Source organism: Gouania willdenowi, chromosome 3 (genome assembly GCF_900634775.1).
Source record: "Gouania willdenowi chromosome 3, fGouWil2.1, whole genome shotgun sequence".
Taxonomy (NCBI): domain Eukaryota; kingdom Metazoa; phylum Chordata; class Actinopteri; order Blenniiformes; family Gobiesocidae; genus Gouania; species Gouania willdenowi.
The window spans coordinates 2146830-2291008 of record NC_041046.1 but is presented as its reverse complement, the minus strand read 5'-3'; the positions used below and the strand labels follow the sequence as shown (position 1 = coordinate 2291008).

Here is a 144179-nt window from a genome sequence, read left to right as displayed (position 1 = left end):
GCTGTCCGAGCAAGTCGCTTAAGACACTTCAGCTGGTTCAAAATGCTGCAGCACATGTACTGACTAAAACTAGGAGAAGAGATCACATTACTCCTGTATTAGCCTCTCTGCATTGACTTCCCATAAAATATAGAATAGAATTCAAGATTCTTCTTCTCACTTATAAAGCCCTAAATGGACAGGCACCAGTCTATCTCAAGGAGCTTGTAGTGCCATACAATCCCCCAGAACACTACGCTCTCAAAATGCTGGCCTACTCGTTGTTCCATTTGTCTCTAGAAGTAGTATAGGAGGAAGAGCTTTCAGTTATCAGACCCCACTTCTCTGGAACCATCTACCAACCACGGTTCGGGGGGCAGACACCCTCTCTACCTTTAAGGTTAGGCTCAAAACATTCCTCTTTGGTAAAGCTTTTAGTTAGGAACCAGCTCATAGCTCATAGTTAAGATGCAATAGGCATAGACTGCCGGGGGGGTCTGGCATGCTCGGTGGGAGAGAGGTTGGAGAGGGTGTTGAGAGAGGTCATTTAGGTTAGAGAGGGACCGGAGAGGGTCCCATTCCTCTCTCAAACACTCCCTCTATTTTCTGCTTCTTCCCTTGTGTGTTTGCTCCTGTACTCCTTCTGGCTTTGTCTTGCAGGTCCGTGGGATCCTCAGTGTGGAGTTACAGAGTCTCAACAACTCTGTCTCCACCCTTTCCTCTGCACACACCCAACACAGCATAACGTGGATGGCTGTTTTTCATAGGAATGGGGTCCACACAAGGTTCCTGCTGCTTAACAGAAGGTTTTCCTTGCCGCCATGATGAATTCATGTTGGGTGTGGGATACATATGTATGTGTATATACAGTACGTATATATGCATATGTGTGTATCCATAAAATGAAGAGTCCGTCCTTAAGACTGCTCTACTGTAAAGTGTCTTGAGATACCATTGGTTATGATTTGGCGCTATACAAATAAAAGATTGATTGATTGATTGATTAAGGTAAGAAGCAATCTACACATTAAAATGTTCAAATTGACCAAGATAAGACCCAAAATGATAATCACAGTTGTGTGTTTGTGATGCAGCTTTGTCTGCTGAGGACGGAAAGTGTATTAAGCTGCTACATGGTTATGTTGCAGTTGCCTTGTGTTTTCCTCACTCACTGGTAAATCCTTTTGAAAGTTGACTCATGGAGTGATCCGCAAACGGCAGTGATATATATATATATTCAGAGAAAGGTAAAAATTGTTTGGATTGATTGAGAAATTGTTAACGTTAAGGGGCAGAAATATAAGAAATGGTATTCTTCTTCTTACTGCTGCTTTCCAAATCAGGAGAATGTCTCTTTTGAATTGTGATATTGTGTGATGTACATGGGGAATCTTTGTTGGTTTGCATTGTCATGAAAGGATATTTATAAATGCATATGATTATCTGTTGCCACACAGGCACATTTAGTAACAAACTGCTCTACAATATGTTCCATTTTAGTATTTTTGCACGTGTGAGTAAGTTCTGTAGTGTGGCTTTAGAAGAAGGTTTGGGTTATGACGCACTCAGAAATCCATCTACTTGTGTTTTTGTCTTGTTTTTTTAAAGTAGCAAAAGCAGCAACTCCTAAAATAAGCATAAAAAACATCCATAAAATAAAACATATCGATATGTAATGTTATACATTTTTATATTGCCAAAATAGAACACTCAATATATCTTGAATCTCGATATATTGCTCAGGCCTCACCTGTTTATGTATATCTTTTAACTTATCTGATGAAGCTGAGCATAAACACTAGCATACTACAAATAATTATCAGTAATCTGTTATTGTCATTACTTTCTTCAAACTGTTATTGTAAATATCACTTGAATTTTATTATTCCTAACTTAATTTGTTTTTTGTGATGCAGGACCATCTGGCTTCAAAAACCACATTCCAACAGTTGTGCGACGTCCTGAGACCACACATTCGGAGGCGGTTAACTCCATTCAGAAAACCTTTGCCTGTGGAGCAACGCATTGCAGTATGTGTCTGGAGATTGGCCACAAATGTGGAATTCCGGACAATCTCTCATTTATTTGGGATTGGTCAGTCTACTGCAGTAACTGTAACAAATCATGTCACTTCAGTTATTGTTAAACGGATGCTGCCCGTGTACATTCGAGCACCATCCAAAGATGGCTTTAAAGCCATCATTCAAGATTTCAGAGATCGCTGGGGTTTCCCTCAATGTGTTGGAGCTATTGATGGAACTCACATTGGCATTCTAGCTCCAAACCAAAATCCAACAGAGTACTACAACCGCAAAGGGTTTTACTATGTCATTCTGCAAGGTGTGGTCGACCATCGCCTCTATTTCTGGGACATCAATGTGGGTTGGGCTGGCAGAGTCCATGATGCGAGTGTGTTTGGTCGCTCATCTTTGTATACGAGTGGTGAAAGTGGTACACTGTTCCCTCGTATCACAGAGAGGTTTGGAAATGTGGACGTACCACCACTAATACTGGGAGATGCAGCATATCCACTGCTGCCATGGCTGATGAAGCCATTTCATGACAACCAGCACACAACCCCTGCACAGCGAACGTTCAACTACCGTCTCAGCAGAGCTCGAATGACTGTGGAGAGGACTTTTGGACGTCTCAAGGGAAGATGGCGATGTCTGCTGAAGAGATATGACTGCTCCATGGACAACATAAACACAGTGATTGCGGCCTGTTGTACGCTGCACAACTTCTGTGAATACAACAGTGAGCAGTATGATGGCACAGATGTACAACAGGATAACAATGATGTGCAGGGCAGCACTAATGAGGTTACAACTACAACCACTGCACATGCCACAAGAGATGCTTTGAGTGCATATTTTCAAAGTCTGTAATGTGACCAAAGGATATAATGTTCACTGATGTTGATAATAAACAATTACAATAAAAGTATTTTTTGTAGATGAGTCATGATATAATTGAAAGTTATGGTTGTCTTACATTAATTTTCTAATTATCACTCTTACGTTTTAAGACAAGTCATATTTCATACAAATCCACTACTATTAGATATACATTCAGATTGATACAACTCTAAGTCAGTAGAAAAGGTAAAGCCTTGAATGAGCTATCATTGAAAGCCTATTTGATTTAGGTCATTTCCTCCTCTTCCTCTGTACACAACAATCTTATCCTTATTTCTTAAAAATGTTATAGCGAATTCCACTGGTTAATTATTGCCACACGCAATGCTGCATGTGCAACAGGACAATTAATTTCTAAGTTACTGTTAATTAACCCAATTTGTCTTTAAGTTGTTTACTGATGCTCAATAAAAATTGTGTCAGGTTTTCCTGCGCTTCTCCAATACTAGATTTGTAAAATAAAAAAAAAAAAAAAAACAATTTTGGCCCATTTCTCTAAACAGATAATTACATATAAATGAGTTGATTCCACCAACATTTTGCAGAGCTATTTTTTATTATACACAAACCACAAAAAAACCACACTACTATAAATAAGTATAAATGTATTTTTAAAATCACAGTGCTTGGTAACACCAGTCACTTTGTTGATTCTGAGCAGAAGACGACGACAAAAACTGTTGCCGCATTGTGTTGAGAATGTCCTGGAACATCTCATTTTTCTGTTACAGCTTCTCCCACTGCTGGTCCATGCGGGCCAAGGTCTGACTGTGCCGGGCTTCCTCTGTCTCCATAAATTCTATGTGGTGCCTCTCCTGCATTTCCAGATGGGTTGCCATCATTTCTGCCATGTCCGGTCTCCTCCTCCTTTTCCTGCTGAATGGAGGGTTGGGACTCGTCGTGGACCCACAGGGTGTAGAGGACCGGCTGGCGGACGCAGAACAGCTCACCTCGATGCCCTCAAGTGTCCGTGTGCCTTAAAACAGAAAAAGAACATCAATATGAGTCATGACTTAACCTTTTGACTTTTCCCTTCAAAATTGTTACCCCCTCCAAAATCTCATTGAAATTTTCAGAGTGGTCATAAGAATTTGTCTATCTCATAATGTAAATCCTGTGAATACATAATGCTTGTTATTTGAAAATTTAAAATCCATGTGAGCAAGATTTGGTTGTTCATCTACTCACAAATGCTCAACATGTTATCCACCCCCCACCTCCACCCCTAAAACGCTGCCAAAATCATCAAGTTACATTGCTCTAGCAAATAAACTATGTTCAACAACTACTTTACAATGTAGTTAACATGGTGGACTTACTATCATCAAGTGATGGTTCCTCCAGGGCCATAGACTCAAACACATTAGGCTGGCAGGTAGATTTAGTGCCGACGATCGAATCAATGGTGTCGTACCAGCGGAACCGCTCTCCCACATCGGCCGAAGACCCAGACCTCCGTAAGCCATCTCTGTATTTGTTATACAGGCAGTGGAGTTTCTTCAACTTCTGCCTGCATTGGTCCACGGAGCGGTTAAAACCGCGGGCACAGAGGAAAGCGCTAATTCAGCCGTATACCTCCGCGTTCTTGTGGGTCCTGTCGAGTTGGCTTTGAATGCTGTCTTCCGCCCAGACTTCCAGCAAGGACTCCACCTCAGCGTCCGACCAAAGTGCAGCCTTTGCCATTGCAGAAATATTTGTGCAGGTAAGCGTCGCGGAAAAAAAAAAAGATAAGCGTCGCGGGGTACCAACGTCATCACGTTTTGCACGCGGGTCGAGTCGAGTTGTGCGTGCGCATGCGTGGCCCCCTGTGCCAGTCTGGCACAGTGTTTGGACCACCTCTTCCAGCAGGACCATTGGGCCGTTACCCCCCCTGCAGTGCAGTTCACACTTACGCAGGCCAGACAATGGCCCCCCATGGTTTCACACATGCACAGAGCTGGTTAGGAACGGCCCTGGTTGCCAGTGTGAGTACACCCTAAGTCTCTGGATGTTGTAGGACTGTCTTGGTTGACACGTCTCTGCAACATCACGTGGCAGTTGGGGACAGTGCCTCTGGATTGGCAGACCAGGGTGGTGGTCCCTCTCTTTAAGAAGGGGGATCGGAGGGTGTGCTCCAACTACAGAGGGATCACACTCCTCAGCCTCCCCGGCAAGGTCTACTCCAAGGTGCTGGAGAGGAAGATCTGGCTGATAGTCGAACCTCGGATTCAGGAGGAACAATGCGGTTTTCGTCCCGGTCGTGGCACACTGGACCAGCTCTATACCCTTCATCGGGTGCTCGAGGGTTTGTGGGAGTTGGCCCAACCAGTCCACATGTGCTTTGTGGATCTGGAGAAGGCGTTTGACCGTGTCCCTCGTGGTGCCCTGTGGGGGGTGCTGCGGGAGTATGGGGTCCGGGGCCCTTCGCTTAGGGCTGTCCATTCCCTGTATGACCGCAGCAGGAGCCTGGTTCGCATTGCCGGCAGTAAGTCAGACCTGTTCCCAGTGCATGTTGGTCTCCGCCAGGGCTGCCATTTGTCACCGGTTCTGTTCAGTACGTTTATGGACAGAATTTCTAGGTGCAGCCAGGGACCGGAGGGGGTCCGATTTGGGAACCTCAGGATTTCATCTCTGCTGTTTGCAGATGATGTTGTTCTGTTGGCTTCCTCAAATCAGGACCTTCAGCATGCACTGGGGCGGTTTGCAGCCGAGTGTGAAGCGGCCCGGATGAGGATTAGCACCTCCAAATCTGAGGCCATGGTTCTCCACCGGAATAAGGTAACTTCCCCTCTCTGGGTCGGTGGAAAGTCCTTGCTTCAAGTGGAGGAGTTCAAGTATCTCGGGGTCTTGTTCACGAGTGAGGGTAGGATGGAGCGTGAGATCGATAGATGGATCGGTGCGAAGTCAGCAGTGATGCGGTTGCTGTATCGGACTGTTGTGGTGAAGAGGGAGCTGAGTCGGGGGGCAAAGCTCTCATTTTACCGATTGAGCTACGTTCCTACTCTCACCTATGGTCATGAGATTTGGGTAATGACCGAAAGGACAAGATCGCGGATACAGGCGGCCGAAATGAGTTTCCTTTGCGGGGTGGCTGGGCGCACCCTTCGAGATAGGGTGAGAAGCTCAGTCACCCGGGAGGAGCGCGGAGTAGAGTCGCTGCTCCTTCACGTCGAAAGGAGCCAGCTGAGGTGGCTCGGGCATCTGTTTCGGATGCCTCCTGGTCGCCTCCCTCGGGAGGTGTTTCAGGCATGTCCTATTGGGAAGAGGCCTCGTGGAAGGCCCAGGACACGTTGGAGGGACTATGTTTCTGAGCTGGCCTGGTGTCGCCTCGGGGTCCCCCCAGAACGGCTGGAGGAGGTGTGCGTGGATCGGGAGGTCTGGGCATCTCTGCTGAGACTGCTGCCTCCGCGACCCGGCCCCGGATAAAGCGGAAGAAGATGGATGGAGTTGAAAATATTTAAAAACAATGTAAATATTTGTCTGATTTAAACCTGCTGTAAAAATGTCCCAAATTATTGGGATTTAGTTTTTTTGATTTCTGTTTGTTTTTTGATGTTATCAATTGACTGTGTTTTGATTCAGTCATATTTCTGTTGTGTGTGATGTGTTTTTTTTTTGTTTTTTTTTAATATTATTAATAAAGATGAACCTGAAAAAAAAACATTCCAACCTTTTTACATCCCTGCCAGTGGCGTGCACAGACATTTTGGGGGGCAGGTGCTCAGTGAAAAATAAGGTCACTTTATGCGGCATGTAGAACTGACGGCTGTTAAACAGATTAGATTAGATTAGTTTATTGGTATATAACACATGAACAAACATGGTTTAAAAAAAGCCAGAATTAGCCAGAAGGTTATTTTTCATCTGTAGTCCCCTGGCCAAGAACACGTGTTCAAAAGGCTACGTTATCTAATACAATACAATGCAGCGCAACATGCTCGACTTTTAATGTTGGCAGACGTACATGTTAATAAGTAAATACATTTTTTTGTAAAGGCCTTGTAAGTGGTTAGCTGTTTAACCTCCTCAGGTATTGAGTTCCACTCAACAGCACCCCAAACTGACCAGGCCGAGCGACTGAAAGCACTCCTCGAGTGACGCACTCAGAGCTGTTTCTGACGAACTCTGCCAGAGGAGCTGGGGCCAAATCATTTGTTACTTTGTATATGAGACTGAGATCTGCAAATCTATGGAGAAGGTTGTACTTTTTTATTATTGCACAGTGATGATAGTGCCTTGGTTTTCTATCCAAGACTTTAATGGCTTGTTTGTATAATGTTTCCAAAGGTCTTTTTGCACTCTGACTTGCCTGAGACCAACTTGTTAGGCAGTAGTTAAAGTGGCTGAAAATCATGGAATGTAGAAAAATTATTGCTGCTTCGGTTGACATTTCATTTCGGATTGAGCGGAAATTTGCTAGATTTAACTTGATATTTTTACATAATTTGTCAATATGGGCTTTAAAGGAGAAGTGAGAATCTATTACTAACCCAAGGTATTTGTATTGATTTACAATTTGTAATTTTTCTCCAGCAACTAGTATGTCAGGATTAGATGAGGCTCTATTGGTTTTACTGAAAAACATACCTACAGTTTTCGAAGTATTAAGCTGCAGGCAGTTCTCCTGCAGCCAGGATGTAACAAGAGACATTGCTTTGGTAAGTTTATCTGCAACAATGTCCTTGGAGCGACCGTGAACAAATACAACAGTGTCATCTGCATACATCAAACATTCAACTTCAGAGGAGACAGTCGGCAAATCATTAATTTAAAGGCTAAATAAGAGGGGCCCTAATATTGAGCCCTGAGGAACCCCGGTGGTTAGCCTAAGAGACTCAGACTTGCTGTTGTTAATTAATACAGATTGAGTACGATCATACAGGTATGATTCAAACCAGCTCACAGTGTCATGAGAGAAATTAAATTGTGAGAGCTTAGAAAGTAGAATAGAGTGGTTTACTGTGTCGAAAGCTTTCCTGAGATCTAAGAATACCGCCCCTACTACTCCACCCTTGTCAAGAGAAAATTTTATTTTCTCAGTATAAACACATGTAGTCGTGTTTGGATCTGAAGCTAAACTGCATGGTGTGGAAAGAGGGGGAGCTACTGTTTAAGTACTGGACAATCTGCTCAACCACCCATTTTTCTGCAACTTTGGAAATGGCTGGAAGAATGCTTATGGGTCGGTCGTTATTTAGAGAAGTTGAAACACCAGATTTAAAAACTGGTGTAATAATAGCAGATTTCCAGGCCTTTGGAAAATGACCACTGGAAATTGAAAGATTTATGATAGGAGCAACGGGAGAAGCCAGAGCGGATCCCAAATCTTTGAGCATGTTCGTGTCCATCAAATACATCCCTGGCCTTAGATGGTTTGAGGGTTTTAATTATGTTAATGACTTTGGTCTCAGTGATGTTTGATATGAAAAAAGACTGTGTTGCAGACAATGAGTATTCTTTTTTTTGTTTCACTGTAAAGTTCCCAGAGATTTCTGCTACAGAATCAATAAAGTAGTTGTTAAAGGCATCAGCTATTACCTTGGGTTCTGTTGAAATGTCTCCATTTAGTTCAATTTGCATTTGTTTTGTCTTATTTACAAATTATATACATACAAAAGAGGGATCACATCCAATCTCATAAAACACCAGTGACTTCACCCAGAAAATGCATACAAATATAGTTTTCTCAGGGAATCACTTCCTGTTTATTGTATTTTATCCTCTATGATTTATTATGTTGGAGAAGAAGCATTATTGTCAAATTTTTATTTTATTTTTTTAAAAGTCAGTGGCGTTGAGACAGGCTACTTCCCAACAGAGACAAAGAAATGCATTCATTTATGTGTTACCTGGCTGGTGGGCAGGGGGGGAGGTGTGTTTTGGGCTGCAGCTGTGCTCTGCTGCTCCAACGCACCTCCGTTTGTGTCAACGTTCACGCTGACAGAGGTGTCTGCAGGTAGGGTGTGGGTGGAGGGAATATTAATTGGGTCATTATCACACGCTTTTAATCAACGAGCACTTACAGATGATCATGTAAGCAAGGGTCAAAAAAAAACTTTCAAAAGGGCACTCGCTTGGTCCAGAGGGCAAAGGGCAGGTGCTTTAGCACCACCTCCTGTCTACCTATGCATGCCACTGTTCCCTGCTAAAGGATTGAGCTGAACATTCTTAGGAAGGTTTCTGTCATAAATACCAGATATTCCTGCGAGTTTGATGTTGATCAGATGAGGCCTGTGATCTTATCTAACTTGAAGTTTTATAACTATAAAACTAAATCATTTATACAATTTTAGGCTGTATGGCTGAAAAATAATCATACATCGATCAAACCCCAGGGTTTATTGAGTCACTCTCAGGGATTTGTCAGGGGTCAAGAAACACACAGTAAAAAATTGAAGAGGAACAAAAGAAAAGACGGCGGGGGGCTTTACAGAAGTTTCTGTCGGGAAGCCGTCCGACAGGTGTGAACCTGCTGGAGTCTGCAGAGCCAGAGGCTGAGACAAGCCCGGAGACACGGCCCGAAGACGGGGTGGGAAATGCGGTGGAAGACGCAGTGGCGCCGTCAACATCAGCGCCGTCACAGACGGACAAAAAGATGGAAGAACAGCAGCCAGCCAGATGTGCCAGAAGTGAGCCCAATATTATTTTGAAGCAGGAGCCTCTAGACCCAGAAAGGGTATTAGCAAGCTACCCATCTGATCCTGCAAAGTGGGACCAAATTGATGACAGGATGCGTGAGTACTTTGCACTAAACAATCCCTGTCAAAAAATTGGAGATTTCTCTGCATCACAGAGGAAATATGGAGACATTAACCGAAGCTTAACTAAGGAACATTTCTTTAGAAAAAAGCATAATGGAGAAACCCTGTCAAGAAAATGGTTAGTGTACTCACCGTCTACTGGCACTGTATTCTGTTACTGCTGCAAGTTGTTCAGTATAAGAGACAATCAATTTGTCACTGGATTTAATGACTGGAAAAACTGTGCTAATCGCTTGCATGAACATGAAAATAGTATGGATCATCGCACTGCTGTGCTGAGTCTATCATCACTTGGAAATAAAAATGCACGCATAGATTCAAACATAATACAGCAACAGGAGTCTGAGCGAGCATACTGGCTCAACATTTTGAAACGTATAGTGGCAACTATTCAGTTTCTTTCTTCACGAGGACTGCCCTTACGTGGGGACGATGAGTTAGTAGGATCACCCCACAATGGGAACTTTTTGGGCTGCTTGGAGTTAATTAGTCGCTTTGATCCACTACTGTCAGAACATCTAGCCAGATATGGAAATAAGGGCAGGGGACTTACCAGTTACCTGTCCTCTACAGTTTGTGATGAGTTTATCCAGCTGATGGCTAAGAAAGTTCTGCATGCCATTGTAAAAGAAGTTAAATATGGCAAGTATTTCTCCATCATTGTGGACTCAACACCTGACATCACACATGTTGATCGGCTTGCTCTGATAATTCGCTATGTCCTGAAGAAAAGTGGTGAACCTGTCGAGAGATTTTTGGAGTTCATACCACTACATGGGCATACTGCAGAACACATGGAAGAAACACTCAAATCTGAGTTAAAAGAACTGGACTGATTTGATGGACTGTCGTGGGCAGAGCTACGACAACGCTAGTAACATGGCAGGGAAATATTCTGGACTCCAGGCAAGAATAAAAAATAAGAATCGTATTGCTGACTTCATACCATGTTCTGCACATTCTCTTAATTTAGTTGGTGCATGTGCAGCAGAATGTTGCCTTGAAGCAATTTCATTTTTTGGCTTCATTCAAAATCTCTACAACTTCTTCTCAGCTTCAACTCGGCGGTGGGAGATTTTAACAGCCCATCTCACAAAATGTGAGCGAGGTCTGACACTGAAGAGCCTTTCCAGCACAAGGTGGTCTGCAAGAGCTGATGCAACAAAAGCTCTGAGATTTGGCTACAAAGCTATACAGGATGCTTTGAACGAAATCAAAGTTGACCATTCAACACTCCTCTTGGACATTTTGAGTACCTAGTTATGCCATTTGGTTTAACTAATGCCCCAGCTGTTTTCCAGGTGCTCATTAATGATGTTTTACGTGACATGTTGAATCGCTTTGTTTTTGTATACATAGATGACATTTTTATTTTTTCTCGCTCGTTAGAGGAACATGTCCAGCATGTACGACTGGTACTTCAACGTCTTCTGGAGAACAGACTTTATGTTAAGGCTGGAAAATGTGAGTTTCATGTACATTCTGTTGGTTTCCTTGGTTTTGTTGTCGAAGAGGGGAAGATTAAAGCTGATTGGCCAACTCCCACCATCAGAAAGCAACTCCAGAGTTTTTTGGGATTTGCCAACTTCTACAGTATAGGCACTTTATCAGAGACTATAGTAAAGTGGCTGCACCTCTCAACAAGCTTACATCTATAAAGGTGCCTTTCAACTGGTCTGCTGAAGCAGGGGGAGCTTTTGTCAAGTTAAAGACTCTATTTTGTTCTGCTCCAATCTTGTCTCACCCAGATCCTTCATCACAATTCGTCATTGAAGTGGACGCTTTCGACTCTGGCATTGGAGCTGTGCTTTCTCAACGCTCTGTTTCAGACCAGAAGCTACAACCATGTGCTTTCTACTCCCGACGACTGACCCCTGCGGAGAAAAATTATGATGTTGGCAACAGAGAGCTGCTGGCAGTCGTTGTGGCACTTAAGGAGTGGAGGCACTGGCTGGAGGGCTCGGTGCAACCGTTTATGGTATGGACAGATCATAAGAACTTATCTTATCTCCGCTCTGCAAGCAGGCTAAACTCTCGCCAGGCTTGATGGGCGCTTTTCCTGGGTCGTTTCAACTTTACTTTGACTTACCGTCCAGGTTCCAGAAATGTCAAGCCAGATGCCTTGTCTCGCCAGTTTGCACCTCCTGTGGACGAACCTCCAGTGGAAACAATCCTGCCTTCTTCTTGTGTGGTTGGGGCAGCCCACTGGGAAGTCAAGAAGACCGTCCAGGAGGCCCTGGTTAACCATCCCTCACCTGATGGGTGTCCTCCAGGTCGCCTGTTTGTGCCTCCTTCAGCCAGATCCGTGGTGCTTCAGTGGGGCCATTCGTCCAAGCTCTCATGTCATTCTGGATTTCATCGCACCCTCGCCTTTGTTCGGGAGCGTTTCTGGTGACCCACTATATCCGCCGACACTAAACAATATGTTACTGCTTGCTCTGTCTGTGCCCGCAGTAAATCGTCCCATCGCGCTCCAGCTGGCTTACTCCGCCCACTGCCTATTCCACATCGTCCCTGGTCTCACATCGCGGTGGATTTTGTTACCGGTCTGCCTCCTTCTGACGGTAATGCGGTCATTCTGTCCATTGTGGACCGCTTTTCGAAATCTGTACATTTTGTCCCTTTACCCAAGTTACCCTCTGCCTATGAGACTGCAAACTTGCTCGTTCAGCATGTCTTCAAACTGCATGGCATTCCTCAGGATATTGCGTCGGACAGAGGCCCACAGTTCTCCTCCCAGGTGTGGAGAGTTTTTTGTCTTGCTGTGGGGGCTACAGCCAGCTTGTCTTCAGGATATCATCCACAGACGAACGGCCAAACAGAGCGGGCAAATCAGGACCTGGAGGCAGCCCTTCGATGTGTCACCGCTTACAATCCTATTTCCTGGTCTATCCACCTCCCTTGGATTGAATATTCCCACAACTCCATGGTTTCCTCCGCAACCGGTATGTCCCCGTGTATGGCTGCTAATGGCTTCCAACCTCCTCTTTTCCAAAGCCAGGAGAGTCATGTTGCATTTCCATCCATCCAAAGGCATCTACAGCGAGCTCGACGGATTTGGCATGAAGTTCGAGCAGCTCTGTCTCGTACCGCTGCAAGGAATCAGAGGCTTGCTGACCGCCACCGCACTCCAGCTCCGGACTACAAGCCAGGCCAAAGGGTTTGGTTATCATCTCGTGATCTTCCCCTGCAGACGGAGTCGAAGAAACTGTCTCCCCGGTAAATTGGTCCGTACGAGATTGAGAGAGTCATTAATCCTATGGTTGTAAAGCTCAAGTTGCCTCCTTCGTTGAGAGTTCATCCTGCATTCCATGTATCTCTGCTGTAGCCAGTTGCCACAAGTCCTCTCAGCCCTCCGGCCGAGCCCCCGCCACCCCCCCAGGTGGTGGACGATTATCCTGCCTTTACGGTTCGGCGGCTGCTAGATGTTCGGAGGCGGGGTCGTGGCTTCCAGTACTTGGTGGACTGGGAGGGTTACGGTCCGGAGGACCGCTCCTGGGTTTCCCGGTCCCTCATCTTGGACCCTGCTCTCCTCCGGGACTTCTATGCTGGGCATCCCACTAAGCCGGGTCGGCCGCCAGGAGGCATCCCTTGAGGGGGGGGTACTGTTAGGGTTTGTTCTGTTTCCCCTCCCCCTTGTTTTTTGTTTCTCTGCACTGCTGTTGGGTGACGGGGGCGTGGCTGAGACCTGCAGCACTGAGGCTCACCTGATCCTTGTTGATGAGCCTGATACAAAAGCTCTGTTCAGTCCTCTCCACGCTGCCAGAAAATTCCGTCACGCTCGGTACTGTTAGAGCTGTTTTGTTTGAACACTACGGATTTTTGATACTTACCTTTTTCCTCCTGTGCTCAGGATATCTTCTGTGCCTCACTGCGTTCCTGGGTCCGTCCGCTCCCAGCCAGCCTCCGTCACCTCAGCCACTTCGTTTTTTTTGTAAAATAAATTCTTAACGCTTTCCTGTCTCCGTCTCCGCTTTGGGGTCCAACTTGAATCCTTAACAACTTAGGTGTAACACTGCTCTCCATCTTTATATCCTCCCTATAATAAAATATTTCTTACCCTTCCTTAGGGAGGGCTGGTGATGGTCACAATTAAGCAATAAAATAAATAATTTTATTTTTATTGCAATAACAAAACTCATAATGATTCATAATAATAATGATTGCACTTCTTGTAGTGTTGACCTTTGACAGCATGTGCAGACGAGAAAAAAAAAGAAGAAAAAAAAAGATAGGTAAGCTGCACAAAATCTTTAAAATGTTGTTACCGATATGGCAATCTGTACATAAACTGTATTTACTGTTTGTTTCTGCAAATATAGTATTGTTTGTGCAATGTTGAGCAATTTGAATGCACTACCCCTTTATTTGGATTTATATAAACTATTTGTAACTAAATGAACTACTTTAAAAAACTCCAAATAAATACATTTAATGTAATTTACTTATATGTAGTCCTCTTTGGTAAAGCAAATGTATCCCTCCATGTTCAAAGATATTTGAAGGTAAACTGATTTACAGTTCATCTCTCTGTTGATCTTCATTTGTAGAGCCAAGTTAATTTTATTGGTTGAACACTTTTCCCTGTAGCCGTTATATTTGGTATTGCTATGTAAGTTGACCAGAAAATAACAAGATGTGGCAATTGTCATTGTGCCTATTAATTTTCCCATATAACGGGTCACCTTAGTCATCCTCAGAACAGTTGCCCCCCCCCCCGAGAAATTTGTCAGTAGCCGCCACTGCTGTATTGAACAAATACAGTTGACAGTCGTGAAAAGATGCATCCTCCAAAATGTCTTTGGTTTAAACAAAATTTTCATCCACATCACAGAATAATGCATAGCTAATAAACTGTCGCTTGCTGCCGTATGTCTCAACTGTTAGTACATCATAATAAACAGGAAGGTTTTGGGATTTTGCTTCAATTTAGGTAAAAATTTAACTTGCTATTGCATTTCCACTATTGCTAAAAATGTCTCTCTGCCTGCTTGAATTTAAAATGAATAACTTTCCAAGTTTGAAACTAAATGTTTTTGCTAATCTTTTAACACAAGACTGAAGTGTTGCGGTGTACTCACACTGGCCACGGTTACATGATGTTTTTTAATTTGGAGTTAATTATTCCAAATGTAATTATCTGGAAATCTGGTGTTCTGCTTTGTGTTTACATGAAAGTAGTCATTCTGAATTGAGGTTTTCATGGAAAACAGGATCATTTGGCTTTATTCAATTCCACTTTAGATCTGAGGGTTGGAAAGGGTTCTGATTGGACAGGGGGCGAACATGACGTATCACGTCTATCGGGAACAAAACACCCAACAGACCTTTTCTTTTAAGCTACACCATAAAAGACCACACATGAAAAACTGTTTTTACTTTTATTTTGATTGTAGTTTTGAAGCAGCAGCTTAACAATAACACTTTGGTCAGCGCAGCAGGAGAAGAGAGATAGAGTAGTGGAGAAGTTAAGGCAGACGACTGTAGCAACTATGCTGTGAGGCAAAGAAAATAAAAGCTGCTGGACCAGATCTTGGCTCTCACAGAGTGGTGACTGAGTGTAATAAGCCAGAAATCAGAAATAATTAAATGAACAGCCGGCAAATTTATTTACAAAACAGACAATGGACAAACATTAAACATTTATAGAAGACACCTTTTAAACACCCTTTCATATAATTTAAACTACATTGTTTTTAATAAAGTTTTAAATAAAAGTGATGTTTATTTAAATCCTATTTTTTCCTATTTTTGTTCCTTTTAAGACGCTAATCTAAGTATCTTTTAGAGCCTAAATGTACTTTAATTTGCTTAGTTAATTTTTTAAACCTCAAATTTGAATTAATTCAGTTTACCCAAAAAATTCAATTAAAAAGTTACATTCACTTTTCAACAAAAATAACATTTGAATTCACACAAAAGTAGTAATCAAGAATCCTTTCCAGCCTTCTACGTTTTACGAAGGGGATCCAATGATTTTAGCAGGTGAAGGTTTTAAATAATCAATTGGGTGTTGATCTAACCATATAATCATTGCTAAACCCATTGCTTAAGGCAAAGACAAGTGCAACAGGTATGCATGTTCTGTCCAACATTTTGTTGTAATTTTTTCACTCTGAGCTATTACAGCCACTCACTTTTTTTTCTCTGGAATGGTCAAGGTCAATGTCATATATGGCATTTTTGAAATATTTTTGTAAACAGTTAAAAACTCACTTTTTTAATTACTTGATATGTCATTTGTAACATTGTGATGTTGTTGAATAAGATGTTGAAAAGATTATAACGGCTCAACCACACTTTATGTCTGTATTAGTTATTGGAGTCAGGTTACACAAGAGCACAATAACTGTGTAGGAGGTCATGTCTATGGCAGATACCACGGCACACTTTTTGACCACTTGGTCAGGAAGAGTTTCCCTTTTTCCCTCTCAAACAGAGACAAAGAGCTGAGTAGGAATTTATGACTGTGTGTTCTTCCCCCTGCCGTGAGCACTTGGCAGGATCTTTTCTTTGTGCTCTAATGTTCTCCAAGAATTAACAATGAAACATCCTTAACGGACACAAATTTCTGATAAAAGTCTGAAATGTATTTTTCTACACTGTCAATAACTGTTTTATTCACAAGAAGTCAAGGACAACCTTAGAATAAGATCATATAATTGTTTTTACAGTAAAAGTGTTCTTCGGGAATATTTCTCATTAGCGTTGCATAAAGTATAGCATGTTTGGTGCCACAATAACCTGGAAAATATGATCTCTGCTTTCATCTTGTTTTGAAAGTTATAATCTAACTGGTTTCTGAGTTATATTCATATTTCTTGTTCCAAAAAATCTCTCATTACTTCATTCCTTATCACACATACATGATAGCCAAACCCACAAGAACATCCAAAGCAATCTAATTGGCTCCCGAAAACACGTCGACCAATAGAATCGCTTAGACCGCGATAAAACCGAAGCGCAAAATTCAAATCATTGGATCTTTTATTTTCAATGAAACAAAGTGTTTTCTTTCATTAGACCTTTTAAACAAGCTTGCGCATCCCAAGATAAAACCTCCTGTTCCAACTGAAGATGCTGAACCAAGAACCAAGAACCTAGCCCGAAGGAGCTAAACCAACACAAGAACAGCGCCTGAAGGAGCTGAAAACTGAACCACAAAAACAAAGCCTGCACACGCTGAACAAAGGCCAGACAGGCCTAACACAGGTCAGAACCAGTGGAAACCTGCTGACTGAACGAGCTGTGAAACCTGCTGAACAAGGAACAGAACCAACCAGCCTCACACAGGCCAGAACCAGGTCCAGGAAAGGACCCTTTCGGACACACTCCATTGGTCCAGAGCCATGCTTTGCTGCTTCAGACTCCTCTCGCCAGTCCGCTCTGCCACAAGAGAAGGACCACCGACCACGGACCCATCAGAACCGAGGTACTCTGGATCTCAAATTCTAATCGGGCCTAAAATAATTGCAGCCACATTATTCTATACTGATCTTATTATAGCTCACACACACACACACACACACACACACACACACACACACACACACACACACACACACACACACACACACAACTCATGCTACTTTTCTTTCCTTCCTTCTTTCTTTCTCTACAAAGCTTTTACCCTTTAAGTGTAAATACATTTATCCTTAGTTTAGTGAGTGTAGCGCTCTTTTAGCTTTATTGTGTTAGTAGATTTTAACTTGTTTTGATTAATAAATGTTGATACTTTGAGAAGTTGTCTGTGGTTTATGAAAATATTACAATCATAAGGTTTGTTATATGGAGAGTAGACAGTCTTGACAAGAGTTCACAACCCTGGATGACAAGGTTTTAATAACTAATTAAGTGATCTGAAACACTTCAACTTTCAGATGGCACCTATTGGCAAATTACTTAATTAATTATTAATAATAATTCATATTATAATTCTTATCACTCCTTGTCTAAGCTCATCCCCCTACAACTGATAAACGGATGACGTGAGTGGAAAGCATAAATTAGCCTTGCACATGAAGTTTGGGGCTCTTCCTCTTTGATTTTGCTCAAGACTCTGGTCTAGGCATTTTTCTTAGAAGGGTGTGGTTGAGCCCGAGACCTCATATTGAACTGCTTCCTGCACAACAGGTAAAACAAAAGGTCAAGTAAGAAATTGAACTGTGATCCTTCCTATTTAACGAACACGCTGGAATAAGAATAGATTGAATTCCAACAATTTGGTGACCCCGATTGTGATAGGACGGCTTCACACCTACCTGGTCCAGACCTCTGGCAGCCAGCTGGCGCGTCACCTGTAACACTGGTAAGGACACATTTGTTGTTTATTGTTTTGGTCTCGTAGTATTTTGTATGAATTTGGATGTTGTGCAGAAAGCTGTTGCAAAAAAAAAAAAAAAAACTATTCAGTAGTGCACAGTGTTGAAATAAATAAAAATACGAGGCAAGGTAGGACTCCAGAGAGTATAGCGTCATTGTGGTAGGGAGAAAGGACCCAAATAGCCCGGGGTCAGTCGGTACCTATAAAAAATCAATTGTTGAGATCTCTGTTTAGCGCTGTGTGAGTGTTGTTCGATTCCTTTTATTGTTGTGGTGACCGCAGTGGTCTATATATTATTTTTTTTTTTTTTAAAGTGCCAGATGAGGTGAAATGGTTAGAAACTCTTAGGGTAGCATTGTTTAATCCTAATACAATTGTTATATAAGATGTCTGGAAAAGGGTTGTTGAAAAAAAAACATTTAGGAAATTGTGATTACTGTATTGTCCTGTAAGTCCGATCGCTGTATTGGCAAACTATCACTTCATTATGGATGGTGAATTTGACAAAAAAAAAAGAATGGTTTGATTGGAAATCAATACCTCTGGTGTCACTAACAGTGAGAGAACAGGTTGCTAAGGCAGCAATTGTGGCTACAACTGGTATGACAGATCAAAGTAAGAAAGAGAAGTTGCAGAAAGACATACAAGACTATGTGAAAACATTGCAAGATTTGGGATTGTTTCCACCTGATTCAGTCAATCATGATGTGTTAATAACTGTGTCCAGTGCAGAGCAGACAGTGATGAGGGTAATGAAGAGAGTTAAAGACGTCAGAACTTCAGCATTATCCTCTAAGCGTCATAAGCAAAGGACAGCAGTGCAGGCTTATCAACATATGAGATACTGCTTGAAACAAACTGGGTTGGGGTGCACTCTATTTAAGCTTAAACAGAGTGAGGCTGACCAGGAACTAGCAGTTTTCCAGGGTACAGTGGGAGGAACATTTGAAATTGGAGGACAGATGCCATACAACACAGCCATTCAGTACTGAAGAGGAAAAGCCCTCTCTGCTTCCATCTGGTGGAGAAAAGATAGTATTACACATGTCATCTAAATAAATATATCCCATCACACATATTCCTACAGAACAGCTGTTATCAGCAATGCACCTGACAAAGTAAAGACAGAGCAGCCAAAGAAGATGGGGGATATAAGGTAGTAAGAGGCCTTATGATGGCAAGTGAGGTGACACAAGAGACAGAGAAGGGACAAGTGACAAATAGGGACATGATAAGGAAGAAACAGGAAACAGCTGCACCAGAGGAACAAAACATGTAGATGCAGAAAGAGGGAGTCCAAATTGACGATATTTGGTCTAATCCAGATAGAAGACCAACCCCCCCACTGCGGACTTGTTAAAGGTGCTCATCTCAGAGGCACATGGACGGACGATGCTATGTTGGTAAAACTGAGACAGAACAGCTGCTGGAAAATTGGTGGCATCTGTTCATGAGAGAAACCATCCACAATGAACTTGACAACTGCTTGGTATGTAATCAGTTCAATGTAAGGCCAACCATCAAGGTTGGTACAGGTAAACAAATCTACCCACTGCTTCCTGAACAGGAAGTGGTGATTGATTTTACTGACATGGGAGAGAGAATCTCGGGGCTCCGTTATCTCCTCGTCCTGGTGAATGCATACACTGGATTGCCGGAGGCGTATCCCTGTAGACACGAAGACTCCAAGTCTGTAATTAAAGCATTAGTAAACCATTACATTCCAACACATGGTTTTACAAAACTAATTCGCTCCGACAATGGTACCCATTTCAAAAACAAAGATCTGCAAACAGTAAAGACAATAATGGGACTCAAACACCGATTTGGTTCGGTGTATCACCCCCAATCACAAGGCAAAGTGAATAGAATGAATCGCACACTTAAGACTAAATTGGCAAAGGTCTGCAAAGACACGAAATTAACTTGGGTTGAGGCATTACCTATGGCCCTATTGTCAGTGTGATGTTCAGTAAACTCTCAAACAGGGTTTACTCCATTTGAACTGAAGACAGGGAGACCATTTCCTCTTGAAGTGTATGCATTCCAGATTTGCCATACAGACGGTGCATGAAGACAATACAACTGTCAAACCAGAGACCGAAACAGCTACACATCTTATGCTGAAAGTCCTGAAACAGAAGTGGCCAGAACCTCACTGGACAGGGCCCTACAGGGTCACCGAGCGGACCTCACACGCTGTCCGACTGGACGGCAAAGGCAATACGTGGTACCACATCACTCAGTGCGCACCAGCAAAGACCGATCGTGCATCAGTTTGAGTGGAAACCACTCACGAAGGGCAGAATAATCCCTGAGTGTGTTTCCTGGTGACCAGGTAGTCTACCCTGGGTCACTGAAGACGTTGTTAGAGGGAAAAGGTGCAAGACCTCCCCTCCGACCACCCTGAGTTGGAAGACAACAAGGATGTGAGAAACCGTGCTCCTTCCCGCCAAGTGGTGTGCCAAGTCACCAACAAGGAAGTGAGAGACTGTGCTCCGTCCCGCCAAGTGGTGTGCCAAGCCACTGACAACGAAGTGAGAGACCGTGCTCCTTCCCGACACGTGGCGTGCCAAGCCACCACCACTTCTACTGCTTCGCTAAGTACCTACATATACCCTTCAGAGCATCTTGAGTCTGCTAAGATCTGTTATACATTCCAGTGGGTTGGTTATATACTGTTGATTATTATCTGTAATTTGGTTTTGTTGACCTCTGTGTTCAGAGGTGAGTAGAAAGCATAAATTAGCCCTGCACATGAAGTTCGGGGCTCTTCCTCTTTGATTTTACTCAAGACTCTGTTCTAGGCATTTTTCTTTGAAGGGTGTGGTTGAGCCCGAGACCTCGTATTGAACTGCTTCCTGCACAACAGGTAAAATAAAAGGTCAAGTAAGAAATTGAACTGTGATCCTTCCTATTCAACGAACACGCTGGAATAAGAATAGATTAAATTCCAACACAGGTGTGTAGGTTTTACCCACTTCGTCTTCCAGTTGCTAAATCCACAGAATAAAGAATTCCAGATCCTACTGCACCTGAAGAAAACTGACTTCGACGGTGGAACTGGACTACGTGTTTCCAACACAAGCAGTGCTGCTCCACTTGCTACTCCAGGGTTTGGCTCGCCTTGTGTCGTCCTCGATCCGAATCCAATCCAGGACTACGAGTTGGGGAACTTCCTAAATCTGGCGTACGACATAAGCCACAAAACAATATTGTCTTCAGTATAAAATAAAATAATTCAAGCAAATACAAAAATAAACTCACTCCATAAAGTTACAGAGGTTTCTTTTCAAAACTGAATCACAAAATAGCGGCTGCTGCCAGAGCTAAGCCGCTAAGATTCAGAACATCATGTCATACTTATTAATTACAAAATAAAGTGCACAAACAGTGTCAAATAATAGTACATAGTACAGGAAACAAGTTTTTTTTTTTTACTGTTCCTGCTTTCTGCAGCGCTAGGTGAAATCAGACACATGGTGAAAATTGTCTCCAATATAAAAGAAAACTCACCAAAACTCTTCTCAATAAGTTGGTAATCCTCTCCAGATACCAATCCTCCATTTGGAATTGAGCAAAGCTCATTTTCCCAGCTTTTTGGTGTATTCACCGCAGTTTAGCTTAGCTTTTAGCTTCTCTGCTCGGCCTGCTGCTGCTTAGCATGCCTGCTGCGCTTTGACTGCCTACGTGTTGAACCACATGTATCAGAGGAAAGGCAGAGCTTGCGAGGTGTGGTCTCTCTTTTTTTTGTTTCCTGCTTGCTCTCGGAGGAGACGAACACTATTTTTCCCTCTCCCTCATTTTCCCCTCTCCCTCATTTTCCCTACCTCTGGCTTCAACCATCCTTCCTCTCAGAATGTTGTGCTTGTTGGTTTCTGTCACAATGCTGCTGAAGAGCTTTTTTCATGATCCCAAACTCTGCCCCTCTCTACAAGGGCCTAGTTTGGTTTTTGCCTTTTTTTATCTCTTCTTCCTCCCCATCGTTGTTATCCCATTTCTCATCTAAATAAGGGGCGCCGCCCTTGTGGCAAACCACAGTTTTCCCGCTCCTGTGCTCCCATGTTATGATTGTTTTTTCATGTTTTCTTGAATGGGATGAAACTGAAATGTAATTTTGTTGCTCTGTAACATGTGCAATGACAAATAAACTCAACTCTAACTCTCTCTCTTTTAAAAACTTTATTGACACCATAACATTAACAATTGTATTTTCCTCTTAAATTGCAAATCGAATAAACTATTTATTTTGTAATATGCTTTTTAATAATTTTAACCAAATGTTTAATGAACTTAATTATGATTTTATTTATCAATTATTAATAATATTAAAAATGTTGGGTTTATCGTGTTTTACTTATATATCAATTTGTAACCGGGGTTACACGACCATACTTTAGTCAATCAAAGCCAGCGGTTAATGCAACAGCTGCTCTACTTTCACTATACAGGATGTTGAGTGAAAAATGAACTTTATAATGATCCGCACATCAATAATGAAGCACTGGTGCTTCATGCCCTGATGAAGCCTGTTTTGTTTGCCAATGTTCGTGTGTGTTTAATAAGTCAGTGTGTTCGTGTGAATGTCTGCATGTTTATGTTTCAGTTCATCCACTTTTTTCAGAACTGTTTACTTTTTTTTTTTTTTTGGTGTCGGAGTGGGCCCGGCGCCCCTCGTCCGACAAAAGCTTGGATCGAGGGATGACTTTCAGTAGATCGCAGCGTGAAGCTGCTCTGCAACGTACAAAACCCTGACCCAGAATCCGGTCGTCTGAAAGTGATTTAGCACCAGGTCCTCCACAAAAGTGAGTTCCGAGATGGGAGTGGGGCGACCACTCCCGGCCGCACCTGGCCCCGTCACGTGTTTACAAGATCAAGGTTGATTATTTATTTCAGAATTAAAATCAGAATAAACCAGCCACCTAATTCAGACCCAGATAAGTTTCAGAATTTCATTTGCATTAGAATTAAGTGTCCACAAGGTCAGTTCAAGAGGATTTACCTTTTATTCTGAATTAAAGTGGAATTAAAGCTCTCATGTAAACGTGGCCACTGCCAGGCCAGCTCGTCCCATTCCTAACTAGCTCTGTGCATGTGTGAACCCACAGGGGGCCATTGTCTGGCCTGCGTAGGTGTTAACTGCACCACAGGGAGGGTAAAGGCTCACTTGGGCTCAATAGTCCCACTGGAAAGAGTGGGCCAAACACCGTGCCAGAGGGGCTGGTCACGCATGCGCACATACACAAAACGTGATGACATTAGTACCGTGCAACACTTACCTGCACAAACATATTTTTACAATGGCGATGGTGAAGAGTGCACAAGTGGAGTTTTTGCTTGAACTCTAGGCGGAGGACAGCATTCAGAGCCAACTTGACCGGACCCACAAGAATACTGAAGTATATGGGAGAATTAGTGCTTTTCTCAGTGGCCGCGGTTTTAACCGCTCAGTCGATCAGTGCAGGCAGAATTTGAAGAAACTCCATTGTCTGTATAACAAATGCAGATGTGGATAATGGAAGTCTGGGTGTTCATCCGACATGGGAGAGAAAAAGCTTGGAGATGACTGAAGAGATGGCGTTTCTGAGGGACATGCACGAGAGGCAACAGAGGGAGTTTCTGGAGGCAAAGCAAGTTTGTCATGCTCAGAACTTAGCTTTTATGAAGCAGCAGTGAAAGAGGCTGCATCTAACAATTTATATGTTCCAGCACCTACTCTGCAGTTTCCATCCTCCTCTCCTTTCTCTGGTTACCAGGACAGTTACGACCATTACCAAGAACTCTCATTTTAGAAGAGAATGACCATATTTGTAGTACTGTGTTTTAATTTTTTTTATTTGTGCACGTCATGTGGTTTGTGTGGAATAAACATTGTTTTGCCAACTGTTGGTAGAATCTACTCATTTATATATAATTTTGTATTTAGAAATATGGGCTGAAATTGATATTTTTGGATTTTAAGAATTCAGTATTGTATACAAGCAGGAATACCTGACACACAATTTTTAATGAGAGCATCAGTAAACATTTTAAAGACAACTTGGATTAATTGATAATAATTAATTTGGAAATGCATTGTCCTGTTGCACATGTAGCATTTGTTTAGCAATAATTTATCAGTTAAATTAGCTGTAAACACATTTTTACGATCTAAATATGTGGACAGAGGAAGAGGAGCAAATGACCAAAATAATCAGCTTTAACTTATTCAAAGCTTTATCTTTTCTAATGACTGAGAGGTGTGTCATTATTCTGAATTTATATCTAATAGTTGTTAATTTGAATGAAATGACTTGTCTTAAGACTTTAAATGTGATAATTATAAACTTAATACAACTATATATTTTAATCATCAATATGACTCGTCAAAAAATGGCTTTTGTGTCTCTTTATTGTCACTGTCTATTGTCAACATCAGTGAACATTATTTCTTTTGCTCACATCACCGACTTTCAAAATATGAACTCAACAACTCTCTTGTGGTGTGGCAGTAGTTGTAATAGCATCTATATTATAATTCAAGGGAGGTCAGTGTGAGTGTGGATGTGTGCGTGTGTGTGGAACAAATATCTCTCCGACACGGTGCGAGTTCGACCTGAAACTCGGTCAACAGGTTCCAAATACCCCGAGTGTGTGTATCTGTTTTTTGGAGTAATTTGGTCATCTCAAATGTTTATTTTAATTTTATTTCACTTCTGGACGGCACAGAGATGAAACCTATTCAGCGTTTGACCTCAGAGTGTGAGGGGCCGCGAGCGCCCCATCTATATCTATTTCACTACACAGTTCACTTCTCTTTTGAGGGAACATACTTTTTTTTTTTTTACTGTTCTTTATTTGGTGATGATGTTTCAAAACGTTTATTTTCATGTTAGTTTGACCGTTCGCTATTTAGACCGGACAGCCCTCACCCGGAAGTTATTGACGGCAATGGCTGCTGTGTTCTCCGCACCACGTGTGTGAGAGAGAGATTGGAGTCCCAGGTAGAGAGTCTCACACACACACACACACGTCGATTAGGTGTGCTTCACTATCGATCATCGTCTACGTGACATGCGTGCAGGTGTGTACACGTGTACAGGTATGTAAGTGTGTGAATGTATAACGAACCACCATTTAGTCCAGTTACAGTCTGTCATGACACCCGTTCATAGCGTGGTAGTGACTGTAGTGTTACGCTCTGAGTCAGATCTAGGTGTTTACATGTTACGTAGACGGTGCTACATAGTGAAGGTCACCTGATTACTGCAGCTTCACTAACGTCACATCTGCCACTACACTTAACTACTGAAAATAGATAAGTTTAGTCAAAGTTCGGCAGGCAGGTACACATGGATGGACTGGTGCGCATTAATTTAGAATGGATCCCCCCCCCACACACACACACACACACAACAAACACGACAAACAAAAATATGAAAATGACTCAAAATACACAAAACTATTAGCAAAAAACTACACTAAAAAAAGATACAAAATGACTCCAAAATCACACTACAAATGCAAAAAAAAAACAATAATGTTACAAAAATTGCACAAATGACGTAAAACAAAAAACTAAACAATATTTATACAGGAAGTACACAAAAAACAACAACAGAAATGCACAAAAATTTACAAAAAGGCTCCAAAAACACACAAAATGACTCCAAAATACACCAAACGACAACAAAAATATGAAAATGACTCCAGAATCACACTACAATGACAACAAAAAACAATAATTATACAAAAAATGCACAAAAAGACAACAGAAAGATACTAAAATACACATAATGACTCCAAAAAAGATACATTACAGAAAAATACAACAAACAAAAAAAATATAAAAATGAGTAAAATAAACAATACATTTATCATGCACATGTTGCATAGAATTAAACCAGGGAAATTGCGCACGCTATTTTACTTTGCACCTGCAAATATACCCCTTTATAATGTACAGAGTATGTTGTTATTATTATGCTCGTAATTGACGACTCTACTTAAACTCTCACGATATGTATACATACTTCCGATGGGCACTGTACGAGTCTTTTGTAATGACTGACAGGTGTGTCAATATTCTGAATTTATGACTAATATATCTTCAGTCAGGCCAACTTTTGTCAAAGCTATTTTCAGGACAAGGACTGACAGTTCTCTTTCATAATATTTAATGAGATGTCTCACTCTATTTTTTACTTGTTTTTCTTCTACATCACCTGTTTTTATTATTTGTTCTACCTCATCTTTGTTAATTTCAATAAATGTTCCTTTTTTAAATTCAGACTTGTACCATTTGTTATCATCTTTGTGTAATTTTTATGATGTAAATTGAGGGAGCAAAAGTAGTCGAGAAAATCAGCAGTCCATATCGGTCATCGACTAAGGCTGATGAAAAAAATCAGCATCGGCCCTAAAAAACCCATATCAGTCGATCCCTACTTTGAAGGGTGAATTAGCACAATGTGACTCGCACGCACACCCATCCACTATCACTATTTTGGCCCTAACGTGACACACACACACACACACACACACACACACACACACACACACACACACACACACACACACACACACACACACACACACACACACACACACACACTCTAGTTTTATGACTCTTTGTTTGAAAGCACATGTGGACATTGCCCCACCATTTACTGCAAATCTACACCTCAAATGTGTGTTTAATCAACCAAATCACAACTTCTTGTCCCTTTTCCACTTTGCCTCTGTCTTCAGTGCAGTCAGAAGTTTCAGCTTTTGTAGTTATGCAGATTTTTGAGAAAAGATACTGGTCTCCTTACGTGCGGTGGGCGTGTCAGCAGCCTGGACCAAAAAATATGCACAGGAGAGAGGTGCAAAACTGTAGGCACTCAAAAAAGCACTTAAGTCCAGGCAGGAGAATAGACCCCATGTAAATTAGGATGGACCCCATCCTATTTGAATAGATCAGCACATTTCCAAAAAAAGTTTACGTTATCAATAAATGTGAAATTATGGAGTTTGCAGCAGGATTGTAAAAAGTTGTGCTGCTGTAGGAGACGGCTAAAGTGTTTTATATCGCGATTCGTGTCTTTAAATTGTTAAAGAGAAGGTTAAACTCGCTCATGGTGGTATCGGTCGTCCCTACATGTAGCACTATTTTAGTAACAGTTGCTAGCAGCGTGGGTAGTATTTGATTAAGTTTGTCTAAGAAAGTGTTAATTGTAGCACCTGGAATACAGTCTGTGATGGCATTAAATAATCTAATGTTCCTTCTGTAGTTATTGAATCACCAATGATGAGTGAAGTTGGAGGAAAAAGACGACTAGAAATGTCTGTGGGCCTGTTGTACTGACCGAGAGTGTCTGATGGTGGGCGGGTCATAGGTGGCTGCTGCTGAGAAGCATCTGTCATCCGGGTTGGTTGGCTTTGAGTCTGCTGTGCGGGAATGTCTGATGATGAGCGGAGGAAGTCTCTGTTCTTGGCGCCGACTGGCATTGGCGGTTTGAAGTGGCTCTGCGTCTGACGACGAGTGGATTGCTGACATCTATGTGGGGTCTCCGTGATCGGGGTTGGCAGGCATTGAGGCAGCTGGCTGCACTCGGAACCAGCGTGCCTCTGTACTGCTGCTCTGAGTAGTTTTTGATGGGCGACGGAGAATTTGGACCGATGGGAATTCGGTTTTCCTGGTGGCTTAATTGGACTGAGTTTGTCTCCAATTTTGTAAGAGAGGGCTTTAAAACAATTATGGAGAGTAAGCGGAGGTGTCCAAGCACGACAACTTCGGCCCATGATGGCCGGCGTGGTGTGGAACAGAACACTCTTGAGACCAGATTCTCCCATGGAACAGTATTGTTGGCGTGTAGAGTAAGTATGAAGGAAGGACAACAGCACTATTAACTGTTGATCGACCTTATCTGTGTACTTGGTGAGTAGCTCATCTTTCTTTTTTAGCTCGTTGGAAAGGCGATGCATCTCTTCCTGTAGATCGGTAATTATAAAATGTCTATCTCTGATGGTGGCTGAGGTGGCATCTCCATGGTCTGTAGGTGCGGCCATTTTGAATTGAGTGCGCACCTTTTTGGTGTTAACTATCACATCAGCTATCTATAACAGCAGCTAACTATCACAGCAGCTACCAATAACAGCAGCTAACTATCACAGCAGCTACCAATAACAGCAGCTAACTATCACAGCAGCTAACTATAACAACAGCTACCTATGACAGCAGCTAAGCTGTTCTTTTCGGACTCGAAGGTTCTACTGCGACAAACAGCAACTCCAATCTTTCAAAGCACCTCCAAAAGATGCATGAAATTCATCGGCAAAGCTTGAGCAAACCCTGCATTGGTGGACGCAGTCACTGTGAGGCAAGCCCCAACACAAAAACAACAGTGGATAATTTAATCGGACTGTTAGCCAAGGATAGATCAATGAAACTATAGCACAATATGTTGTTGAAAATATGCAGCCTGTCGCTATTGAGGTGTCACCCAGTTCCAGGAAGCTCGTTAGCCTGATACCATGTCCTAGCAGCACTCGGGAAATGGGAGGAGAATCTTAGAATCTTTTTCCACCCTGCCAGCCAAGGACTGACAGGGAGGCAGACCCTCCAGCACCTCCAGCCAGGTGCCGTCACCCCACACCAACACTGCCAGCAAAGCCTTTTTCACAAGTGTTGCGGTGGTTTTGAATTAAATGAGATGGAATCAAGTTGAAGAGTTAAAGGTCAAATGCAAACACAGGGTTTGTTTGGTCAAAGGGTTTTTGGGGCTGACCGGCCTGTGATTCAATATATATATATATATATATATATAATAATAGTCTGTTTATTTCCTATTTTACCTAAATCCCTTTTCTGAGGGTCACCTACAGTGGTCACCTTAATAATCATTCCTACCTCCTAATTACCGGATGTATAAGCATTCATAAATTAGCATACCCTAAGACAGTGACCTTTGTAAATGCAAATCGCCGCCAAACACCAAGCCTGGTCCTAAATTGCACAAAGACTGGACAAGCAAGGATGGTTTCAGCCCTTTATCGTCCCTAATCTAGCTAAACTAAACAGTACATTATAGGCAATTCAGGAGAGAGTTTACAGTTCCACCATCATTGTTTCACCTGATAAAACCATTAAATTTACCTTTCTCCTTTGATCTTCCAGAAACCCAATTTAAAACAATGTGGAGAAACCTTAAATTAAAATGTGAGGATTAGTTTTGTTATCAAATTAGTCCCCAAACAATACAATTTTAATTTAAAGTAAAGTCAAAACCCAAAGGAAGCATCTCAATCCATAGGCGGAGGTAGATACTGCAGTGTATCTCCAAAGTGTCTCCTCCATCTAAGAAAAACAATTATCAATTAGTGATCATTCATATGTATGTCTACGCACATTAGTATAGAGCCAAGGGATCTAAATTAAAAGTATCTGAATAAAACCTAATACAACTGTTGCGTTATTAAGAATCTAATATAAACTGTTTACACTATGTTTTTCCAATCATTTTCAAAATGTATCCAACAAAGTCATCTGTTTCGGTGTACATTGACTTATCTTTTGAATTTGCAGAGCTGTCCCTCCTTATTCCCCAAACTCCTGTCGCCTCTCCGATCACATATCCTTCACTGCAGCTCCAGACTCCTCCCTCTCAGCTTTAAGGTCACAGTCCAGATCACTCCAAACCCTCTCTTTGGGAATCAAGACTGATCGATTCCTTTTGTCTTCACCAGATTAGACTCTCTCTGGAAACATATAAATGCATGTTATAACATCTTCAAATTTCCATCCAATCAATTTTCTAAACACTTCCCTCCAGTCCTGCAGTGACCTGACCGTCAGCTGTAGAGGGGAAGGCCGAGAGCTATCTGTGAAAGCTCTGCTGATCCTGTTTACTTACAGCTAGGGTAGGCAATTTTCTCCAGATACACTTTTTAAGTTTTTGGTTGAAATTTTCTTAATGTCCTGATAGGAATTAAGATCTTATGTGCTCTGAAAAAGGAACAAAGAAAATCTGTAACAGCTGTAAACCTGTAATAACTTTGACGAATGGAAAAAACGTCGCCTAGTCGATGACGTCACCAAGAGCCAAAGCTGAGGCGAGTGGCAGCCAAGTGCCGGTGTTGTGCCAAAAATCTGTGACCCAAAAAAATCTGTGACTGCAGGTGGTGACAGTTCCAACCCCTGCGGCTTCTCGGCGGACATTCACTCCCCCTTAAACACGTTTGTAATTATTCTCCAGTCTGCATTTACTTCACTCACCAGAGCATCATGTTTAAGGGGAAGTAAATAGCTCCTTAATAGCTACAAAGACGTTTATGCAGTTGACGTAGCACTCTTCTTCTCGACTGTCGAGAAGCCGCAGCGGTCATAGATTATTTTGGGTCACAGACTTTATTATTAGGAATGTTGTTTCCTGAGAAATACTTTTAATGTTAAAATTTAGAAAAAAATCTAACTGTGCCCTCTGACGAATTTACCCAGGATTCTTTAGGATATAAACTATGGATATATCTTACCCATTCAGCTAAAATTGTGTCTTTGTAATCTACATGGGGGACCGTGGCTCAGGTGGTAGAGGGTCATCTTCTGATTGAGAGGTTGGGGGTTCGATCCCAGTACCTGACTATGTGTCGAAGTGTCCTTGGGCAAGACACTGAACCCTAAGTTGCTCCCAGTGGTTGACTAGCGCCTTGCATGGCAGTCCTGTCCCACTGGTGTGTGAATGTGAGAGTGATTGGGTGAATGAGCTGATATGTAAAGCGCTTTTGGACTGCTTCAGTGTGGTGATAAAGCACTATATAAATCAAGTCCATTTACCATTTTACTTATAATCAGATTTTGGTTGACTCCATGCTACCATGGTAGTTGGTGTTGAACTGTGTGTTCAGGAGCACAAACTGATCACGTGCTGTATTTCTGTTTGAAATCAAGTTTTGTTCACCGGCTGCAGTCCCTTTTGAACTCAGTGGGTTTGCTTTTTCTAACACAGTGACTTGTGATTTTTTCCATACACTCCAAACGCACAGCGTCCACAGGTATTGTGAGTGGCTTATTAGTTCAGTCTCCAGTTTCCTTTGGAGAAAAGGACAAAATAGTCAGTTTCAACAGCATCTTTGTGTCCACATTTTGATTCATGGGAGCATCTTATCTCTAAACAATCCTCCTATAACCGGTTTATTCGATTGACAAATTATCCACCAATTCAATCTTGCAATGCTTCTAAATATATAGATATAGATATTTAACATTACTGAACTGCTCTTATTTCTATAACTAAAGCTTTTTCCTGCCTTTTGACAATATTATCACTTGCCTCTGTGCAAATCACATTTGCGTCCCTAAACCCAAAGTATTTACAAATTCCACTGGCAATGTTTTCTTTTCGTTTTCATCCCCACTGTGTCTTATTATAAGCTAAATCCAACGATGTTGTTATTATTATTATCTAATAGGGATGTAACGATTCACTCAACTCCTGATACGATTTGATTTATTTTACAAAATGGGACTGTAGACAAATGATGACTGAAAAATATTCCTTTTTTTTTTTGGGGGAAAAAAACTAGAAAACACTGTTCTATTTTCCTTTTATTTTTCATTGTCAAAATAATCCCTTGATAAACTATTCAAAACAATACAATTTAACTAAAAATAAATCTTGAATGAAATAAATAAAGGAATAATACAAATGAAGAAGCCTATTAATTTAAATTCTCGTTTAAACTACATAATAGTTATTTTTCTTTATAAAAGTGCTACTGAAAAATGTATTTTGTGCCTTAACAATTGGACTTTAAAAAAAAAAAAAAGCAGCCATTCACTGATTTACATCTGATATTTGTTTGGACCAGCAGAGGGCGCTGGTAACCCAGTGGTCGGTTGGCATGCAGAAATTCTTGCAGTGAAGAAGAGATGCTATGCTAGCAGACAGAGCTAATAGAAAAAACGTGACTTTTACAGATATTCACGTAATATTACAGATATTCTTTCGGTGCTAAAGGGGTAAGGAATCATTTATTAACATGTTTAAGAGTATTAGGTGGCCAGAAAGAAAGTAGTAGCAGATTCCGCCCGCCGCTTGTCCACTGCTGGACAAGAGACGGGATAACTATATAGCGCCCTCTGCTGTTTAAAAAAAGTACTGCGATTCAATTTTCAAAGTATCGATGTCAATCGTGATACCTATGAATCGATTTTTAACTGCCTTACGATTAATCGTTACATCCCTATTATCTAACCATTCATTAAATCTGTTGAGTCTTCTACCATGGCAACAAGTGACCTTGTTCTTTCCCAAACAAAACACAGCACAGCAAAAGATTCTGTGTTAAACTGAACTTGTTGACTCTGTTAAATAGGTCAATAAAATTAAACTCTGATAAAAAAAAAAAAAAAAAAAATCCATTACCTGAAACGCAGGTTCACAGTGCTCAAGTTTCTCCACAGATTGACCAGCAGTCTCCTAAGCACCTCCCTCTCTTCCGTCTCCGGACATCAATCAGTCTTTGACCTTTCTTGATCCCAGGGATGTTTCAGGTCCCTTTTCCTGGAAAAAAGAAAACATTTGTAATTAAAAAACATTTTTGAATTTAATTCATACTTTTCTTTTCAATGTACTTAAAATTGTTAATTTTAGGAGTGTAATTAATAATGTTTCATTTTATTTAATTAATTTCAAACAGTTTTAATGCTAAATGATAGCAATATAAAGAATGTATTGAATGCTTTTAATTCAATTCCAAGAGCCTTTTCCACACCATTTCTGAGCATGCGCAGAAGATGACACAAATCTACGAGCATGTGCATTTGCCTATCTTTATTATCCACGCCGCCCTGAGGTCTGATCATTCCGTCTGGAAAGATCGACTAAATGCCAATCATCTGTCAAAGTTAAGGTAATTTCTTCTTTTTATTAATGGAATATTATTTACCTAGTACTTTGTGATAATACATGGGGTATATTTTTCCGATTAAAAAAACAAAAAAAGCCGAACGTGTAGCTGATGCAGTGGTCAAGGGGTTAATGTATTTTACAAAATATTTATTTTTATGAGACAGTTCACATACATGTTCATTGTTTTATTGCTTCGTCACATTATACAAATTGTAGATTTTGTAAAATACGTTTAACGCTTGGCCACTGCAACAGCTGTCAGCTTTCGATTATCTTCTCCACATAGCGTTTACCTAAATGTAAACAAGGAGAATCACTCTCCATGACTCTTTTTGTTCATAAATGACTCTAACAACCTTTTTCAAACAATCTGTGGAGGCAAATTTCAGCATCCTGCCTTTACAGTGAAGAAAAATGACTTTGTTTCAGTCATATCACCTGCTGCTGCGCTAAAAAGACACAGCGCTCTGTCTTCCTGTAATGGGACCGAAAAGGTTTTAGAAATACTAAATTGATTAAATTGGTCAACCCAATAAAATCTTAAAACCCAATGTAGTGAGAGCAACTGGCCCAATAAAAAGAAGACAGTGGATGCACGTTAACCATTTAATATTTGCAAATCTAAAAGAGTCGCACCACACTATTAAAACAAACATAGAATACCAATCTAAAATATTATCCAGAGAGGGCAGTATAGACCAGTCCGGGCGCCGTGCGTAAATACCGCAGCTCATCCACTTTCAGGGACCTCTCAGGCACTGTAGTCTCGCGTCGGGGCACGGTCTCCGTCTCGCTCCGCTTGCACGTCCGGGCCGCTCTGATGGACTACCGCAGCCCCTGGGTCTCGATCCTCCCTGTCACAGAATGACACAGCCAGCACACAGCGCCACGTCCCCACGAACCCACAGCCGACACGCCCCCAGGGCGTCTGTATACTTGCAGGCAAGGCAGGGTCTCCCCTGCCTCTACTGTAGATTCGCGTCGGGGCACGATCTCCGTCTCGCTCCGTTTGCACTTCCGGGCCGCTTTGATGGACTACCGCAGCCCCTGGGTCTCGATCCTCCCTGTCACAGAATGACACAGCCAGCACACAGCGCCACGTCCCCACGAACCCACAGCCGACACGCCCCCAGGGCGTCTGTATACTTACAGGCAAGGCAGGGTCTCCCCTGCCTCTACTGTAGTTTCGTGTCGGGGCACGATCGCCGTCTCGCTCCGCTTGCTCGCGGGGTCTGCTGTGTACTCCAGGGCTTCCAATCAGATGTACGTCCGCGTCCTCCCCCGGCAAGGCACATCTGTCGTCCGCGTCCCTCGTTGTCTTCCGTGCCCTCCTCTTTATGGTCCGGTCTGATGCGTCGCAGGTGTGTTTGATTGCAGGGGGTCATTGATTAGCCAAAAGTGACAGTTGTTGGGGTTGCTAGGGGCAACAGGCTAAAAGGGGCGGTGTCCAAAATATGCAACCAAAAAGCCACAAAAAAAGCACACAACATGCAATCAAAAGCCACACCACAATAAACCCAAACCAAAATAAAATCCCCTACTTGTGCCCCATCACATCCAAATCCTCACTTCTGATTGGTCAATCACACACGTAAAAGAGCAGGGAGGGGAGGGGCCATTTCTACAAGCACAAATTAGTTTTGCTAAATGTGTTGCAAAACTCAAGCAGCGCAGATTCACACGAGAAAGACAAGTCACGGCCCCGAAATTAAACCTATTCAACTTTTGACCTCAGGGTGTGAGGGGGCGCTAGCGCACCATGTGTTGAGACGATTTTCGACATCCATTTTGATCACAGTTGAGACGACTTCCGGTATCAATTTTGAAGGCGAAACAGATGAACTGTGATCAACTCCGACACACCTAAAAAAAAAAAAATCTATCGGCATCCACGTTAATTAATCTTATTTTAGAGTAATTTGGTGGAGCAAAACGGTCAAATTAATGTTTATTTTATAATTACGGCTCCCTCGGTAAGAGAGCAGTGTTGAGCGCGCTACTTCCGGTTCCGGGTTCATGACGTCACCGTGTCGCAGTTTGGGTTATAAAAAAAAAGGTCAATATTAAAATTATTATTATTAAGTCTTTCTTATATTATTCTATGTGCTAAGAAAGATGCCAGCAGATACAATGTAAACACACACACACACACACACACACACACGGCTGATGCACATCCGTGCTCTACACCGGGATGAAAATACTGAAATCACACAGAGCCGTTTAGAGAGTTGCGACTTTGGTGTTGCAAAACGTTTATTTTTCGTGGTACTTCTATGTCTCTCTTAACAACCTGCGGCGGATTATGTGCAAGACGCACGCGAGAGATAACGCACGGAGGAGATGGATGGAGAGACACACACACACTATTTTTAATAAAAATAAACTAAATGAGTAAAATAAAACAAAAAATAAACAATATTTATACAAAAAATACACCAAATGACTCCAGAATCACACTACAATGACAACAAAAAACAATAATTGTAAAAAAAAATGCACAAAAGACAACTGAAAGATAAAAAAAAAAACAATGATGACATTAAACCAGGAAAATTTCACCCACATTTTGCACCTGCAAATATACCCCTTATTCTCCCACATGAATGCATACTTCCGACGGGCACTGTACTAGTCTATACTATAATTCAAGGTAGGTCTGTGTGTGTGTGTGTGGAGCAAATATCTCCTCGATGCTTGCGAGTTCGAACTGTAACTCGGTCAACGGGTTCCAAATACCCTGAGTGTGTGTTTCTGTTATTTTGGAGTAATTTGGTCATTTCAAAATGTTTATTTTAATTTTATTTCACTTCTGGACGACTTCGAAATGAAACCTATTCAGCTTTTGACCTCAGGGTGTGAGGGGGCGGTAGCGCACCATCTATATCTATCTATTCCAGTTCCGGGTTCATGACGTCACCGTGTCGCAGTTGTTTGGGTTAAAAAAAAAAGGTCGATATTAAAAATGCTTTTGTACCGCTAAAAGTCATTTAAGTTAATATTTCATGGTTATTTAATATTATTCCCGTGATTCCAAACTTACTTTAAATCTCGGGTCACAGACGTCACTTCCTCCTTCATCTCTATGAGTGTGGGCGGTGCCTGTGCTGACGGTTGTTAGCTTATCGCAAACATTCTGATTCTTCAAACAGAGGAATGTAACGTTTTTGTGAGCGGATGGGTCCACTGTGATTATTGTTTGTTCTGCGCAATGGTGAGTGTTTCTTCTTATATTCTTCTATGTGCTAAGAAAGATGCTAGCAGCTACAATGTAAACACACACACACACACACACACACACACACACACACACACACACACACACACACACACACACACACACACGGCTGATGTGCGTGTGTGCATGCACTACATCGGAATGTACATGGTGATGCACAGAGAGCCATTGAGAGAGAGTTGCGACTTTGTGTGCTACAAAACGTTTATTTTTCGTGGTACTTTCGGGTCTCTCTCTCTTTTTTTACACACACACACACACACACACACACACACACACACACACACACACACACACACACACACACACACACACACACACACACACACAGTATTATATTTTCTCTATCTAATCGTACTACTACCATATTATTGTTATTGCTATTCTTATATTATTCTTTTTTTGTATTATTCTTTTATCTTATAGTTACTGGTATTCTCATTGTATTATTATTATTGCTATTACCTTATTATTTTATGCTGTTATTGTTTATATTGTATTCGTTACTGGATTTTCATTATATTATTTTGTTATTATATAATTTTACTATTGTATTAAATATAATTACCATTTTATTATTTTTATTATTAATATATATATATATATTTATATTTATATATATATATATTGTTCTCATTGTATTATTAGCATTGCTATATTAACATTATATTACCTTATAATTATTTAATATTGTTTTTAGTGCATTGTTATATTATTTTGTTATTGCAATTATTACCATTAATATCATTACATTACTTTTATTACTATTACTACTTTCACTATGAATATTATATTCCTATCAACATATTTATTATTATCAGGGCTCTACACAAACTTATCCGGTGGTGGCACTGGTGTGACAAACTTTCGAGGGGTTGTACAGCATAGACATACATGCTGATGAATAGTTGACTTAACAGGCGTACCGTAGTTATCTCCTCCACGGAGGAGATGGCTGGCACACACACAAACACACACACACACACACACACACACACACACACACACACACACACACACACACAGTATTTATACAAAAAGTACACAAAATGACAACAGAAATGCATAAAAATATACAAAAAGGCTCCAAAAACACACAAAATTACTCCAAAATACATACATTACAGAAAAATACACCAAACAACAACAAACATATGAAAATGACTCAAAATACACAAAACTAAATATTTATACAAAAATACACAAAATAACAACAGAAATGCACAAAACTACACTAAAAAAGATACAAAAATACACAAAATAACAACAGAAATGCACAAAACTACACTAAAAAAGATACAAAAATACACAAAAAGATTCCAGAATCACACTGAATGGCAACAAAAAACTATAATTATACAAAAAATGCACAAAAAGACAAAGAAAAATACGAAATTATACCCCTTATGCTCCCACATGAATGCATACTTCCGACAGGCACTGTACTAGTCTATACTATAATTCAAGGGAGGTCTGTGTGTGTGTGGATGTGTGTGTGTGGAGCAAATATCTCCCAGTGTCTATCTGTTATTTTGGAGTAATTTGGTCATTTCAAAATTTTTATTTTAATTTTATTTCACTTCTGGACGGCCCCGAAATGACACCTATTCAGCTTTTGACCTCAGGGTGTGAGGGGGTGCACCATCTACTGTATATCTATTTCACTGCACAGCTCACTTCCAGTGCGTGCATGAGTTCTCTTTCTTCTTTTGAGGAAAAAATACTTTTTTACTGTTCTTTATTTGGTGATGACATTTTGAAATGTTTATTTTCATGTTAGTTTGACCGTTCGCTACTGAAACTCGGTCGACGGGTTCCAAATACCCCGAGTGTGCGTATCTGTTATTTTGGAGTAATTTGGTCATTTCAAAATGTTTATTTTATTTTTATTTCACTTCTGGACGGCCCCAAAATGAAACCTATTCAGTTTTTGACCTCAGGGTGTGAGGGGGTGCTAGCGCACCATCTAAATCTATTTCACTGCACAGCTCACTTCCGGTGCGTGCATGAGCTCCCGTGGACTTCTCTTTTCTCTTTTGAGGAAAAAATACTTTTTTACTGTTCTTTATTTGGTGATGACATTTCGAAACGTTTATTTTCATGTTAGTTTGACCGTTCGCTATGTAGACCGGACAGACCTCACCCGAAAGTTATTGACGGCAATGGCTGCTGTGTTGAAAGCTGCACATTTCTCAGCAAAAACAAAAAATATAAAAAATACTCTCAAAATACACATAACTAAATACTTATAATCCCACATGAATGCATACTTCCGACGGGCACTGTACATTACAGAAAAAAACACCAAACGAAAAAAATATAAAAATGAGTTAAAAAAAAAACAACACATTTATCATGCGCATGTCTCATAGAATTACACCAGGGAAATTGCACACGCTTTTTTACTTTGCACCTGCAAATATACCCCTTTATAATGCTACAACTCTTCTTAAGCTCCCACGAATATATGAATACATACTTCCGACGGGCACTGTACTCGACTTAAAAATAAACATACATTTACAGAAAAATACAACAAAAATATGAAAATAGCTCAAAATACACAAAACTAAATATTTATATAAAAAAATCACAAAATTACTCCTGAATCACACTACAATAGCAACAAAAACAATAATTAAACAAAAATACACATGACTTAAAAAAAATACATTAAAAAAAAAAAAAAAAAAACTAATTAAAAAACAGTAAACATTTATGCACAAAAAGACAATAGAAAGATACACAAATACACATGACTCAAAAAACATACTGTCACGGCAAATTTGCAGTTGACCTCATTTGGAGACATGATTTATTGCTCTTGTTGAATGATGGAGTCCAGTTGAAGCATGATGATTTAAAAAAAAGAAGGATTTATTATGAACTAAATGAAAAAGAGTTCAAAAGTGTCCCATCCTGTAAGGAGTAAAGGCGGCCAGGTACTAAGCAGGATGGTTCAAAAGGTCTTGTGTCCGGCTCAGGATATACATGACTGACCAACAGTTTTCACAGTTTTAAGCTTTATACAGATATGAGGAAAAAGTCCCAACCCTGAAAGAAAGAGAAGGAGGGGGTCAGATACTCCCAACAGTGGAAGAGGAGGAAAGGTTGGCGTCACTGTTATCTGTCCTTGATAGTGTGTGTGAGTATATCTGCATGTGAGTTTGAGTTTGAATTTTAGTTTAAAAAGAAGGGGTTAGGGTTAGTTAACTAACTAAAATGAATAGTTAGTATTGCTTTGGCACTCAGTTATAGTTTCCAGGAAGGCAGAGACAGGTCAGAGGTCAGGATCTGAGAGCTTTTCAGATCCTAAAAGGTGCTGTTGCACAATCACACAATAGTTAGGTGTGGGTTAGTGAGCTTTTATCCATGCCAAGCTCAATGTTATCTGCAGCCCATTCACACGTGAGTGGGAAAATATGAGGCTGAAAGAAAAGCAAGAAGTATTAATTCGATTCTCCTTTCCTGGAGCAGGGAGAAGCGTAGCTGGAGTTGCAGTGATTCTCAAACTGTGGTACATCTACTACCAGTGGTATGCTGATACCTGGTGAGAAGCAACAATTTGCGAACCACTGTTAACAAGGGCATGCAAGTCGGACGGAGAAGGACATGCAAGTCAGACAGAAAAGTGTGGAGCGTGACAACATGTCTTCCCAAGATGAATGCATACAATTGGGAGACATGGAGATGTGAGAAAGCCAAATACGTTGAACCAAATAAATAAATAATGTTATTTATTTATTTAAATTGTTTGTTTTGTTTTTCTTTGCTATCTCTTATTTATGAAGGAGAAATCTTATTCTATCCTTTCTTTATTCTGAATAATGTTAACACTCCACACCTAATAACATAACCTAATTATTTTATAGAGCTGAGTTTGTCAGTTCATTTATTTCTAAATTGGTGGCAAAAGTGTCTCCTATTCTGTGTCTGAACCAGAGTTAAGCAAGATTGTTGGCCCTTTTAAGGTTAGACAGAATTAAAGTTAAGTTGAGTCGAACAATCATATTGTCTTTTGCTCTATGCATGTATCCCATTCGTAGGAGTGACGAGCCATAGCACGGTTTGGAGAGCTTCCTTAAATGCTCGACATTAACTTTAAACTATCTCATTTATATCAATCAATTATTAAGAATTTCAGAAGGACCCTCTTTAATCTCAGGTGACCCAGATTGGGCCACCAACCCAATATTGAGAACTCTTAATTTTTCTCTTAAAAATGTCTAAACCCAGTGAAAGTGTTTTGTGGCCCTGCACGCTAGTGCTGGTGGGGGAAGAAAAGGGTCGGAGGGTTTTGAGGTATGTCATTTTCCTATAATAAAATATAAATCAAAACTCAGAGAGTTCTTGGCCCTCTCCCTTCCTTTTTTTTTTTTTTTTTTACACAAGAATACATTTGGATTCTTAAAACCATATGATAAATATCATTGGAAAATCACTTATGTGATCATTTTGGATGTGTCCGCCTGCTTTTGTGCCCTCCAGCCTCCTCGACCTCCTTCTCCTCAGCCATAAAGGTCAAAGCCAGGGTCAACTGTACGCTCCTTTTGGAAATTTGAAGATTTGTCCCCACTTTCGCAGTTGGATTGGAAGTCTCTGTAGTCTCTGGAATAGATATTATGTTAGAACATCCACAATATGTGATAATGTCACGTGTCTATTTCAATCTATTTCCCCTTTGCTTCTCTGTTATAGTTATTGACAATACTTCCCTTTAATTCTCATCCTTCATCATAAGAAGCAGTGACCAGGCATGACGGCTGTAGGAGGCAGGATCGGAGTCGAAAAGGCGGTGGCATTTTCTGTTTGGAAACACTCAGAAACAGAAAGAGAGGAAAACATTAAGACTTAGATGAATCATTTAAAATGTCCCTTTTCTTTTGTTGGATTTGATTAGTCTCCTTCGAATATACCACCAGCGACCTGTATATTGGAGAAAAAAACACAATAACAACAACTAAGACGAAGACATAGACAAGTGTACACAACAACGAGTATAGACATACAACAAGAAAAACATGGACACTGAACATGAGCAGTAAGGTCAGTCAAGGTCAAAGCAAGTCATTCCACTGAAAGTGGTGTTATATATAAAAAACGTTGTTTGGTGTTTTTAAACACCCAGAAAAAAAACCTTTAAAACCTGGTAAACTTTTTAGAAGAAAATCATAATTCTATTAACAAGAAGCAGTGAGATCTGAACACCCCACTACATAATTGGCAAAAACAGGGAGAAGATCTAGTGCCTCAAAACCCAGGAGGAAAGGAAGGTAAAACAGAGGAACATGCGTAGTCAAACAGCCATTCATCGATCAATCACTCAATGACACGTCCACGGCACATTCGCACTCACAACGCGTTTCTCTCAGGCATACGTAACGTGTCATCATTCAGGCATTCATGCACCGCACACGTTCATGCGTCTATTTTCACATCCAGCATTCACAAGGTTTTGCTGCGCAGTGTCTAAGTAGAATACAGACCTCATCTAACCCACCAGCGGCGATAGCCAGTCCACCTCGTCTCTCGGGGTCAATGAACTCTTATTGCCCCCCCCATGCTTGGCAACCTTTTAGCATTAATCAATCGCTTTTCACTGGCATTCAACTCAAATAGGTAACTTTTCACAACATTCTTCATCTGATTAATAAGATGTACGCTCCTTTTCACTTCCCCTTTGGTGGCCGATTAACTTTGTTGCCCATAATTATCCTCACGGTCCGTTCTGTGCTCATCAGGCACTTATACACTGGCCAGTGGTTCGGAACCCTGTCCGTAATAACACACACAGCTCAACTAAAGTAGTAATAACCCGACTGTTAGAGAAAAAAAAAATATTTATTTTTCTCCAATAACGGGGAGCCTCTAGCACGTCTGCTAGAAACAAGTAGAAGACAAACAAACAGCTCAACTAAAAGTCGTTTTAACAACTAAAGGAGCCTCTCTCAACGATTTATATTTCCAGACTTTAGAAAAATGGGCAATGTATTGCTACTTAACAGGATTGGAGCCAGCCTCTAACAACCCTCACTCTAAGGGAACGTACAATATTAATATTGTAGACTGAGAAATTTGTTCAGAATGATATTCGGTTACCAAGCATGTATCAAATCAGGTGGAGCGCTATCCCCTGGCAAGACAGTATGACGCATGTTCAGCGAGTCAAGGATGGTGTCCGGGAGAGAGAAGCATTCCCCAGGAATTGTCCCGCATGTCAGAAAGGAAAGACCACCAAAAAGAGGTTCCCCTCGCAAGGTTTATCCTTTTTTTTTTTTTTGCACATTAAAACCAGGACTTCTTGTTTGAAAAGTAATTACCTATGTACTCATAGCAACTAATAGGACAGTTTTCTCAGGAAAAATTTGGTACCCCCCTGCTGTCCAGCGGCTTCGGGCCGGCAAAACAGTTCGACGCGGTAAGGAGGAAGCGCGCAAAATGAAAACAATAAACGTTGAACTAGGCTGCCTGTCGCAAGCAGCTTAAAAAAGGATAAGGATACAGATTGTTTACGAGGGTCTCGGTCAAAAAAAAAAAAATGTCAAAATCTAAACTTGGTTGAGGCTGAAGTCCTCAATCTCCGTCTCAATTTTCCTGAAATTGAGTAAAAACAAAAGGGTAAAAGAAGAATCATTCAGAAATAACAAAGAAGAAAATCGTGCAAGCTCAAAAAAAATAATGGCCAATAAAAAAATTAAAAAATAAAAACTTCAGCTCCAAAAACTGAGGCAGCACAACAGAGGGCTCGTTCTTCAACAGATGTAACCATTTCTTGCATTGTGGGGGGCCACAAGAAAATAAAAGGAAAGAAAAGCAAACAAAAACAAAACCATTAGTAACACTATTTTCCTCCCTTTTGTTTGTCTTTCTCATAAAGGCAAAAACAGTGTAAATAAATGAGCAACATAATGAATAAAAGCAAAGATAAATGATGGGCACACATGGTCTCATGTGGCAAACAGAAGGGTTCTGTGTGAAGTTATGGTGGTCTTGTGTTTCAGCTCGTAGTTATGAACATGAGTGTGTGACTATATGTCTGGTCTGTCTGCTTAGAGCGCACCTTCTTTTAAGTGTTTCTCGAAGCGTGTCAGAGAATGAATGAAAACAAAATAATCTAGCGTACAATCAGAAAACAGAGGGGTTACTATTGTCCAATCAAAGGAGAAGCTTGTTGGCTATTTGCTAGTTGTCCCCCCCCCCCCCCCCCGTCGCCAAAGTTCAAGGCGAAAGTAATATAGCATTACCACCAAAGGCTGTGGTGGACTTCATGTGAACAGTCTTATGGCTTAGTATCCTCGTGGCTTTTGAAACAGTGTCTTTTTTGGTGAAGGTGTTCCAGCAGACGTGTGATCAGAGTCTGCAGTTGCTGCCGCATCGTTCAGGCAGTAATCGTGGCGATTAACCCGAAACTTGGTGGGGGAGTGTCCAACCAACTCCGACGCCCACAGGTTCTCAGTCTTTGATGATGGGGCAGGATGTGTTAATCCCAGCATTGGTAAACGGCCCATTCCATAGACGATGAAGAGTTGACTTGGGACTGAGCGAGTTCTTGTTGCAGCATTGCTTTGCTGAATGGGAGAGTTGAGTCCTTTGATAGTCGATTTCCTTCTGAAGCTTGGTCCTTTGAATGATGTTGATATTTCATTAGCATAAGGGTTGAAGGTGATTTCATTCATTAAGAGCTTTCACTGAAGATGTTGTTTCTTCAGGGACAACCGCAAAGCCAACAGAAACGAACAATAAAATAATTAAAAAAAATATAATGATGATAACAGTAATATTAAAATAAAATAAAATGAAATACTGTATTCATCTGTGTGTGTGTTTGAGTGTATGTTGCTCATAGGCATTTTAGAGTGGAACCCAGATATATCAAACATGAAATCGAATGAAATTTAAAATAAAAATAAAAATAGTGTCTGTGTTGCAATGGCTTGGCACTATTCTGTAGGCAGAGGGAAAGCGAGAAACCACAACGTTGTGGCACTAACGCTGTTAGTTTTGGGAATTTATGTATTAATAGCAGACCGTATTACAAGTATGTGGTGTCTTAATTATGTGACCTTTCACTAAACTGGCCAATGAGGGGCGCTACGCCTGAAAAGAGTCCAACAGTGTGTGTGTATGTGTAAAAAAATCATCTCTCTGTGTGTCTCTCTCTCTCTGTGTGTGTGTCTATCTCTCTGTCTGTGTGTGTGTGTGTGTGTGTGTCTCTCTCTCTCTCTGTGTGTGTGTGTGTTTCTCCGTGTGTGCGTGTGTTACACGCGCGCACGGGGGTTAGTACACGTCATGACCGAGGCGCTCACATTGAAAACCGGGCTCAAAGTGCTGCTAATATCCGTACGTTCAGCTGAGAGAGAAGCCGAAACGCACAGAAGACAGAGCAGCTGATACACGTCAAAAATGAAAGCATCAAAGCCAAACAACCAAAGGGAGAAATCTGATTCCATTCACACGTTTAAACAAAATAAATCAAAGAATAAAAAAAGGTAAAACTCACCGAAAGTTTGCCGGTTTCATGATCTGAGTTCACATCATACCAAGACTGTATATGCGCATGCATATATTATTTGTTTATTGGATTCTTCTCATTTTCTATAAGTAGTACTATCTTATCCAATAATATCCCACTGATATCTTCATCTGTCTGTTTGATCCCCATTATTAGTGTTTTACTCCCTGTGGTCTTCACTACAGTTTATTGGATTAGGTTAGGGTTGGGTTTTAAAAAAAGGCATATTTACCTTATTAGTCCGAATTGGTGTTTGAAGATCAACCAATGATTTGTGGTCCAGTCTCTGTCCGGGAGGCAGACCACCGTGGGGCAGACTTGGAGTCCCATGCCAAAACATGGCTTTGGGTTTTAAGCGCGTCCGCTCTCCAGGTACCGGTCCGCGGCAGAAGCCCCCCCAGAGCAGAAGATGGGTCCTGTTCGTGATCGCCAATTTGTCATGGCAAATTTGCGGTTGACCTCATTTGGAGACATGATTTATTGCTCTTGTTGAATGATGGAGTCCAGTCGAAGCATGATGATTTTATAATGAAAAAGAGTACAAAAGTAGAAGTATCCCATCCTGTATGGAGTAAAGGCAGCCAGGTACTAAGCAGGATGGTTCAAAAGGTCTTGTGTTCGGCTCAAGATATACATGACTGACCAACAGTTTTCACAGTTTTAAGCTTTATACAGATATGAGAAAAAGTCCCAACCCTGAAAGAAAGAAAAGGAGGGAGTCAGATGCTCCCAACAGTGGAAGTGGAGGAAAGGTTGGCGCCACTGTTATCTGTCCTTGATAGTGTGTGTGCGTATATATCTGCATGTGAGTTTGAGTTTGGCCTTCAGCAGAGACTGTGAGTTGCACTGTAGATACAATACGATCTGTACTGTTTAATCTAACATGACTCAGCTGTTCAAAAGTGGAAAGAGTAATGCAGTCATCATGTATTAAAACATGACAAATTGTACACATGAACACACATTTGATGATATGGTGATGAATATAATAGTTGCCATAACAATACGTTTCAGAAAAATACACCATACAAAAAAATATAAAAGTGATGATGAAGTCATGCACATGTCCCATAGAATTAGACCAGGAAAACTGCACCCACATTTTACACCCGCAAATATACCCCTTATGCTCCCACATGAATACATACTTCCGACGGGCACTGTACTAGTTATAATAATAACAAACTTATTTTTTATTTCACTTAAGTATTTTCTGTATTTGCAGTATGAAGTGAGAAGTATGAAGTTTGAGTTAAAACATTTTAAAGGTTCAAAATATTTAGAATAGAAATGGTTTTATAGCTCTGTAGGGGAACAAAGGGTAATTAATATTGAAAAATATAAATTTTTAATTTTTAATATGTTCGTTGCCAGAGGTGCCATCTAGGATTGAGTTTTAAGTGTCCTAGATCACTTTATTTTAATTAATTGTTACTGTTCCCTGTTTTTGTAGTGGGTTCTTGACATCAGAATAGAGGTTTAATAAAAGTTTAAATGTCAATAAAAACGTTGCATTTACAATATGTACATGTTTATTTTACAGGCTTATTAACATGATAATAAATTAGGCAGTTTCACAATTATTCACAGTTATTTTGACTCATTGGTATCACACAAAATGTACATTTTAACACAGATGTATGGTATCTCCACATTCTGAGTGTTTTAGATGTTGGTATGAATTTGGGATTTATAGGGATTTTCTAACGCTCTGAGGAGGAGGAAGAAGGAAAATGGAAAGTTTAAGTAATGAAATTAATAAAACTTTACCAAAATGAAAATTATGGACTATGAATCTAGAATTTTCGATTGAGAGAATTTGTTAAGTTATAATCCACCTTTCTGCCAGAATTGTGTGTGCGTGCAGTTTTACCCTCCATCGAATAGGCGTGATGATGACAGCTCCTTCTGCGTAACCAGCAGTGTGTGGGAAAAAGTTTTTCCTGCGTTTTCCGAGGAAGTTTTCCGCTCATTCACTGTATGGGCCCACGGGATACTGTCGGCCTGGCTGGGGTTCTGGTTCTCCTACACGGCACCAGTCCTGGACGTCGATACGTATTTTAACTAACAAGTTTTCAAATCAAAGATGCTAGAGTTAGTTAACACTAGCATGCCCAAGGTTTTCTTACTCCTGTTGCCCTGCCCAGAGGCCGCCAAATGACACTCATTTGCAACTCAGTGGGCCACCTCTCTTATGTAAATGCAGCCATTCGATCGGAATGTGCAGCTGGGCAGTGACAAACTTTGGGGGTTGGTGTAAATGATGGCCAGTGTTGAGAAACCAGTGTTTCTTCCACGTAGATGATGTTTGTTAATCCAAATAACATTATATGGAATTATTGGATAAGAATGGCCAAATTAATATGAGCCATGTGTGTTGTGATCAATTAATAAACCACAATAAATAAAATTAGAAAAAGAAAAACAGTAATAAAGCAACCAAGCTCCTGTTTCCTACTCCTGTATTTTCACTATTTACCTTTATTGTTTTTGTGCTTATAAATCAAATGTATTGTTGCTATTTATGGTAAAGCAAGATTTCCGAGTGTGAAAAGGACTGTTTGAGTTCTCACTTTAAAAAGGTAAATTCACGAGGTCCACCATTCACTAACTAGGTCCATGAATTATTTTATTAAGCTATTATTTTACAAATTTGAAGAAAGTGCACAAGATGCACAAAGAATCAATGCTTCAACAGGGAAAAACAATCTCAATCTCTGTTTACACCATCAGTTATGCTGACATTATCCCTCTTGACCTTTGACCCAATGCGGAAGTACTGAACCATAGTGAAAGTTTGAAAAGGCTTATCACCTCAAGGTGAAAAAATAGCCAACTCAGGGCAGATATTTCACTGACTCTGGCGACTGAGAAGCAAGGATGTCAAAAGTTTACAGCTCTCAGCAGACTTTGGAGATGATCCTAAATGACGCCAACCCCTGTGACTCCGATGGAGAAGAAATATCCCTTCAGCTGAGTTCTGACTCTGAAATTTCTTCCGGTAAGATTTTCTAAACATCCTTTTTTTTGTTTGCTGATTATGGCAGTTGTGTTTTTAATGTTTCATTAATCACATCTCAAAAATATGATCACCCTATAGATGAGGAGGATTCGCCACCTTCAGAAAAGAGAGGTCGCCTGGAGACACATGAGTGGCTGACAGAGACGGCAAAAGACGGCACAGTGTGGCGTGAAGAACAGGTCGGAAGGCCTCTCCATCACAGCCCAATTGAAGGTCACGTCACAGATGGAGAGCCAACTGCTTTGGCCAGAAGAAAGGTGACGAGTCGCTTACAGAGTTTCTTCTGCTTCATAACTCTGGAAATGCTTCGGACCATTCAGGAGTGGACTGTCCAGCATGCACTCCAGACACAACATGAGAACTGGTTCATGGCCATACCTGAACTAATGGCGTTCATTGCCATCCTGCTTTTGTGGGGGATTGTCCGCCTTCCATCGCTGCATGACGCATGGTCAGCAAAACTGGGACCGCCCCTGATCAACAGGATTATGGCTCGAAACCGTTTCAAGGACATCATGCAGCATCTACGCTTTGACGACAAGGACACACGCGGTGAACGAGTTGCGACTGACCGGTTTGCTGCAATCTCTGACGTTTGGGGGTCTTTTGTTGCCAACTGCATCACTTCGTACAACCCAGGCAGGCACATCACCATAGATGAGCAACTTTTTCCAACTAAGACTCGCTGCTGTTTCTTGCAATACATTGCAACGAAGCCGGACAAGTTTGGTATCAAGTTCTGGGTGGCATGTGACCTTAAATCCAAGTATGTGTGCAAAATCATCCCATATCTTGGCAAAGACCCCAGTCGTCCACCTGGGGAGAGATTGTCTGAAAATGTGGTGATGAAGCTTATGGAACCGTTTATGGACAAAGGAAGAACTGTTACAACCGACAATTTTTTCACTTCATTGTCACTAGCGCGTCGACTGCACAGCCGGAAGACCACCCTCCTTGGCACAGTCAATAAGATTCGCCGGGAGCTTCCAGATTCAGCTAAAAAGAATTTGGCCCGTGAGGAATTCAGCACACAAGTGTTTTCAACCTCTGGTGCCACACTGACTGTTTATGTGCCCAAACGAAAGAAGACTGTCTGCCTCCTCAGTAGCGTGCACAGCGTGGTGGAGACTGAGGCTACTCGGGAAAAAAAAGCCGAACACAGTCACCGACTACAACAGCATGAAATGCGGTGTGGACGTCATGGACCAGATGGTTCGAAAGTACACTATACGTTCAGGAACACGGCGTTGGCCAGTCGCTGTGTTTTACAACATGATTGACATTGCAGCGCTGAACGCACATGTGCTTTATCAGGCATGCACTGGGGTCAAGGAGAGAAGGGTGGACTTCTTGCTGGAGCTTGCAAATGAGCTTGCCCAGTCTCATATGGCAGCCAAGGAGGTGAATGAGCAAAACCTTCAGCAACAACCACCCACACCTGATGTGGGGAAAAGGGCATTGTGCCAGGTGAAGTGTTGCTGCAGGAAAAACCGTGCCACCAAGCGTTGTATGTATTGTGACAAGTTTGCATGTGGCAAATGCATAAAGGAGGTGTGGCAGTGCCAGAATTGTTCACAAAATCTCTATTAAATAAATTTCACCAAGAATGCAAACAAACTGTTGCCGTCTCACTATTACTACTTACTACTTTCTGTTGCAAAAGTTGAAATATAAGTTGCAACCTCTATGTAGCTGCTGTATGGGAAACACAAAGGAGAATACAAAAGGTCTTTGTGTCCTGGAACCTACCTAGCCACCCCCCCACCCTAGCTGAGGGGGGAGTAGTGGCCTCAGTAACATAACAATGGTCACAAGCTGAGTTGTTCACACCCGCCATCTGACACCAGCTTGGACTTTATAGGTATAGGTGTCAAATGACACCACTCTGGTCATGCTAGTGTTAAAGGTTACTCATGGGAGGCTATAAAAATTGACTGGCTCCAAAAATGAAAAACTGCTTGGTTAATTTCAAAAATGGAGATAAAACTTAAAGTTAGTCATTGTGGAAGTGGCTGGTAGCCACTTCCTGACTGGAGAGAAGTTCAATCAATTTCTCAAAAATTCTGCATCACTAAACTGAAAAACTTCTGACTGTTTAAGTCAGATGCAAAGAGGAGGACTAGACAGAGGTAAGAGTATTGGAACTGAGCGCGAAGAGCGCTGGAACTGAGCAAGAGAGGTAAGAGAGTTTTATAAGAGGGAGCGAGATCTTTTATAAACATGTCAAGAGGTTATCGGATTGATTAAAACACATCTGCAGTGTGGGAATGAGTGAAACCTGATTGGTTGGCAGAAAGAAGCGGGGAGCTTAACTTTCCTGTAAAGAAGACAAGATAGTGGGGCTGTTCCACATGTGCCTTTTAAACAAAGGGTCATAAAACTAGATAGGGTGTTACCATGTTAGGTCTAAAATGGAGGATGGGTGTGTGCCGATTGTATGAACCCTTGAAAAATGACTTTCAATTGATTATCCCTTAAATGACTGATTTGAATTATTTCTAGCTTTAAGCGTGACAAAAGAGGACAAATACACTTTGATCAATGATCATGGAATATGAAGTTATAAACATTTCCCTTGAAAGGTGATTACATTAGTGATTAAATATGTCAGATGGAGGCACACGATGAGTCTCTTTCCTATAGAAAAATGGTTAAAATCGAGGTCCCATGTCTGAAATTTGTTTAAATCACAGTTCTGCCTTTAAAGCATTGGATGGTGCATAGGTTTTATTTTTATTTCTTCCTTTTCAATCTTCATGGTGAAAAGGATGTCTCTGGTGTAGGGTGTCAGGTTACATCCCTGTTATCTCTGTGGAATGTCTGTTCTTTGGGGAGGATGAGTGTCAGCAAAGTGTCTGCAGGAAGAAGGGCTGGGATTTGAAGAAATGTTTCTTGGTCCATTTTTCCATTGTCTGTTTTTGAGCCATAAAAGTGTGATAAAATTCCAAATGTGCGACAGTGCTTTTACCGCCTTTTGACCATCGACTAGGGTTCCTACAGCTCAAATTTGCTCTCTTGGAGGTAATGCCCACGAAAATTGTTGTCATCTTTGCCTGCTTCCCTTCCCCCAAAAACGGATGCGTAAGTACTAATTCATTGAGCACTATGTTGAAATTCTCAAATGTTTTGGTCCTCTAATAGCGGGGACAGTAGCTTACTTGTTGCAACGCTGTGGTAAATCTGCAGACTGTAGTCGTTGCAGATTTGCGACTGCAGATCCACAAAATATAGTATCGAATTCTACGTCCTACTGCACACTTTAGTGTCACTTTGTTGAAACTGGAAAGTTGTTTCCAATGTTTACATTTTACGTTGGTCTATGCACTTTAATATTGCAGTATGCAATGTTGTGCCCTGTGAAAGCTTTTCCTTGTTAAAGGCTTTCGTGAATAAAATCGGTAATGCAACACATGGGTGGCGTTTAGGAGCAGAACTGGGGCCTCTATGAGCTCAGAATGCAGGAACTGAAAAAAAGTTCGTACAAAGACATAATATAACAGTCAGAATTATATACTATCAGTGCATTATTATTGATTTGTTTATAAATAAATGTACTATTGAGATATAAAGATTCTACAAACTGCAGCTTGCAAAGAGCAGGAGGCGGCCAGAAAGAAAGTAGTGGGCGATTCCACCTGCTGCCTACACTTCTGGACATCCCTGGTGTATAAGGATTGTCATGCAATACAGAACAAATATTACAAGACCCCTTTATTGTTGCCGTTATTTGGCTTTTAGTACGTTAGCTTGAACCGTGATTCACTACCATCCATAGACATCCATATCAGGACTTGTCTAAATCAAACACTCATATCTACATTCACACACTATCACAAACGTTTGTATTTATCAAATCTAACAATATTCAGTTTGAACTTGTGTTGAAAATGAAATGTGTACACACCAGAAACTACCCACAATTCATTGGAGCAATGAACCAAGTGAACAAACTTTGTGGAAAAAGTGTAGAAATGCATATTTTGGGGAAGGTGTCCATAATTGCGTTAACTAGATATGTGTATTAAACATTGGGAGAAAATCAGATTAGAAAGTACAAACCCTCAGTCAGGGCGAATATTTACACTTTTTTGGTTGGAATCAGGCAACTGACTTACACTGGAGAGGAAGGATTTCAAACCTCTTGGTGCTTTTATTTGCTTTTTAAGGCTTGTTAAAAACACATAAATCCTCACACAATTACCATCGTGTTTAAACTAAAGACAAATATATATAATTAAACTAATAGTCAATATTATTTAATAAGAGTTATACTTGGTAATAAAATGCATGAAAGCTGTTTTGACTGATTTGTCAAAGCAATGCAACATTATATGTGATTTGGATGTTCTTTAATCTAATCAATCTTCACTCAATAATTATAATAATCAAAAACTCAGTACAAGGAAAAAACACCCTGTCAAAAATGTCTTGCTTTCAAAGTGGAGTTGCTACAAATGGTAAATGTGCCCTCAGCTGGTCTTATATAATGTATTTAAAGCACGAAATCCTATATTACTTCTTAAATTAATTCCATAAATCATTATTAATAACCTTTAAAGCCTCCCATCTGCACGGGTATAATCACCATAGTCAATCTTTGGTGTCAGGTTTGATTGCCAATCCATGTCCTTCTCTAATTGACCTTGTCTAGTGAGAAAAGTACAGACAATATTGCTTTCCTCCCACTGGTGCCTCAATCATTTCTACTCCAAATGAACACTGCTCCCAGTTTGTTCGGCAGATTGAATTCCATCACTTCATTCTATAAACAGCTGATATGCAGGCTGCTCTAATTTTAAGTTATTGAATGTGCAATATGTGCACCAGCCTTTAATAAAGGCAGATGAAAGGGTTATCATTTTAACCCTTACAACCAAGAATACAAGTGCACCCATGTGAGTCATTACATTTCCTGCATGTTTGACTCTTGATAAGTTGATCTTTTTTTTTTTTTTTTCTTTTACTTGTCTGCGCATGCTGTCAAAGGTCAACACCACAGGAAGAGCAATCATTATGAGACAGCAATGCATATTTTGTTATTGCAATAAAATACATTGATTTATTTTATTGCTTAATTGTGTCCATCACCAGCCCTCCCTAAGGAAGGGCAAGAAATCTTTTAATATAGGGAAGATATAAAAAGGGAGAGCAGTGTTACACCTATGTGGAGGGGGAGGGGGAAGGGGAGGGTTGGTTGTAGAATATATTGTGCTTATTATGTTGTGTAATCCAGCCAGTATGGTGACAAGTGTGAAGCTTAGCTATAATGGTGGTGGCTGTGGACAGGGGGAATGAGTGAATGGTAGTACCTAAAGCAGATATTTGGGATTAACGTGTCTAAGGTTAAGCCCAGTATGAGTTTAATCCCACATCCCAAGGCGTGCCAGTGCATCGTAGACCAGTATTTGTGCAAAAAAAAACCGCTACTGCAAACCCAGGAACTGCCCTGGGCCCGCAGATGCAGCCAGGCCAGCAGAAAGAGCGGGTGCCAGGGAGCCCCAGGCCACCCTCCCACGACCGAGCAACCCCCCAGATGCCCCCAAGATCCCAGGCCGAGAGGCAGCCACCGCCCCCCACACACACATCCAAGGAAACCCCAAGCAGCCGAGCACCCAGCGCATCCCCCCACCGACCCCAACCCCCAACCCCAAGGCCCCCCGCCAGCATCCAGCCCCCCCCACCCACCCACACCCAAGCACCCAACCCCCCGAGGGAAGGGCCCAGAGAGCCCCCCGCCCGAGACCCCAGCAGAGGAGCCAAGACCCCTGCCCAGCAGACGGCCAGAGCAAGCCGCGCGAAACGGGCAGCCGGTGGGCCAAGAGCCAGCAGGGTCTGGACCCCATGCCAGAAGGACCCGGAACGGAAGCAGCACCGAGAGCAGCACCCCCAGGGACGACAACCACGGCCATAGTCGCCGAGGGCACCAAGGGGATGCTGCAAGCCGCCCCGCCGGCCCCCAGGCGCACCGACCAAGCACCCCAGAGCGATTAGTTGATCTTTGACCTATGTAGGTTTAAAACTTGTAAAAATACATTTAGAAACATTTCCGATGCTTTAAATTTTGTTGTTAGATATGTATTATTATCTGGTTGTAAGATACAGATTCTTCTGTGTACATACAATAGATTTAACGTGATAGGCCTTCACCATGACTATCAAACTGAGGCTCCTCACTATGCAGTTTTTGAAGGATAATTAAAAATAATAAAAAAAACCTGGACAAAAGATCAACTAAGCTGCCATTATTTGATCTTTTGATTAACCAAAAATTGGAACACATTAAAATGATGCTTCTGTTTTTACCCTTTGAAAATCTAAAAAAACATGCACACACACACACACACACACACACACACACACACACACACACACACACACACACACACACACACACACACACACACACACACACACACACACGTATAATCTAAGAATGCCTTTTAGTAAAGATGGCAGTAGGTAATAAATCCTCATCAAGTCTGGTAGATCCTGTTAGCTTCCTCTCTGGTAGTGACAGCTTTTTAATAAGCTGTGAGTGGTCCTGTATGTGTAGTTGACATTTGCTAGCTGACTTTACCCCTCCCTGTCTGTCATCGTGTGTTATGCATATGCTGGAACCTGAGCATAGATTTATAGCATCCACTACACCCACGTCATTCATATCATTCAAGGTCTGGACGAAAGCCTGTTTGTTGCAGTAATTGATTTCTTTTCAGTGGTGCAAATGAGTTTCTTATTTCTTTGGAAGTTATTTATATGGAAATGGTGTGATGTTGTGACTACATTAGTGGAGTTATTCTCACCTTGCTCTAAAGTCACTGCCACTTGGGGAAACTCCCTTTGTTCCCATTTGCTGTTTTGCTCATTCTGTCAGCAAAAATTAATTGGTGTCCATTTGAACTCCCCTCGAGCTGTAAATTCTATGAGCAGAGATACCCTGGCCCAGTTATGTGGTGTAAATAACATTTGCTCCATAATTGCTTCAATAAAAAAAAAAAAAATTTCCTCATTATCCTTTACGTTAAGGTAATGTGAACCTAAACAATGGAGACTGCAGCCTTGCTGAGCTATTAGCCCCTGACAAGACACTTTGTTCCTGAACATCGCATAGAATGATGTGATGGTCAAAAGTGAAAAACACTTTTAACTGCTTATAGGGCCGTACTATCCCTACGCGTGTAAGTCAGAAAAGTTGCATTGTGGCTCTGTTTTTGGCCGTGCTCTATTCTGCCCATGTAGCTACTTAAGTCACTCACTGCAAAACTTTAAAGAGAGTGAAAAAGAAGATATCCAGGTTTATCGTTCTTATCCGTACACTGTGATGGTTGCTACATCTTTACAGCGGAGTGTTTGGATGCGGATCCGAGTCAGCAGTGGTGGGATAAGTATGTCAGCGACTTCAATTACCCCCCCTGCAGTGCAGTTCACACCTACGCAGGCCAGACAATGGCCCCCATGGTTTCACACATGCACAGAGCTGGTTATGAACGGCCCTGGTTGCCAGTGTGAGTACACCCTAACAGATCGGATACAGGTTGCTTATGGGCAAAAAGATCAGATTTGGGTCGCATTTGCCTGCCGTGTGAAAGTAGCATGTGTGATTTCTATTTGTGGAACTATTTGTTAACCAGTGACGTACCATGAGCACTAGGGTTGGGTAGGTAGAGCGTTGCGAGACTACCAATGTCGACACTAATGACAATTTCATTTGTTTCGGCTGGCAAGTTTTAATCTAACAAAATCAGCATTGTAAAACACCATTAAAGAAACTTAAACAATTATTTAATAGCAGCCTCCATACTCTCCCAACAAGATATATCTCATGACACAGCAGCGCATCCGTAGTTTGTGTTGGAAACACAGAAACATGGAGAAAATTATGACAACAACAACAACAGTGAGGCGCATCCACAAAACTAATCCTTCATTTTGTACCGTTCACTGTGTTAAGTACAAACAATTTTCGGAACTTTCCTTTGCTGAAGTTGTTGTTTTTCCTCAAAAGAAAGTTTCTTAATCGTCTCTCGCTGTCATCTTGCCTGTAGTGTTATCCCGCGGCCCGCCCACGAGCTAGAAAACGTAGCAGACCACGCGGTATCAGTTCACTAATGCACTGTGAATGTACATATAGCATTTAGGATTCCCTCAATCCAGCCCTATATACATGCACATTCTACCATAATGGTCAATGGAAAGTACCTCATTGTTTTTGTATAAGTCGGGTGATCAATGTGCTTTTTATGAAGTGGCAGCATGTCATCACAGTTCTAAACAAATTTTTACCCTTAAAATACACAAATTCACTTTCACCTTAATATGAACATAGTTCATTCAGTAGGCTTAATGGCTCGCTAAGGGTTCTATTCTCCCATGCACGTAAGTTAGTAAAGCCATGCAGCATTGTCCCCCTATACTTGAGCCAGTCACTGCGCGCCTTCATCCTAGTTATTCACTCTTGGGTAGAGCGGCCATGAAATGTGGGTGTTCTCATCTGCTTAAGTTCTTTTCCGTTTCTGAGCCTGCAGTAAGTGCAGCGCCCCGAGAAGTTGAAACATTATATTGCACAAGAAGTTTGGACTTCGTTACAATTTAAGCCACATGCACTCATAATATTGCAGAAGAGGATCCCAGAAAGATTTTATCCAACGTAACACGGTCTCACTGTCACGGGGGTGGGGGGAATCACACAATCAGGCCAAAAAATGTACTATCATCATTTCTAATATTTACCAGTTCTAGACGGGACAAAATGTGTTACATGTCATTACATTTTATCCATGCCATCCACTCTTTTTCCTGGGAGGGCGGTGTATGCTTTGTCGCGGAGATGATCATCTGTGTGCACCTGAGGTGTGCATGTCGGCCGTTGCTGCTCGATAAATTAACCTCTGACAGAAGTCACACTGAATAAACTATTTTAACACTGTGTATAACCTAAAGCCACAGTTTGATCATTGATCTGTTGCTAGTATGAGGGAGGAAAAAAGGATAGATTTTAACTGTGGTTCACATGGAAGAATGCTTCACCCTGCAATAATCTGATCAAATGAACCTGTTAAATTGTTTATCAAATTAAAAGTGTGCTTCATCATTTTCACAAATTTCAATGACATTTACAAGCGTTGGAAAAACTCCATGTTTTGTGATTTCTCGACAGCCCGAAAATAAGGACATCATGGCTGTGATGGCGAAATTAATAAATCATATTTATTTGTGTATCTTATTCATTGAATGTATGCTTACTTATAGTAAGATGTAACCTTTTACATAGATGTTTTTTTTGTCTTTCTTGGGAAAGTCAGATGGTCGTCACATGCCTCATCATCCCACACACACAAGATAACCACAAGCTGCATCCCAAGGCTACAGGCAACTCACATGGACTTGCATACACACACACATTCACATACACACACACATCATATGCACACGACTATCAATAGACAGATACCGGTGGCGCCGATGTCTCTCTCATGTGGGGCCATCCTACATCCTTCCTACTTTTCCTCCTTGGGTGGGGTTTTTGATATCTGTGTAAGTCTGTGTGCGCAAACTTTCCATTCATTCCTGTTGCCTCCTTCTCGGCCGAGAGGGACTGCTTTTTTGTGCTACGTTGTACCTCTTCATTTAGTTTGGAATGAATTATTTTTTTATTACTTCATCACCTTTTAGTCTGAATCTCATCATTTTCAACACAGAACATTCACAACTGGTAAGAACAAGGTAAACCGTAAATTTGTCCTGACAATGGCCTAGTCCGCCTCCCTGGCTTTAGACCTCCTTTATTCACAGACTACACATTCTAGTCGATTTACGCACAGTGTGCATGTCCGAAACCTGGACCGCTTAAGTCCAGACCAGAGAATAAGGCTCTAAAGGAACACATCTATAACACTGCAGGATTTGGTATTCATGATTGCTCTGATCTATATACTGTAGTTTCCAGATTATGAAGCGCAACGCTTATTTAGCAATTTTCCAAGAAAAATCCATACAAAGGCGTCACATAGGCCGCACTCTATTGGCTAATGAGGGTGCCCTTCAGATGACTCTGCCAATCAGAACGGGCAGGTAGGTGGGCTGCTATACTCCCGTTCGCTTTAACGGAGATTTCCGTTTAGCCTATTCTGATGAGTTTCAACTGATAAGTTTCCTTCTTCAGTCAATTTACAGCTTTTTATGGTATCTTTTTACTGGAACCAGACTGATACACCCCTCCCACTTTTATTTCATTCAGACTCCTGCAGCGCTGTCTTTCTCTTTCTCTCTCTCTGTTGAAAGCTGCATCATATGCATTTCTCTGTGCCTTTGCCATGATGGGGGTGTGTGCATGACAAAATGACTGATCAGAATGATTCAGTGGGAGCACACTTGATTTAATGTAAACAGTTTCATTGGACTACCATAACAGCAATTCCATTGGTCTAATTTTTTGGTGGCATGAAGCATGTAAAACTGGAAAAAATCCACAAATTAGCCGCATCATTGTTTAAGCTGTAGGGTTTAAAGCGTGGGAAAAAAGTAGTGGCTTATAGTCTGGAAATTACAGTAGTCTGATATGTGATTACATTAAAAGTATGATATGATCTGGCTTCAATTCACCACATTTCCACCAGCACCGCCAGCTTCTCACATCTCTAAAATGTTTGTGCGCAAGAGTCAAAGTTCAAGCACTGGTGCGCATATTTTCCAACCAAGTTCTTTTTTAGCAATAGCTTAGTTTGCATGGAAAGGGTTACATGCATCTTTCAGGCCTCAATGTTATGTATTAGCAACAATTAGGCCCTTGAGCTGGAGCTTTATTATTCATTTATTTATTGTTCGACCCTGATGTTTCTGTTCATTGTAAGCACCTAGCTCTATTTCTGCAAAGACAAGATTAAAAGATAAAACAAACACTAAAAAACACAGGAAAATGCCAAGAAATCAAGAAAATGTGGACAAAAAGACTTATACAGTTATAGCTGCTCTACACAAACACTACACAACTAAGGTAGCACTCAGTTTAGACACATAGACTCAGTAGGTAAACTGTGTCACTGTGGGATGTTGAGCAAGTCCCTTAACCCTAACTGCTACCCGGGCGCTACATTGTGGCTGCTCACTCCTCCTCAGGGATGGGTTAAATGCAGACAACAGATTTTGTGTATGTAGCTGTAAATATATGATGAAAAGACTTAATTATTATTATTATTAAACCAGACAAAATGTTGGGAGGGGGGACCCACAGATTATCAGGGACTCCTATCAGCAGTCTACCTTCATTACTAAAAGCTTGTGTGTCTATTCATTCATTTTCCATATTGGATCCAAATAAACAGGACAAAGCTTGGTCGGCCAAGTAAATCAGGGGCTCACCATCTTCTCTCCTCTGTTGCTCTTCTTCATATTAATAGCTCCTCGGGAGAGCAAGAGAGGTCTTTATGTCAGGTTTTATCTCCGGAGAAGAACAGTTGGGGAGGAACTAAATGAAGCCTGAACCTGAGAACTGGCCTATTGTGGCTTCTCATCGGGATGCTCAGAGGACCTTAAGGGAAACCTCAGTAATGTGCAAAACAAATGGCTGGATGTAAAAACCCCTAAAGACTTTTTCCCACAAGGTTTTTTGAGATGCTGCTATAAATCTCAAGACCCTAGTGCAACCAGAGTCGGCGAGAGAAAAAGGTACAAGCCAGAGCCAGCTTTGCTTCATGGGAGTGGAACAGAGCTGTCAGAAAGAAGCATTTCATTATAGGCCCTGGTTCTAAATGTAGACTGCTTGTTGTCTCCTTGCCAACAGCTTTTTAGACTTGATGCACTTAACAGCTACTTGAAGTCTTAAAGCAATTAGCCATCTTTGATGTCCAGAGAGCATTTTGAGTGTCCTCATTGACAGTTGGCTTGTAAAAACATGATTTGGATAAAGACTAATGGAGTGTGAGTAATGCTCTGGAGCAATGTGGTTATTTTAATAAAGATGTATTATGACTGGGAACAGAAGGCTTTGGCAAAGCATCAGACCACCAGGGCTTGGGGGTTTGTTGTGGATAATTTAGGAGGGCAAAACACACACTGCTATACATTTTTTTTGCCACTAAAATGTAGTAATTTGTAAAACACTCTTGTAGATGCTAAGCCTTTTTGGCTTTCAGGATAATAAATCAATGAAATTTGATTCTTATTTTTCACTTTGAAGAATCCACTGTGGTTGCTTTGTGACACAGAGGTAAGGTAAGATTTGGGCCAAAGTATTACATTGTATTTTATTGTTTGATCCACTAACAAAGTGCAGTTATGTCAAATCATGCATCGGCTAGAAGCAGAAATGAATGATAAAAACACAATTTTAGTTTTTTGCTTTAACACAACAATTTTCCATTTCTGTGTAAAAGAGTGGCACATAACATAAATTGTCTCATATTTACCTCAACCTAACAAACAGCATATGGAAAAATACATAATTTGTGGCAGGTTAAGGTTTCTGTGTTTTTAAGGATAATTTCAAATTGTCAGTAGGTGCAAATGTGTGTCTGGTGGTTGTCAATTGCTCTGTTAGCATTGTGAAAGAAGAAATTTTATACCTCTTTTGTGTGACATCTCCTCTCAAGAGAATCGACTCTGCAAAAAGTGTAAAAAAAAAAAGTGTTTAAAAGGAAAAACGCAATACCACCACACAAATGAAGGACACAATACATAGTAAATACATCAATGCTGACATATCACACTCAGATATTCATATAAGTTGTTTTAGAAACATGACCAAATAAGAATACATTGTTTAAAGGAGCATAGGGCAGGATCATGAAATAAGACTCCATAGTGACACGACTGCCTCCATCCTTGTTTTTCATCTCCATCTATCCGTCCATCTTTTTCTTTAAGTTTAGCTGTCTGAGTGACAGACGGTCTCGTGTTGATGAGAGTAGTAGCATTGTGTGAAGGTTGTAAGTGTGTATGTGGATTTGGGCTTGTATGTGTGTGCTCACTGTAGTTTTTGGTGTAATGAGGGTATAATTTATATGGGTTTGGAGGTGCACTTGTTAAGCCTGTGCCACACGGGTGACGGATCAGTGATTAGGAGCCTTTATCAGTTCTCGAAGGGCAGGCTAAGGTGTTGGTTCATTTTCAGTGTTGCGGCTGGTTCTTGGTCAGAAGTTTAAGTTCTCCTCAGTTAGTCAGCCCCCATGTGAGTGTGTGTACAGGCGCATTCACGCATTCACAGCGCATTCAGCATAATTTGAACTTATGTCTGGATGACTGCGTGGGAAATTTGGAATTGCAGTACAAAAAGCATCACACCACCTGTTCAAGGCAATAGGGAGATATGTGTGTGGGCTCATTGTTTTTGGTTTTTAATATTAAAAGACAAAATGAATGTTTATTTTTTTCACAAATCCTGCCCTATGGGCCTTTAATTTGATTAGAAAACACATGAATAAATCAGATTTTTGTTGGCTGGAAGACTAAAAATTGTCATAAAAATGTATTTAAAAATGATCAAAATGGCTGAATGAATATAAAATGTATGCATTATTACTAATGACAATTAAATATAAAAATTCATTTAAATCCTAATTAAATAGCTTTGAATACTTAAATCAGCCACAGTTATTATATCAAATGCTATTTATCAACCCACTAAAGGCAGCAAGGCAGTTTGCAGATTGGGTGTGAATTACCATTCTTCTCTTTTCTCCAGCTCTCGCTCATACCCAATGGTCAAAGTGACTTGCTTGGCCTCATTTGCTGGTTAATTGCATTTTATAGTTGAGCTAAGGACCTGTCATCTGTTTCTCTGGTTTCATTTATCTTCCAAATAACCTAGAGAAGTGGGGTTAAAATACTTGCACAGTCCAAATACGCCCATTGGTTGGATTTTTTACACTTTGTACTGTATAACACTTTGTATCTTATTCTAAGCTTTTTGTAGGAATACCTGGACAATCATTATAGGCACACCCAACCAGTCTTGTTCAATTTCACAAGGCGTGTAAGCATACAAGGAGAATAAACCCCATTTCATAAACATTTTTAACCTTGCCAGTCAGTGTCACACAGAGCGTTTCAATTTGTAGCTCACTTTCTTTATTGAACTCCATATACACATCTCTACACATAGGATGTTTGGTCTGAAGACACTGATAATGTTGGGCCGGGCCTCAATCTGTTGTTCTACTTTTTATTGGAGGTTGTACAGTAAATAAACAGATTGGTGCACTAGTGGCCCCCTCACAACACAGTGTGGTAAGAAGCTGATTTACTAGGTTTCATTTCTGGTGTACTTTCTCATTTGTTGATGAAGTCTTGCAGCCGATCCATGCATTATTTTTTAAATGCACTGATCTAATTACAAGTTACAAATTTCAAGTATAAATGTAACATTTTAGGCCATTTTTGTTACAGCGGAGGATCCGTTTAAAATGTGGATAAGGGAGAGGGAAGTTGCTAGGCAAAATGAAAAGCTGATGAGAATTGTCAATCAGTTCAATCTGTAAAGGTGAGCTATAACAAAAGACAAAAATAACTTGATTCAATACATCTACAGAATTTGCCCACTACTTAACCAGAACTCTGGTTTTAAAGTCTTTACACTGGCTCTCAGTCATGGCTTCAGAATAGACTTTAAAGTTCTATGGAATCGGAACAGTATCATAATGAATGAACTCTTGCAGGGTTTTTCACAAATGCACGCAATCTGTTTCACAAATGCACGCGATCTGTTTCACAAATATATATTTGTTTTGCAGTTGTATTTTAGATTCACAAATGCACACGATCTGTTTCACAAATATTATTTTGAGGCACACTTGTGTTATAAATCCACAGATAATGCAAATTGCTGAATGTGCATTTACAAACCGCTTCTGTGCTGTGAAACTTCTGTGTATTTGTGAGTGAAATCTCTGCGGTGAATTTTTAGAATGCCCTGACGCCGCGGGTCGACGAACGTCACCATTGGCTGATAAAACTGATTGACAGATTCATCAGCCAATCAGGTGTGTTTGCTTTCAGCCTATCATATGGCTTCTTACAATTGCAGAGCTACTGCTATTTGCGCATGCGCAGTGTTCAAACAATCTGTAATATGCTTTACACCAAACGCGTTTTTTGCCCCACACGCGAAGGAGAAGCTAATTGTAGCGGTGTTTTACCACCGGGAGCTGTATGACACGGCCTGTTATTTTAACCGGGACCAGGACCAGGACCAGGAAGGATTTGGTGTGGAGGAGAATCAGTGAGGAGGTGGGAGCAGCAGGTAAATGTTCTCTCTGTAGTTTTCATCTTTGAAAGTCGGCAGTGAGCGAGGATAGCATTAGCCGCTAACACCAGCTTTTTTCACTGCTGGTTTATGAGAGGAAAAAAAAAGTCAGGAGAACTGTAGTGGGTCAGCTGCAGGAACATCCAAACGGTGGAAATACCCTGTGGTCATGTCCTCCGTCGACCCCTTTGTTTCACCGCGAGAGACAAGCAGCAACATGGGGCAGAGGGTTGAGGAAGACAGGGCCGCAAAGTATGGTCAACCATCAGAGACTGGAGGTTTGTTTATCAGTGCAGACATATAGAAATATATACCAGGTTAATATTCAGGCCTTTATGTACCACTTCTTCTAGTGGGGGGATCTAAATCTAGTATAATGATTTAAAATGTATAGTAATGTGTTTCATATATTGTGTTTGCTGTCACTCAGAGGTAAACAATCAGATGAGTGATGGAGAAGGACAGGGAGGGGGAACAGATAGTGCTCAGGGAGCAGGAGATGATGATTATGATGATGATGATGATGATGATGATGATGATGGTGATGGTGCTACAGCAGCATCTCCTGCAGAAACAAGTGCAGCCAAACCATCTGATATGAACATGACAGAAGTTGTTTTGCATTCTGTTATAAATAAAATGTATCTATAAATGCTTGGTATATCAGTGATGACAATGTTGATCATTACCTAATTTAATGTTTAGTTAAAATATATCTATGATTTTATTTAAGTAGCAGTGACTTGATAAGCTATTAATATATATATGTTTTTTTTTGTTTTTTTTTTAAGGAAAAAGACCAAAGAAGAGGCCCAGCCAAGGCCCTCCAAGAGAGGTGGAGCAGCTTATCCTACAGACCTTCAGGAGACCTCCTCCTCACCACCAGCTCTGACTGAGGATGAGATGTTTTTCAGAGACCTGCTTCCTACCCTGCAAAAAGTGCCACCAGAATTTAGGGAACGTTAAATTTCAAAGTTATAAACTTCTTGATTATCATCCGGTAACACTAAATTTGGAAAATTTTAATTAGGTTTTTGATTGGGCTGGATGGGCTGGGGTGGGGGGCACTCTTTGCATGGCAGGAACCACATTGTGAATAGTTGTTTATACTAGTTTGTTTATTATGTAAGTATTATAATATTGAAGTAAATAGTTTGTTTAAAATTGAGGTATTATGTTAATGTACATGGTGTTCTTTCAGAATTGTTGATTAAAAACACATTTTGAAGTGTACTTTTGCTTTCTTTTTCATTTCTATCAAAGTATCTTAACAGCTATGTGTACACCACATCAAGGTTATATATTTTCATATAAGAATATATAGCTTCCTCATGTTGATTCTCTGTGAGACATTTAATGCCTTAAATTAATTTCAGTGGTGAAGTTTCTTGGATTATTTCTTTCTGGATAAAAATGAAGATGACAGACATTTCTCTCCCCATTCTTCCATATTTATTATACAATTGTTAATACAGTAGGAAGTTTGCTCTATAGAAGTCTGTGGTTGGCTCTTAAAATAGTCGTTTTGGGTGTGCTGGTGCAATATGTCTAGCCATGGAACAGCTCCTGCAGAGAAGTACGATGTGAAGACCTCTTGTCCATAGCTGTTAGCTGTGGTCCTGAAGGAGTCACCTGTGGCCAGATACCTGCATAGTTAACAACATAGAAAAGCTCAGATCATTGATAATCAGATATATATAATGTGGGTGTGTGTACGTGTGCATAAAGGTGGAGAGATTAAAGAGAGAACAGGGCTTATCTCCCAGAATGCATTGCCAGATGACAATAATTAACAGTAGTAAATAACTAAATGATTTATGAATTATTAATAAAATGAGTTAAAAACAATAAATATTATTAATGAAACAAGCCTTTTCTTCCAGAATAGGTCTCCAGAGGACAAAAAATAACAATAGTAAATCATTTATTATAATGATTAACTTTTATTTTAATTGTAATATATTCATGATAAAGACGATAATAAAGCAGGCCTTATCTCCCAGAATAGGTATCTCCAGAAAACAATAATTTTAATAATTCTGCTTTTAAATTCCCTTGGGATTAATATAGTATCTATCTATCTTTATTGTGTATGTGAGAGATGTGTCTGATGAATCATGGCATCTTCAGTTGCTCATGAAACTTACCGGAGACAGACAGACAGACAGTCGTTTGGCTGCAGAGATGGAGCTCCGGTAGTTGCTATCCTGCCGGGACATCCGTGGGCCAATCCGACCTAGCAGGTCGTCGAATCGGGCACTGGTCATCCACAGGTACCGCTGGAAGCACTCATCATCCAGGCGTAGCTCCTGAAGCAGGCAGTGAAGCTCACCTAGTTGGATGTGGCGCTGGTTAACCTAGTGAAGCCAGGAACGCCGACGTGAATTGACGGGGGTCCTCCATAGTTGATGGTGGAAACAAACAGAGCCTGGTTGTCACCTTTTTGGGAGTCTGGTGGGCGGAACTTCACTTCAGACGTGAATATGAAGCAAATAGGGAAACATTTTTTGATCCTGCAAATCCTGCAGAAGGTTTCGCGCGACAGACTCGAACGGTCCCGCAGAAAACGCGTTTGGTGTAAACGCAGCATTACAGATTGAGGATGACTCGGTCTCTCAATGCTGTCTCTTCTGTCCGCCATTGTCTTCGTCTTGTTTGAACACTGCGCATGCGCAAATATCAGTAGCTCTGCAATTGTAAGAAGCCATATGATAGGCTGAAAGCAAACACACCTGATTGGCTGATGAATCTGTCAATCAGTTTAATCAGCCAATGGTGACGTTCGTTGACCCGCGGCGTCAGGGCAGATTTCACTCACAAATACACAGAAGTTTCGCAGCACAGAAGCGGTTTGTAAATGCACATTCAGCAATTTGCATTATCTGTGGATTTATATTACAAGTGTGCCTCAAAATAATATTTGTGAAACAGATCGTGTGCATTTGTGAATCTGAAATACAACTGCAAAACAAATATATATATGTAAAACAGATCACGTGCATTTGTGAATCTGAAAGACAACTGCAAAACAAATATATATTTATGAAACAGATCGCGTGCATTTGTGAAACAGTGTTTGTTTGATCAGTGTTTGGTAGGCGTTTGTTTGGTCAGGGTTCTGTTACTGTTTTTTAGCTGGTTGTAGGTTGTTTGTTAGCTGATTTTGAGACTGTACTGATTTGTAACTTGTTTGTTAGCTGGTTTTAAGTCTGTGCTGGTTTGTAGCTTGTTCTTTAGCTGGTTTTATCTCTGTACATAGAAGATGGCTGCATTTACAGATGGTAAAGATGCTGCTCTTAAATTGCCGTCACAGAAAGACTTTTTTGATACTAAACGCCATCAAAGAAATTACCAAACTACGGGAAGACATTCGTCGCCTTTCTAACGAGCTAAAAACGAAAGATGAGCTACTCACTAAGTACATGAACACAGATGCACAACAGTCATATTTCCTTCATCGTACTCCATGTGACAACAACACAATTTCCTGGGAGAATCCGGGTCCAGGACTGTCCTGGGGTACACCTCGCCTGCCATCCAGGGCTGAGGTTGTCATCCGCGGACAAGGACGACAGTATAACATGGAAAATAGCATCCCTCCTCCGCTTACTCTCCACAATCATTTTGAGGCTCTCTCATACAAAAACGGAGACAAATTCAGTCCAATTAAGCCGACCAAAACAACCGGTCAAATTCTCGGCGGCCAAAAGCCTCCTCTGTAGCTTGTTGAAATCTCCTCAAAGCTGCAGTCCAGAGGCATGCTACTGCTGTATCGCTTCAATGCCAGCTGATGACAGAGGATCACCCACAGACATCAGCAACCCCCGCGCCGTTAGAAGCAGAGCCGCTGCAACACCAACCAGAGCCAATAACAGAAACTTTGCCACAGATTTTTGCAACCTAAGACATTCCCACACAGACTCCCCAACACCAGTCAACTCCGAGGACGGAAACTCCACCACAGCAAGCTGTGATCCACCTGACGAACGTTCCCGGTCAGTATAACAGGCCCACACTCACTCCTAACACTCTTTTCCCGCAAGCTACACTCATTATCGGCAATTCAATAACGAGAAATATTAGATTATTTAATGCCATCACACACACTGTATTCCAGGTGCTACAGTTCAAAGTATCTTAAACAAACTTAATCAAATGCTACCTATGCTGCCAGAAACTGTCACTAAAATAGTGTTACATGAAGGGATGAACAATACCACCCGACATGAATCAATACGGACCATGAATGAGTTTACCCTTCTCTTTAACGTTCTAAAGGCATGAGGGAAGTCGATATTAATTTCTGGTTCACATTAAAATAGGGGTATAGAATGATTTAGCCATCTACTACAGTAGCACAGCTTCTTACAATCCTGCTGCAAACTCCATAATTTCACGTTTATTGATAACTTCGATCTCTTTTGGAAATGTGCTGATCTATTCAGAAAAGACGGTGTCAACCCTAATTTACATGGAGCACAAATGCTAAAAATTAAATCTACAGTCTGTGATTCACAACTCCACACGCGCATGACTAGCTGTAAATAAACCAGCAGTTACAACAAAAACTTCCATAGATAAGCCCTTTACTCAAAGTAGAGAGCCCTTATAGCCCATAAATACTGTGCTAAGCAGTACAGAGCAACATACAATACAAACTAAAGCCCACAATAGAGGAGTTAACAGAACACAAAACACTATTAAATGTGGACTATTAAATATCAGATCGCTTTTGTCTAAATGTCTCTTCATGAGCAAGATTTTGTTGCTCTTAATGAAGCCAGCCCTCCCAATTATGATAATCACCATATTCCCTGTGAGAGTGGTCGGGGAGGGGGAGTGGCAGCAGTTTTTCACTCCAGCACTCCAGTACTGGGATCGAACCCCCAACCTCTCGATCAGAAGACGACCCACTACCACCTGAGCCACGGTCGCCCACTATTGGTCATAGTATATCATCCTACTGGTCCATATTTGGAGTTTCTCTGATTTCTCTGACTTTCTCACTGATCTGGTGCTGAGCACTGATAAAGCTATCAAAGTAAGTGACTTTAACATTCATGTTGATGATGAAAACAACAGCCTAAACAAATTATTTATCTCACTATTAGATAAACAAACCAATTGATTATCTTAATCATGCCCTGGACCTGGTTCTAACATATGGTTTAGGTAATGATCACCTGACAATATATCCTCAATTTCCTATTCTTTCATATCACTTCCTGTAATCCTTTGAATTTAGAACATCAGCCTACTTAAAGGTGGATATCATGTATTCTTCAGGCACATCTGTAGCGCACAGTTTCTTTAAGTTTCTTTAAGTGTTCATGAGCGTGTCTGACACGCTCATGAACACTCTCCCTTCAGTACTCATACAAACATGCATGGATTTTGTTTACTTCTGTTTTTCTGGGCACTGTATTTGGCTACTTTCTACATTTTTACATAGCAACAATATATTAAAATGATTATCAAAGTGAGGAATGCTAACGTACGGAAGGAGATCTCTTCCGTCACCCACACATGCGCGCGCGCGCGCACGCACACACACACACACACACACGCACACACACACACAAACACATACTATGGGGGGTGGATCGCTTCTAAATTCATGCACACCAGTCTAACGCAGATGTACCTGCCTGCCTAACTTTCACCAAACTTACCTTATTTAAGTAGTTAGGTGTAGTGGCAGGTGTGGCGAGAGTGAAGCTATAGCGATCAGTTGACCTTCACTATGTAGCACCGTCTACGTGACATGTAAACACTTACAAAAAATTGTTAGGCATCCAGGCATGCAGGCGTGTACACACGCGCAAGTCAATAAATGTGTGTGAGTGTTGAGTGTTGTATCCTGTCCAATCACTGACACAGACTGTAACTGGACTAAATGGTGGTCTGTTATACACTCACACACACACTTACTGACTTGCACGCGTATACATGTGTACACTTTAATGTGTATGCAGATGCGTTAATGTGCAAGCACACATGCGGACGTGACTAGTGCATTGTGCCCGTACCCATTCTAAGTCTTTGGAAAATGTACATCCGACGTGCAGGCGCAGGGTTCACATTTGTTAATGCGTTCGATAGACTGGTGCGCATGAATTTAGAAGAGATCCACCCCCCATACACACACACACATAAGCTTACCTGTGCTGCTGCTGCTTCTGAAAAGCAGTCCAGTGTGGGGATTGCATTGTTTTTTAGTGCCAGTGTACTTATTAATCCACTTTCAAATAAGCTCATGTTTTAAAGGAGTCATTTGAAAAGTGCCTTCCAAAGATAAACTCCAACCATTGTTGATTAATTATTTCATCCAAAAGAGGGCTGTTTTCTTTGCATCCAAAATAATTTTTTTCTTGAAGGCATTTTTAAAAAATAAAGGTAGGCAGCTACTACGATGAGCAGAGTAAACCGATCAACACAAATCTCTCAGCTGTTTTTGACGGAGGATACATTTTTTTTTTTTTAAACGTACATAAATGAGTACAGACACAATATAAGCCATGAATTTCTTACAAAAGTATTTAAAATAGGTCAATTAAAAGCTAAATCTGTGGAGGCGGGTGCTGTGGGCTGAAATAAGGGAGAGAACATAGGAGGGGGGAGGGGTCCTCGTCCCCAAGGCGGAGGCTCGTCCCCAAGGCAGAGCCTCGTCCCATTGAGCAAAACAGCAGGAAAATGGCTGCTTGCAGGAGATTTGAAGATTACTCAAAAATGAGCAACACCCGAGGTATGTTTTTCAGAAATGACCCACTAAAATAACATGATACCCCCCTTTAAGTCTTTAAGTGCCAGCCATTTTTTGAATTTCAACCCCCCACAGTGGCAGCTGTTTTTGAGCATTTTGATTGATTTTTAAAGACCCACAGAATATTTTGTACTATGACAATCTGAATTTTGAAACTGAAAGATTAAAGTCGGGAGGACTTTCTGTTAACAGACGACTCCACGGAAGTGTCACCGTCCTTACTCTGGGAAAGCGGCAAGGTTGTTATCAGAGGGAAGATTATATCATATTCTTCCTATAAGAAAAAACAGGAACAGATAGCAGAAAAAATTAAGAAACTTATGGAAGATTACGCAGCTAACCCGTCTGAACTTTTATGGAAAAAAAAAGCTCCAAAATACAAAACTTAATCTGGATAACATCTTATCGAAAAAAAACTGATTTTATTTTGCAGAAATTTCGATACAAAAACTTTGACTACAATAATAAATCAGGCAAATATTTAGCAAATCAGCTTAAACACAACGAAGAAAATTATTTTATAGCGGCAATTTCTGATAATACAGGTCAACTTTGAACTTACCTCAGGGAATTATTAAGATTTTTTATGATTATTATCAAAACCTATACTCATCAAACTTAAACCCTGACCCTGAAGATATTCAAACATTCCTCATGAACTTAAACCTACCACAGCTCACAATAGACCAGAAAACCACCTTAGACTCACCATTAACCCTACAAGAACTGCAAAATGCTTTGGATAGCATGTCAACAGGCAAAGTACCAGGTCCAGATGGATTCCCTGCTGAATTCCTAAAACATTTCTGGTCAATGCTGGCTCTGCTTTTTTCAGAGTAGTAACAGAGATTAAAGATAAAGGCCACATGAATACAGAAAAACATTAAATTATTACATAAACCAGACAAAAACCCCATGTTACCCTCAAGCTACCGTCCCATCTCACTTATTAACACAGACATAAATATTATTTCCAAAGCACTCACTTCCAGGTTAGAAAAAGTAGTACAGTCAATTATATACCAAGACCATCCATCCATCCATCCATCTTCTTCCGCTTAGCCGTTTCCGGATCGCGGGGGCAGCATCCTCAGTAGGGAGGCCCAGACTTCCCTCTCCCCGGCCACTTCCTCCAGCTCCTCCGGGGGGACCCCGAGACGTTCCCAGGCCAGTCGAGAGACATAGTCTCTCCAGCGTGTCCTGGGTCGTCCCCGGGGCCTCCGTCCGGAGGGACGTGCCCTGAATGCCTCACTAGGGAGGCGTTCAGGGGGCATCCTAATTAGGTACCCGAGCCACATCATCTGGCTCTTCTCGATGCGGAGGAGCGCGACTCCACTTTGAGCCCCTCCCGAATGACTGAGCTTCTCACCCTATCTCTAAGGGAGAGGCCAGCCACCCTATGGAGGAAACTCATTTCGGCCGCTTGTACCTGCGATCTTGTTCTTTCGGTCATGACCCAAAGTTCATGACCATAGGTGAGGGTTGGAACGTAGACCGACCTGTAAATCGAGAGCTTCGCTTTTTGGCTCAGCTCCCTTTTTACAATGACGGACCGGTGCAGACTCCGCATCACTGCAGACGCCGCACCAATCCGCCTGTCGATCTCGCATACCAAGACCAGACAGGATTTATTCAAAATAGACACTAAACAGACTGTTTAATTTGATCAACATGGCACATAACTTACAATCATTCATACAATAGATCTCCACCCTGTACACTAAACCTAAGGCCTCAGTAACCACAAACAAAATAACATCCCAAAGCTTCACACTACAGAGGGGAACCAGACAAGGTTGCCCAAGGTTGCTCTTGCAATATTCGTTGAACCTCTTGCAGCAGCTGTACGTCAGAACTGTTATTAAAGGAATCCACTCATCCATTTCAGAACACAAAATTAATCTTTATCTGGATAATATTTTACTTTATTTGGAAGAACCCCAATCCTCATTAGAAGTATTTAAACTAATAAACAGCTTCTCTAAATTATCAGACTATTCCATTAACTGATCAAAATCATCAATCCTTCCATTAACAAAAAACTCATGGAACCCGGCAAACCAAAACCCATAATACCCCTCCCCCACAAATACAATTAAATATCTAGGCTTAAATATATCACCAAACCTAAATGAATTAATTAAACTGAACCTAGATCCGCTGTTGGATAAAGTCACAGAAGATCTGCAGAGATGGAACAGTCTCCCCATCTCACTCCTTGGCAGAATAGCCTCAGTTAAATGGAAAATCTTACCTAAAATAAACATAAACAACAAACATAATCTGTTCTCTATGATTCCACTGAAACCAATGCTTCAAAAGATTAGATTCTGCAATTACAAAATTCTATGCTAGGAATAAAAAACCCAAATTAAGCCTTTCAACCCTTCAAAAAAATAAAAGCGAGGGTGGTTTAGAAGCCCCTAATTTCATGCATTATTACTTAGCAAACCAAATATTATATTTAACAGAATGGCTACAACCAAAAGAATACCACAACACCTGGCTAGAAATAGAACAGCAAGACTGCAAACATATTAAACTCTCGGATCTCCCTTTTATCACTGAAACCCTCAAACGTCATAACTGCTTTAAAAACCCACTGATTGCCTCCACCCTAACAATGTGGTGGAAAGCCCTGGACATTACGAACGTTCAGTTAAAAACAAGCATGTTGTCTCCAATCTGGCACAACCCCGAATTTAGAAACAGAAAAACACCGCTCTATCTAAAAACATGGGAAGAGAGCGGAATTATTCATCTCCAAGACCTCTTCGAAAATGAAAAGCTCCGAACATATAACAATTTGACCCAAACATTCAATATAAATAAAAGACAGAGACAATCAAGAAAAATACGCCAATCAATCTAATCACCTTGCAACCTCCAGAACTGGCTATATATATGAAAAAAATCTCAACGTGCGTCCCATTCGGGTGTTCTCGTGGTCCCAGCACAGTTTGATGTTGCTCTCCTGCCCCCTCCATGCACATCTGGGAGGTCCTTGGGGCTGGGGGCCTGCGTGTTTCTCTGCCACTCTTTCCTCTTGCTGTCTGTCCCCCTGTCTCGTCCTCCCCCCTCCTCCGTCTTCGCTCTGCACCTGCTCTTCCGTTGCGTTGGGCGTTGGTGGGCTCCTGTCGGCCCGGGATGCTGGTGGGGGGGGCTGTGGATTTCTCTTGGGGGCGGGAGTTGCTACGCCAGGTGGGGTGGCTTGGGGGTAGGCCCATCGGGGGGCCTGGGGTGGTGGAGTTTATGGCTCTGGGGTAGGGGTGGCGCTGGGGGTGGCTACTGCTCGGGGGCGGAGCTTGCGTCCAGGGTTGTTGGGCGGCGGGGTGTTGCTGTGGGTTCCTTCGCCGGCCTGTCTGGGGCTTTGGCTTGGTTTCCTGGGGTGCGGTGGGCCGGGTCGCCCCTCCCTCCGGGGCTCACTTGGGGGACCGCATGGGCCGGCATGTGTGCCGTCGGGAAGGGTGAGCTATCGGGCCTTGGGGTTGGGGGTTGCGGTGGCGGGATGCGCTAGGTACTCGTTTCCTTGGGGCTTTCTCAGATGTGTGTGTGGGGGGCGGTGGCTGCTTCTTGGCCTGGGATCTCGGGGGAATCTGGGGGGGCTGCTCGGCCATGGGGAGGTGGCCTGGGGCTCCTTCTGCTGGCCTGGCTGCATCTGGGGGCCCGGGGCGGCTCCTCGGTTTGCCGTAGTGGTTTTTGCACATACACTGGTCTATGATGCACTACTGGGCTTAACCTTAGACACGTTGATCCCAAATACCTGCTTTAGGTATTACCACTCACTCCTTCCCTCTGTCCACAGCCACCACCATTATACCTAAGCTTCACACTTGTCACCAGACTGGCTTGAGTGCACAACATAATAAGCACAATATGTTTTACTACAACTTCACATCTCACTCTCACTTTAAAATAAGCAATTCTTTTCCACCCTTTCTATTTCCTGCCTTGAGTCTTTCCTCCCTGCCCCCCCCTACCACCCCCTCACCTAGTGGTAACACTGCTCTCCCTTTTTCTATTCTACTTATTATAAAAATATTTCTTACTCTTCCTTAGGGAGGGCTGGTGATGGTCACAATTAAGCAATAAAATAAATTTTTGTATTTCTTTGCAATAAGAAAGCATGCATTCCTGTCTCATAATGATTGCACTTCTTGTAGTGTTGACCTTTGACAGCATGTGCAGACAAGTAAAAAAAAAAAAAAAACAGAAGTAGAACAGGAGGCAGAGCTTTCAGCTACCAGGCTTCTCGCCTTTGGAACCAGCTCCTAATCTTAGTATGGGAGGATGCTCCTCTTTCCACCTTTAAAAATAAACTCAAAACTTAGTTATTTGCTAATAACCTAAAACGCTGTACGGTCACTATCACAGACACACAAGTGGTCAACATCTCAAACCATACATCGTACAGTTGCAATATTTTAATGCGGGCAAGTGTTCCTACTGTAGTGATTGCTGAGATCACTTTGTGCGCCCATTACAGCACAAAATCTCATCTCTACTGGTTGCATACTCAAAGCATGGTGGATGGCCACTACACGTTTAATATTAACCTAATCACTAGAATCAAGAGGGAGTTTTTTCTCCCCACTGTCACTAAATGCTTGTTCATGTGGTTCTTTCTTTCTTTCTTACAATGAACCAAATATTTTGTTTTGCGCCTGAGATGATTTTGTTGTAATTTGAGCTATATAAATAAAGTTGAGTTCAGTTGAGATTAGGAAGCCTCAAGGTAAAAGTAGAGAGGCTGAAGGGAATAGGTCTCACTTATACTGGAGACATCTGCCTTAACCTTTTTGATTTAATTATCATGCGTTGCTTTCAAAATAATAATAATAATAATATTTACACTTATTTGCTGTTTAACTTGGCAAACAAAATTGTCATTATTTTTATGATTTTGATGTGCACAGTCAATTGTTGTTTCTTAAAAAAAAATGTAACCTGTTAAACTTAAGTGTTTAAAGATCAACCCTTCCCAAATATCTCTGCTGTTTGCTGCATAGTGTTGCATCTACTTTTTCAACAAGGTACTGCTTTCCCACTGTGAACGTTGTCCCCATTCCTTGTAATTATGCAAATTACACATTAATGAGGTGCAATTGTGAATTCATAAAACAGCAGGGATAAACTGTTTAAAGATGCCACATCTTAATAAGGGTAGTGGGAAGCTTCATCATTGAGGGGCTGAATACGCTAATTGTTTACCCACCACTGCTACTTTAAGTAGCACATATTCATTTTCAGGGGATGGAGTCTAGTTATGAGTAATTATACAACTTAATGAATGGTGTTCAGTGTTCATCATAAGAAACATTTACAGCACCAATTGTATATTTTTAAGTCAATACAAAACAGCAAGCAGCAAGTGCTCTACAGTTTAGCATTGAAATCATTTTCTTAAATGCACATGAGATAATTAGTGCATTGCAGGACTACTTATTGCTATTCATTCATTTTTCTTTTTTTTGTTTGCCTTTGTGTGTTCCAACAATGTTTTAAGTCTTTCACTGCACATATATAGTAAAATGTTGTCACTTTAAACCCTCTATTCCTGTCAACCTTCATCCATTTCTTTACTGATAAAATTTTAACAATTAGAAAAAAAGCTAATGTCTCACCTGCAGGAGTTCGCAATCATTTCTTAAACAAAGCAGCTCCTGAAATATCCCCAACATGCAGCTTTGTTTTTTACATAGTTTCACTCCAATTGGTATATCTGATCTCACCTCAATAGTTAGTGCTTCTAAATCAACAACCTGTTTTTTTAGATTCAATCTCAATGCCACTATTTAAGGAAGTTCTACCACTAATTAGCACTAATATTGTAAACTTGATTAACATCTTTAGCAACAGGTAATTTAAAACCGCTGTAATCAAACCTCTACTGAAAAAACCTACTCTTGATCCAAGTGACTTGTCCAATTATAGGCAAATATCCAGTCTTCCTTTTGTTTCCATAATTCTTGAAAAAATTATTGCAGGTCAACAATCTCATCACCTACATAAGACCAATTCATACGCACAGAGACTGCCTTAGTAAGAGTAACCAATGATCTCCTCTTAGCCTCAGACAGAGGGTTGGTCTCAGTTCTAGTGCTCTTAGATCTCAGTGCAGCCTTTAATACAGTAGATCATCATACTAGGAATGTGCAGTATTTTATCGTTTATGATTTATCATCAAAAATATTCTCACCAGTAAGAATATGTCATCCCACGATATAAACAATAAATTCCCATGTCACACAGACTGGGCTAAGAGCTAATGCTAACCACTCCATATAAGGAATAGGCAAAAAATAAAAAGAACATGCCTTACTGTCATAAAGCCACAGAGAGCCATCGATTTGTTTATGGTCAGATTTAACACTTGTATGGAAGGATAAAAGCTAACATGTCACACATTGTGTGAAATAAATGTTAGCATAAATACTAATGTCACTATGCATCTGTCCAAACTTGTGAAGCGCAATATTTTTTAATTATATTTCACGTGTTAACAAGATAAAGCTGGTCCCATTTGACTAATGTAACTATTGAGATTATTACATATTACACCAAAATATATTGAATGATTAAATCATTGGCTTAACCATAACTTTATGTAACTCATGAGATGAATGAAACAAGATTCAGCAACAGTAAAAACACTGGTGGAGTAATTTGTGCTTTTCATGTGCTTTTTTTTTTTTTAGAAAATAATTTCATTTTTAGTGAGGAAAAAAAAAATATTTCGTACAATAACCCTAATAGAGTGATCCACATGCACTGATATATTCCATAAAATATCAGCTCATGAGCTCTTTGAGTCAGCAGCTATTGTAGCCTTTTTTAATGTGTTGATGAGGTAACATTATCAGAGAACATAATACAATTTTCCATTGCTATGTGGATGATACACAGCTTTATCTGGATCTCTGGATGGCATTACTCTGTCACCCAGTACAAATCCCAAGGACAGCCTTCTTCCACCTCCGTGATATCTCTAAAATTAGGACGATATTAATATTATCCTAACCACTAGGAACGAGTGCATCATGTTTCTTTCCTGCAGTCTGTGCCTTCTCCTCCCCCCAGGGGGCTCTCTTTTCTGTTTCAGGTGTCATTTTGTTGTTCCTGATCTTGGACACGCGGATGGACTGATCAATAGTTCGCGGCACAACTAGTCTGAGAAACTCGGATGGAATGATCATTGGTTCACGGCTCAACTAGCCTGGGACATTTGGATGGCCTATACTTTTCTGTCCACTAACCCAGCCAGTCAAAGCGGATGGCTGCCACCTCTGAACCTAATTCCGCTGTAGAATTCTTCCCATAAAAAGAACGAGATTTTTCTTCCCACTGTTGCCAAATGCTCGTTCATGTGGATATTGTTGGGTTCTTTCTTACTATGGACCGTATATTTTGTTAAGCACGTTGAGATGACTTTGTTGTAATTTGCGCTATATACAGTAAATAAGGTTGAGTTGAGTTGACTTGAATAAATAAACACTGAATGAATTAATGCATATGACAATGCTTTGTAATTGAATCACACTATGAAACAAATGAAATGGAAAAGTTACATCAATGTCATTAAAGTTCTGTTGCATTAAGGCAACACTGGAACCAACAGATCTAATTTCACAAGCTTAGCTCCAGTTAAGTTGTTGACTTTCAATCAGCTTGTTAATATTCAAACAACTTAAATTCCCACAAACCTCGCTGAAAACAAAAACTACAATCACTTGCGTTCATCACTCCTAACATTGTCTCTGTCGATGGGAGTGAAATTAAGAGTGGGTGCTTTTGCATGTGTGACACACGCAGATGGCTATTTTTAACTGCACGTATCAGGCATTTAATTAGTTTCAACACTAAATCAATAGGCACTGAATAATAAGACAGGGGCCAGAGTGAAGGTTGAGGCCTGTTACTGGAACAAGAGAGCTTACTTAAGGAGAAAATCTCTCTCTCTTTCTCATATATGTATTAGGAATGTCATGGTATTGACAATATCACAATATTGCAGTATAGTTATGTCACGGTATAAAACAATGAACCATTACACTAAAAAACTGTTTTGGTTTGGCTGTTGTGGACCGTTTCAGACTAAACTACAAGTGCCATAATGATTTGGGGCGTCGTCATAGGTTACAGGCGGTTGAGCCAATAGCGTGCTATTTCAGAGGGGAAATTAAAAACTTCAGATGGTAGTAGCCAGCAGAGCGAGAAACAGTGGAGTTTGTAGAACTTGCGCATGATGAAGCGGCTACAAGTCAGAGGTGTGGAAACATTTTGATTTCACCGCATCAAAAAACTATGAGGGAGAAAAGGTGACAATATGTCACTGCAAGTGTACCGTACGCCAGGGACGGACTGGGACTCGTTTTCAGCCCTGTAGCTTCATACCTCAGGCCGGCCCATTTTAGATTGAAACGTATTTATACTATAAAGACAGAAAGGTCTGTGTGTGTGTGTGTGTGTGAAGGGAATATCTCCCAGACGCGTTGCAGGTTCGACCTGAAACTTTGTCAACAACTTCCAAATACCCCAAGTTTGTGTATCTGTTATTTTGGAGTAATTTGGTCATTTCCAAATGTTTATTTTAATTTTATTTCACTCCTGGATGGCCCCAAATTGAAACCTATTCAGACCTCAGGGTGCAAGGGGGTGCTATCTGTTGATACACGACTTCCGGCATCCATCTTGATCACAGTTGAGACGACTTCCGATATCCATTTTGATGGCGAAACAGTGATCAACTGCGACACATCTATCAGCATCCACGTTAATCAATTGGCAGGGAATGTTGTAAGTGTGTCACTTTATATCTGTATATAATAACATATCATTCACTATTTTTTTTAGTATTGTTTGTTAAACTACGTGTTTGTTGAAGATGAACCAGCTCCATGTAACCAGCAATTGTATTGTGTGTCACAGTTTTATTGAGCGATAAAGTGGGATGTACTGTTCTGGTGAGTAAACATGCATGTTTATCCGTGAACACAGCATTATAAATGCTCATGTTTTCACCACGTAAGCAAAACAAAAGTGCGTGAGGCTTTTACTCCGTAGCAGTGCACCACACGCTGGAGCAGTCAAGCCTGAGTAGTAACCGAATCGACTAAGTTCCTATGTTGGTTTTGTGAAGGGGATGGTGGCTAAAAATATATATATATATAGTATAATATATTCTATGCAGTTTTTTTTTTTATTATTAAATGTATTGTGTTTATACAAAACCAGCATGTTTTGTAATGTATTCTATGCAGGTTTTTATTATTACTTGTATTTTGTTTGGATAAAAATAAAGCACATGTTTGAAAAAACATGATTGTAATAAAACTTAATACAAAAATAAATAATTCATTTTTCAAAAAAATCCTGATTATAATATACATTGCAGTAAATAACAGTTAACCGAATGTAACTTTATTTTTAAAATCAGTATAATCCAGCACGGGTACATCTCAGTACATAGCAGTCTCGAACTGAGATTGTAAGAGAATCTCAGCACGAAGATAAACTCAAACCGTGACACCGGCCCTCGCAGCCCATCACCAGGAATTGTCCTGGTCCTACCGATTAGCGACTCTGGGCCTGCCGTGCGCTACTCTTCCAGAAATACGAACAACATGAGACCCACTTAACCCAGCATGCGAAAAGTTTAAGGATTCTGTCAAACAAACAATCCATTCTGGTCAAAACACTCTAAAGAACACATTTAAAACCTGCCATGTGCCCCAGCTATTGGGCCATTATTGTAACAAAACTATTTGTGAGTGCGTATTACAATCTGTGTGTGTAGAATTGTAATGTCTAAAACCATTTGTTTGTGAGCCACATTGTGCATACCGAGGAACTCCTCCCATCAAGGTGACGCCGCAGGGACGCGCAGCTCTTCATGTTTCCTTTTAAGCACAGCGTGCCTCTTATCTACTCATCATATGCATCATGATTTCAGCTTTAGTCTGTTCGTGCATGTTTCACAGTGAACTCATGCAATTCATCTCAACTATGGGTGCAGCAGCAGTCACGTGTCATCTATTCACTAATGTGCTGTGAACTTACGTATAGCATTTAGCATAGCACGGTTACGTGCAAAGGCAGCTCTCTGCGCTGCCTTTACACGTAAATGGATGTCATATTGGGGACCTGACTGCGCATGCGCAAACACGTAAAATCACGCAATGGGAACGGAGGCAGAAGAGCGACGTGCCTTTGGGAGGGGGTGTGGCCTCCCTCTGCCTTACAGCGGAGTGAAAAAAAAAAAAAAAAAAGACTGTGCAGCTGTTCCAGGAAATAGCGCTGTTAAGTAATTTGGGCTATGAAACACACAAAATGCGGACACTTTCAAACTTATAGGTACTGTAGGCTATTGGAAATGGAAAAATAAATAATTTATAATAAAAAAAATAAATAAATTATAATTAAATAATCAAAATATCAATTCACCCTTGGGTAGGCACTGCCTACCTTGCCTACCCTGATGGCACGTCACTGCTTGTTAGGGTTCTGCAGGTTCATCATCTTCATTTTCATCTCACTCCGCCGGGTCTGACTCTGGCTCGAACATATAAAGCTGGATGGACAAGTCTTCCGTTGTTGACATTTTGTAAATAACCTCTGAATAAAAAGTTTATGTGCCGCTACATAGCCGTATCTCTTCTATCAAACTACAAAAATGGCCGAGCTGGGTGGAGTTGAACCGAGTGTCACCTGAAGATGGAGCGGGGTATGGAGTGTCTCATTTGCATTTAAAGAGACTGCACCAAAACGAGTTGCTCTCACATCAGAGCACATCAGAAAAGGGGTAGAAAAGGGGCCTGTGGAGCTATAATAATGAGGAATTCAGACCCAAGCATTGTAGTTCTGCTTTATATAGACCACAACTGTATGATTTATATCTAAAAAGAAAGGATTTAAAACCATGATTTGTCCCCTTTAACAGAGCAACATTTAGCCATGAGATTTAGTGATAATCAGACTTAAGAACCTGTTGGTTCAAACCACAGCAAAGAATAATCATTGTCAGTTAACTCATGAAATTGAAAGCACTGAAACGATGAAGTGGAATGAATTGAGGAATGTGAAACTCTATACATTTAGGGGCGGATTCACAAAAGGTTTAGGGGTATTAAAATGTGTGAAAAAGTCCCTCCACGCACTAATGAGGAGTAAAAAGTGCAGGGAATCAGGAGTGCGCGTGAGCTGTGCCTCCCAATGCGCCCTCAATTCATTTAGTGCGTTTTCCCCTAATGAATATGCATAGTACGCAGATCTCCCAGGGAGAGCAAAAATATGGGAGGGGGAAATGCAAATAAAGTTATGCCAGGACAGCAATGCGATTCATGAAATCTGGAACTGTTTGCGGTGATAGTTTTAGTACAGAAAAATAGTACAACTGAAAAGGAGGTGCAAACACACAAGCAGTGATCATTGCTGCAGTAAATGTGGACAGAAAACACAGCGGAGATTAACAAAAGGCTCCAGTTGTGTGTCTGTGTGTGTGAGGGAGAGAGAGAAAAAGAGGTTCGCTGTTGATTTGACCATGGATCGATATCGCTTTGGACGCACTGCTCCACTGATCTTTAGGCTGTCAAAATCTCGTGTCATAGTGATGTCAGGCCAGAATCAGCAGATCAGATGTGACATATGAGAGTGTGCATGACACAGTGCTGGATGATGGTCAGTAGTTCATCTTCAAATAATGCAGACTGATTGACAGAATGTGTAGCTGCATTAACTCAGATGAATGGTTGATCAATAGGACGATTTCTGTCCAAAACTGCCTATTTTGCATGCACTGATCAGAGCAAAGTTACAGGACTGAATGGAGCACCCACATTAAATGAGGGGGAAATATAATTAGGTTTTGAAGTTGTTGTTTAACAAAAAAAAAAGAAGAAAAAAAAAATGTTTCATTTTTTTATTCAGTTTTCAACATTATAAAATGTTTGTGCAGCAGACAGAGAAGTCCATCTGCCTGAAATTTAACTTCCTCAGAGGTCGGTGCTTGTGTGCACTGACGTCTCCACATTAAACAAGTAAAATGCTAATTTAAATAGGTGCTGTCTGCACCAGTTCTGCTCGTGCACTAATGATTTCTGCAATCTTAGTGAACTGATTTCAGATCTTTGTGAATCCGGCCCTTGGGTGTTGGTATTAAAGAACAAATGTAGTTTTGGACAAAAAAGCCTTTGACCTGAAATTCTGCACTCTTAATGTGCTTCCGCTGTCTAATTTTACAACAACTATATCAACACTGAGCCTGTTGATCAATAGCAGAGCCTCAGCAATGGAATGTATGCTGGTCGGGATGAGGCTTTGGTGTTAATTTAAACACTTTTGTTTGGTAACCGTGGCACAAACACACAACGTGCAAGGAATCAGTAGCACAGAGGAGACACATTTAAATGGGAACAAATTTGAAATGACATACTTTCCCCAAAATAAAGTCTATATTAGTGTTTCATGATAGGGAAAATATTGAATAAAAATGTATGGAATATACCAAAAACTCCTGAACAAATCTCCATAAACAAATATCGCACACTTGAAGGACACATGGGAAACACATGTCAGTGTAAAGAAGTACCAAACTATGTCCTATTGACCAGTTATGCGGATACCACAGGAATACACGCAGGGCAAAGGAAGGCTTCTTCTGGTGCTGGGTAGCGTACACACATCTGGTGGAACCATCGTAGACCAACGTCACACTGGATCTAGAAATGACATCAGAAATCACACAGAAGCTTCTCATCGTAGCTGGTATGTGATATAATCTATCTGAGGTACAATATTTACAGTTCAAGTTGAATAAAACATAAATGTTACTTATTTAAGAATGGTGTGTCTAAACTGCTCCTGAAAAATACGCCCAAAATCATCTCTTTTTAAATGTCACACTAGTGGAAGGTCAGCCAAAACCAGGGGTGCACTTACACTTCATGTTAGTTCCAATGCATGTCATTTTAAAGCATACAGTAATATCAGTATTGGCTTACAACATTTCTTCTAAAGAAAGATACTGGAGCTCACAATTTTAAACACTTTCAAAGCTGACAACTTCCTAAAGGGATATTCCCTTTCCTTCCCAAGAACAGTGCCTTGGCGCTATATGTGTTTCCAGCCGTTTATAAAGTACGAAAGCCCTAAAGGGCCATGCTTTCATACATTTTTTTTCCCTCCGTTTTCCCGTGATCACAACTTAATTTTCTCGATAGAGCTCTTGTTTTCCCGTGATAACGGGATAATTATCTCGAGAAAACGAAACAATAGTGTAGTATGATAAATCATTGCAGGAAACATCATTCAGTGTAACAATGTCAGAGGAGCAGGAGCATATAGATCACCTCATCAGGACTTCAGTAAAGTTAGAAAGACCCAAATAATGTATCATTCTAACTGTTATGAGATAGCCAATGCGCTACAAGCTGCTACGAGCTGATCAATACAATTATTGATAATTTCAGCAGGAAATATCCCATTGTTTCCTATGAGCAGCTGACGCTGAGACGTTGCTCACGGACCATCAACAAAGTGCAACCACCGACACAATAAATACTGAATATTCAATAAGTCTGTGATCATGCATAGCAACGTGATCAAATTTACTGCGGACGTTGATGGTCGTCATTTGGTCATACTAAAACTCGTATTTTGCTAAAATACCATTTTGTATATTTTTGATTATATGTGTTTTATATTGATTATTTTTGATTATTTTTTTTTCATTTTCAATAACTTTTTCAAAAATACATTTACAAAATGAGAGGAAAAACACTTGATGGTTTTTATTTAAATATTACAATATTAATTTTAACAGATTCTAAAAAACACAGGAAAAACCTGAAAACACCAGATGTGTTCTTATATATACTACAGGAAACAAATAATAATAAAAAACACTGGTAATTTGTAATTATATTTTATAAGTCGATTTTTACTCAATTTTGCATTATTTCTTGCAATAGCTTCTCTTCTGCCATCAGTTGAGTGTTTCTTAACTTAACTTAGACAGCAAGCTTTACACAAAAGAAATGGCCCCAGAAACGACAGGACTCAGGGTGTCTTTTATGTCTGTAAAACCATCTCTTAATTTTTTTGTAAAACTGTAAAACAGATAAAATATACATCACTATTTGCAAATATGTACAAATCTCAAATAAAAGAGTGTGTAACTTAATATACATGTGGTATTATTGCATAACACAACTAACACATATCCAAATAGCATAGCTTAGCTTAGCATAGACTCAGCAGGAAAAACGATTTATGCATAAATTACATAAACAGACATTTATAACAAATAATAAAGTACTGCACAACATTACAAGTCATTGGTAACTTACACATTATGTCTTGACAAGGAAAACTCAGCAAGAAGTGCACAGAGAGGAGCGTTTTTGCCTGTGAAGTCCTCCAGTGCTGCTCTTAAAATGGCGCCATTAGCCCACTGCTTACAGGTAGTGGCCAATATGCAGCAGCACCACAAACAAAGCCAATACCAAAGAAGAAGTTAGGAAAGGCAAAGCCATTAACCAAACAGTGACCTCTCATGGGCAAACAGAGAACCACACGTGCATTCCAAATAAATCAACTTAGAAACTTAAAATACATAAATGGGCCGAAATATGAGGGACAGAATACTCCCCGTCTGACATCTAGATGTCACCCATAAACTAATGGCAATGTAATACTTATTTACTCTAAGCATTATCCTTAGGCACCAACAAAACAACCTTACTTATGGGTCGGAGGTAACATCTGTATTCACCCTTACGGCAAATCGTAACCTCTGCTTTTTGAACACGACCATCAGCACTGGGAAATGTTTTTGATATCAGTCCAAGTGGCCTTCCTGTGTTCGAGGGATTCCTTCAACAGAACTACATCTCCTGTTTGCAAGTTGGGTGTAACTGCTTTCCACTTGCGGCGGTGCTGAAGCCCTGTGATGTATTCCTTTTGCCAACGGCTCCAGAAGGTGTTGGCTCGATGCTGTACACGCCTCCACTGCGCCCTAAACAAGTCACGCCTTTCAAACTGACCTGGTGGTACTGGTGGAGTGCTAACTTTCTGTGTAAGTAACATTGCAGGGGTAAGAATGGCTGGGTTCTCCGGATCTGTGGAAACTGTTGTGAGCGGTCGTGCATTTACTATTGCAGTCACTTCAGCCATTAACGTCACCTGTGTTTCATGTGTGAGTTTTCTATTTTTGTCTTTCAGGAGCATAGCATCCAGGATTTTGCGTGTGACCCCAATCATCCGTTCCCAAGAGCCTGCCATATGAGATGCATGCGGCGGATTAAAGTGCCACTTACAGCCAGTGTCTTTGAGAAAGTTGTCGATTTTGTTGTCGTGGCAGCCTTGTTTGTTAATCTGCAGTTCTTTGCAGGTGCTTACAAAGTTTGTTCCACAATCTGATCTGAGGAGTTTAGCAGCACCCCTGATAGCAAAAAAACGACGCAGTGCATTTATGAATGATGATGTGTCCATTGATTCAATAACTTCAATGTATATGGCAAGTGTACTCATACAAGTGAATATGACTGCCCACCTTTTTGCATGTGTTTCCTGACTGAGAAGGGCCACGGACCAAATACATCAAGGCCCAAGTGAAAGGAGGGTCTGTGGACAACCTATCCTCTGGTAGGTCAGCCATGATTTCCTCTTGTTGTTTGGCTTTGAGTCTGCGGCATGTGACACATTTGAATATTACACTGCTTATTGTTCTTTTACCCCCTACAACCCAAAAACCTCCTGCTCTGACAGCCCCTTCTGTGAAATGCCTGCCTTGATGGTGCACCTTTTCATGAAAATGTCTTATTATGAGCTGGGCCAGGTGGTGTTTACCAGGGATGAGAATGGGGTTTGTTTCATCTGACTGTAACTGTGTTCTTTTTAGGTGCCCACCGACTCTCAAAATGCCGTTAGTGTCAATGAATGGATTCAGTTTGCTGAGTGGGCTTGAGTTTTTTAGAGGAGCTCCCTGTTCTATTTGTTTTATTTCTTCTCTGCAAAGCTCTCTTTGGACACTGCAAATGACTGTAATTTTTGCTTGGTGGAGTTGGTTTTCATTTAAATGTTCACTGCAATTGTGCCAGCCGTAACATGTGCTTTCAGGACTGTTGTTGAATGACTGGGCTGTGTGTTTGAGTTTAGCAATGGCTCTAAGCAACACATTCCAACTTGAAAACCTTTCAAATCTTGCGCTACCTAGCTTGCCGTTTGACAGAATAGGTAGTAACCTCAGGACGCAGTTCACTATCAGTCTCTGGGTGTACAAGTTCAGATGCCTGTGCCTCTATCTGACTCTGCTTTGAATCAGTGAGGAAAGCGGGTCCGATTAGCCATGTGGAATTAAAGAGCTGCTCAGCGGGTAGCGCGCGTGTGGCGTGATCAGCTGGATTTAGATGAGTGGGCACGTATTTCCACTGGTGAGGTTGGGTGAAACGTCTGATGCGCTCTACTCTATTGTGGACATACACGTAAAAGCGCCTCTTTTTGTTTGAGATGTAACCAAGCACTACTTTTGAGTCTGTGAAAAAGCTCACCTGATCAACTGTGATGGAGCGAGTCGTGCTTTGCCGAGAAGAAAGCCCACTTCACTGTGTCCTTCTGTATTTGTGAGTTTGAGATAGGCGACCGTGCCCATGGCTTTAATGGAGACATCACAGAAGGTGATGATCTCTTTCCTTTCAGCTGCAGACATTGGTATTGAGGTGTACATTTTGGGAATTTCAAGTTGTTGTAGGTGTTTGAGAGAGTCTTTCCACTGCCGCCACTGCTCTATCTTGTCTTTAGGCAGTTCAGTGTCTCATTCGTTAATGTTAGTGGAAATGTCTCTTAGTATGTTTCGGCCTTCTACAATGACCGGAACAGCAAAACTGAGGGGGTCGTACACACTATTAATGACTGAAAGTACTAACCTTTTGGTGAATGGTTTATCATTTACTGTTACCTGAAACTTGAACAGGTTTGTGGCGAGGTCCCAACCCAAGCCTAGGCTGCACTGCATGGGAGGGAACCTGAACACCATTACTTCTCCATCCAGATCATGATTTTTGAACCTCAGAAAGCGCAGATAGTCGCGATGGTCCTCCCTGACCAAAGAGTTGTAAAACATTTGCTCTACATCTGCCGTGACTGCATATGGATCAGACCGGAAGCGTAGCAGAACTCCCACAAGACTGTTGTTGAGATCGGGCCCTTTTAGCAGCACATCATTGAGAGAGATATTATCACATTGTGCGCTTAAATCAAAGACCACCCTAACCTTGCCTGGCCTTTGGGGGTGGTAAACACCAAAACTAGGGAGATACCAGCATTCTTGGTCAGGCGAGAGAGGAGGGGCTGGTTCAGCATGGCCTTTGCTAAAGATTTTCTCCATAAAGTCAACATAATGCTCTCTCATTTCAGGTTTCTTTTTCAGTGTTTTGCGGAGTGACATTAAACGAGTGAAAGCTTGTTCCCTATTGTTGGGCAGACACTGCCTGGAGGAGCGAAATGGTAGTGAAGCTACCCAGTTATTTGCTAATCTTTGATTAGTTCTTTTTGCAGAACGTCCAAGAATAAAGCATCCTCCTCAGAAAATGGTACTTTATCATCATCTGTTGTTTGTTGGAAAAGCTGTGCGCCCAGTTAATTTTGGGGTGTTTGAAGAATGGGACACCACGTTTCTGTGTATTTCTCTTTGATGTGGATTTTACTCATACAGGGAGTGAAGAAGCTGGAACGACCATTTCTTAGAATATTGGTCTTGAAAGAGTTCACACTGGGTCTATAAGCCCCTGATAAGCAGATATCTCCCACGACTACCCACCCCAGGTCAAGGTGTCGGGTATTAGGTGTATTGTTGGGGCCGTTTACCTCACTGCGTACCTTGTGGGCTTGAATGAGATCTCTCCCGAGGAGAAGAATGTCTGCTTTTGGGTCCAGTGGAGGGATCTGCGATGCAATCTGGGCAAGATGAGGATGAGCAGCTGCTGCCTCAGGAGTGGGTACCTCATTTCTGTTATCTGGAATCTGATCATATTCCATTAGTGTGGGCAGCAACATGGATGCTTTTCCATTAACATTCTCAATAATAAAGTCATTAGCTCTGCGCCCCCCTGTGTCCGATATTCCAGCACATGTTCTCATAGTGTATGGGAGAATATCACCATGAACATTAATCATGTCAAAGAAGGATGATCTAGCTCGAGATTAATTGCTTTGATCATCTAACATAACGTACATTCTCCTTTTCTTTTCAGGGGAAGTGCGATGGTACACATTGACAAGGCACGATTTACCTTGTAAATCATTGCTTTTCTGGGTTGAGAGTGGTTGTTTTAATGTTGCTGCTCACTTGACCTATCTCAGTTTTATTCACTGCCACAGGGACTCTGTTTGTTCGACTGATTTGTCTAAATAGAGTTTTGTCAACGTTTGGAGCTACCATGTTAGAGCTGTGTAACATGAAACTGGGATCTGTTTTCATTTCAGCATGGTCATTCATAAACTGTACAAAGTATGAGAATGGTGGATAGAATGCACCGTGGTCTCTTTTGTATTTTGTCCCTTATTTTACCCATGACTCTTGTAAACTGTATGGGAGCTTCTCAACTATTGGATTTATCACTCGTGGAGTCTCAAGAAAGCTAAGGCCTGGCAGATAACTTTCATTTTGTGTATACTCTAACTCGAGCAAAAGATCTGCAAGCTCCTGCAATAGGTGAATGTCTTTATGGGAAATTTTTGGAACAAACTCTAAACGTTGGAACAGTGATGTTTCGATTACCTCTGAAGAGCTGTAACTCTTATTTAGACGTTGCCAAAGGCGCTGAAGACCAGCCTCTGAGTTATTCACGTAGGCCGCCCACAGCATAACGTGGATGGCTGTTCATCATAGGAATGGGATCCACACAAGGTTCCTGCTGCTTAACAGAAAGTTTTCCTTGCCGCCATGATGAATTCATGTTGGGTGTGGGATACATATGTATGTGTATATACGTATATATGCATATGTGTGTATCCATAAAATGAAGAGTCCGTCCTTAAGACTGCTCTACTGTAAAGTGTCTTGAGATACCATTGGTTATGATTTGGCGCTATACAAATAAAAGATTGATTGATTGATTGATTGATCCTCAGATTGATTTAATCCACAAAATAAAATAAATCAACTTAGAAACTTAAAATACATAAATGTGCCAAAATATGAGGGACAGAATAGCTTCTACAAAAAACCCAAGAGAAACCTGGAAACCACAGATAATGTGTATTGGGTTTTCTTCTATATACAGTACTACAGGGCTGTGGGATAAGCTTGTACTGGGCTTAACCTTAGACACATTGATACCAAATACCAGTTTTTATTTGAATAAAAATCTTTTTCTTCACATTTTGTAAATGTATTTTTGAAAAAGTTATTGAAAATGAAAATAAAATAAAAAATAAAATAAACAAAAAATAATCAATATAATATACATATAATAATAAAAAAAATATATATATACAAAAGGGTATTTTAGCTAAATAAGAGTTGTAGTATGACCAAATGAAGACTATCAACATCCGCAGTAAATTTGATCACGTTGCTATGCATGATCACAGACTTATTGAATATTCAATAATTATTGTGTCGGTGGTTGCACTTTGTTGATGGTCTCTGCGCAACGTCTCAGCTTCAGCTGCTCATAGGAAACAATGGGATATTTCCTGCTGAAATTATCAATAATTGTATCAAAGATCAGATCGTTGCAGCTTGTAGCGCATTGGCTATCTCATAACAGTTAGAATGAGACATTATTTGGGTCTTTCTAACTTTACTGAAGTCCTGATGAGGTGCTCTATATGCTCCTGCTCCTCTGACATTGTTGCACTGAATGATATTTCCTGCAATGATTTATCATACTACACTATTGTTTTGTTATCTCGAGATCTCCAGATAATTATCCCATTGTCTCGAGAAAACAAAGTCTCGTCATCTCGAGAAAAAAAAGTCTCGTTATCTCGAGAAAATTAAGTCTTTGATCACAGGAAAATGAAGAAATATGAAAGCATGGCCCTTTAGGGCTTTTGTAATAAAGAGCACCATGTGATGTGGAGAGGTAAATTTTTTATTTATTCATATTTAACCTTTATTTTTCCATGACAGTCACTAAGAACCAGTTCTCATTTAGAGTGGTGATATAGCCGCCTTGCCTCCACCAGATATGGTGCAATGTTTGCTATGAAAGGACATCTTGCTGTAAGGTCATCTGTGTAATAAAGTAGTGAATGTATCAAATACACAGACAGAAAAATAAATAACTGAATATCTACCTGATTATTTTAATGTGATGTCTCAAAAACTGGTGACGACTTCATTAACAAATGAATGATGATTAAATTATATTTAAAACAGTACTCACTTGAATGTATAAGAAAATGTTTTTGGATCGCCTTATTATCCTGAGGTTGTATTTATCTGACTCAAGGAGGATGGTGACAGCAATATTAAACCTGTGATTGTTTATGGCTTTTGTTGTTCTTTGGAAAGCTACTAATGCCTCTTTCAGAAGCTATTCTGCAAACGATGCCCCGATTTGGCCAGTTCAGGTCACGTGATAGGTCAGTCATTGGCCAGTTTAGGTCACGTGACTAAGATTAAACCTTAGCCTAAACCTAACCCTAAAAATGTTTGCAATATTGGGTTATAACCCAACCTTGTAACTTGTACTTTGATAATTGTACCAATAGCTCGGGGTTGTCCGTTCGGCAACCATACAAACAGACACTTTCTTTTTTTAAATGAATCATATAGTTACAGTAAAGTAATATAATAATAGAGAGCTTTCAAAGTAAGGAAATAACCAATTTAAAGTGTGTATTAATAATGCAAATTAATGAATTTATTTTCTTACATATTTAGTGAGCACTGTCTGGGATTCATAAATATTTTCAAGGTCTTCCTGCAAGGTGTTTAAGTACTCCTAGGGGTACAGGTAGGCCTACACTGTTCTTGATTTTATTTCAAATAGCTTTTAAAATATCAACATTTCCCGAGGGAGACATTATTCTGTGCATCTATAAACCTTTATTTATTTATTTTATTTATTTATTCATTTAACAGGGACAATGCAGACAGACATAGTTACAGCAAAAAAAGAAAAAAAAGATGCAATGCATACAGAGTGTATAGCAAATGAGATTCTCAACTCCTGTCCCTGGTTGAGCTTTTCCCTAGATATAAAATGTATAAAAGCACAAGGTTAAACACATATTAAATTATTTACAACAGTGATCCAGCATTTATACATTCCCACATTCAGCTCACACAGATACACACACCAACTCATCACACTACACTCGCACTATTAAAACATTATTTACAAGTGGGAACAACTTTGATTTGTTTTAAGCCACAACTTCATTTCCACAGTTTGGCCTGTTTGATTGAAAAAGCAGACTGACCAAACGTGGTCCTACGGCTGGGGATTGTGCAGTTATTGCTGGAGGTGCTTCTGGTGACTCTGTTGCTGCTTTGTTTCTGTATAAATGAAATAGTGGCTCTGGTGAAAGGTTATTAATGCATTTCAATATGAGTTTAAGAGAATACAACTTATTAAAGCTTTCAAAACTTAAATTATATTTCTTGAGTATATTGTAGTGGTAGTAGTGGATTTGCTTTTTGTCCATAATTTTTATTGCTTGGTTGTAGAATGAACCAATGCCCTTTGTGGCTGAGGGAGCTGCTTGGCTTCATGCTGTCATACAGTATGATATGTGGGAGAAGATCATTTCATGCATGTACAGCTGCTTGATATGGGATGTAGTGTCTAATTAATTTAAAACAATTGATATTTCTTTTAATAGTTTTGGATATTTTCACATTATGTTTTGGGTCTAGAACCAACCCCAAGTACTTGAATTCTGTTACGGTTTCAATTTGTTCATTTTGTAATATGATTTGGAAATTAGGGCACGTAGCACCAGGTGATTTTGTTTGAGCCACTGGCTCACCTCAGCCATACATACAGACTAAATGTCTGCAGCCTGCTCAGGTGTCTTTGCGGGTGCATAAAAGATTGCATCTGAACAGGACAAAGGTTCAAATATAGAGCCCTGAGGGATGCCCCATCTGATTATTTAAACATTTTGACTTGTCCTGAACCACTTTCACACATTGTGATCTGGAATGGAGGTAGGATGTAAACCACTGTATTGCTTCTGGTGAAATGTTCAAAGATGACATTTTAGACAAAAGCAAGTCATGATTCACAGTTTCGAAGGCCTTCTTTAAATCTAAAAAGCCTGCCCTCACCACGTCCCCCCTCTCCATAGACTTTTTCAGATTTTCTATAAAAGAGCAGTTTGCAATTTCGGTGGAGTAACCTGCCCGAAAACCAAACTGCTGAGGGTGCAGAAGCTGGTGGGCTTCCAGGTGGTCAGTTACTGTAGCTGTGTGGCTACAGTTTTTTTTCAATTATTTTGGACAGTATAGGTAAAATAGATATGGGCCTGTAATTTGTTATGCAGTCCTGGGCTCCTGATTTAAATATTGGGACAATAACATCTTTTTTCCAAGCAGCAGGGAATTTACAAGTTCAAATTGAAAGATTGATAAGATGTGTCAGAGGTTTGATTAGTGCACTCTGATACATTTTCAGGTGTTCATATTATATATGCCATTACATATAGAATTTAACAATTTTGTTACAATTTTTGCTACTGTTTTTTCATCAATTGCTGAAATTTGGAAGAGGTCTACTTCTGCTGTTTGGACTACGTTTGAATATTCAACAGCCTCAAAATCTTAAGTTATTTATTTTACTGACTGCACAAAGTGAATATTCAATTCATTGGCAATGGTGGCGTTGTTAATAATGGTTTTGCCTTCAATGGTGATTTCTTTAATTTCATTGTGTTTAACTTTTTTCTGAGTCAGATTGTTTAAATGTTTCCAGAGGGAATTAGTATTTTCCATGGCATTGCCAATGAGCTCAGTGTAGTAAGAGGCCTGCGCTTTACGCAGTTCTTTAACCACTTTATTTCTTAAACTTTTGTATATTAGATTGTCAGTAATGAGATTTGTGCTTAAGGATTTCTTCAAAGCCAGATTTTGAGATTCCATCAGTTTTCTTAATTCAATATTTATTCATGGTATGTATTTTGTCTGCACTTTTTGTGCTGCACATATTTTGCCATCAAATCCATAATAGATTAAGTCATAAACTTACATAATTGACAACTCTACTTAAGCTCCCACTATATGAATAAACACTGTACTAGTCTATTAAATGACAAAATCGATTTTTTGGTGGGTATGACCCTGGGTTGCACCTGAGGCCATATTTTGAAGTTAATTGCAATTGGTCTACATGGGCGTGGCTTATTACAACATAAACAACAAACATTTATTTCAGCTCAAGTATTATGTTGAGGGCTGTTAAATTTACTGGTTATTTATAGAAGAGCACACAGACCACCCATACCAAAAAGTGTGCCACCAGCCCGTTTTTCTTTTTAATCCGGCCCGTCGATGCCAAAATAAACACTTAAAACACAAAATGAACCGTCTTACTCCGTCATTTATCTCAACACCCGTGGGAACCAAATGTTCTCCCATTCTCTGCTTATGCCCACCCTTTTCCAGCCTCCCAGCCAATCAACACGCAGAACACATGTAAACAAAGATGAACATTTGCAGAGAAAACTGCACGTAACAATGATGCCTTCATGGCCATGGGAAACCACAACACTCGTTGAATAAACTACATTGGGACTGCATTCCTTTGACTTAGTCATGTGATGCCTGGCATCCTACTTGGTATGGACAGAAAATGTAAGATGACGAAGAAAGCAGAGTTAGATTGGTCGGCACCATAACACACCCACAAAGAAGACGAAGAAGAAGAAGCGGCAGAAGAACTTACTCATGGTAGAAGCGGAAACTTGGATAGCTGGCCAGACAAACAGTTGTTCCACGTCGGATAATCAAAGTAAGCTGTTTGTTGATGTTTTATTGTGGGATCATGTGGTGTCGCGTGAATTCACCTGGCATGTCCCATAGAATTAGCGCGCCTTGCGAGCCAGGTGGAAATTGATGGAGCAAAACTGCGACGCTGACACAGCCAAACACATCTACAACAATGAGTGGCCCAAAGAAAAGAAGAGTTGACAGTAAGTGCTGAGTGTTTATTAATGAATGGACAAGTAAATACTTTTCACTGAAGTCCTATCAAAAGCTGTATGCCTTATTATTTGCAAAGAAACCATTGCAGTTTTAAAGGAATACAACATCCACCGTCAATTTTCCTCCATTCCGATAAAACAAAGTGGCATCTTTAATGTTTATTTTACCGACACTGGCTGTAAAGAGCAACTACTTATCTTTCATAAAATGGTGGAATTTCTCTGATAGAGCAAATATGAGCAGAGTTACAGTGATTTAAATTAACGTGTTGCGTTCAGGGGCCTGGGGAAACCCAGTCCGTTCGCATAATCCAGCCGTGAAAAGAAAGCGTCCGGATAAATCTGGACGCATAGTTACCCTATGCAACAGAAGATATGAAATTAACAGCAATGGGCATGTACTGTCAACAACAAACCCAGCGTCGCTTAATGATGACGTAATGCCATATGTGTGTCGTAAATGAACGTGATGACGTGTTTGTCTGTGGGAACCGAGTTGAGCTGGTGATCACGTGAGTTCTACCGTGCCAGAAAAAAGACAGGGAGGGGGGGATTCCTGCTGTGAGCTTAGAACAACCCGAGCTGGCAGTGCGAGTACACCCTAAGAGGCCTTCAGCACTACAGGAGTAGTGTGTGTGCTTAAAGGGGAGCTGAGCACATGGCAGCTACCAACTCCTGGAAAAAGACAGAAACCTGTAAATATTGTACAAACGTGGATCTGGTGTTGGTAAATCCATTTTTTTTTCACTTTTTGGGCGGACCTGCACAATAAAGTAACCCAACACGAGTCTGACCAAGCCATGTCATTTGTTTTGTGTTGAACCCACTACTTAGTGTTTAAGCTCTATCTGCATCATATGATGGTGAACTTCTACAGCTCCATCATCCAGTCCATCCTCTGCTCCTCCATCACCATTTGGTACGCTGCAGCTACGGCCAAGGACAAGGCCAGACTGCAGCGTATCATCCACTCTGCAGAGAAGGTCATCGGCTGCAATCTGCTCTCCCTCCAGGACCTGTACGCCTCCAGGATTTTGAGGCGTGCAGGAAAGATTGTGGCCGACCCCTCCCACCCCGGTCATAAACTGTTTCAATCTCTCCCTTCTGGTAGGAGGTTTCGGTCCATCAGGACCAGAACCTCCAGACACAAAAACAGCTTCTTTCCCTCTGCCACCATCCACATGAACACACCCCAAGTCACCCACTGAACCCCCCCATACCCCCCCCGCCCCCCACCCGATCACCACCTCCACCAGCTTGATATCTGCTGCACTGTATATATATATTTATATTTATCCTATTTATCCTTTATTCTCTATCTATCCTTTATTTATCCCTCATCCTTTATATTTATCATTATTATTATTATTATTGTTGCTGGGTTGTTCTTTGTTGTTTTGTTTTTATTTCTTTTATTTCTTTTTGTTGTTTGTTTTGTGCACCAACCACCAAGTCAAATTCCTTGTACTGTCCTTAAAACTGTACATGGCAAATAAAAACATTTCTGATTCTGATTCTGATTCTGATCAAACTTTTTACATACAGGGGCGGATTCACTAAGATCTGAAATAAAGGGTGTAAAACCAGTTGCTCACTAAGATTGCGGCAATGATTGGCGCACATGCAGAAGTAGTGCAGAAGGCACCATTTTAATGAGCGTTTTGCTTGTATAATGTAGAGACATCAGTGCGCACAAGCACAGACATTTGAGGAAGTTAAAATGGAAGCAGATGGACATCTCTGTCTCTAACATTTAATAATGTAAAAGACTAAATAAAATTAAAAAAAAAGTTATTATTTTTTTGTTTGTTGTTTTTTTAAAACAACAACTTCAAAACCTAATGATATTTTTTCCCTAACTTAATGTGGGTGCTCCGTCAGGTCCTGTAACTTTGCTGTGATCAGTCCATGAAAAATAGGCAGAATTGGACAGAAACCGTCCTATTGATCTGGTGACGCCATTGACTGAGTTATTACAGCAACAAAATCTGTCAATCAGTCTGAACCATTTGGGGGGTATGCTACGAATCTAGATTGGATTAAGCTCCGTTAGCTGGCTTGAACTAACCAAACATTCCTTTCCAGATATGTGCTGTACAAATGTTGATCAAAACATGCTAATTTAAGCCAAGTGATTTCACCCTCGTACATGCACGCTCACATGAAAGGGGTGGAGATTGCAGCGTCTGACCAATCAATGGAGAAAACTGGCAGAGCATCTTCACAGAAGGAGCAGCTTATGATCCTAAATAAAATTAATATAAATCCATGATGACAGGGAAGAACAACAGTAGTGCAGAAGGCAGACCTCGCTATCAGATCTGATAAATTTCATAACCTGGTCCCGATTGCTTAAGTTTAAAAATATGAAGAATTAAAATTTAGTAAAAGCAGAAAGTTCTTAATGCAGGAATTGATGTGTGTTAATGTTTACATTTGTGAGATTATAAACGGAGAATAAACGAACATTCTGATTTTAACTTTTTATTTTCTTTTTAACGTGTCTACTGTGGTTGGGATCCCGCGTTCATACTGATCAGCCTACATCATAAGGTAAACTATATGTATGTTTTATATCATCAACAGGGCTGAGACTCTCAGCATTATTTCAGATTACATGAATTAATTAACCTATTTATTGGTCTGAAAGCCCCCGATGCACGCAGGTGTCATCTGTTGAGTTATTTTACTTATCTTATTTTATCAGTTCAGAAAATATAAATCTTATTTTTCTTATAGGATGTTATCGGTAAATGAAAGGATTGCACCTCTCTCCTGTCAGCGTCTTTTTTTAAACAGTCTATATGGTCAGCTGTCACATCAGATCCACACAGTGACATCATCACACATCACCTTTCATTGGACAGCTTGTTTTCTAAGAGATCTGATTGGTCAAGAGGCAAGACTTTATCACAAGCTAACATTTAAACAAGAGAAAAACTTGGTTGGGACCAGGTTAGCTGTGAAAGAGTAGTTGCCATAGTGACTCAGCATCAGCGAGCTTTGTATGCCAGCACACGGATTAAAGTTAGAGGTAATCTAGATTTGTTGCATACCCCCTTGAAGATGATCTACTGACTACCTCCTGAGTAGCGCAGTGTCACCACACTCTCGTATTGTGCCATCACTGTATAAATTACGCATCTGATCAGCTGATTCTGGCGTGATACTCCTTCCATCAATGTGACATCAGAGTTTAACGGTCAAAACATCACTGGAAAAGTGAAACAGAGTTCCAGAAAGCTTGGCCCTCTTTCATAACTGCTTGCAGTTCTAGTTGTTGTTACTATTATTATTATGAAAAAAACATAGCCTGCATAAAAAAACAGAATCAACATAATAAAGTGTGTATATCAGTGGTTCCAACCCTGTTTCTGGTAAGCCAGAGACTTTTTTCTTTAAAATTATTTTTTTGATCATATTTCTTTTACTCTTACAAATTTAGAGTAGTAAGTAGTAAGGATTAGTGCACAAAGTGGCAATATGCAACAGCTCAGTTACATTTTATACTGCATTTTACTTTAACTACATTTAGATTAGAGAAAGTGAAACAGAATACAGTTGTTTGAGATTGTGTGTGGTGTTTTAATTAGAAAAAAGAATAATAAATATTTAATCTCTATTTTTGTGATATTGTGTATTGTTTTTTTAGTTGTGCAAAATAGAAAAGTAAAAATAATTTATTTTATTTTATTATTACTCGACACTTCAAGAGACCCAATTTTTTTTCAAGGTGACTCTACAATGGGTTATGACCCCAAGGTTGAAAAACATTAAGAGACACAGTGATTTAGCCCAACTTTGTAGCATTACTTCATCCCCATGCTGATAAGCTAGTGTGATATGCTTCTTATGAATTTGATCCTTAGGTTCTGTAGTTTCATATGATATATTGTATCCCCTATGTTAAATTTAAACTGGGCCCGCTAAAAGGTGATATATAGTTAACCCAGTGACAAGCAATAACAAACAGAGGTGGTAACCTGCTGCACATATAGGTGAACTCACTCCATATTGGCGAGTTAGAGTTGCTATCATGAGTAACATTTCAGCCTACTTACCATTACATTTTGTCAGCTTTCAAGTGGATTTCTTAAAAGACAAGATTTCCACTGTTTTGGGCTGATAAAGTAGGAAGTGGATTATATGATGTTTGAAAGGCAAACAGGGTGCAAATGTGGGGCTATGTTTCTTGAGGACACGCCGGCATTTCTTGAACTCGGTGAAGTAGGGCCGTGGAGGGGCTTGGCCACAGCTCCGTCCTGCTCCTGTGCTGCTGCTGTGATTGGTTAATAATATCTCTGTCAGCCGAGAGCTAAGTCTAAGCTCAACTGAATTTTTTCATTGACACATTGATGTAACGACACGCATGCAGCCCAAAGTAACTGAGTACATACTGTATATTTTCTTACAAATTTACTCGAGTAAGAGTAAAAGTATTCTGCAAAATAACTACTACAGTAAGTACAATTTATCCCAAATAATACTCAAGTTCATGTAATGGAGTAAACGTGACGCGTTACTACCAACCACTGATAGCATTCACAAATGTCTCTTCTAGGAGGCTCTATCATTATTATGACTACCACTATCAGCAACATACAAAACCCTGATAGAACAGAACAACAGCAGATTCATTGAGACACACACACTGAAACCTCTGAATCCCAGACCGGTCTACTTCCAAAACCCATTGACCAAATAAACCCTGTATCCGCGTCTGACCAGCAACCCTAAAACTTGACTCCGTCACATTCATCCAAAACTGCAACAACAATTGGGAGCTCATTTCGAGATCTATATACATCAGATAATGAGGTAAGTGCAAAAGTTTCCTTCTTAACATTTCAGATTGAAGTCAGTGCCTTGCTGTTAAATGATTGACAAGATAAATAACTCATTAAAATCTTATTTTGTGGTGGTGGAATTGTGGGAACATTTTGATTCCCCCAACCCCCCCAAAACAAAAGATATGTGAAGCAGTCAAGCATGAGGTATCTAAAGTTCTGATATGATTTGTCTTGTTGATGGAACACAGTCTGTATTTTTCACTATAAATCTAAAATGTAAAGCAGTATTTTTCCTGTTTCTCCAAAATCCATTGACCAAATAAACCCTGTGCCTGCATCTGACGAGCAACCCTAGACTAGACTCTGTCTCATTCATCCAAAACCACCACAACAGTTGGTAATATCAGAAAATATTCTGTTTTGCAAGATTAAAGACAATGATATGAAACTTGACCATCTGCTTGATCAAATTGTGAACATTTACTTCAAACGCTCATTCTGATCAACCTGTTAACACTTTGCAGAGTCTCACTTCAAGCACTCCAAACAGCAATAGATAAATCAGCTTGCCCGTTAATCACTTTGGCATTTTTCTCCCGACGTGCCAAATATTTCTTGGTATTCAGAATTTTCATTTGCATGATAATGAAGGTGAAGGGCAGAAGCCACTAATTACGATTCAGTATAGGCCTGCCTAATGGTCCACTAAAGATGTAGCATAGCTGAGCCTATAATTCCATTATGCAAATTCAAAAACAGCAGTGGAAATCCCACAGTCATTGCAAAACGGATCAGCTGTAGCTGGACATACTTGTATTTTTTTCTGGATGTAAAACTATTTTTGTCCAATTTATTTTTATGTGGCTTCTGTGATTGTCAAAGCACATACTTGCATACATTCATGGATTAGAATGGTAGCCATCTGCCTTGGTTGGTTGGAGTTAGTGAAAAGGAAGGAGAGAACAGAACAGAATAAGGAGATAATAAAAGCAGTGCACCAATCTCTTATTTTAAAACCTTATACTGTAAGTAGAAGACGACCCTTTAATTAAAGTTAGAAAGAAGTAGTACAACAAAAACTAGTGATGGTAGCAGTACACACTAACCCAAAACTGCTATTTTACACATGTCAAAATTGTCTTAACAAGTAAACCCACATTTACAGGTACAGCCTAAACAAAGGTTATGAGACTTGTGGACTGATGCTGTTGGATGAAGCAGTGAAGCCTTTAAAACTAAAGGCTCAAACATACGGACAGAGTCCGCCAGGCCAATAAAAAGCTCAGATGTTGAGTCCGCTGTGTCACACAAAACACTGCTCGGCATGTATTTTTCACATCAACCCGCATTAAATGTAGCACCGACCAGCATTTCACCGCCTGGTGAAACAGATTCAGATTCAGAAAAGTTTATTTCTCCCCGAGGGGCAATTCAGTTTCAGTTAAATCCCGACCAAGAAACATGAAAGACAATGACATCACATGGGGGAAAGGTACGGGAGTACTGGGGAGCAGCCACAAGAGCAGTGCTCCGCTACAGAGCAGGAAAGATTAACTAATTCAGTGCGAGCCATTTTCAGAATTTCTGCCCCCCTGAGTGCTAGCCGTTTTTGAGCATTTTGACTGATTTTTAAAGACCCACAGAATATTTTGTACAATGACTATCTGAAATCTGACACCAGATTCTGAAAAATTTAAATCACCAGTTTCAGAGCAAAAAACTGGAAAAACGGACTTTTTCAAAAAAAAAATTGTCATTGACTTTAAAGCATTTTTTTCTTGCTTTATTGAAAACTATAACATCTGAACATTGGTTTCCTTCTAAAAAAATATCAACACTGAGACAAGGCTTTAGATGGCAAAATTATTATTATTTTGTTATCTGGCTCACAGTTGAATGTTTTACTTGGTGTATTTTGTATCTCCTCCTCCTCTCAATCACACAGACATAACTTCCTCTTTCTCCCGACACATAGGGATGACCCGTTTAGCCCGGTTAGTTGATGGTTTTATCTCACAATTGCAACATTATCAATAATCCACTCAGGTCCACACATGTTCTGTGTTAGTATGTGGTGCTGTGAGCTGCTGGATACTTCCCAATATCACTCTGTAGCGCTATAATCTCCTTCGTCCCTGCTTCTTCCTTCTTAGTTAATGGTAGCATCAGTGGCTAATCTCACATCTAAAGGTGCACTGCTGCCAACCTCAGTGCACCAGTTGGTCACTACACATTATAGCTAAGATATTGATGAGGGACCTCCACCAGGATGTATTCTAGTAATCTCTGTGAAAAAACGTAAATGACGAATTTTCTCGTCAATGGCACTGAGCGTTTGGATTTGAAATGACAAAATATCTCGTCAATGGCACTGAGTGAGTTAAGACAAGCTTTGAGGACAGGCTGGCAGATAAGCTTTGAAAGTACAGACAACTTAAAAACACATGCCAGAAAGAGTACAAGGACCACATAGAAGCGCTAAGGATTGTGGTAAATGTAGGATTTTACTGGAAACTACTATTCGGCTGTGCATTCCAGTATGAAAGCTCCGAGGAGTGCGGACAGTCCGTGCTGAATCCGCTCCACGTATGTTCCGCCCCAGTATGTTTGGGCCTTAAGGCAGCATATGGAGAGTACCTACAGAGCTGAAACCATGGATTTGGCTTTTAGTAAGTTTTGGTAACTTTACTTCCTTGGTGATTCAATTAGGGCAGGGGTGCCAGACTCCAGTCCTCGAGGGCTGGATCCTGAGACTTTTAGATGTCTCCCTGCTCCAACACACCTCATTGGAGCAAATTTGTTGTCATCAAGCTCTGCAGAAGCCATTCAGTTGATTCAGGTGTGTTGGAGCAAGGAGACATCTAAAAGTGTCAGGAATTCGGCCCTCGAGGACTGGAGTCCGGCACCCCTGAATTAGGGGAAAAAATAACATTAGGTTTTAAAGTTTATTAAACCACACTTTTGTTTGTTTAGTTTGTTTTCAACATTATTAAATGTTTGTACCGCAAACAGAGAAGTTCATTTGCCTCCAATTTAACTTCTTCAAATGTAATTTTGTACTGCTGTGCACTCAACGCTTCACGTTGAACGAGCAAAATGTTAATTTAAATAGTGTGGTTTCAAACATGTCTACACGCATATCAAACTGCTGCTCAGAGCAGCAGTATGTGATAGTGTTATGTTAAGAACTCAGAGCAGCAGTTTGCTCGTGGTTGCCTGTATTTACTGTACATGCAACCGGAGCTGCTCTTCTCTTCTTCATGTCGCCTACGAAACCACAGAGTTAGAACTGTCGCCCCCTGTGATCACAAGTTTTTTCGGCTCAAGGATTTTGTTTAGCAAATTTCTGTAAAAAAGAGGTTTACATTGACTTTTTTATTTTTTAACTTTCTCTGATTTTTAGAGCAACCCAAAGCAGCACAAGTTGTAATTTTGACTGAAAAAGTTGCTAAATGATACTGAATGCTTCACCTCCTATAGAACTAAATGGGCTGAAAGGGGTGACAGATTAGTCCCAGTTTTAGAAAGAATATAGTACAAAATAATGTGTTTGGTTAGGCATAGATCTTTTAATAAGGACATTTCAAATGTTTTAGGCCACATTTGTAAAAACAGTGGAGGATCCTTTCAAGATTTTCAATAACCCCCATTTTAAAACATCTGGGGACACCATTGCTTATCTTGTGTATATATTTTTGTATTAGAAATAATTGATTGACACTACATTTGATGATCACATTTTGTTGGTTATATACTGACTGAAGTTGACTACAAATCCTGTTTTTTGTTAGATATATATACATATATTTAAATAAAATGGAAATGGAACCATTTAGACTGTTTAATAATAAGTGATTTTTAGTCATGGTTAGTCAAATTGTGATTGTTTATAATCCTCTCACTGCCTACAGTCCACAGAACATTCTCAGAAGGAACACACAACAGGGAGTTTTTTTCTCTCAGCTATTCATAATAACTGCTGCATTGCTGCTAAGGAGTATTACTGTCACTAGCAAATCAGGTAAACAGAAGGGTGGTTTTCTTATCCTGCAGAGTCAGATAAAAATCACAGAACACTTCATTTAAAGAGAGGCTTTAGGGTGCAAAGGTGCCAGCTTTGGTGGATTCGTTTTAAAGCTGAGGTAATTTGCACTTGTAATTGCTAATGAAATAGCTATTTACTAGCACTTTTCAGGGCTTGTTTGTACCACAACATCATTTGCATAATTATATTAGGCAAATAAGCAAATATGCTGCTACTGAGTTGCCAACACATACAAAAGCTCTCCCAGTCTGCACTGAGAGGAACCACTCTTATTTTTGGATACTCTGAGCCAGTCTTGACACTCCAACCAAACCTGTGACATAAACCACATTTATATATTCATGTATTCATGCCAGGACACTCACTGGTCTGTTGCTTCATGCAGACAGATAACCAAAAAGAGCAACTCTCCCCTCGCAGCTATGCTTCTGTCATTGAGAGGTTGTCAAGTGAGTGTCTGATTTGCAGCAACCTGCCAATGATCACAGCATCCCCGGGGGATATACAGCAGCACAGCAGGTGACAGTCATTTAAAAAAAATGTTGGCTGGGTTCTGGATTCCAACATCAAAGACGAAGAAACAAGACTAATCCAGTTTCAGGTTTGCTTTTGGCATTCTGTTACTCATGTGGCATCACATTAGTCTTGGAATACTCCCTTATTCTGCAATACCTGCCAAAATCATTATGAAACCATTTACATACTAAACACAACAGTGACTGTTATGAGGGCAGTAGGCCTATAATGTCAATTATGTATATATGTATTAAAAAAAAATGTGTGCAGCAGAACAATTGTGAAGTGCTTGTCTTCTTTATGTAGATGGTGTTACGGTAATGACTAGACACTATTGCAAGTTGTGTTTTTATTGAAATTCATGTGAAATACAAGTTCAATGAATATCACACAACTGCATTTACAGAATGGCACGCAGAGAGTGTTAAGTGCCTTACAGGGATAGCCTGAGGTTCGATACACGGGATTCACACAAGCAGAGACAGATTTCTTGGGGTCTCATTTATAAAAGCGTGCCTAGGTAAGCACACTTCAGCTGGCGTACACTAAAAACCAGGAAGTGCATATGCAAAAAACTCTAAAACTTCTAAATGGTTTCCATTTTAAATCACAATCAACTTGAAAGTTGTCGCACGTGAGGAAACACCTTGCTCCGCCCATACGGTGCCTATGAAAGGTCCGTTGAACGCCCTTAATTAATATTCATTAATACAAATTTTATGGTGGATCAAGGGGAAAATGAGCAAATAAAACAAATTTCACTCTATGGGAGGTGGAGGGATTAATTGTTAAGATGAACACACGCACAGTACGCATTACAAATGATAGAAAGGCAGATCGCAGTAGGCAGTACTCTCCCTCTGGAGTCTCCCGTGAGCCTCGTCCTCCAACAGAGCCAGATAAGATAATTGAATTGTAATTTAGTTTAGATAATTGACTTTGCATTTGTAATTAATATAATAATTATTTTTCTTTAATTATTTAATATAAATTCAATGAAAACTTTATGGATTACACATCTAGCAAAAAAGCTTTCTGCAGATGTCCATAAGTCTGCTGTCTTTAATGTGTTTGAGCCGGTGTCACTCTCAGCTCTCTGATGTTGTCCAAAAGTCCCACCAGCTGTCCTCTCTTCATCCAAGATGCTCAAACAGGTTTTTTTTTTTTTTTTTAAACAGGTATTTCGACACAGTCGGGCTTCAATACACGCCACAGCACTGAGTCTGCACTACTAAAAGTGCAAAATGAACTCCTGTTGTTTCTGGACTCTAAAATACCAATGTCGTTGGTGATTCTGGACCTCACTGCAGCATTCAATACAGTGGACCACTTAATCCTCCTGACCCACCTGGCCAAGCTGGTGGGCCTTCAGGGACCCGTGCTGCAGTGGTTCAAGTCCTACCAAACTTTTTCCGTATTCATCAATGGCCTTTCCTCCTCCACAGCCTCTCTGTCCTCTGGTGTGCCACAGGGTTCCATTTTAGGTCCGCTTTTATTTTCACTTTAGATGTTGCCCCTGGCTTCAATCATCTCAAGCCATAACATGTCCTTTCACATGTATGCAGATGATCTGGAAATCATCTGCACACCTCAGTCCATCCACAGGTGTCTGGGTGACATTGAGCTCTGGCTCTCACATAACTTTTTGTGTTTAAATGAGGGCAAATCTGAACTAATTATTTTTGGTGCTCAAAATGCACTGAGTCCTGCTCCTGGTAAACTTTCACAAGCAAATTAACTCTGTAGTTTAGGCAAGCTTTTTCCAGCTCTATCTCCTTGCAAACGTGAAGCGTTTCCTGAGCCGCTCTGACCTGAAAAAAACAAATTTACGCATTCATCAGCTCACAATTGGATTACTGCAATGCACTGTATATTGGACTCAATCAGACCTCCATACACAGATTACAGTGTGTGCAAAATTCTCCTCACCAACTCGCAAATATGACCGTATCACACCTGTCCTTTACTCCCTGCATTGGCTCCCAATCCTTTTCAGAATTCAGTACAAACTTTTGCTTTTTATTTTCAGTTCCATCACTGGCCTCGTTCCTGCGTAGTTATGTGAGACTCTGAGTCCTCACCAGCCCAGCAGAGCCCTATGTTCAGCCAACACTACTTGTTCGAGGTGCCCAGGACATGTTACAAACAGTGGGGTGATTGTGCTTTTGCTGTGGCAGGCCCAAAACTCTGGAACTCGTTGCCGCTTGAGCTACGTGCCCTCACACACTTGCCCCTGTTCAAAGCAAAACTAAAGACTCACCTGTTTAGAAAAGCATTTGACACTTAATTCTGTGGCACTTGTTGTAAATGTGATAATGGTCTGTTTTTAATTATATATTATGCCTTTTTTAAATTGTATTTTTATAGTGTGTACAGCACTTTAGAAATAAAACTTGATTGATTGATTGATTGAACAATACAAAAAAAATCGAATACACTACAGTAGGCTAGTTGTCAGAAGTCTAGGCAAAGCTCTTGGAGAGAGGGTACAAGAAACAGTTGGTTTCATTTGATAACATATATTAGAATGCAGGGGTCACCAACCATTCTGAAACTGCAAGCTACTTCAAAGGTACTGAATAATCTGAAGGGCTACCAGTTTGATATAGACTTCTTAAAGACTAAATTTTCACGGTTCCCCTTTAATTAAAGGGTAAGATAATAAGGAAAACTAGCAGTAATGTAAAACGGTAGGAAGACTTTTTTTTTCTTAATTCATGCAATTGTTTAATTTTCATTACATTTCAAAGGAAATATTTATGTTCCTACTTTACTAGCCACTAACTAGCGAGCAACTTTTTAAACTAATCATGAAACATGTAGCATTTGTACAATTTAACAATTTTGTAATATTTATAAAAATCCACAATCTGTAGCTTCTTTAACAAAATCCCATCTGCAACATACAAAAAAAAAAAAAATTGTCCCAATGTCTTAGTGAAAGTAAACATTTAATACAAAAACTTATCAAGTGCACTGTGTGCTCTATCATTGGTTAACTGTGCACCTGTTAGAAGAGGCCTCAGGGCATCTTTTATGGTCCATGCGGGCTACCTGGAGCCCGTGGACACCATGTTGGTGACAACGGTTATAGTGCATGGCAACAACCATTACAGTGCAAATATGTATACAGTGAATAGAAATTCAAAGAATAAGAAAAATAAGCACGATTTCAGTGTTCAGTCTGTAATAAACACAGTTCACTAAAACACGTCAGGGTTTTGATGATGAGTTGGAATGAAGTGTTCACAGGCCACAGGAAGCCCCATACCAGTCGGTGAGAGAGGTCTGACTCTTCAGTTCTTTCAGTCATCTTTTAGGCTTGAGGCCTCGCCCCTTTTAGCTCCCCATCCAAAGGGGAGCCTGAATCTGAAGCACAGTCCGAGTCTTTTGAATGCAAAAAGTTCTCTAATTAGATGTGGCTCAAAATCAGGCCCCTGGTCTGTGTGCTGATGCTTTGGGATACCATAGTCTACAATAAAATGATCCCACAGACAGTTAGCAACCGTCTTTGACTTTTGATTGGCAGTTGGAATAGCCACAGCATACTTTGGGAAATGGTCTGTAAAAACTAATATGTCTTTCGTGTTACGTTTATCAGCCTCGAGTAATGTTCATAAACGTGTAGCATAAAATGTTTTTAAAATTTAAAATGTTTTTATTTTAGTTTCCACATCTGAAGCCATACATGGCCAGAAGAACCCTGAACTTACAAGATCAAGTGTTCTCTCACCCCCATATGGCCCTTATCATCATGGAGACTGGTAAGAACCTCTTTTTGGAATTATTTTGGTAGCATGAGCTGGAATTATAAAACCTCTCCATTTTGCCTCCTTCTATACAAAATTCTATCATGATGTTCATGTCAATTCCACTCCCTCAAAAGAAGAGTCAGATCAGGAAGTTCTTTCCGCACCATTGGGGAAATGGTCTCACTAGTTTCAAGTTGATAGTTGATCTACTGTATCTGAGAATACGATCAGCTCTTTGCTTCTCCATGAGGTTGAGGAGGATCAATGAGAAAACAATGAGTCCTTGGTGGACTCGCTGGCATATGCATCGGGAAAGGCTAATGGGACTGACTGAGTTGTCAAGGATTCAAAGCTCTCACCAGAAAGATGTGACATATAGCAACCACAACATCTGGATCAAGTTTGACTGAACTGTCAGGATCACCAACATGATTGGGAACTTTTGGACCATATCCCAATCTTGCCGTATGCATCAACTAGATGATGATGAGGTCTATGCAGAGTGCGTCAGCGTTCCCATTTTGGTTGTCGGCTCGGTACTGAAGTTTAAAATCATACTTCGAGAGTGCAGCAAGCCATATGTGGCTGGCAGCATCAAGCTTGGCAGATGTCAAGTAATGACGAAAGACATGTTCCATTTGGATAATCATGGCATTTTCAGTCACACTCCACTTCAAACCCAAAAATTCTAGTTTGCGTGCGAGATATCGGGACTCACTGGTGGACAACCCACCACTGGCATACGCTACAAGAAACCCCATAGCAGTCGGTGGGAGAGGTCTGACTTTTCAGTTTTTTCAGTCATCTTTTAGGCTCTAGGCCTTGCTCAACATCCAAAGTGGAGCCTAGGCCAGAAGCAAAGAATCACACCTCCTACAAATCGTAATAATTAACAATTACAAATATCAGCATGCACTCCATTCATCACACCTTAGTTTGCAAACATTCATTATACATTACTGAATTCCAGCTGCATGGATCCTATCTAACAAGTATGATCCATATGAAAAGTCAACACACAATAACTTTATTTAAATCACAGGATTTAAATCATTGAAGTGCTAAATTAAGTTACCCATTTCAGTAGGAACCTTCAGTTGGGAATTAGACACACTTAAAACATTAAAAGGACAAACAACAACACAAACCTCAATGTCATGTAAGTATATTTTGTTTCATATTACTGCATTCATGAGTTTACATTTTAGAGAAGCAGGCATTTTGTTCATACAAAGATCAGACAAACCACTTCCCTTGAAATGAATGAAGTGTGCCAAGCTATTGTTTGCATATAAACAGTTGACTGCTCATTTCCTGATTAACCACACACACACACACACACACACACGGTCTCCACGGCCTTGGACTTGATAGGAGGCTCCTACAACTTATATATAGAGAGATCGTTTACAGACAATGATTTATCTGGTGGACCAAGGGTTATGAGAACAAGTTTTCACTAACCTGTAACTCATTTGTCATGACACTTCTCCACTGCGTTCACTCTAAGTGAACCGCACCGGCATAATAACAACTCGCTCCAACCCAAGTGACCAAAATACCTCAAGAGTTCAGAGTGAATTACCAATTCAGTGGAAGCCAGTATACTATATACAAAAATATATATACTGTATATTTTTTTAATATCTATACATTTGACAGATAACACTGTCTCCAAATTTCAAACTGAAAACACATTAACCTCTTGTCTAATCCCTTGACTTAAACTGAATATTAAACTTCAGTCAGCACGGTATGTTGCTGAACTAAGCTTGAGAGGCAGATGGAAAAAATCTTCTCTGATTGGCTGTTAGCCTGTTTCTGCTTTCAATTACAATGGCCACAACTACAGCAAGGTGTGGATAGAAAGTGTGTTCTCCCTGAAAGAGTGGTGGAGTACCTTTGAGCTCAGATTTGCACAAATCTCCCTCTCCCTTGCTATTCAGGGCCGTGGTTCACTAAGACTAACCTGCCTGAGTGAAGAAGGGGAAAGGGAGCCGGCGATGTTCCATAGAAAAAGCTCGTTCAGCAGTCTCACAAGGACGAAGACGCACATTGACCATGCGCCTGAGTTGTGAATACTTAATGCACCACTCTGTAATCATTGTGCTCTGAAGAGCACTGTGATGTCTCCTCTGTGTTGCACCAGTACTATCTTTTTTAAATCGTCTTCCCTCATTCACTTCTGCAGCCAGGCTTGCCTGTCAGCTTTTATACCATCTGCTGCAAGATAAAGCTGACAATAAATAGGCCTACCTGGCTGTTAAATATAGAGTGTTTTACATGTGGTAAACTTAATTAAATAATTAAAAAAACATCATTTTTAAACTGTGAACATCAGTGGAGAGGAGAATCTTTGCTTAAAGACTGCAGGCTAACGCAGCTGAGACACACACGCAGACACACACATTACAAGCTCTGTGTGGTAAAAACACAGATGTTTAAAAACCTGTTAATGCAGGTGAACACTAGTATTATGTCTGCAAACTGAAGAGGCCCCTGCCTGCGATGCAAAAATCCTTCTTCCATGGAGCAATGTCCATTTTCTCAACGCTGTGCTGTCCTCTCCCATAGACTTCCTAACCCTGCTCTTTTTGATTACCTCCCCCTGGCAGCCAATCCCAAAATATGCAACAGATATGAAAGGCCACCATTCAAAACAATTGCAAACAATGTGTATTGGTTCTAGGTATCAGTAGACATTAATGAATATGGGTATAGTAGTCAGGTATCGGCCGAATAACTAATACCAGTATTGGTATCAATGCATCTCTAATTTTTGAGTATCTGTACTTTACTTGAGTGTTATTATTGGGGGATATCTATTACTTTCATCATATTATACTTTCGACTGCACTACATTTCAATGGGAGTTCTGTTGATTTTCATGTGATATTACTTTACCCAGAACTAATGCTGTACCTTTAATATGTCATGATCATCAGTGCAAGAGAAATCAGAGGGATGAGGTTCAAGAGCAATGGCAGTGTTGTTTTGACAATTGCTTCTACAGAGATTGACCCTGAGAGAGACAAGAATACTTCACCTGAGCATTTGTAACGTGCTTTTTTTTTTTTTTAAATAAAAAATATCTTAAAGCTATGGTAGGCGATTTTCTCCAGATACACTTTTTAAGTTTTTGGTTGAAATTGTCTTTATGTCTTGACAGAAATTAAGATCTTATGTGCTCTGAAAAAGGAAAGAAGAAAATCTGTCATCTGTAGCAGCTGTAAATCTGTAATAACTTTGACCAATGGAAAAAAACGAACCATTTTTTTAACCAATCACTTCTCCCTGAGTTTTTGGTCACGTTTTTTTAACATATATAATGGTAAAGTTTAGTGTTTACTTACTGCTGAATGAGACATGAGACAACGTGGTTTCTACACAATACAAGCGATGAGCTGAGCTCCTCTTCTACAGCAACTGTGCGCATGCATGTGAGTGAGACGCAGCACAGAGGGGAGGGGGGAGGGGGTAAAGGCGGGCTGTCGGGGATGCTACATTCAAAATAATGCTAGCTTTTGAAAATCGCCTACCCTACCTTTAAACAACAATCAAATAATGCAGTCCAGATAATGTCTGGTTAGCTCAACAAGACACACTGACCATTCTTTTAAAATAAAATAAAAGGAAATAAAAATAAATTAGAATTTTACTGCAAGAATAGTTTTTAGTGATAATATTGGCATTAGATTTGTTTTCTTGACATCATACAACAGTTGTCTTGGTTGGTGAATGCAGCTGAGTTAGTTCACCAAGATATTGTGTCTTTATTTGTAAGATGTTGAATAGCTCTTTTTAATTGTGTGAATAATAGTAATTTGATTGATTCAATGTGGTTTCTAAATAAAAACCTAATTCTTATGTTAGTCAATGATACACCACGTAGTGTTAATTAGTTGTGCTACAGTAAACATGTACAAGATTATGCATCTGTGTATTTTATTGTACTTATGACGTTGAAATCGAGATTCAAGATTTTTTATTATTTTTGATACATAAGCACTTTTTATACAAATACTCTGGTACATTCACTTAACCTCTTCAGCCCCACCGGACCCACCCATGGGGGCAACTCCAGCCTCTGTGATTCTCACAGGTCTTAGGGGCAGATTCACTAAAGATTTAGAGGTATTAAAACGTGTGAAAACTTCACTCCAAGCGCTAATAAGCCGTACAAACCCCAGGGAATCAGGAGTGTGCGGCTGCTGCGGGTCACAATGCACCCTCACCTGTCCTGGTCGCCTTGTCGGTCTCTACCCATAGGTGCGCACACACCCCGCGCGCATGCACCCACTCTAACACTCACAAATATCTGTCTTTGCTGTAATTCATCAATTTTTTTATTCGCTTCCTCTACTAACACCTCCAATTCTGCTGCTTCAAATTTATTTTTTCACTTCCGCGCACTCAGCTCTTTTTCACGCTCCATGTTCAACATAACATGTACAAAATGCTCATTTAAAAAGGGTGGTCTCCACCACTTCTGCACGTGCACTAATCATTGCTTCAATCTTAGTTGAGATTGAAGTCAAGATGTTTAAATAATTATATTGGATATTATTATTATATTATTATCAGTGTATCTAAACCCCTTAACGTGTGCATTAATGGTTCTAAATCATGCTTTTTTGAGCTTCTAACCTTGTTACAATGTTAATTCCTTATCAAAAACACTCCCAAAGTGGGCTTCCTTCCTACATCTCTGAGAAATCCTCAATAATCCTGCTCTCTGAGCTCCTTCTCCGCCCTCTTCTGAAAAAGGAGCGGTTCAAATGCTAGTGATGTCAATAGCATTCTGGACCGTCCCCTCGAGGAAGTACCTACTGCCGGTGCCATGCCAAGTCCACGGTGAACACTGCAGTGTAGGCACCCAGGGAGTAGACATTGTATTGCCTTTGACTTGATCTGACGTGTTTGTAACCCAATGCAACGCAATGGTTGAGGTGATGAACAAATGATTATCACCTTAAACACACTATTGTAGCAGGATGCAGTCTGCTCCCTCCTTCCTCCTCTGTCTCTCCTTCACGGCTGGTACACTGATTGGGCGGTGCCCCTGACAGCACAGCGTATTTATGAATCGGCACACACCTGCTCTGCACTTCCGACTTGGTGGATGTGGCGTGGCTCCTTGGTGTAAGGCTGCAGTGAATTGCGCTGTGCAGGCACTTACTGGGAGTCCCGCATTGATCCAAGAGTGAGCATGTTTCCGCCTCCTCCTCTGATCACTGGTACACACAGCCACTCATTCAACTTTGTGTGTCTGCAGCACGGAGCACATTTGATTGGACTCGGCTGGTGCTGCCGGCTCTCTGTATATATGCCTAAACAGTATGATCTCAGAGCTCTTTCAGGGGTATCTGAAATATATAGATATCTGAAAGTCTAAGATTGCATCGGCCCTTAATTACCATGGGATTACTGAAATGGAAGAAAATAAACTAGTATGCGTTTTTAAACACCCCCTCTTCTAAGTAGAAGTTGGTCGTATACATACAAGTTGTATGGCTTTTAGTATGTCAATATAGATTTTTACACAATATCCCCCTTTGCTTAAAGGGGGGGTGGGGGGGTGGGTGGGGGGGGGAGTATTTTCAAGCTTTATATAATGCTAGTGTGTTCATCCCTCCTGAAAAACCTACCTCCAATGTTGCTCAAATAGATTCACGTATTTTTGGAGTAAATGTTAAATATTCTGCCAGTAGCCATTTTCCTGCTGTTTTGCTGGAGGAGATGAGGCTCCGCCTTGGGGACGAGGCCCCTCCCCCCTCCTATGTTCTCTTACTGAGTTCCCCCCACAGCACCCGCCTCCACAGATTTAGCTTTCAATTTACTTATTTTAAAGACTTTTGCAAGAAACTCATGGCCTATGTTGTCTGAACTCATTTATGTACGCATTAAAATAAATTAAAATAAAATAAAATAATAAATGAATAAAAAACTTGCACCCCTCCCCCCGATTCCAGGAAGCACCTCCGTCAGAAACAGCTGAGAGATAACTTTGTGTCGATCGGTTTACTCTGCTCATCATAGTAGCTGCCTGCTTTTAGTTTTTAAAAATGACTTCAGCAGTTTGTTCCAGGCATTTTTCAGACGACTGCTTTAAAACAAGAGCTTATTTGAAAATGGATTAATGAGCACACTGACACTGATTGGTCAAAGCATTGCTGAATAACACCCATGCGTAACGGCATCAAAGAGTGAAAGGAAAAATAGCATTACTTATGGTTTATTTCAAGCCAAATTGCAACACTTTGTATGTGATTTTCAGAGAAAAGTGACTAGAGCTTTAATTACACAAAGCTATTATTACTTGTATTGGAGTTATTTCACTTAGTAATAAATTTGAGAACTTGGTTCACCATTGCATAAAGAGCAAGCTGAAGTCCAGTGTCTGGTAGAGGGGGGATTCAAATCAGACACTTCTTAAAAAATCCACAATGTACACTACCAGTCAAAACTTTGGACACAACTTCCCATTTCATTTCAAGGGGAAAGTGCATCCAAACATTTGACTGTTGTGTAAATCAATCCATCTTCAGTAAAAAGTAACATAAGAGATGTGCTTGTTTTTTCAAACAAAAGAAAAACCATATGACAGAAACCACCTTGGGAGAAACAACAGTCTCTTCAAAGCTGACGGTCTAAGACCTCACACATCTGTTATGAAAGACAAAAGTAAAAAGTTAAACTTCTCTTCCCAGTCCATATGGTCAATTAATAAAAAATAATTTGTGAGTTATATATCCCACTATAAATAAAAAACACAATTTCAGAATTTAACACAACCCTTTAATATATATATATATATATATATGGTGTTAGTATTTGTTATCCTCAAGTGCAGATGTGTTTAGGGGCACTGTCGGAGGTTAAACGAAAAACAGAAGCAGTAATGAAACCATCTTTGGCATTAAAAAGAAATAAACTGACTGTGAGATGCACCTCCTTTGGGTGGTTTGCATAGCAGTGAACTTGTGTAAACAAATGAATTGGGTTACCAGAAGGGAGAACTGCCTGCAGCAAGCTTTCATTTAGTTATCTTTCTATATAACAAGACAGTGACTTACTGTCACTCCTCAGGGACTGTGTCATATCAAACCAAGTGGAATAGTGCACAAAATGTATGCACAGTCACACAGGTGTATGATATCATTTTGCGGTTTTCATTATGTGTGCATTTATTTAGTGTGAAACATAAATCCTAATGCCTTACGCGTTTTCCAACTGTTTTGAAGTGTACCAATGTAAGAACTTAAGGCTTTAATATTTATTGCATTTCAAATTTCTTCTGATATGCATGAGGGAAATTATAGGCAAGTACTGGCTTTATTATAACCATTTTTATGAAAATGGTGAAAGAAAAAGTAAGGTGTACATTATACGGGTCAACATGTTGTTTTCTTGGACAGCGATAAAGATAAAGAGTTAATCTTTAATCGAGTGTCAATAAAAATTATTACCAGCCTTTTTTCTTTTTTTGTCTGTCTTTGTATCTTTTCAGAACAGGCTGAGAGTCTCTTTTATTCTTTCTCTGGTGTCCTTGAATGCGAGCTGCTTCTATGAATGAGCCATGTCATTTAAGGGATAAAGCATGAGAGAAGAAGCATTTATCCTTCCTCTCGTCTTGTCTTTTTGCAATCTAAAATCTTGTGCTGTATGTTTGAAATGGCTCCATCTGAAAAGCAATGCTCTGTGCATAGCAATGACCCTCATCTTCAGAGGCTGTTGGCCAGTGCAATTCCTCTCAGTCATTCTTTGTTGCGCAAAATGGAGAATCTCATCCTACCCCATATTGCACTTACTCCTTGATATTTAGATGGTTTTACCACCTCCTTTTCCTTTGTCTGGCATTCATTATGTAAATGTGCTGAGCAGGAATACACATCAGGTTATTTTGTTCTGTCTTTTGTAATCACCAGAAGAAGGTGGATCTTAGATACGCTGCAGAGCTTTGAATGGTTGGTGTTAAAGTTGGGTCATATTTGGTGTTTCTTGTTTTTGTCAACATAAATCATTAAAAGCTTACTGCATGCTTCTTGTGTTGCTGTCCATTTAGACAAACATTTTGCATTAACATCATTGATAATATTCACTACTGCAGAAAACCAGGCTATTCCAGTAGGGATTTTATTCTACATAAAGGCAGTGATTCAAAAGTACATCCCTTGCACGATTTGAATCTTTGAAGCAATCTGTGACTACAATATGCAGGAACAAAACCTTCTCCGCATGAAATGAGAAATTATGTTATCATGCCACTGTCTTCTGCCACAAATAATACATGCCTAACAACTATGGTATGTGTGTACGGACTAATACACATAATAATGAACAATATTGCCTCCAAAGCCATGGGCAAGCTCAGAGAATGGCTTGGAACTCTATCAACAGATCTCAAATCTAGTCAATCAGAAGGGTCCCACATAATCTAACAATATCTCCTCATCTATTGACTCTGGGATTGTTTCCACAAAATTCCATGACACTCAGGAGATAAGATTAGTTAACCTAGCTTTCATCAATTGACAAATATAATAATGTTGTTTGACCATCTACAATAACATGTGATGTGCTACTGGGACTGCTGTTAGTCCATACATGCAAGGTGTATTCCGAGAGACCACAGGAGGCAGTGGTCTCTAACATGGCCTGCACATGCTTAATAAACTGGTCATTCAACAAAAAGTCAGCAACTGCTCACTGTCCTGGGGCCTCATTTACAACCATTGTGTATGCCCAAAATTATAAAAAATTATTGAATGAGCACACAAGTAAGGTAACTTTGACCCTGGTGCACAAAAGTTTAGGAGACGTGGGAAACTGATGGCACTGATGGCGAGTTGGTGAATTTAAACCATATTCATCTCATACATTTAATGTTCTCACATATTCGACCTATAGATCCACATGATCATAAACACCCAAAACTGCAGTGTTTTGGGTAATTATTGAGGCTATAATAAATAACCCCATAATATAAATTATGAAACATATTTTAATAATTGTTGATTACATATGTGTAAGCCATAAAACTTTAACATGTTTCCCACCTTTTGTGTTTAATTCCATTGTAATTCACAGTTTTTATAGAATTGTGATGCCAATTACAATTATAAAGTCAATTATCTGAACTCAATTACAATACCGGCCCCATGCTCCGTGGGGCCGGTATGGTTCAAGTGGTCCCGTGGGGTGGGTTTCCAGCCATACTGCTCGGTGCATGCCATCTGCGTCATATATCTTCTCCAGTGGCCCGCTGTATGAATGGACCGGGCTCACAGCAGACAGGCCTCCTACATGGACCGAGTCTCAAACATTGCTAGGCAAGTGTGCAAAGCTATAACAATGCACTTAGAACCCCAATACATTAAGCTGCCAACCACAGAGAGTTTATAAAAAAATACCCAGCTACGTGTGGACAAGGTCTGAACAACACACAATACATACATGACTGACAACATGCATTTAGTATACAAATTAATATCTTTTGACTTCATATAGTTCTTTAATCTACTGGTAAATACTTCAATGAGCCTATTTTAAATTGTTATTTCATGTGTGGACTTCTTTGTTTTCCCACTTAATGACCCGGTTTGATATCAAATCAATCTCTATTAAAGCGCTTTTCATAGGAAGAATGCAGCTCAACGTGCTTTTACAAAGTAAAAAAAATACCCACCCCTTAGAAACACCATTCACCACACACAGACACACAGGTTAAAATAAGGACAATGGCTTATGGTTCATGTCTGAGTACATATAATATTGGTAAAGAGATGTCACAAGAAGCCGTCTGCACCAGGAGTAGATACTTCACATCAATTCACTTCATCTTTTTAAACGTCTCACTTTAAAGGAGCAGGATTTGTGTATTTTATTGCTAATCGGTGATGAAGTGCTCAAAGCCAAAGAAAATGAGCCCACACACATTTCTTCCTATTGCCTTTAACAAATTGTGTGATACATTTTGTACTGCTGTTCTGGGTACCAATTTCCCGCACAGTTCTGCAGACATGAAGTCAGTTGACGCTGGTGAGCATTCTTGACAGTTTACCGTAAATAAAGAAGACAAGCCCAGTGGACTAAACTACTGTTTGGTTCCACAGATGCATGCAGAGGCATGTGTACCAACACAGTCTCAGGGTGTTCATTTTTGAGTGTTCATAAGATGCTTTTCATCGGGCTGACGTCAGGTTACATGACCACTGACTCCTCAATGAAAAACATGGTGGACATTTTCTATATTTTAGTGGCTAATTGCCTTATTTCAAGATAGATTATGGCTTTAGAATACTCCGGAGGTGGGATGCAACAATACCTTTGGCGAACCGGGACTTAATCGACCAACGGTATATCATGCGAGAGAAGAGTTGTGCATCCCAGGTCATTTTCGTGAGAAGCAAAGACTGATTCATACCCTTGCAATAACAACCTCACCTTCTCCGTATCCTGATCTACCAGAGCGGGCAGTTCCAGCAACGTTATCTTATCCGGCATGGAGAGCAAAACAATCTGAGAGTGTGTAAAAGCCATCGTTGTTCGATCCTCGGTGACACCAACCGGCATTAACAACAGGAACATACGCGGTCCCTCGAACCACACTCACCAGGCATGATGAAACAAGCAGGCCAGTGGGCACCCCAGTCTCTGGCGGTTCTAGCAAGGCGTTTCCTTCCGCAAGCTCCCCAGAAGAAGGGCTAGCCACTAATCTCATGGTACCTCCAGGCACGTGCACTGCTCGTCTCCCTCGGACCTTCACTGTGTGAGTCGCCAAATCCTTATCCGGACACCCCTGGTGGCATTTTTGTAGCGCAATGATGACCGGCTGAGGGGCCTCGAGCACAGCCGGTGAGTCAAAAAGAGAAGCCCCGAGTGCACTGAATAGCTCAGCATAACACCGTCGAATGATGTTCATCCCCAAGACACCAGGAACTGATGAACCAGCACCAGGGGGGTCTCCTACCACAAGAATCCCACAGCGCGGAATGACTTTGTCACACAATTCCACATCCAGTTCCAGTTAGTCAAAATAGGGGATTGCTAATCCATTTGCCGCCTTCAGCTGAAGCCAATTGCAGGAACGAAGGCGATCCTGACCCGACTGTGCAAACTGCTCCATGAACAGACTCTCAGTGATGGTAGAAACCATGGAACCAGTATCCACCAAGCACGAGACAGAAATTCCCTAATTGAAACATCTATATTTGGACACGGCGCAATCAGTCCACCAGCGGTGACCAACTGTGAGCCTAAGGGCTCCCCACCTAAGCTGTGGCTCAGCAGCTCAGTGGGCTCTAGTTTTCCGACTGCCAGTTGGAATGAGCTGGCCCAGCATTCTTTGACCCCTGACCATCATGCCTACTTGGTCGCTGCTGGTTGTAAACCCGGAGACCCATACAGTTCCTGGCATAGTGTCCTGGCTGCTGGCACTTACGACAAATAAGTGGGGATGGGTCTAAGCCATCCCCTTGCGGACGAGGGGCCTGTAAAGACACAACGATTTGAGTTGGTTTATTCAACTGCTCCTGTTGCTGCTTCAAAAGCTCCATAATCTCTCTTAAACTAGGCCCAGATGGCTCCACCAGGGAGTTAGATTGAACACGACCCTGCACACCACACTGGAGGCCCAAGACCGAAGGAACAGAATAGCTGCGGCCCCTAGCACCACCTGGCAAGCCCTCGTGCTCCCACCTGATCGCCTCAGCACGAAGCTCCATCAATTGATGGTTCGTTGCCTACGAACAAGTTGTTTAAGCTCGCGGCGCAAGGCGCGATCAAAAACGTATTCCGTAAACTGGTCTCGCAGCACCACTTCCGCATTAGGCATCCCGTCTGGTGCCTGCTGCTTAACCCATGTATCAACGTCATTAAAGCTAGTGAAAATTCTTGAAGGCTCTCACCCTCCATTTGGTGCCGGGCAAAGAAATCTTGCTGTAAAGTGATGTAAGACTGAGGGCAATAATCTTAACAGGGTCCCTACACTCAGCAACGGGCCGGAACTTGATTTCCTGTTTAGCCTCTCCTTCCAAGTGGTCAAAGATGAACAAAGCGTGGTCAGCAGCCGTCAGATGTCGAGCACGCATACATGCCTCAACCTCCTCGACCCACTCAGAGATCCCTAGCCCAGTCCTTCCACTAAAGATAGGGCACCTGCGGTCCCGGGGTACAACCACCAACCGCTCTGTTACAGCAGGTTTGGGGGATGGTGTGTTAGAGGATGAAGCCGAAACCCGAGAGGAACCTTCGCCGGGGTCCAAAGAACCAGTGCGCCCCTGACGGAGATGCTCGTTGTCTGCCTGAAGCTGTGACACAAGATCTTTTAGCCGCTGCATCTCCTCTTCCATTTCGGCTGCGGGAAAACTGCCGAAAGGCTCCAAAAAGAGAAACATTTGAGTCCCAACACCACTCCTGCTGTTCTGTATTTTTTTTTTTTTATTATTTAAAAAAAAAAAATATATATATATAAAAAACAAAAATAAAAATGTCTCTGCCCCTTTTATTTTATGGTGGCCTGTCGGACTACGCCAAATGTGGCGGGTAGAGGAAGCTTTAAGTTACAAAGTGACAACGCCACCTAGGGTAAGCCTAGGACCTTGCGTAAAGGCAGACAGGTTCGTTTTACCTTCAATCATGGTGCAGAGACAAACCACTTAATTATAACAGGTGAGGTCTTTTTTTTTTCACAGATTTCTTTAAAAGAGAATTCATTTCTTTTCAAATAGTGTAGAGGAATTAAACAAAACAAACTCAAACCCAAACAAAATACAACACATGCAAAATAAATCAAATACCAGTTATGCACACGTGAGTGCCCGATGCACACAGCACAGCAGCAAGAAGAACAACTACGTGTAGTAGCAATCAGAGCTCCCAAAGCGGCCGGCCGTCAGCCTACACCAGAGCACTGGAGGGAAAGCACTTTTGAGCGCCAAGTGACAACCGATGGTGCATAAAAGGCAGCAAATAAACTCACCAACGAGGAAGAACAGTGGTGAGTGTTGCCAGGTGACCACAGCGTGCTAAGCCACCTTGACACTGCCAAAGGTACAACTCCACAGACTCACGGAAGAGGAGAGATCTGCGTACAGGAGAGACAAGAGGATCTAAGCCACAACAGACCTGAACCTAAATCCCTTCGGTCCCCGCCCTGTAATCAGCAACAAACCAGGTGCGCAAGGAGGAGCTCTCCAAGAAACAGGTAGGAGGAGTGCAGAAGCATTCCACCCTGTCACACTAGGAAATCAAGCTCGTAGCAGCCTGATGATTGATACGGATATAAAAACATTATATATACATATATATATAATATTGTAAGCTTTTATTCTTCAGTGAGTTGAGATCACAACACATCGAAACACGTAATGTGATTTAATTATATTCGCCCCCGTTAATCTTTTTTCCATCTATGAAATGACTGTTGGTGCATCGGGATTGCCAGGTCCCATATTTCTACACCGAACTGAAAGGCTAATCTTCACAACTAACTAGCTCACCGGTGTCCCGGGAGGCATAGTTACCTTTAAGTATGCTGCCGGACTCTGAAAGGTGTGCAGAAATAACTGGTGGGGCTTTTTCTATGTTTTTGTAATGCGGGTGTTTGGCTTGTTTATGAAAGACCTGGCAATGAGACGTACCTGCGCACTTGGGTGGGCTACCGTATACAGTCCAACAAAATGCAATGAAAAATACTATGTCGGCTGTATCAAATACGTTATTTTAACAATAGATTTACAGTTTTACAAACTTAATATTATCCCACTTTGCAAATGCAAGATCTCCTTACCCATATTTTTAGATTTCAGTGAAAATATATGAAATTACCTTCTATTTTTAATTTATTTCAAAGGAGATCAGCCCATTTTTGTATAAAAAGGAGTTTGGCTGCATGGGATAACAGACATATTCAATGGATATATTTTTAAAACCCCAAGTTACTACCTTTTTTTGGAAAGCATAACTCCAACTATGGCACTATATTGATATACTGTAAGCTGTAGGACTTGTCTCCAGGGAAATTTGTGAAATTTGGTTTAATTTACATTTCAACAATTTAAAGTATTATCTTTTTTTAAATCTGATCTCATGAACATGAGAGTAGACTGGGGAATTTAAATGAATGGTAATTCATTTAAATTCCTCAGTCTACTCTAATTTCTGTATTCAAGTCATACAGTTTATATCAATATGGCGCCATAGTTCCAAAAAAAAGTTTTAACTCGGGATTATAAAAAAAAAATCCATTGAAAATGTCAATTACCCTTTACCAAGCACTAGAGACATTTCTCCAGGCCTTTAAATCCCTAGATTTTTTGGCGTCCATAGATTGTCATAGCAACAACAGAAGAATGTCTGTAGCACTGGAAAAAATACAGATCATTTACATGAACCGAATGGATACTATGAAAGTTAGGGGGAAATTTCTCACTAGAAATATCATCAAAACAATTTGAAAGCCACAATCTATCTTGAAATAAGGCAATTTGCCACTAAAATATAGAAAATGTCAACCTTTTTTTTTATTGAGGAGTCAGCAGTCACGTAACCTGACGTTACGTCAGCCCGTTGAAAAGCATGTTATGGACCCTCAGCGTAAAAAATTAACGCCAATGGGGTACCTTGTGCGTCGAATACTGACGCTAAAGGGTCCTGACCGATCGTCAATATGTGATGAGTTGGGAGTGAGAATGTGTTGTGTTGTACAGGTCTTGCAGTATACAGTCACACAAACAGGCAGAAGAATCACAACCACAGCAAAATGTTTGATGATGTCAGAAGACCCTGCACAATGGCCAAGTGTCTTGAGTCATACCGAACTGTGTGCAATAGTAACAAGTTGACATGTACAGGTAAATACATGGTTTTCCCCCTCAATACTGAAAAAATTCCATGCTGATTCACAAAAGAAAACTTCAACATGACAATGAAAAATAGGGAGGAAATACAGCGAACATGGCTTCTGTATTCACAAAGCTCACACTCTGTTTTGCATGCAAACTTTTTGAAAAACACAACAAAGCACTTACCAAAGGGGGATTTAGAAAATGGAAAAACCTGGCATGTAATTTAAAGAAACATGAATATTCAAAGACACACATTACCAATATGACAAGTTGGCATGAACTCCAGACAAGGCTCAAAACAAAGACAGCCATTGATCAGATCAACCAGGATTTGATGTACCTTGAGATGTGTAATATATAGAATGATTGCCATAATATGTCACCTAGCTGAAAGGAACCAGCTTTGAGAGGGCAGACATCCTATATGACTCACATAATGGCAGTTTCCTCTCACAGGTGGAATTGATGGCACAATTTGATCCAGTCATGAATGAACATTTGAGGAGAATTCAAAACAAAGAAACAAAGGTGCACTACCTCAGCAGCCACATTTAAATTGAAGTCATACTGACATACATACAAAATACTTGAAGAAATAGTCAGAAAAGTGAAAAAAGCAAAATACTTTTCTGTTACAATGGATAGTACTCCTGATATTAGCCACAGTGAACAACTTTCTGTTGTCTTGAGAATGGTGGACTGTTATCCATCAGGTGATGCGTTCATCTCTGAACATTTTGTGCGCTTTGTTGCTGTCGCAGACTCAACTGGGAAAGATCTGTGTGACTCACTACTGGATAAGTTGTTAAGCTGAACTGAAACATTGCAGACTGTCGTGGACTATGGAATCACAGGAGTGCCAAAACTAAAAGGAAATGCATGTGGAAATATAAAGACAATCAATAATACAAATTTGGAAATATAAAGAAAATCAATAATAAAAATGTGGAAATATAAAGAGAATAAATAATCAAAAAATAATATTCTTTTTCCATTTTGCTTTTTTCATTTTATCATTGCCTTTTCTGTTTTGCACATGCATTGAGACACAGCAGTTCACCACGACAAATGAACACGTAAAACAAGCTGTAACAATATTGTGATGACATGAACAGCGCGACAGCCGTGCGCTTATCTGAAAATGAGCCAACGTGTCCGTGGACTCAGAGCGGCTGGATTTAATACATCTGATCACTGAAGAGTTTTCTAAGCAGAGTTGATGGAGCAGTACGTGTGTTTCATTTTTCTTCCCCTACACAACAATCTGAAGCATGGCACATATGCCGTTATATTTGTGCCACAACTCTGCTGTCAGTGTACGTCTGAACTTCATCACGACTGTAAATGCTCCGCGTTATAAAGATTATCTCTTGATTTGATTAAAATTAAACCAGCGCGCATAAGAATTGTACACAGAGCTGTGTGTGCGTCTAAAGAACATGCTTGGATAATAAATAAAACAAAGAAGCTAATTTTCATCAAAAACTTCAATGCATTTGGTGTTTTAATTAGATAACATATTTAATGTGACTCTCTTCCAACAGCTTGTTTTTGGCTTTAAACCTTTAAACCGAGAGTTTTAGGGTCAAAACATGGAGAAAAAGACAGAGATGCTCCCTAGAGCGATGCGTATGACTGCGGAGTGACATCCATGGAGCTTAGCGTGCAGCATCCTCTGCACAGCAGTCACACACAAAATGTAACATTTTCTCATACTAGAAAGGTTAACTGGAGCATTCTGTGTTTATTCAGTCCAGTGATGATTTGTGTGTGAGTTTGCACCTGCCTGTGGGTCGCACTATTTTCATAGAAAACAGTTCCTGGTTTGATGAATTGCATTTCCCCCTCCCATGTTTTTGCGCCCCTTATGAGATCCGCCTACTGTACATATTCATCAGAGGGTACGCGCTAAATAGATTGTGGGTGGATTGTGATGCGCAAAAGACGCGCAGTCCTGATTCCCTGGGGTTTGTACCCCTTATTAGTGCACGGAGTGACGTTTGCACATGTTTTAATACGCCTAAACCTTTAGTGAATCCACCCCTAAATCTATTTGTAGCAGATGCAGCAAAATCTTCAGTTGTCTCCATCTCCTTCTTCAATGTTCTCCAGATTTTACAATCTTTTTAGCTCCTTTGTGCAATGCTCTGCAGTTTTACAGAAACATGTCAAGAATCTAACTGTACAATCTCTGTCAGTGACCAGATGGGAGGCCAAGATTGACATTGTAAAAATGGTGCATACCTCTTCCCAGAGATCATGCAATATATACAATAAATTGTATCAGATCAACCATGTCAGCAAGATCCTGCAGAGTCCCAGTGTTTCTCTTGAAACACTTAAAAAGAAACAAGTGCAGTCAAAGACTATCTGGGGAGTTTCACGGAAAGTGGACTTGCTGCCTGTCAAACTGATGCCTGAGAAACAGCAGAAAACCTTGAGATTGACACCGTAAAACTTCCCAGCAGTTCATGTATGAGTCTAGAGAAGTTCAATGCTCAACTGGGTTGATGAGTACTGGCTTGACATGTGGGTTTAGCTTTTCCATACTACATTTAGTATATTTATGTTTCTATTCAAAGGAATTTAAATGTTTAATTGAATCTGCATTTTCTAATATTCTGCTGCTGTATACATATTTGTAGATACATATCAAATACAATGTTTATATTTTTTATTTGACAATATCTTTTTTTTGCCTTTCATTGTTTTGGCAATTTGTATTTTGTATTATAATCACATTGTACTAATGTGAACCATTTAAACACTGTGTTTCTCAAGAGCACAATTTTCAAGTTGTTAAGTGATAATGATAATTTTTTCAAGTTTCAGTTTCTGAACTTTTTTGTTGGTTTCAGATTTGTGATAACCAGAATCACTCAGAAAGCACAAACTACCAAGGAGTAACAGTAATAAAAGCGCGTACCTACTAGATGGAAGTGTTCAACATTCACTCAACAATAGCGGTTCTCCCAATATGATAGTTATTTGTTTGTTTTTTTTAAATTCGGCAAGAACCCATCACCCAATTCTGGCCAAAATTTAACTTACTTTTCCTTTTGTAAGGCCAAGTCCACATGTAAAACTTCAGCCAAATGATTTGACGACTTTTTCAGTTATTTTGCTAACAAACACAAACAAGCAAACAAAAACAAAAAATTATATGTAATTATATGTTATAACGCTTGTCAGAGATGAGGGGCCCCTTGGGAATTTTTTGCTTGGGGCCCAAGCATACCCTAGGATTGCCACTGCCTCTGCTCCATTCTCCCTGAACCGTGAATCCTGCTTTCACTCTTACAGTTACAGAAGCTGCATTCTGCAGGGTGGTGGCAGCTGTGGTTGCTGCAGCAGGAAAGGAAGAATGCTGTGTGCAAACGACACTATGTGACCGAACCCGAACACCAGTTCTAAATATCTGTCCGAACCAGACCCGTCCGGTGCCGTCGGGTCCCGTCAGGTTTTGGTCGGGTATCCATCCTCTCGTCACAGTATCAGCTCCGGTGCTAAAGAGTTGATGCGGCGGCTTGGCTGATGACTGCAGTTACCCTAACCATCGTGGAGTCTGATTTTTGGATCCAGTCCTATGCTCCTTTAAGTAACAACAATAGCCATTATCGCTACTTTTTACCAAAACTTTGATCAACCTTCAGGGAAAAAAATAATAAAAAAAATTCATGAATAAAACAATTGCTGTCAATATGGACATTTTAGACTTAAAAATGATCAAAGTGTGTATATATATATATATATATATAAATACAGCGTTGGCTAGGGTTGGGCATCGTTTGGATTTTAACAATTTTGATTACGATTCCGATTCTCAATTTCGATTCCTGTTCTAAACAAATCTTGATTCCGATTCTTTAAATTGTGCAGGTCAACAGGTCACAGATTTCACAGGATATTTTTTTCATTTGAAAAAGCCTTTACACAGGCCATTTTTATTAATGCACTTAGTTGATACAGTTTAATTTGGTTGCTGTACTGTAACTAGGGTATTTAATTACAAAGGTTCCCAACTGTAAATGTAGAACTGAAACTTGATTAAATAACACTACAAACAAGTTGGCAGCAGTGTAAATAACAAAGAGCTACAGCCCAGGTAGATGTAAAAAAAAGTAAAAACAAACCCTGGAGCAGTCATGTGACCGATCAATCAACAGTTCTGCCCAGTTAAAATATTCGAAAAGTTTGTCAAACTTTGTCACTCTTCAGCTGAAAGTGTTTACAGACGGAGAAATTTTTGTTCGGGCCGTCCTCTCACAGCATTCATACGTGCTTTGTGCTGCAGACCATCGAGCAACAAACATATTCTTACTGGTTCTGGCTCCAGCTCTGCCTCCCGTTCCACGTCTATCTACCGCTGCTTGTCTTCTGACATCATTAGATTGAGTAACGTTGTATAATCCATTGATTTTAACAATGTACCTGTAATCTGATTACCAACTGTTTAAATTGTAACTGTAACAGATTATAGTAACTCATAATTTGTAATCTGATTATGTAACACCGTGACATCCCAGATAGCACACATTCGGCTCGCCGATGTCGGCCTCAGATTGTGCGTCAGCATTCTACTCCTAATGCGTCATTTTGTGTTTCTCCACCCAAATTGGTGATACCACTAATAAAAATGTAGAACTGTAAAATGTCACTTCCATGAAGCTGTTTTTGTGCTGGGGCTCTTTTGGCTATGCTGCTGAAAATACATTTATGAACATGAACTGTGTCTCTCTCTATTTTGTCCTCACATAATAAGCTTTTTACTGGTAGTATATTGTTGTTGTGATATTGCCATATTCCTATCAGATTTAAGTAAATACTCAACTATGGATATGGAGATATTTATTCTAATTGAATTATCCAAGATAAATAAAGTTAATATATGCTGTAAAGAGGCCGCGCTGAGCATCTTTAATCTATCTGCCCAATGAGCAAACGCTCTCCATAATATGTCTCGCCGATGCAACTTCATTCATCGTGCCGACGTCGGCGAGATGTACAGTATGTGTGCTATCAGGAATGTAGTCCGTTACTCCCCAACACAGGCCAAACTCTATTCATGTTTCATTTAATTCACTAAAGGACTATGTAGAGGCTGTTTTACTGTTTTCAGAAAATATCAGCAACGATTGATTAATTTTGGACATTCATTTAATAATGGTAAACATTGAACATAGCAGATTGTGTTTTCTTTCATAGTGATTTATTCTAATTTTACATAGAAGGAAAAAAGCTCAAAATGCATTGGTAGTTCCTAACTATTCTTGTTTTTAATGAAACAGTTTTTTATAGACGTTTGCTACTCAACGTTTTAAAATCTAACGCATCTGTTTTTTTCAATTAACATAAAACTGAAATGGGTGCATACAGAATGTACATGTTACACAACTTCATATAGAAAAGCAGTATTCTGTAAAACGATTTCATGTAAAAAAAGGTGGATGTTCCTTTGATTTCAGACAGCCATGTATGAGATTGTTTTAGTTCTGTCTTTCCAACCCAAGTTGTCACCTGAGGTGGATTTAGATTAATTCAGGCTTAATCTGTGATTCAATTCTCAACATAATGTGGAAAACAGGATGGGTGACAAGCCCCTCATGCATTTATGCAGTAGATTAAATACTGGGGTATTACAACAAGTTGAGAAATGTGCTGCAACCTCCCTGAAGTCACAACACAATATCTGTTTCTCTGCGCTATAAATGGATCTGTAAAAATGTCTGTTATTGTTTAATAAGTTGTACCATGGAGTGATTTAGGTGTGCCATTAGACACTGACACCAGATTAGAGTTGAACCTGCTCAGTAGTGTCATAAAATTGGACATTTTGTAAAAAATTAAAAAACACCAGACTTCATTTTAATGGAATGTATACACTACACACTTCCAGTGGTGTGCAATGCGTGACAGCTGGATTGCAGTTGTTTTAGCTTGCTCTGTCAAACGGTTGCTATTCGAACGACTTCTTTTTCGGGCGCTGGCAGTCAGTGCCACCCGGCTGACAAATACCCCTTAAGCACTTTCTCCTTACCACTCCAATCTAAGAATATGTGGAATATGCTATTTTTATTTGGTAGTCCTTTGCTTGCACTTAATAAGAAAGTGAGATGTGAATTTCCCTCCAAAAAACTACACCCACCAGCCCTTCTCTGCTGGTTTTAAGATTAGATACAAAAAGCCCAAAGCGAATTCAGTGGCAGATGGTTTTAAACAGGAACTAGGTGGCAAGTGTTTGAGTGACAGTCCCTTGGTGGTGCAACCCCCCGTCCTCAACAGAGGCTTCTTCTCAGTGATGGCTTAATGGTGTCAACAGGAGATAAAGGGTCCTGACTCCTTTATCTGGACAAAATCTCAGACCCATCACCTACTCTGTTTGCAGTAATTGTGGGAGCTATGTGGACTCTGTGGGGGAAAAGAGGCACATAAAAGACAAATCAATGGGCTCAGCTTCAATCCACTTGACCGACTGGGTCAACGGAAATAAATGACTTTCCTTTGACCGCCCGTATATCTTTCTCTTTAGTGTCACCACTCTCAAGGACACTTCACGTGTTGCACCCTTGCTCAGATAAAATAAAAAGAAAAGAGACTGGTGGTATTAAAGAAAGGGACCCTCATCACGTCATGGAGTCTCCTTTTCTGTTGACACGTCCGGTACTAATATGTACAGTATACATATCTACACAGGGTGAATCTCCTCTACCTGAGAAAATGAGGGAAAGAGGTGGTGTTGGCACAAGCAGACATGGCAAGTGGCAAAGCAGAGGTTCTCTGCTTATCCCCATTTCCTTTCTCATAATGCCATAGGAACGTAGCACACGGGGCACATCTGACTCCCGTAAGCTATGCAGTGACATGCAGTCAGTCGTTCTTCACTTGTGATGTCATTCTGTCACACACTGAGCGAGCAGGCAGTCAGCGCATGCCCATTGCTTTATTTCTATAAATGGCCATTACACATGTTTGATTACTTATGTTCTGTACATTGTGATGTTCCATAGTCTGTCTAAATTTTTTTATTGAAGTTGAGACATATTAAGCCTATTTAGTCTTTTGGGTGCGTCATAAAGGTGCAGAGAGCATGTGCAGTGTGAGGCAGGCAGTACCGTGGCACACCGATAGGAGCAGTGGGTACTGGTGTCCTCGTAGTCAAGAGGACTACTGGAGATTCCATGTTCAACATCAGCAGCAAGTAGACATGGCCACCCCACTATTAGTCCCTATGAACAAGACCCTTAACCCCCAAAATATAGGAAAGATCATTCACTATTTTAATTTCAATTTAAAGAAAAAATGATCAGCCACAAAAAATAAAAACTAACAAAATATTGTAATACATAAATAATTTTTTTTGCTATTGCATTGTTGGAATATTGCTGGAGTATGGAATTAATTAAAGTATATAATTAAAAACTTTTAAAAATACTAAATGTTTTAATTCAGGTCAAAATGTAATTGTTATATAATTGCACATCAGTATGACAAAATTACATTCAGACTTGAACCATTTCAGGGTAAAAATGTACAATACATGCAAGAATATACAATATATTATAACTAAAGGTAGAATGAAAAACTGATCACTATTTACAAATTTACATAAACAAGAACAAATGTTGCACATTTAAGCTTCTATTAGGTTCATAAATTCATAATACAGACTCCAAATGAGTGCCTCACCTGTCATAAACGTCATTCAAAATCACTGGAAATACGTGGTTTGGTTTATTTCAAATGTAATCAACAAAAACAAGTGCTGCACGGGAGTTCTAATTGTTTACCTGACAATGAGTTGCACTTCTGTTTCCCCCTCCTTTTGAGGCATTAAAAGACTGTAGTATAAACCAATCAAAGTGAGCTGTTGATGCACACTTGCTACAGCCTACATCTCTGTCCTGTTTAGCCACCTGCCTCGTTAGCTCCATGCTATCAGTGCCAGTGAACTTGACAAATCCAATGGCAGCTTTTTACGATGCTCCCTTTCTTCTTGCTTCGATCAGTGTTTTTTTTTAAAAATTCTTTTCATTTGCTGCCCAGGCACCAGATGGAGTCCATCGTCTCTGCTCCACCCCAGGGCTCTTCCCCTCCTTTACAGTAGATTGAGCAGGACTTGTTTACATGACCACAGCCAGCACACACAACACTCCACTCTTTTACTTTCTCTTTATACTTTCACTGGCTTTTTTTGCACCTATCATTTGTTTAAACTGTACATAAAAGGCTTCCCACAGCTATTGCCTTTAAAAACACTATTGATTCCAACTGCAGTGGTGTTTAGATACTGTTTGCATGCAACAACATTCTCCCTCATTCTTTGTGTTCTTTGTTCTGCTTCTTAAAATTCTCATCCAATGTTACCGAGGGCTTGATGGCAGAGAAGCAAAGGAACCAAGCACTGCTCTTGTTCATGTACTTTTCTTTGTGCTTTCTGTAACATTGCTGATATATACAGCAACAACACTTTCAACAGCAGATGGTTGTCATCTGTTTTGAATACTTAAAAATCATTAAATGCCCTACTTTGTGTAAAGCCTACTAAAGCCCTACTAAATGTGAACATTTTCAGTGCTTAATAACTGTGTACACAAATCTGTCGTGCGTGTCATTGTTGCATTAAATAGTAGCTACAGTGGTGTGAAAAAGTGTTTGCCCCCTTCCTGATTTCTTACTTTTTTTTTTGCATGTTTTCAATACCTAAATGTTTCAGATCATCAAACAAATTTAAACATTAGTCAAAGATAACACAAGTAAGCACAAAATGCAGTTTTTAAATGAAGGGTTTTATTAACTCATTGACTGCCAAAGACGTCTAGAGATGTTAATTGTGATTTTCTTCTGGGGTAGCTAGGAGAAAGCTCTCCTGTGAATATCAAGCTTGTACCATGATATAGTGACAAAACTGGTGCCATGTAGGTTGGCAGCAGCGCACCTTTGGATGAGAGATCACCCATAATGGGCAGAGCTCAGAGGGAGAAAAAAGGAGTTTGCAAGACAGAAAATGGCGCTACGAGAGTTGATGATGAAGTTCCCAGCAGCTCACACTCGGCCAGAGCATGTGTGGAACTAAGTGGACTATTGAGAGTCGTGATGGTGAGGAAAAACGATTAAAAAAAACGTAGCAAGCAGTGAGACTCGGCATGTCCGGGAGAAGGAGGAAGTTGCGAGAGGGGAGAATGATGGGGAGAGACTTGGAGGAATGCAAAAATTCAATAAGAAAACCATTCAATTCTGACATAGATCAATCAATCAATCAATCAATCAATCTTTATTTGTATAGCGCCAAATCATAACCAATGGTATCTCAAGACACTTTACATTAGAGCAGTCTTCAGGACGGACTCTTCATTTTATGGATACACACATATGCATATATACGTATATACACATACATATGTATCCCACACCCAACATGAATTCATCATGGCGGCAAGGAAAACCTTCTGTTAAGCAGCAGGAAAGAATAGATATTCAAAGGAATAGATAGCAAAATAATAATAATTTTGCCATCAAAAGCCGTGTCTCAGTGTTGTTTTGTAGTTTTATAGTAGGAAACTAATGTTGAGGTGTCACTAAAGCAAAAAAAAATGCTTCAAAGTCACTAACAGGTTTTTCAGAAAAAGGCATTTTTCTCAGCTTTTTGTCACAAACTGGCGATTTGTTATTGCAATTAAATAAATTAATTTATTTTATTGCATTATTGTGACCCTAGAGTCTTTAAAACACCAGAAAAGTCTCCACTAACACAAGATGAAGTCCAACCACTAGTCTCGAAGAAGAAAAAAGTCAGCGTGACATTTCTACATACCGCAGCTTTAACTTTCATAGTATCTATTGGGTTCATGTAAACAATCTGTAGTTTGTTCATTTTGGCGTACATTCATCCTGCTTAATCCTGTTACTATGGTGTTGCTAAGGATGCTTAGAACGTACTGGAAGTGTTGTTGAATTACAGACGTTTTTAGTATTTAAAAACATGACTATAATGAATAATTTATTTATTGTTATCATTACTATTATTATCCCCCGCCACAAAGTGAAAGAGGGACATAGGTTTGAGCTCTGTCCGTCCGTGCTTCCGTCCGTGCGAATTAAAGGGAACGGCTTTTCTCAGAAACTGTTTAAGATAGGATAACCAAATTTGGTGTGTGGCTTCAGGGTATCAATCTTTAATGGAGTTTGAAAATGAGAAGTGCGCAATTATTTTTTTACGGAGTCATTAAAAGTAAAAATAATGTGTATAACTCAATATTGATTTTGGCAAATATTTTGATCCAGAGGTGTAGATATGTACAGGCAAAGCCATGTTTTTTACATTTACTAATTCAGTTGAAAATATTTACACACAATCTGTCTGATCTAAACCTGCTGTAAAAATGTCCCACATTATTGGGATTTAGTTGTAAAATAATCATCAGGAAATGAGGCTCTTGGCTGAAATGGCAGCCATGCTAATAACAGGTGTTAATGTTCATTGGTCCCTGCTATGAAACGAGTCAAACAGTTGGTCCCAAATGTTTGAAAATGCTCCAAAAGACAAGGGTTCATCTTTCTTGTTCATGCTGTTAGCGTTGGAACAAAGGCAAATATTTAAGGGGCTCCAAAGAGCTCACTTATCTCTTCAAGGGTTAGCAGGCATTTTGGCCTGTTGTCCTTTTGACCCTGATGCTCTTTTGCTCTTATAAAACCTCTACAGGGGATATAGACCTGAAACTTGAACTTCAACTGCGAGGTCTCTGAGAATCAAATTATCAGTCAATGGTGGTATTATTTCATTTTAAAGAAAAAAAACAACTTTAGCTGGCTGAGTTGTCTGAAGTGATCACACATTGTAAATATATCTTTACAAGAAAACTGTAAATTGCCGCATATCATTTGAATTCTTCTGTCATAAGATATATTCTGATCCTATTACTGTTTAAAATCAATGACTATTTAAAAATGATCTACTGTACCTCTTATCAAATGCTAGGTTTCGTACTGAATAGCGTGGACTTTAAAAATGGAGCTATGGACAGTGACATAACCAGTGCATCCCGATACTTCCTTATACTGTCTGTAAATGGTAGAGAAAAAAGACAACAGCACTTTTCAAGTGTCTAATAAATCTGGATTTGGTCCATTAGAACATGACTGATAACAAAACCAAGCAGATTTCATCTTTTTCACAAGGCTGACTATTAAAATACCATGACCCATATATTTAAATCTGAACCTTCTCCATAGTGATGGAAGATTGTCAACCCTTTCCTGATTATACAGAGGGCTGCCATCATTCACTGTAATAGGTGAAAGCCAAAGCATTGCTTAGGACAACAACCTGCCATCAATCGTTATTTTAAGAACACTTGTGTGATTGCATAAACTGTCATTGGATTACATAAATCAAGAACTAAACTCCTGAGGTCACAAAGTAAATCAGCAAACATTAGCAAGGCCTTGCCATTTTTCAGATAATGAAGACAGGTTTATAATCATTTCACATTCAACCTCATATACAAATCAACCTCATATACAAATCCCCATGGTGAACAAACCATCATTTTTCAAGCACTCACTAACTTGACTCTTTAAAAAGCTGTTAATAATAATAATTAAATGTGCATACATCAATATACAGGTCACTGCTGACAGGTCAAAAGGCAAAATCCACACCTTTTACTGCATCAAAAAGGAGCTGCTGCATGTATTTGTTAGTCAGTCCCTCCAGGATTTTGAGATGTTGCGATAGCATCTATTAACGCAAAATCAAGCAAACGCCGCAAAATCAGTGCGGCAATGTAATTTTTACAAAAGCCCGCAACATTCCCGCAACTTCGCTGAAAAAAACATAAATATGCGGCTGCTTATCGTTATTTTTGTCATGTCAGCGCTTGTAGTTGCTACGGAAGTAGCGGAAGATATACTAATATAAATATACGTACATATATACGTGGCTTTGCGCCATAGACATATGTACGTAGATGCTGCATCGACTGCTGCTGCCTACTAGAGCGGTGCTTCTACATATACTATGTCCATGCTTTGCGCTGCTTACAAGGAACCTACAAAGAAAAAAATGCCTACATGACATCCTGTTTTCAACCAGTGCCAGGATATGCAATAGAAATACTTTGCATTTGCTTACAAAAATATCGACTAAGGACCGTGCAAAGCAGTACCCATTGTTGCTTCATAAGAGTGGAGGTAAACTTTTTTGTTCAAAATGCAATGTTATCATCGAGCAAAAGCGGAAGTTGTCTTCTGCAAAGCACATCAAGAGAATGCAAGCATGTGCACAACCCCATGTGGAGACAAACAAGAAGCACACAATATTACATACAGTATGTTTGTTTATGCTTTGTATTTTTTTTGTGATGCCTAAATAAATATGTCTTCATGACAGGTTCATGTTGTGCACTTTAAGATTCCTTAAGTTCAGTATTGTTTACTGACTTGCACTTCTGATGATCATTTTGATTTAAAACATTTTACATTCATGGTTTGTTCAGTGTATAAGCTAAAACAAAAGAGAAATGTGTTGGTGTTTGCTTTCCAGCAATAAAGGATATTTTTTCTAGAACATGTTTGGTCAATATGTATTTAGAATTGGTAGAAGCAATTAACTTAATTGTGAGTAAAGTATGTTTTAGGGCTAGAAACTTTTGGAAAAATGGCCCACGAAATCAGGTATTTTGGCCCACAACAATAACAAAAAATGGTACGTTCACACCAAATGCATTTGTGACGTCAAAATCGTGCCTCACGCGTATAGTTGGACGCTTGTGCTTATTGAATACAGACGCTTGTCACCATTGTCGAAGATGCTCGGGACGTGCGCCCAGCACGTCGAGGGGAGGGGCTTATCTGTTGCCAATGGTGTTCATAGAATGGATGACATTGTGGCAATCAGTTACGTTCATAATTCACCCAGTGACTGTGAAGTGGTGGGGGACCGCAATATGCCCCAAAAGTTCAACAATCCCAACTCCAGCGTCGGCCGCACGCTAACAGTGTCCGCCGTGCAAAAAGCTTCAACATGCGCCGCACAGGAGACGTGGGACGCACAGAGGGACCTCTCTAGAAGCGTGTCCACCATGTTTTGTGAAAGTAAACCTGCCGCTTTCAACACCTTCGACAAGTTTGGTGTGAACGCACCATTAGTGTGTGGGTGAGTTTGGGTCTGTTTGATGCACCTGTTTATGTGCAAGCTGCTGTATGTCTTTTTAAAAACCAAATGGCTTTGACTGACACAGCATCACGGTGCAATAATTGGCTTTCGCAGGGAGGTAAAAGGGACTGCAGCCACATGGAGGGCAGCTGGAGATTGACGGGCAGCTGCCTTGGGCACCTAGCTACTCGACTGCAGCTTTGACATAGAAGCTGTTACATTTAACCTTTTTTTTCATTCGTTTTCATTGGGGAGAAGCATGAAGGGCGTAAGGATTATCAGATTCAACTTCCAATACCCCCCTTACTCACACGGTGCACTTTGTAAGGGAGGGCACCTTGCTGCAGGGTCACTGGGCTCTTCGTGTGATCAGGGTCACCCATGTTTCTCCCTCTGATAAGACTGTGCCGTTTCTCTTGGCTGCAGCGGTGCTGGAAGTGTGATGACTATGTATCTCTGAGGTGAAAGCAACACACCTACTGAGATGTTCTAAAAAGTGTCAGATGCTGGATGGTTGTGTTTTTTGAGCATTTGGATGTGGATTTGCCAAAGAAACAGTCTCCAATCTCAAAAAGCAATGACATACTATTCCTATAACTTATTGCATGTTGCTGATCGTCAACCAAATATTAATGGAAAGTGAACAAGAGTTATAAAGCTGCTTTGGTATATATTACTGCCACCCTTCCTGTTTTTCAGCCTCACTCTGTAGTCCATTGCCATATGCTTGTACATACAGTATTAATGAGAGCAATAACATGCCTGTGCTTGGTTAAGGAGGCAATTTATTTTATTTAATTTGGAATAACAGGCTTATTACCAGGGCATCTTTGTAAGTACAAAAGCAATGCTGTTTGTCTAATGTTTGGAGCAGAGAAGTATTATAATTATAATACCACTAAAGACATCCCTGCTTCTCACCCCTCTACAGAGCATTCTCTGAATGATGACTACAAAAGAGCAGTGAATTACACTTGATTAGCTTCAGCTAACCTGTTTATTGATTACTTTCTTTTGCTCAATCTTTAACTAGGAAGTAGAGACTGCAATGTGGATTTGATGAGGTCAAAGCCATTCATTTTCTACTCAGCTGAGAACTTTCTCATGTATCCCTTTTTCAACAATCATATTAGTCACCCATACTCCTCTGTCAATCCAATTGATATTAAAAAAGGTCTGAAACTTGGAGAAAGAAATGCGTGGTTGAGTAAACAAACAAACAAACAAAAACACCTAGCCAAGAGCTGCTTTTGCTCTCTACATGTCAGCCATGACATGCTGATTTTTTTTTTAATTTGACACAAATTTGAAGTTGATTTTTTTATTTAAAGTAGACATTGTTGTGTGCAATATAGTTTGCATAGTGGATATATGCGGTAGACATGTTTTCCTTTAAATTGTTGTACAGTTCTTTGTCAACATACCAATCATAAAGATAGGTGGCAACCCTGTCAGATGTTTGAAGGGAAATTACCTCATTTTATTTTGAGTCTGTCTTGCAGTAACCAAAGATAGAAAATATCCCGCTGGGATCTGGCTGTTATTTCACTCTATAACGTACACATGTGATTTATTTGTCAATGCGATCATTTTAGGTATTCATGCAAAAATACAGCTTCTATTTTTAATTACTGAAGGCTGTTTCTTGCTTTACATGCGACAACATGTCACTGTTAATACAGAAAGTAGATATGACATCTCCATATTGTTTTTTTTTTTTTTTTTTTTACTGTTGTTTCTTTTTTACTCTGCCTATAAAAAACTATTTCAATTTTTGTTAAAATCTATACCCACATCTTGTGTTTGATGTCTTGCTGAGCATTTCATTTTTTTGGAAATAGTTATATTCCAAATTCTATTTTATGAAGAGTTTCTGGGTTTATTTCTGCCCATCCAATTTTCCAATTATCCAACTTTTTTTAATCTTTCATTTTTCATTTTTCACTTTTACCTTTATTTCACTAAGATGGGGGTAGTTCCTACAACAGGTGTAGATACAAAATGAACATCACATTGCAGTTTGTGCAAATTGGGCATATATGTCTAATGTATTTATTTCTAACAATTATTTAGGTAATTACAACTGACCAAGATTCCAATGAATGAATATACTATGCTATATACAGGTTGGGCTTCTTTTGAAAATCCTGCAAAAAAATTAGCTTGGGTTTTACATTGTATTTGGGCAGAAATTTGTCAGATTGACGGATCTGGCAACCCTGCAGCAGAGTTTAGGTGACCAGCACATTTTTTAACAAGCCCAACTTGATTTTTCATGTCTATGGTCATGCACAGATATGAGCAAAACACTTTTGGATAGTGTTGTGTTCAAGACCACACTATCCGAGACCAAGACTTGCCCGAGACCAGAATGCACCGAGACCAAGACTTGCCCGAGACTTTCGGGAGCCGAGACCAAGTCAAGACCAAGACCGAGACAAGCCGAGACCGAGACCAAGACCAAGACCATAAACATTATTTTTTTCAATTTAAAAAAATATATAAATAAATGAAATTATGACAAGGTTCGACAGTTAAATAATATTCTCTCTTTAATTTTAGTTTATTTTAAATACATTTGATGAACAAAAAAGGTGCCTGCAAAAAATTAACTAAAATATTAAAACTACTACTGCTACTGATAAATTCACAATTATTCTACATATTTGAAAACAAGATTTTTATGTCAGCTGAATGTACAGCAAGTGTTTAAAAGCATTTCTGCCAAGAAATAATGATTCTTGATTTTGATTCTTTGAGTAGTGCAGGTCAACATGTCACAGATTTCACAAGATAATTTTTTAGTTTGAAAAAAGCCTTTACACAGGTTATTTTTAATAATTCACTTAGTTGATATAGTTTAATTTGGTTGCTGTAATATAACTAGGATATTCAATTAACAAAGGTTTCCAACTGTAACTGTAAAAGTGAAACTTTCTGAAATAAAACTACAAACAAGTTGTCAGCAGTGTAAAAAACATAGAGCTACAGGTAGATGTGAAACTAAATAAAACAAACTCAAACCCTGGAACAGTCATGTGACAAATCAATCAATAGTTCTTGTTGAGAAATATTGTTATTATTCTGGATACAGTGGAAACAGAAACTATAAAAAATAATTATATTGTAAACCTGTTCATATTGTGGGGAACATATTATATACATAAATGTAATTGGCGTCTAAAGACACAAAAAAAACCACTTTAAAAAGATAATAGACTAATATAAGACCTCTTTACAGTTATTTGACTCATTTTGTGCTCGTGCAACTCTGCGGCGATGACGCGCTGGTGACAACATAAACCAAGATGGCGGCGGCCCGGACTACAGCCGATGCTATGCAATAAAAGCCTTAAAAGACATGGATATAATGAAAAGAGTGGATAGACAGAGGCATTAACATGCAGACTTTCACACGGACACACACAGACTTATTAAACACACACGGACTTATTAAACACACACGGACCTCGGTAAACGGAACAGGCTTCACCGCCCGGCAGGCACTAGGACCCAGAGGCGGAATAATTGTGTCTTCATACTGCATTCACAGGTTGTAATATCACCAGTTTATAATTTTACCAGTTGTTAGAGCTACTGTCTTTACCAGAGAGCAACTATTTATTCATGGTGATTGTTTTCTGGAGTTTTACTGAGATTTTTACCGGTGATTAGTTCATATCTCCCTTGCGCTCTGCGGTCCAAACTGACACCGTAGCCACACACACACAGACACACGTCACTTAGTCACATTAAGGAAGGTTGTGGTCATTATACGGGGTGGATTAAAGAATGAATAAAGGATTGTTTTATCCCGTTCTTCTCCTTGTTATTATCACATTATAAAAAAGTTTAAAAATAGCAGGGATTAGTGCTGGTCTCGAACGGTCTTGAGAGAAAATTCCGAGTCCGAGACAAGACCGAGTCAAAATGCTTCAGAGTCCGAGACGAGACCGAGACCTTTAAAATTTGGTCTCGAGACCAAGACCGGTCTCGACTACCACAACACTAGAAGATAGGCTACCCGTTGTAACAAAGTATTAAACATAAGCCTAAATAACTGCCAAAATGCGGGATAACAAGATATTGACGAGAACAGAAGAAGAAAAGACACTCACCTTCAGGACTTCACGTAGGCTGCAGTTTCTGGGGAAGGTGCGCTCGATTTACTTACCCAGCTGTCCAGGAATGTTAGTATTATAAATTATTTGGTGCGCACATTATACCTATTTTGTGGCCACAATTTAGTATTTTGTGCACACAAATTAGTATTTTGTGCACATGAATTAGTCTTTTGTGGCCACAAATTAGTATTTCGTGTACACAAATTAGTATTTTTTTTACCATGTCATGTTTGGGGCTTCGTACTTCCATGCACACCCGCGATAAAAAAGCCATCATCAGTGGAGTAGAGATTACTCAAGCTTCCATGGCAACCACCCGGAAGAGAGTGATTTATTCACCCCGATGGGTGGAATAAGCTGGCGTGGAATATGAGCCTGTTCTAAAGGTGCATTCACTAAGAACGTCACTTCAGCCCATGATTAGTCTCGCCTTTTGGTCGCTTCATCATTTAATCATGCCAGGGATGTGACGACCATTTAATAATGTTAATAAAATGTGTTTGAGGAGCCATGGCAGCAGCAGAGGGCTGCTGCATAGAGAGCCCTCCCACTACAGTGGCTATAACGACAGTAAAGGCAGCTTGACACTGCGTGTAATGTAGTCGCCAGTCATGTCGACGTCCAAAAAAAAGTGATTGTGGGATCAAACCCCCAACCCTATACTCCAAAGAATGGAGCCTTAACTCTTTACTGCCACAGTAACTTCAACACTATGACACCCATACATCCACCTTTATTATCAATCTCAATCTCAATCAATCAATCAATCTTTTATTTGTATAGGGCCAAATCAAAACCAATGGTATCTCAAGACACTTTACAGTAGAGCAGTCTTTAGGACGGACTCTTCATTTCATGGATACACACATATGCATATATACGTATATACACATACATTTGTATCCCACACCCAACATGAATTCATCATGGCGGCAAGGAAAACCGTCTGTTAAGCAGCAGAAACCTTGTGTGGATCCCATTCCTATGATGAACAGCCATCCACGTTATGCTGTGTTGGGTGTGTGCAGAGGAAAGGGTGGAGACAGAGTTGTTGAGACTCTGTAACTCCACACTGAGGATCCCACGGACCTGCAAGACAAAAGCCAGAAAGAGTACAGGAGCAAACACACAAGGGAAGAAGCAGACATAGAGGGAGTGTTAGAGAGAGGAATGGGACCCTCTCCAGTCCCTCTCTAACCTAAATGACCTCTCTCTTAACACCCTCTCCAACCTCTCTCCAACCGAGCATGCCAGACCCCCCCGGCAGTCTTTGCCTATTGCATCTTAACTATGAGCTATGAGCTGGTTCCTAACTAAAAGCTTTACCAAAGAGGAATGTTTTGAGCCTAACCTTAAAGGTAGAGAGGGTGTCTGCTCCCCGAACCGTGGTTGGTAGATGGTTCCAGAGAAGTGGGGCCTGATAACTGAAAGCTCTTCCTCCTATACTACTTTTAGAGACAAATGGAACAACGAGTAGTCCAGCATTTTGAGAGCGTAGTGTTCTGGGGGGATTGTATGGCACTACAAGCTCCTTGAGATAGACTGGTGCCTGTCCATTTAGGGCTTTATAAGTGAGAAGAAGAATCTTGAATTCTATTCTATATTTTATGGGAAGCCAATGCAGAGAGGCTAATACAGGGGTAATGTGATCTCTTCTCCTAGTTTTAGTCAGTACACGTGCTGCAGCATTTTGAACCAGCTGAAGTGTCTTAAGCGACTTGCTCGGGCAGCCTGCTAAAAGAGAATTACAATAATCCAGTCGAGAGGTAACAAAAGCATGGACTAGCTTTTCGGCTTCGCTCTGAGACAGGATAGGTCTGATTTTAGCAATGTTACGGAGATGAACGAAGGCAGTTCTTGAAGTTTGTTTTATGTGAGAGTTGAAGGATAAATCCTGATCAAATAGAACCCCAAGGTTTCTAACAGTTGTGCTTCGTGCCAGAGTAATGCCATCTAGGGCAGTTAGGCTAGCATAGGTTTATCTAAGGTGTCGTGGGCCCAGTACAATGACCTCAGTCTTGTCTGAGTTAAATTATTTAACATATATATATTACAGTATTAAACAATGTAAAGTCAATGTTGAGCCATACATGTATATTCATTTAAATGAATTTGCCACGTTTGGACCCAGGGAACTTTACTCTGTGTCTTTCCCGAAATGCTCTGCATCCACAATGTTATAAAGAAAACTACCAATTGCAAAAAAAAAACAAAAAAAAACAAATAAATAAAAAGTAAATGTAATTCAGTTGAAATAGGAAGTCATATTTTGATTTAGTATATTTTTGTGTGTTTTATATGCATGTTTTGTTTGATGTGATTTGCTATGTTTTCCAGTTGTGTATGTATATTCTGAGTTACGCCTCCCTAGTTGTTACCATGGTGACCCTGTGCACATGACTGTCTGCAGCCATCGCTGACTCTGTAATCAACACACCTGTTGTCGGTAATCAGGACACCTGCTCTCCAACAGGGACTGGAGAACAATAAAGGAGCCAGGTTAACGCAAGCATAGAAGGAGGGCGGCTTAGAGGAGGAGGGCCGCTGCTTGTACGGGCCCGGCTGGGTGGCACAGGCGAGGAGGACACTCGCCTCGCAGCACAGAATACACGCAGCAGCCGGGTGATGGGATTCTGCCTCATTAGCATGCGTATGTGTGGGAGAGTTGCAGGATCCGGGGCAAGCCGGAGCTCTAGCTGATCTCGAAGGCATAACTACTCGCAGCGGTAGGGTGAGAAGCCCTACCTGGCGTGTAAGTTTCCTTCTCGTCTCTGCACATCTGGCTATGGCATCCTTTATGTAGAGGCACTCGTGACTGTGACTGTGCTGTACTGAGAGTGGCCTTGGATGTCTGGTGTGTTTGGATGTGTCGTGCTGGTTCCTCTTGCTGTCTGCCCAGTTGCGGTGCCGGTGGATCGAGAGTTGCTCTCTGCCCCAGAATCCGTTGGACGCGGCCTGAACCCAGAGCCCTGAGGACTGGGGTGCGCTACCCCCCCGCCTCCTGCAGATCCACAGTGCCTCCTGGTGGAGGAAGCTGGACCTCTCCTTGGCCTTCCCAACACATTTGAATACTTACATTTTTGTAATAAAATTTTCTAATTCTTCATCAGTTGTTCTCATTATTCCTTACACCATTCTGCACTCATTTTAGCCAAGGTACATTAAAGTATTCCTAAACTCATTCAGTGCCAGCCATTTTCAGAATTTCTACCCCCCGTTTTTGAGCATTTTGACTGATTTTTAAAGACCCACAAAATATTTTGTAACATTACAATCTGAAATCTGACACCAGATTTTGAAAGAATAAAGTCTTTACTTCCATCAGAAAAAATTATTGTTTTGTTCTTCTGTAATCCACAGTTGAACAGAGGCAAGTTTCACACAAATTGCCAGTTTGTGATAAAAAGCTGAGAAAAAATGGCTTTTTCTGAAATAATCTATTGGTGACTTTGAAGTATTTATTTTTTATTTTATTTTTTGCTTTAGTGACACCTCAACATTGGTTTCCTACTTTAAAACAACACTGAGACTGGGTTTTTGATGGCAAAATTATGATTTTGCTATCTATGTCAGTTGAATGATTTCTTACTGTAAGTCCATATCCCCGTCAATCACACAGACATAACTTCCTCTTCCTCCCGACACGCAGTGATTACCCATTTGGCCCGGTTAGTTGATGGTTTTATCTCACGATTGCAGCATAATCAATAATCGACTCAGGTCCACACATGTACTGTGAGCTGCTGGATACTTCACAATATCACTCCGTAGCGCCATAACCTCCTTCGCCCCTGCTTCTTCCTCTTTAGCTAATGGTAGCATCAGTGGCTAATCGCTCATCTAAAGGTGTGGTGCTGCCACCTTCAGGGCACCAGTTGGTCATTACATCACGTTTTAGCTTAGATATTGATGAGGGACCTCCAACAAGGTGTTTTCTAGTGATCTCCGGGAAAAAACGTGAATGACGTAATATTACGTTAATGGCACTAAATGAGTTAAGAAGCGGTGTTCAGGTGGGCAGAGCCAGGTAGAAACCCATCTTTTCTTTGATAAAACCTGCCAGCGACCAGGTTTAGTTCACGAACAATGTTACCATGGTAACAGACTCAGAGAAGAATATACCTTGCGTTTAGGAATGGGATACTCAGAGTTTGAACAAAACCCGCTTTATGGAATACCCCTCAGCTCTGCTGGCAGTTTTTTTCATTTCTTTAAAGCATAACAATTAAAAGTTTCTTCATCATGTTTCGTGTAAATTATAGGCTCCTATATCTGACCAGGGTCCATAGATCTACGAGACCTGTGCCCGTATTCACAAAGCATCCTGAGGCTAAAAGCAGCTTTTAGTGATGTCACTCTTAGAAAAGTATTAGAATTCCTCAAATTTTAAGATTCACAAAGTACCTTAGGCCCTAATGCTGCGTTCACACCAAACGTGTTTTTTGCGGCACACACAAACAAATTACATGCAAAGTCAATGATTTAGACGCGCTGGGAGGCAAATTATTCAGCGGTGGGGTGGCGCGGACTGATTTGCGCGTGGAAAGCGATGGCTGCTGCAATTTTCGTAATATTCGCCGTTCGCTTGAGTTGAAAATATTGAACTCCAGAGGCTGTTTCGCATGATGCGCAGGCGCAAAAGCCAATCAGAGTCCTTGTTGGCAATGACGTCAGGCAGGCAACACGAAAACCACTATTTTCACCCATTCAACCATTGAGGAGAAGCTAATCGTAGCAGTGTGTGACCACCGGGAGCTGTATGACACGGCCTGTTATTTTAACCGGGACCAGGACCAGGAAGGATTTGGTGTGGAGGAGAATCAGCGAGGAGGTGGGAGCAGCAGGTAAATGCTCTCTCTGTAGTTTTCATCTTTGAAAGTCGGCAGTGAGCGAGGATAGCATTAGCTAATAATAGAGCTGCTAACACCAGCTTTTTTCACTGATGGTTTATGAGAGGGAAAAAAGTCAGGAGAACCGTAGTGGGTCAGCTGCTGGAACATCCAAATGGTGGAAATGCCCTGTGGTCATGTCCTCCGTCGACCCCTTTGTTTCACCGCGAGAGACAAGCAGCAACATGGGGCAGGGGGTTGAGGAAGACAGGGCCGCAAAGTATGGTCAACCATCAGAGACTGGAGGTTTGTTTATCAGTGCAGACATATAGAAATATATACCAGGTTAATATTCAGGCCTT

The 144179-nt window shown here is 40.4% G+C and overlaps 1 protein-coding gene across 1 annotated transcript; it reads left to right on the top strand.

Annotated features, from left to right (window-relative positions):
• The first annotated feature begins 47265 nt into the window (after positions 1-47265).
• LOC114458632 (uncharacterized) lies at positions 47266-141961 on the top strand. Its single transcript, XM_028441055.1, has 3 exons — positions 47266-47584; positions 47684-48157; positions 141888-141961. The coding sequence occupies exons 1-3, from the start codon at positions 47464-47466 to the stop codon at positions 141959-141961; spliced, it is 669 nt and encodes a 222-aa protein (XP_028296856.1). The 5' UTR covers positions 47266-47463.
• Positions 141962-144179: the final 2218 nt, after the last annotated feature.

What these genes read in the sequence shown, in the direction of transcription:
- LOC114458632 (XM_028441055.1), top strand. Translation starts at nt 47,464, where the DNA reads ATGTCAAAAGTTTACAGCTCTCAGCAGACTTTGGAGATGATCCTAAAT. An exon ending in TGACTCTGAAATTTCTTCCG is followed by an intron (nt 47,585 to 47,683) that starts GTAAGATTTTCT and finishes ATCACCCTATAG; the next exon opens with ATGAGGAGGATTCGCCACCT. An exon ending in TGACGACAAGGACACACGCG is followed by an intron (nt 48,158 to 141,887) that starts GTGAACGAGTTG and finishes CTGTCTGCCCAG; the next exon opens with TTGCGGTGCCGGTGGATCGA.